The 144,179-nt window shown below is 42.5% G+C and overlaps 2 protein-coding genes across 4 annotated transcripts; one reads left to right on the top strand and one right to left on the bottom strand.

Annotated features, from left to right (window-relative positions):
* The first annotated feature begins 26,107 nt into the window (after nucleotides 1–26,107).
* On the top strand, nucleotides 26,108–77,693 carry DLD (dihydrolipoamide dehydrogenase). Of its 3 annotated transcripts, XM_060020243.1 has the most exons (15): nucleotides 26,108–26,231; nucleotides 27,720–27,798; nucleotides 35,062–35,141; nucleotides 35,631–35,699; nucleotides 36,277–36,346; nucleotides 37,850–37,950; nucleotides 38,255–38,398; nucleotides 39,077–39,178; nucleotides 53,446–53,636; nucleotides 54,294–54,464; nucleotides 54,783–54,972; nucleotides 55,393–55,530; nucleotides 56,430–56,519; nucleotides 56,608–56,720; nucleotides 75,272–77,693. In XM_060020243.1, exons 1-14 carry the CDS (start codon nucleotides 26,193–26,195, stop codon nucleotides 56,671–56,673), a joined length of 1,530 nt encoding a protein of 509 aa, XP_059876226.1. In that variant the 5' UTR covers nucleotides 26,108–26,192; the 3' UTR covers nucleotides 56,674–56,720; nucleotides 75,272–77,693. The 3 variants fall into 3 exon arrangements, with proteins under 3 accessions (XP_059876226.1, XP_059876225.1, XP_059876227.1); XM_060020242.1 differs by lacking the exon at nucleotides 75,272–77,693 and having other exon boundaries at nucleotides 56,608–57,365; XM_060020244.1 differs by lacking the exons at nucleotides 56,430–56,519; nucleotides 56,608–56,720.
* Nucleotides 64,049–137,604, bottom strand: LAMB1 (laminin subunit beta 1). The gene is made up of 34 exons (XM_060020240.1): nucleotides 137,549–137,604; nucleotides 137,298–137,420; nucleotides 136,058–136,233; nucleotides 133,185–133,320; nucleotides 129,996–130,069; nucleotides 122,308–122,496; nucleotides 122,154–122,217; nucleotides 117,880–118,082; nucleotides 113,404–113,524; nucleotides 111,721–111,909; nucleotides 111,285–111,464; nucleotides 111,035–111,147; nucleotides 109,801–109,880; nucleotides 99,992–100,127; nucleotides 98,565–98,723; nucleotides 97,126–97,253; nucleotides 96,786–96,909; nucleotides 96,141–96,345; nucleotides 94,841–94,984; nucleotides 94,399–94,630; nucleotides 91,547–91,710; nucleotides 89,873–90,097; nucleotides 88,647–88,861; nucleotides 87,833–87,929; nucleotides 77,720–78,089; nucleotides 74,885–75,069; nucleotides 73,705–73,946; nucleotides 70,861–71,064; nucleotides 70,165–70,309; nucleotides 68,547–68,754; nucleotides 68,218–68,359; nucleotides 65,938–66,114; nucleotides 64,503–64,662; nucleotides 64,049–64,330 (listed from the first exon to the last, which is right to left on the bottom strand). The coding sequence occupies exons 2-34, from the start codon at nucleotides 137,332–137,334 to the stop codon at nucleotides 64,194–64,196; spliced, it is 5,361 nt and encodes a 1,786-aa protein (XP_059876223.1). The 5' UTR covers nucleotides 137,335–137,420; nucleotides 137,549–137,604; the 3' UTR covers nucleotides 64,049–64,193.
* Between the last annotated feature and the right edge of the window lie 6,575 nt (nucleotides 137,605–144,179).

Genomic DNA, 144,179 nt, shown 5'->3' with positions numbered 1-144,179 from the left:
GCTGTCCAGTTTTCCCAGCACCACTTATTGAAGAGGCTGTCTTTTCTCCATTGTATATTTTTACCTCCTTCATCAAAGATAAGGTGGCCATATGTGCATGGGTTTATCTCTGGGCTTTCTATCCTGTTCCATTGGTCTATATTTCTGTTTTTGTGCCAGTACCATACTGTCTTGATTACTGTAGCTTTGTAGTATAGTCTGAAGTCAGGGACCCTGATTTCTCCAGCTCCATTTTTCTTCTTAAGATTGCTTTGGCTATTCAGGGTCTTTTGTGTTTCCATACAAATTGTGAAATTTTTTGTTCTAGTTCTGTGAAAAATGCCATTGGTAGTTTGATAAGGATTGCATTGAATCTGTAGATTGCTTTGGGTAGTAGAGTCATTTTCACAATTAGTCATTTTCACAATGTTGATTCTTCCAATCCAAGAACATGGTATATCTCTCCATCTGTTTGTATCATCTTTAATTTCTTTCATTAGTGTCTTATAGTTTTCTGCATACAGGTCTTTTGTCTCCTTAGGTAGGTTTATTATTAGGTATTTTATTCTTTTTGTTGCAATGGTAAATGGGAGTGTTTCCTTAATTTCTCTTTCAGATTTTTCATCATTAGTGTATAGGAATGCAAGAGATTTCTGGGCATTAGTTTTGTATCCTGCTACTTTACCAAATGCATTGATTAGCTCTAGTAGTTTTCTGGTAGCATCTTTAGGATTCTCTATGTATAGTATCATGTCATCTGCAAACAGTGACAGCTTTACTTCTTCTTCTCCAATTTGGATTCCTTTTATTTCTTGTTCTTCTCTTATTGCTGTGGCTAAAACTTCCAAAACTATGTTGAATAATAGTGGTGAGAGTGGGCAACCTTGTCTTGTTCCTGATTTTAGTGGAAATGGTTTCAGTTTTTCACCATTGAAGACGATGTTGGCTGTGGGTTTGTCATATATGGCCTTTATTATGTTGAGGTAAGTTCCTTCTATGCCTACTTTCTGGAGGGTTTTTATCATAAACCGGTGTTGAATTTTGTTGAAAGCTTTTTCTGCATCTATTGAGATGATCATATACTTTTTCTTCTTCAGTTTGTTAATATGGTGTATCACATTGATTGATTTGCATATATTGAAGAATCCTTGCATCCCTGGGATAAATCCCACTTGATCATGGTGTATGATCCTTTTAAAGTGCTGTTGGATTCTGTTTGCTAGTATTTTGTTGAGGATTTTTGCATCTATGGTCATCAGTGATATTGGCCTCTAGTTTTCTTTCTTTGTGACATCTTTGTCTGGTTTTGGTATCAAGGTGATGGTGGCCTCGTAGAATGAGTTTGAGTGTGTTCCTCCCTCTGCTATATTTTGGAAGAGTTTGAGAAGGATAGGTGTTATCTCTTCTCTAAATATTTGATAGAATTCGCTTTTGAAGCCGTCTGGTCCTGGGTTTTTGTTTGTTGGAAGATTTTTAATCATGGTTTCAATTTCAATGCTTGTGATTGGTCTGTTTATATTTTCTATTTTTTCCTGGTTCAGTCTGGGAAGGTTGTACTTTTCTAAGAATTTGTTGTTTTTGGATGGAATGTCCTGTAACTATCCATTAAGTCCATCTTGTTTAATGTATCTTTTTTTTTAAGGTATCATTTTTTTAAAATTTATTTATTTTATTATGTTTTTGGGCTGTGTTGGGTCTCCATTGCTGTATGCAGGCTTTCTCTAGTTGCGGTGAGCGGGGGCTACTCTTTGTTGCCGTGTGAGGGCTTCTCATTGCGGTAGCTTCTCTTGTTGTGGAGCACTGGCTCTAGGCACACGGGCTTTAGTAGTTGTGGCCCGTGAGCTCTAGAGCACAGGCTCAGTAGTTGAGGCACACGGGCTTTGTTGCTCTGCGGCATGTGGGATCTTCCCGGGCCAGGGCTCGAACCCATGTCCCTTGCATTGGCAGGCAGATTCTTAATCACTATGCCACCAGGGAAGCCCCTTAATGTATCATTTAAAGCTTGAGATTCCTTATTTATTTTCATTTTGGGTGATCTGTCTATTGGTGAAAGTGGGGTGTTAAAGTCCCCTACTATTATTTTGTTACTGTCGATTTCCCCTTTAGAACTTTTCATTTAGTATTTTCAGACTACTGTTGACTGTGGGTAACTGAAACCACAGAAAACAAAAAGGCCCCATCTCTAAACACCATCACATTGGGGTTTCAACTTCAGCCTATGATTTTGGGGAGACACAATTTAATACATAGTATTCCACCTCTGGTCCCCCCAATTCATGTCTTTCTCACATGCAAAATACATTCATTCCATCCAAACCACTGCCCTAGTCTTAACTAACTCAGAAGTCTGAACTCCAAAGTCTCATCTTATATCATCTAAATCAGATACAGGTGAGACTCTAGGTACATTCATTTGCAGGCAAAGTTCCTCTTCTCTGTGAATGTGGAAAACCGAACAAGTTATCTTTTTATTAATTTTTTAAAATTTATTTTATTTTTGGCTGCATTGGGTCTTCGTTGCTGCACGTAGGCTTTCTCTAGTTGCGGCGAGTAGGGCCTACTCTTCATTGCAGTGTTGGTCTTCTCACTGCGGTGGCTTCTCTTGTTGCAGAGCATGGGCTCTAGGTGGGTGGGCTTCAGTAGTTGTGGCATGTGGGCTCCGTAGTTGTGGCTCGTGGGCTCTAGAGCACAGGTTCAGTAGTTGTGGTGCACAGGCTTAGTTGCTCCGCAGCATGTGGGATTTTCCAGGATCAGGGCTCGAACCCATGTCCCCTGCATTGGCAGGCAGATTCTTAACAATTGTATCACCAGGGAAGTCCCCAAACAAGTTTTATTTTTTTAATTTTTAAAATTTTATTGAAGTACAGTTTATTTACAATGTCATGTTAATTTATTCTGTACAGCAGAGTGACTCAGTTACACATATATATTTTTTTCATATTGTTTTCTATTATGGTTTGTCACAGGATATTGAATATAGTTCCCTGTACTATACAGTAAGACCCTGTTGTTGATCCATCCTATATATGAACCAAACAAGTTATGTTCTTCCAAAATACAATGGTGGGACATACATGGGATAGACATTCCATTCTAAAAGGGGAGAAAGGGACTTCCCTGGTGGTCCAGTGGTTAAGACTTCGCCTTCCAATGCAGGGAGTGCAGGTTTGATCTCTGGTTGGGAAGTTAAGATCCCACATGTCTTGCAGCCAAAAAACCAAAAGAAAAAACAGAAGAAGTATTGTAACAAATTCTATAAAGACTTTTAAAATGGTCCACATCCAAAACATCTTTTTAAAAAAAAGGAAAAGAGAAATAGGTAAAAAAGGAAAGGGTGTCAGGTGCCAAGCAAGTCTAAAACTTAGCTATGCAAATCCCATTAGATCTTAAGGCTTGAGAACAATCCTCTTTGGTTCAGTACTCTGCCGTTCAGGCCCACTGGGGTGGCACCATCACGCTCAGGGCTCAGCAGGACACCCAGTCCCTTCTGCCTAGCAGGGCCCCTTCTACCTCCCATGTTGAAGCTCCCGCCGGGGCCTCCCCCTCTGGTAGGAGAAAGCAGCCTTGCCCCCTGGTCTGTGGTGGGCGTGGCAGCTCCGGGATCTCTGATTCACCTTTGGTTTCATTCTTTCCTTTTCTTGAAGGATAACACAAGCTTGCAGCCCTCCTTCTCTCCTCCCCTTCGCTTAGTTCCCTTTAGTCTCAGCTGGCAGTTTCTGCTGGTAAGGTCTCATCTCTTTTCCAAGCTTCTGCTGAGATGGATGATAAGATCATGGTTCAAGGTCATGCTAAGTTTATCACATGGTTGTTCAGCCACACCCTTAGCATTCTCTTAAGAATGAGCTTTTCCATTTTCTGCCATGTGGGTAGGCTGAGAATTTTCTAAGTCTTTAAGTTCTGGTTCCTTTTTGGTTAACAACTCCATTGTTCAGAGTTCAGCTAAACTACTCCATTAATATTGCTGACTCAGTATCCATTTTGTGTGGCCTGAAGGGGCCTTGAACTGGCAATAGCTCCTCCCTAGTTAAAAGCCCACTTAACAAGTAAATGTAAGTTTCTGCTATGGCTCCCCCACAGCCCTTGTGATAAGCACTCTCCCCCATAGCCCAAGGCCTTACCCTGTGCACCCCTTAGATAAGATCCCTGAAAAGCCTACCAAAACTTCACTCTTGGTTTGAATTGACCAATCTGACCTTAGCTCAAGAACATCAAAGCCCTCCACCCTAATAAAGACAAGAGCCCCAGGACACATCCTGCCTTGATCTCCCCGAGAGGCCCCTCAAGGTGTGCTGTGTTCCTCCCATAGGACCTGTGAGTAATAAACTTTCCTGTTTCACTTTCCCTTGCAGTATTTTGCATTGGGGCTCACCATCTGACATCCCAGGGCGCTACTTAACAAATGTCAATTAAGCAAAGTCACAGCATCTTCCTTCAACTCATCTCTCTCCTTTTGCATTTCAGTGTAAGTGATCAGGAGAAACCAAGCTGCTCCTTGAACACTTTGTTTAGAAATCTCTTCAGCTGGGACTTCCCTGGTGATCCAGTAGTTAAGACTCCACAATTCCAGTGCAGGGAGTAAGGGTTTAATCCCTGGTTGAGGAACTAAGATCCTGCATGCTGTGCTGCCAAAAAGAAAAAAAAAAATCTCAGGTAAATATCCCATTTCATCACTCACAAACTTCACTTTCTACAAAACAGTAGAACACATTTTAGCTAAGTTCTTTGCCACTTTATAGAAAGTATCACCTTTACTCCAGTTTCCAATAACATGTTCCTCATTTCCAGCTGAGATCTCACCAAAATCGCCTTTAACGTCTATATTTCTAGCACACACCTCAAAACTCTTCCAGCCTCTACCCATTGCCCAGTTCCAAAGCTGCTTCTGTATATTTAAATATTTATTACAGTAGCACCCCACTCTTGGTACCAAAATCTGTCTTAGTAGACCCTGCCAATAATAAAATACCATGGACTGGGTGGCTTAAACAATGGAAATTTGTTTTCTCATAGTTCGACAGACTAAAATCCAAGATCAAGTTTCCAGCATGGTTGGGTTCTGGTGAGAACTCTCTTCCTGCCTTGTGGATAGCCACCTTCTCTCTGTGTTCTCAAACGGTGGGGAGAGAGAGAAAGCTCTCTGGTATCTCTCCTTATAAGGGCACTAATCCTATGGGTGGGGGACCCCACCATCACAATTTCATCCAAAGCACCTCTTTAGAGTAGTGAATCAAGGAAGTCTTCTCTAAAAGATAACATTTAGACTGAGCTCCATAGCATGAGAAAGAACCAGGATTTTCTTCTGATTTGTTTACTGTTGTAACCCTAGTCCCTAGAACAGTGCCTTGTACAAAGTTTGAATGTTTTATGAATGAATACAGGAATGAATGAATGAATAATGCAAGCAACCTGGGTAGAGCTGGGGAAGAGGAGTATTCCAGGCAGAAGGACCAAAAATGCAGAGATTGCACAGTAGAAAAGATCTTAGCCTGTTTGTGGATCAGAAAGGAGACCAGCGTGGCTGGGGAACACGGAACTGGAGAGTGATGAAATGACATAGGTATGGAGAGGTAGGCAGTATTATTAGATGTTGCTTGGTGATCTGTGCTTACATATAATGTGATATTAAGAGATGAACTCTGGAACCAGACTCTCTGGATTCAAATCCCTGCTCCATCGCTTACTACCTATGTGACCTCTGGCAAGTTAGCCAGCCTCTCTATATCTTTACTTCCTTGTCTATAAAATGGGAAAAATAACAGTTAAGACAAATAATTATAATAAGCATACATAGTAAAAATAATAACATAAAGCAATTAGCTTATTTTGAGGATTAAGGGAGTTAATTTTAAAATGAGCTAAAAAGGTCCCAATCAATAACTTTGAATGGGTGGTGTGTTTCATAGGGTTTATAGTTTAGTAGTAGGTTCATGTGTTTTCTGACCATTTGTATCCTGAACTTTGTGAATTGCCTTTTTTGTTATTGTTATTATTCACCAATTTTTCTATTGGGATGTTCTGTTTTTAAAAATTGTTTTGTAAGTGTCCTTTGACTATTATAAATATTAAAAGTTTGTCATATGCATTGAGATATGTTTCCTAGCTTTCCGTTTGCCTTTCAAGGATGCCTATGGCATTTATCCCATATAGAAATTTCAAAGGTTTATGTTTTCAATCTATTTTTGTGTGATTTTAGTTTTCTAGGCATGCAATACATAAGAATACCTTCATACATTACACCTATATATCTTCTAATACTTTTTACACTATTATATCTAAACCTTTGTTCCGCTGGAATTTTTTTTAAAAGAGTGATCTCGGAGAATTTTTTTTAAAAGAGTGATCTCGGAGTATGATCTGTTAGCATTTTGGTAAATAACCTTCTAGATATCTTTCAATGCATAAATATATATTTATAGTATAGGTATATAATTTTATATAAATGTGATCAGAGGCAGCCTAAGCAGTCCTATTGCCATGGATCACCACCCCTACACTATTCACCCTTTGAATAAGGAAAGGTCAGGGAAGGGGAGATGATTTGTGGGAGGGGAGGGTCAGAAGTTCTTAGCCTTGGGACTTCCCTGGAGGTCCAGTGGTTAAGATTCTGTGCTTCACTGCAAGGGGTGTGGGTACTATTCCTGGTCAGGGAAGTAAGATCCCACGTGCCACACAGCACGGCCAAAGAAAAAAAAGAGTTCTTAGCCTTGTTTGGAGAGTTTATCATTCTACCTGTTGGTAAGGTTCTTCCCCACCTCACCCCCAAGCAGAGTGCTGTGGGTCTCCAAGAGAATCACTCACAGAGACTGGAGGTCCCACAGGGTGGGGAGACCCGCTTCTTGATCCCTGGCTGGACACTAGCTGGGTCGCCAAGCATGCAGTCTGCTCTTGTGCTGCTATGGGTAGAGAATTAGCTGAGCCTTCTTAGGAGCATTTAATGAGTCCTCTGAGGGTGAAGGTTTTCCTGGCTCATGGAGACTGGAGTCTAATTCTTGTCTCAAGATATCCAGAGGCAGAGAGCATTTTAGTAGCCCTTTGGGCAGGGCAAGAAGGGACTAGTGTAGTGCAACTGGGAGGGAAAGGTTCGGGGGCATCCTCACCCCAACTTCCTGTCGTTCTTGGGGAGCACAGAAAAGGACTAACTATGATGTCTAAAACCACCCCCCTCCATCATATCTGCTCCCTCTCCTGTGCTTCCTTGTAGGTGAAAGGCGTTACCACAAACCATCAAGTGTTCCAAATCAGGAAACCGTGTCATGGTCATCTTTCTCCTTTTTATCAACCACTAGCTCTGTAGTTCTATATTCTTACTATTTTCTCAGTCTCCTTTCTTCTCTCCACCTTAAGCGTTCATCACCTACTGCTTAGGTGACTTCAGGAGGTCCTTCTTGTGGGGTGAGGAGAGCCCAGATGTTAAGGCTGCACTCCTGAGAGTGATGGGAGGAACCTCCCAGTTCCTGTTCACCCCAAAGCCAGAGAAAACAGACAGTGAGAATATTCCTGTTCTCTCCAAGTCGAAACACCCAAACGGACAGAAAACTCATTCTTCCTTTGAGTAGAACCTGACCTTTCTTTTTACCACAAAATGTCATGTTTACATTTTCTACCGCCATTGAGTTACCATCCAGTTTTCAATCCTTGAATTACGATTTCTACCTCTTTTCGACTGAAATTTGCTTTCAAAGATCACCAGTGCCAAATAAAAAGGTGTAGCAATTAGGAACCTTTCTGCTGCAAGTGATAGAAATTCCAACCCAAACTGGCTTAAGGCAAAAAGAGCATGTACGAGCTCCTATAACTGAGGAGTCCAAAGGTAGAATTAAGTACAGGCGTGGTTTCATCCAGGACTCAAAAAATATCACTGAGATGTCATTTCTCTCCTTTTCTTGGCCCTAAGTCCTTGTTGTTTGCTCCATCCTAGGGCCAGGCATGGGAGCAAGACAGTTGCAACGGTTCCAGTTCCTGTATCCACTTAGATGGACATCTAGAGGGAACTAGAGTGTGTTCCACTTTTTGGTGACATCCTAAGTCTCTGAACCAATCAGTGTGGCCATGGGAATATGTTGCTCTGATTGGCCAGGCTTGAGTCACATGCTCAATTTCTAGCCTTTGGAACAGAGATGTCCCATAGAAATACAGTGGGAGCCATAAACGCGAGACACAGATGTAGGCCACATATGTAATTTTGAATGTTCTAGTAGCCACATTTAAAACCAGGAGAAATTAAATTTAATGATATATTTCATTTAACCCAGTATATCCAAACTATTATCATTTCAACATTAATATTAAAAACTACTAATGAAATACTTTAAACTCTTATACTGTCTTCAAAATCAACATTTTAACAAGGCTTCGAAGTGGTGATAACGTATGGCGAGGGATGTCTACGAAACATAATTTGAGAAAATGTCCTACAGGTTCCTTTCTGTTCCTCAGATCGTACTTGTAATGGTGGAAATACTGAGAGACCTGCTGAAATAATATATTTGAGCAATTGAGAATTGAAGGCAGGGTTGTTACCGGTTAGCTCAAGGATACTGAGTGACTCTTAATATTGCTTTCACGTTGCTGCCACCTGTTGGTTGTAACAGGTATTTCAGCCACATAAACACCAAACAGGTTTCCGTCGTTTGTGAGCTGAAACAAGTCTGGCAACATTCCTCAGCTACATCTTGAAATGACTTTCCTTTGGAATTCCCATTCATACCAGAACATGGAAAGTCTTAATAGTTTGTGTTATGGATTCTCAGACTTGTGTTTACCAGGCTGTTTTTTTTTTTCTGTCTGCTGCAGCACACATAGATTTCTCCCTCCTTTAAACCCTTACCCGTCTAAGTCAGTAATGTAATGAGTCCTGCTTTCTCTTTCTGCAGGTTGTTTCTCTTGCTATTTTTTCTTGCACACCTTCTGAAGGCAGTGACCAGAGCACACTTCTTGCCATCTCTAAGCCTTAGTTCGTTCAGCTGTAAAATGTAGGATAATATTAGCTCCTCCACAGTGTCAGTATGAAGATAAAATTCATACTGTTTGTAAAATGTTTGGGACAGTCACTGACATATAGGAAGTACTTTGGATACATTATGGTTCAAGATGACAACTCTTCATTGGAAATTTGAGCAGTGACTGGATAGTTGATGGTATGTTCTATTTTTTAAATTCTTCTGTTAAAAAATCCTTACCTCTTAAATAGTTATGGATGACACAATGTGACTGCTGGAGTTTGCTTCAAAATGTAGGAGGGGGAGGGAAGTGGGCAGTGATATATGTGAAACAGTATTGGCCATGAATTGATCATTGATGAAGCTGGGATATGGATAGATGGTATTCATTACACCATTTTGTCTATTTTGTGTTTGAAATTTTGCATATAATTAAAAAAGAATAACAAGTTCTTATATTCCTGACAGCACTGTAAACAATGCTGGACATAATATGGGTACTACTTCTTACATAGTACTTTTGTATTTTTAAAGTTTATTTTATTGAAGTATAGTTGATTTACACTGTTGTGTGTTGATTTCTGCCGTGCAGCAAAGTGATTCAGTTATACACATATATATGGACACATATATATACACTTTTTCATACTATTTTCCATGATGGTTTCTCACAGGATATTGAATATAGTTCCCTGTGCTATACAACAGAGCCTTGTTGTTGATCAATTCTATATATAACAGTTTGCATCTGCTAATCCAAAACTCCCAATCCAACCCACCCCTACCACCCTCCTCCTTGGCAACCACAAGTCTGTTCTCTATGTCTATGAGTCTGTTTCTGTTTGGAAGATAACTTCATTTGTGTCATATTTTAGATTCTGCATATAAGTGATATCATATAGTATTTGTCTTTCTCTTTCTGACTCTAAATCCATCCATGTTGCTACTAGCGGCATTATTTCATTCCTTTTCATAGCTGAGGAATATTCCCTTGTATATCTGTACCACGTCTTCTTTATACATCCATCTGTCGCTGGACGTTTTGGTTGCTTCTATGACCTGGCTTTTGTAAATAGTGCTGCAATGAAGGTTGGGCTGCATTATGGCTTTCTCCCAATCTACACCCAGCAGTGGGATTGCCAGATCATACGGTAGCTCTATTTTTAGTTTCTTAATGAACCTCCATACTGTTCTCCATGGTGGCTGTATCCATTTACATTCTCACCAACAGGGTAGGAGGGTTCGCTTTCTCCACGCCCTCTCCAGCACTTATTGTTTGTACCCTTTTTTTTTTTTTTTTTTTTTTTTTTGCGGTACGCGGGCCTCTCACTGTTGTGGCCTCTCCCGTTGCGGAGCGCAGCCTCAGCGGCCATGGCTCACGGGCCCAGCCGCTCCGCGGCATGTAGGATCTTCCCGGACCGGGGCATGAACCCGCGTCCCCTGCATCGGCAGGCAGACTCTCAACCACTGCGCCACCAGGGAAGCCCCGTTTGTACACTTTTTGATTATGGCCATGCTGAGGGTTGTGAGGTGATACTTCCTTGTACTTTTGATTGACATTTCTCTACTACTACTAAGTGACCTTGAGCATCTTTTCAGGTGCTATTTTTTTTTAAGTGTGATTAAAACCTCTCTCTTGAAATGGGTTTCTTGAAAGTCTGCCCTTTTATGAATTCTGTTTGTATTACTTACCCCAGGACATTTGCGGAGGGCAGATATCATCTACAGCCCTGAAGGCCTTCGTGAAAGTTCTGTTCCTGGGTTGTAAATGAGAGTGGAATGTGCCAGGACAAACACTCAAGGGCTTGTGTCTCTTTACTTCTTCTCCTTTACCTTCAGCAGGAAAGATCTGCTGAGGGTGCTGTGGTATGTACGTGGGCGACTCTAAGAAAGGAGAATGCAGGTGCAGGCCAGCCCCAGGAGACGTGGAGACCAGGTGACTTTTCAAAACTCTTCCGGCCGAGAGGGTCCACCATTCTTAGGGTGTACTAAGCTTGGTTTAGCCATCTGAGATTTCCCCCCTGGGTCTGGTGATTATGGTCCCATCCAGAGGGGACCAGGCACTATACGTCCAAGAGAAACTCATTTTCCAGCACATCCTTCCAAGCTTCTTCAGCCCTATGACAGTCAACCCTTGGGACCCAAGGTTGCTCAGTCTCCAAAAATGTGAACCACACTAGCTCCCAAGACCAGAGTGGAACACAGTAGGCATTTCCTTTTCTTTTTTAATTTAATTTTTGGATTATATTGGAGTGTAGTTGATTGACATGTTGTGTTTGTAGGTGTACAGCACTTTGATTTAGATAGACATAGATGGAGAGCTACTCTTTTTCAGATTTTTTCCCCATATAGGTTATTAGAATGTTCAGTCGAGTTCCCTGTGCTATACACTAGGTCCCTGTTGCTTATATATTTTATAGGTATTAGGGTATATAAGTTAATCCCAACCTCCTAATTTATCCCTTGCTGCCCCCCCCCCCCCACTTTTCCCCTTTGGTGATTGTAAGTTTGTTTCCTAAGTCTGTGAGTCTGTTTCTGTTTTGTAAAGTAGTTCATTTGTGTCAATTTTTAATTTCCACCTCTAAGTGATGTCATATGGTATTTGTCTTTGTCTGACTTACTACACTTAGTATGAAAATCTGCAGGTCCATCCATGTTGCTGCAAATGGCATTATTTCATTCTTTTTTTATGGCTGAGTAATATTTCCTTGTATATATGTACGACATATTCTTAATCCATGCATCTGTCGATGGACATTTTGGGTGCTTCCATGTCATGGTTATTGCAAAGAGTGCTGCAGTGAGGGTTGGGGTGCATGTGTCTTTTCAAGTTATGGTTTTCTCCAGCTATACGTCTAGGTGTGGGATTGCTGGATCATATGGAAGCTCTGTTTTCAGTTTCTTAAGCCACCTCCCTACTCTTCTCCATAGTGGCTGTCACCAATTTACTTTCTTACCAACAGCGTGGGAGGGTTCCCTTTTCTCCACACCCTCTCCAGCATTTATTGTTATTACACTTTTTGATTAGTCCGGGACACGAAGGTTAAGGGCGGGGAGGACTGAGACACAAGCCCTAGGGTGTTTGCACAGGCACAAGCCATCTAATTTCCAAGCAGGGACAGGACTTTCCGAAAGGCCTTGGTCATTCCGATGGGTGCGAGGTGATACGTCGTTGTACTTTTGATTTGCATTTCTCTACTAATGAGCGACGTTGATCATCTTTTCATGTGTTATTAAAAAAAACACAACAGTGTGAGTAAAATTTATCTCTTGAATTTGGCTTTTTGAAAGTCTGCCCTTTTATGAATTCTCTTTGGATAACCTACCCCAAGACACTTGCTGAGGGCAGGTAGCATTTACAGCCCCGCAGACCTTGGCCTCATAAGCCCGTTTTTTTTAAGGTTGTAGTTATGGGAAATGGCCACAAGGTGGCAGGATTTCTTCATGCCCAGCTCTGGTTACTGGGGCAACCAGAACATTCATGAAAGTCCCATTCCCGGGTTGTAAATGAGAGTGGAATGTGCCAGAACAAATACCCAAGGTCTTGTGTCTCTCCACTTCTTCTCCCTTAACCTTCAACCCGGGGCAACTCCCAACCCCGGCAGAAGCTCTGCTGAGGGCGCTGTCATCCGTAGGTGGGGCGACCCTAAGGAAGGAGGCTGGAAGTGGGAGCCCAGCACCAGGAGACGTGGAGAGCAGATGACTTTTCAAAGCTCTTTCGACCCACAGGGTCCACCTGCCTTTGGGTGCCCTAGACTTCATTTAGATGTCGTAGGCCTCACATGGATCTGGAAATTGTGGTTTAATGCAGAGGGGACCAGGCATTACACATCCAAGAGAGCTCATTGGCTGTCACATTCCTCCCAGCTCCTTCAGCCCCAGGACAGTCCAGCCTTGGGATCCAGGGATGTGAACCAGGCCGGGTCCCCGAGGCTGGATTGGAATAGAGTAAGTAGTACCTTTCTTTTTTTTAGATTTAATTTTAGTTCATATTGGAGTATAGTTGATTTACAATGTTGTGTTTGTTTTAGGTGTACAATGGCTTGATTCGGTTATACATAGACAGAGATCTACTCATTTTCAGATTCTTTTCTCATGTAGGTTATTAGAATGTTGAGTTCCCTGTGCTATACAGTAGGTCCATGTTGCTGATCTGTTTTATAGGTATTAGTGTCAAGAAGTTAATCCCAAGCTCCTAATTTATCCCTCGCTGCCACCTTTCCCCTTAGGTCACCATAAGTTTGTTTTTTAAGTCTGTGAGTCTGTTTCTGTTTTGTAAAGTAGTTCATTTGTAAGGTATTACAGAAAAACCAGAACGCCCTATTTTGCATAACCCGATCATTGGCGATGTTGAGCAGCTTTTCATGTGCTTTAATGTGCCAGTAAAAGCTACCTCTTGATATGCATTTCCTGCAATTCTGCCTTGTTTTCACGTCCTTTTGGATCACCTACCCCAAGACATTGAGCGAGGGCAGGTGTCATTTACAGTCCTGCAGGCCCTGTGAATTGCGGTGCCCCTGAGCCCCGGTTTTCAGGTTGTTGTTACGGGAAGCGGCCACAAGGCGGCAGGATTTCTTTAAGCCCCACTTGGGGCCCTGCGGCAACCTGAGCCTTTCGGAAAGTCCTGTCCCTGCTTGGAAATTAGATGGCCTGTGCCTGTGCAAACACCCTAGGGCTTGTGTCTCAGTCCTCCCCCCCTTAACCTTCATCATGCCCCGGACTAATTACCAGCCGTGCAAACCGGCTGTTGAGGTTGCTGTTTCCCGCAGGTGGCGCGACTCTTAAAAAAAAAAAAAAACAAAAAAAAAAAAGAAGAAGAAGAAAAAAAATAAAAAGGCTATAGATGTGGGAATGCCAACACCGGGAGATGTGGAGACCAGGGAACTTTTCAAGTCTCCTCCAGCCCAGAGGGTCCACCTGCCTTTGGGTGTCCTAGGCATGATTTAGTTGTAGTGGGGCTCGCCTGGACCTGGAGATTTGGGATCCATGTAGTGCGGACCAGGCAGTTAAAGATCAAGGGGGCCACCTCTGCATCTCCAGCTCGCTGAGCCCCGTGACAGTGCCGCCTGGGGACCCAAGCTAGCTCTGGCTCCTGGGTTGTGAGGCCAGGTTGGTCACTGTGCCTCAAGAGATTTAGTAACCTTTTCTCTTTTTGGAGTTTAATTTTATTCGTATAGAAGACTATAACTGATTTACAATGTTGTTTCTTTTGGGCAGGGAACAGCAACTTGAATCACTTACACAGAGACCTCTATTCTTTTTCAGATTCTTTTTCCTCTGAGGTCATTACAGTGCGTTGAGTCGAGTTCCGTCTCCTACACAGTAATTCCTTATTGATTATCCATTTTCTCTATATAAGGATATGTATGCCAATTAAACCTACTAAGTTATGCCTCCCCCCTCTCCCACCTTTCCTGTTGGTAACCATAAATTTGTTTTCTAAGTCCGTGACTCTGTGTCTTTTATGGAAGTTTGTTCATTTGTAAAAATTTTTAGATTCCATCTATAAGTGATAGCACATATTTCTCTTTTTCTGACTTATGTCACTTAGTATGATCATATCTAGGTCCATTTGTGTTTCTGCAAATGGCCTTATTTCATTCATTTCATGGTTGAGTAACATTCCATTCTTTATATATACCACATCTTTATCCACTCACCCTTCAATGGACACTTTCGTTGCTTCCAAGTCGAGGTACTTGTAAAGAGTGCTACAGTGAAAGTTGGGGTGCATGTGTCCTGTCGATGCAACGTTTTTCCCGGATTGACACCCAGGAGTGGAACTGCCGCATCCTCTGGTAGCTCTAATTTTAGATTTTCAAGGAACCACATTACTGTTCTCCAGAGAGGCTATTAGCAATTTACATTCCAAGCAGCAGCGTAGCAGGGTTCCCCTTTTTCCACTCCCTCTCCAGCATTTCTTCCTTTTAAACTTTCTGATGACAGCCATTCTGACTCGTGAAAGGTGATGCCTCCTTGTAGTGTTGATTTGCACTTACCTCCTACTCTCCACTAATAAGCAGATTTTCATGTGCTTTATGTTTTTCCAAACAGTGGGAGTAAAATTTACCACTTGAAATCCAGTTGCTGAAATTGTGCCTTGTTTAGAAGTCGTTTTATATGACTAGCCTCAAGACAAAGGTATCATTTACATAGTCCAGGGCCTTGGACTATGCAGTGCCCTTAAGCACCAGTTTTGAAATTGTTGTTTCGGAAACGGCCGCAAGGTGGCAGGATTTCTACATGAACCCCGGGCTAAATCGGGAAACCTGAGCCTTAGGGAGAATGCTGTTCCTGGTTGCAAATTGAAGGGCAATGTGCCAGTCCAAACACCAAATATTGTGTCTCATACCTTCTCCCCCAGTACCCATCATGCCCCGGACTAATTCTAAGCACTGCCAAACCGCCTGTGGAGGGTGGTGACTTCCACAGGTGGGGAGACTCAAAGAAAAAAAGGCGAGATGGGAGACCCCCAACCCCGGGAGATATGGAGACCTGGTGACTTTTTACATCTCTTCCAGCCCCGAGGGTCCACCATGCTATGGGTGTCCCATAGCATGTTTAGCTGGGGATTGGCTCTTCTGAACCTGGAGATTTAAGACCCATGGAGTGGGGATCAGGCAGCACATCTCCAAAGGGGTGCATTAGCTGGCACGTCCTCACCAGGTCCCTCAGCCCCACGAGAGTCCATCCATGGGACCCAAGCCACCTATGCCTTAAGACGATGGGACACCAGGTAGGTCACTGTCCCTTAAAGAAATTAGTAACAATTTCTGTCTTGTTGGTTGTTGTTGTTGCTGTAATTGTAATTTAACATTATTTATATAATGGAGGATAGCCGATTTACAATGTCATGTTCATTCCTCATCAACAGCTACCTGATTCCCTTACGCAGAGATATTTATATATTCTTCTTCGGATTCTCACCAGTCTTATATATTCTTTGGGGGCTATGACACTGTGTTGAGTCAACTTCTATATGCCATAAACTAGGTCGTTATTGATTGCCTATTTCTGTATGTAAGGGTATATCGCTAATTTAAACCTCCTTGTTAATGCCTCTCCCTCCACCTTTCCACTCTGGTAGCCATAAGCTTGCTTTCTAAATCTGTGACTGTGTATCTGTTATGGAAGATGGTTCATTTGTATCAATTCTTAGATTGTGCCTATAAGGGAAAGCGTATGATATTTCCGTTTCTTTGACGTTTGTCGCCCACTATGAGTCTACCTAGGTCCATCCTAGTGCTGCAAATGGGCTCACTTCCTTCATTCCCTGGCTGAGTAATATTCCGTTGTTCACATGTAGCGCAACTTCTTTGTCCATTCCTCTTTCCCAGGACAATCAGTTTGCTTGCAAGTCTACGCTCTTGAAAAGAGGGCTGCACTAAATATCGGGGTGCATGTGTCCTTCGATTACTGGCTTTCCCAGGGTGTATGCCCCAGAGTGGCATTTCCGGATCCTCCGTAGCCCTAGATTTTCGATGTTTAGGAAGCTCCAAACTGTTCTCCAGAGTGGCTGTTAGCAGTTTACCTTCCCACCATCAGCTGGGCAGGGTTAGCTTTTTTCCACGCCTCCTCCAGCATTTCTTTCTGTTAGACTTGGTGATGAAGGTCATTCTGAATGCTGAGAGATGACTCCTCTCTGTCGAGTTGATTTGCATTGCCGGAATATTCGATCGCCAAAAAGGGCCTTCGGTGTTTTCCGCAATACACCACGGAAAAATCCGAACGCCCCCTTGGTCCAACCGGGTCACTGGTGCGATTTAGCCGCTTTTTACGTGCTTTAATGTGCCAGGAAAACCTACCGGTTGTAATGCATTTGCTGCAGTTCCGCCTTGTTTTCACGTGTTTTTCGATCACCTGCCCCAAGACATTGAGCGAGGTCAGGTGTCATTTACAGCACGGCAGGCCATGTAATTTGCAGTGTCCCTGAAGGCCGGTTTTCAGGTTGTTGTTACGGGAAGCGGCCACAAGGCGGCAGGATTTCTTTAAGCCCCACTCGTGTACCTGGGGCAACCAGGCCCTCTGGGGAAGTCCTCTTCCTGCTTGGAAATTAGATGGCCCGTGCCTGTGCAAACACCCTAGGGCTTGTGTCTGGGTCCTACCCCGCTTAAGCTTCACGCGGCGGACAAATTCTAAGCCGTGCCAAACGGGATATGTGGGTGTTGTCTTCCCCCGGTGGGGAGACCTTAAGGAAAGAGGCTGCAGGTGGGAATCACAGCATCAGGAAATGTGGAGATTAGGTGACGTTTCAAACATCTTCCCGCCCAGAGGTTCCACCATCCTTTGGGCGTCCCAGGCATGTTTAGTCGTAGGTTGGGTCCCCTGCCCCTGAAGATTTCGGCACCCGGAGTGGGGATCAGGCAGCACACCTCCAATGGGGCTGCATTAGATGCTCATGCTCACCAGGCCCCTCAGCACCGTGAATGTCCAGCCTTGACACCCAAGCCTGCTCTGGCTGCAGGGATGTGACACCTGGTTGGGTCTCCGCCGCTGAACGAGTTCAGTAATAATTCCCACCCCCCCTTTCATTTTTGATCCTCATAATGGGATATAGCAGACCTGCACTATTGTTTTCCTTTCTGGTGAACTCGTACCTGCTTCCGTCATGCAGAGAAGTTTCTGTGTTTCTGTGTGGATTACTCCCAAGCTTCCATATTCTTTTGCATCTATTACAGCGTGCTGAGTCAAGTTCTATGTGCTCAAAGCAGGTACTTGTTCATTAATGATTTTCTGTATGTAAGGATAGGTATGCCAATTTCAAACTGCACGTTGATGCCTCTCCCGCTGACTTTCCACTGTGGTAGCCATAAGTTTGCTTTCTAAATCCGTGACTGAGTTGCTGTTATGGAAGTTGGTTCCTATGGATTCATTTTTACGTTTTTCCTGTAAGTGAAAACGTATGGTATTTCCCTTTCTTTGACGTTTGTCGTCCACTATGACTCTACCTAGGTCCATCCTAGTGCTGCAAAAGGGCTCACTTCCTTCATTTCATGGCTGAGTAATATTCCGTTGTTCACATGTAGCGCAACTTCTTTATCCATTCTTCTTTCCCAAGACAATCGGTTTGCTTGCAAGTCTACGCTCTTGAAAAGAAGCCTGCACGAAAGCCGGGGTCGTGAGTCCGTCGATTACTGGCTTTCTCTGGATGCACGCCCCAGAATGGAGCTCTAGATTTTAGATGTTTAGGGAGCTCCAAACTGTTCTCCAGAGTGGCTGTTAGCAATTTACCTTCCCACCGTCAGCTGGGCAGGGTTGGCGTTTTTTCCCACACCCCCTCCAGCATTTCTTGCTGTTACAGTTGGTGATGATGGTCATTCTGAATGGTGAGAGATGCTACCTCTCTATCGAGTTGATTTGTATCACTAGAATATTTGATTGGCCGAAAACAGCCTTCGGTGTTTTCCATAATACATCAGGTGAAAACCCGAGCCCCCTTTTCTCCAACCCAGGCACTGGTGCTATTAGCAGCTTTTGATGTGCTTTAACGTGCCGGTAACTCATACCTGATGATATGCGTTTCCTGCAAGTCTGCCTTGTTTTCACATCCTTTTCCAAAACTTACCCCAAGATATTTAGCGAGGGCAGGTGTCCTTTACAGCCTCGCAGGCCCTGTGAATTGCAGTGCCCCGGGCACCGCTTTTCAGGGTGTTGTTACGGGAAGCGGCCACAAGGCGGCAGCATTTCTTTAAGCCCCACTCGGGTCCCTGGGGCAACCTCGGCCTTTGCCAATGTCCTGTCCCTGCTTGGAAATTAGATGGCCTGTGCCTGTGCAAACACCCTAGGGCTTGTGTCTGAGTTCTCCCCCAGTCAACCTTCATCCAGGGAACAAATTCCAAGCTGTGGAAAACTGGGTTTTGAGGGTATTGTCTTCCCCAGGTGGGGAGAGCTTAAGGAAAGAGCCTCGAGGTGGGAACCACACCTCCGGTAAATGTGGAGATTAGGGGACTTTTCAAACATCTTCCCGCCCAGAGGGTCTACCATCCTTTGGGTGTCCCAGGCATGTTTACTTGTACGTTGGTTCCCCAGCCCCTGGAGACTTCGGCACCTGGAGTGGGGATCAGGCAGCACATCTCCAGTGGGGCTGCATTAGGTGAACATCCTCACCAGGTCCCTCAGGCCCCCGAAAGCCCAGCCTTGAGATCCAAGCCGGCTCGCGCTGCAGGGATGTGACACCTGGTTGGGTCTCCGCCGCTGAACAAAGTTAGTAACAATTCCCACCCCCCACCCACCCACCCACCCCCTTTTGTTTTTTATTTTCATAATGGGATACGGCAGGTTGGCAAAGTTGTGTTCCTTTCTGGTGAACTCGTATTTGCTTCCCTTATGCAGAGACTTTTCTATACTTTTGTGCTGATTACTGCCAACCTTACATATTCTTTTTCATCTGTTACAGTGTGTTGGGTCAAGTTCTACGTGCTAAAAGTAGGTCTTTATTCATTAATCATTCTCTGTACGTAAGGGTATGTGCCAATCTCAAAGTGCAGATTGATGCCTCTCCCGCTGACTCTCCGCACTGGTAGCCATACGTTTGCTTTCCAAATCTTTGACTTTGTTTCTGTTATGGAAGTTGGTTCATATGTATTAATTTTTAGATTGTTCCTATAAGTGAAAGCGCATGGTATTTCCCTTTCTGTGACGTTTGTCGTCCACTATGACTCTACCTAGGTCCATCCTAGTGCTGCAAATGGGCTCACTTCCTTCGTTTCATGGTTGAGTAATATTCCGTTGTTCACATGTACCGCAACTTCTTTATCCATTCCTCTTTCCCAGGACAATCAGTTTGCTTGCAAGTCTACGCTCTTGAAAAGAGGGCTGCACTAAATATCGGGGTGCATGTGTCCTTCGATTACTGGCTTTCCCAGGGTGTATGCCCCAGAGTGGCATTTCCGGATCCTCCGTAGCCCTAGATTTTCGATGTTTAGGAAGCTCCAAACTGTTCTCCAGAGTGGCTGTTAGCAGTTTACCTTCCCACCATCAGCTGGGCAGGGTTAGCTTTTTTCCACGCCTCCTCCAGCATTTCTTTCTGTTAGACTTGGTGATGAAGGTCATTCTGAATGCTGAGAGATGACTCCTCTCTGTCGAGTTGATTTGCATTGCCGGAATATTCGATCGCCAAAAAGGGCCTTCGGTGTTTTCCGCAATACACCACGGAAAAATCCGAACGCCCCCTTGGTCCAACCGGGTCACTGGTGCGATTTAGCCGCTTTTTACGTGCTTTAATGTGCCAGGAAAACCTACCGGTTGTAATGCATTTGCTGCAGTTCCGCCTTGTTTTCACGTGTTTTTCGATCACCTGCCCCAAGACATTGAGCGAGGTCAGGTGTCATTTACAGCACGGCAGGCCATGTAATTTGCAGTGTCCCTGAAGGCCGGTTTTCAGGTTGTTGTTACGGGAAGCGGCCACAAGGCGGCAGGATTTCTTTAAGCCCCACTCGTGTACCTGGGGCAACCAGGCCCTCTGGGGAAGTCCTCTTCCTGCTTGGAAATTAGATGGCCCGTGCCTGTGCAAACACCCTAGGGCTTGTGTCTGGGCCCTACCCCGCTTAAGCTTCACGCGGCGGACAAATTCTAAGCCGTGCCAAACGGGATATGTGGGTGTTGTCTTCCCCCGGTGGGGAGACCTTAAGGAAAGAGGCTGCAGGTGGGAATCACAGCATCAGGAAATGTGGAGATTAGGTGACGTTTCAAACATCTTCCCGCCCAGAGGTTCCACCATCCTTTGGGCGTCCCAGGCATGTTTAGTCGTAGGTTGGGTCCCCTGCCCCTGAAGATTTCGGCACCCGGAGTGGGGATCAGGCAGCACACCTCCAATGGGGCTGCATTAGATGCTCATGCTCAACAGGTCCCTGAGTCCCATGAAAGTGCAGGTTTGAGACTGAAGCCCGCTCTGGCTGCAGGGATATGAGAGTATGTTGGGTCTCCGACACTGAACAAATTTCGTAACAATTCGCCGCACCTTTTTTTTTTTTTTTTAGTTTATTTTTGTAATGGAATAAAGCAGCTTTTCAATGTTGTGTTTCTTTCTGGTGAACTGCCACCTGATTCCTTTATGCAGAGACATTTATATATTCTTCTTGTGATTACTACCAATCTTACATATTCTTTTTCGTGTATTGCAGGGTATTGAGTTCTGTGTGCTATACAGTAGGTCCTTACTGAATACCTATTTTCTGTATGTAAGGGTGTTTATCATAATTTAAACTTCCTAATTTGTGTTTCCCACCCAACCTTTCACCTTTGATAGCCATAAGTTTTTTCCCTAAATCTGTGACTCTGTTTCATGTTAATTTGTATCAATTTTTGATTCCACTTAGAAGTGACTTTATATTATATTTTCTGTGTGACTTATTTCACTTTTTATGATCGTGTCTATGTTCATCCATGTTTTTGCAAATAGTGTCATTATAGTACACTTTTGACTGTTTTTCTCAGTTTACTTAAATACTATAATGACACTGTAAGTAATTATTATCAACTCAATCAACCAAAGATGCTCAAATTAGCATTTCGGTATAGTTTTGTTGTTGTTTAAGCATCATCTAGGAAAATGAAAATTTTCAGGAACAAAGGAGACGATTAGGACATAAAGTACACTTATTCCCTCCGTAATGAGCAGGATTCTGTGAGGCTCCTGGGCACAAAAGTATTTCTGTGTCCCCTGTTTCTTGCTTGTAGGAAGTAGTTTTCATTCAGCCTCCATGACCTTCCCTGAGTTCCAAAGGCACGTTCAAACAGTTGCTAATCAGAGATGGAGACAAGGGAGGAGCAGTCAAGAAGCACTAGTGAAGGGCTTCCCTGGTGGCGCAGCGGTTGAGAGTCCGCCTGCCGATGCAGGCAACACGGGTTCGTGCCCCGATCCGGGAAGATTCCACATGCCGCGGAGCGGCTGGGCCCGTGAGCCATGGCCGCTGAGCCTGCGCGTCTGGAGCCTGTGCTCCGCAACGGGAGAGGCCACAGCAGTGAGAAGCCCGCCTACTGCAAAAAAATAAAAAGAAAAGAAAAGAACCTGCCTGCCAGTGCAGGGGACAGGGGTTCTAGCCCTGGTCCAGGAAGATCCCACATGTCGGGGAGCAACTAAGCTGGGGTGCCACAACTACTGAACCCTCGTACTGCAACTACTGAATCCCAGGCGCTTAGAGCCCGTGCGCCGCAGTAAGAGAAGCCACCGCAATGAGAAGCCTGCGCACCGTGATGATAGAGCAGCCCCTGCTCGCTGCAATTAGAGAAAGCTTGCGCTGCAGCAATGAAGACCCAACGCAGCCAAAAATAAATAAAATAAATAGCTTTTTTTTAAAGAAAGATACAATAGTGAAGCCTGTGGGCAGGGTCCTGGTTCCCCTCAAGGGATACGTATAATATCTTTGAGCTGTTTTCCAGATGCTAAGATCCGCACCAGGTGAAAGAATTTGATTGCATGCTGCCCATAAGCACATTGACCCTAGACCGGTAGGAACCAGAAGGTTGATGATGTTGACTCCCAATTACCTCACCACCAACCAATCAGAAGAACGTCCACGTGTTGACCACGCCCTCCTCTTTGAAGCATTACTGTACAACTCCTCTCTATCCCCTCTGGGTAGGGACACACTGTGGTTTGGTTTGGTTTTGTTTTTTGCGGTACGTGGGCCTCTGACTGTTGCGGCCTCTCCCGTTGCGGAGCACAGGCTCCGGACGCGCAGGCTCAGCGGCCATGGCTCACGGGCCCAGCCGCTCCGCGGCATGTGGGATCTTCCCGGCCCGGGGCACGAACCCGTGTCTCATGCATCAGCAGGCGGACTCTCAACCCCTGCGCCACCAGAGAAGCCCCCGGCACACGCGCTTTTGAGGGCCTTAGCCTTCTGTGGCCCCCTTTACCTGGCAAGGCAATAACTCTTTTCTTTTCTACTTCACACAAAACTCTGTCCTCGAGATTCAATTCGGTACTGATGTACAGAGGCGGAATTTTGGCTACAGTAAAACCACGAACTACCCAGGTGAGAGGGCTTTATGGGCAGTACACCTGAGACCATGTGGGCTGTTTGTTTTCTAATAGATGGAGAAATTCAACCCCACCAAACCTGAGTTAATCAATCAAGGCCGACCAGTGCCAGAGATGAGGACTTGCCCCACAAGAGAACAAGGTAGTAGAAAGAAAGCCAAGGAATTCTCTTCCTCACTGGTTAGTGCTGTGTCCAGCAGGAATAGGTGGGGCACAGAATTGTGCAAGAGGCAGGGGCACACTGTGGTTTGCTGCTGATTGAGTGCATGAGCTTAGGTGTGTTATTTAAACTCTCTGAGCCTGTTTCCTTTACTTAAAAACCGGATTAATGATACCTATCTTGCAATCTTATGAGATTTCTTTAAAGTTCATTTAAGGTGTCTGGTACACAGCAGCTTTTTAATAAATGGTAGTGTACTAGTCGTGTTTCTGGATTGCAAGTAATCTCTGAGAAATCATCTCTGGTTCAGCTTGGCAAAAAGGAATTTATTGGCAAGCTGTCTGATAGCGAAAGAACCGATGTGAAGTTTCGAGAAGCAGGCAAGAAGATAGGTGGCCCCAGCTGAGATTTTCCACAGGTAGGGTTTGAATGGAACACTGCCATTGTCACCACTGGCCACCGAGCAGCTGCTAGTGGCATGAATTCTAAGCTGTCAGTTTCTTTGTGCCACTCCTGACTTTGGTCCTGGGAAGAGCATCTGGTTGGCTTAGGTTCTGTGCCTGTTCTACCTCTTGGGAGTCAGGAGAGCCAGGGAGGGCCACCTGGGCTTCCTAGTGGAGTGTGATCTCACACTGTGACAGATCCGTCAAACATGGAGTGAGGTTTCCACTAGATGACAGCGCCAAAGTAACGAACCTCTACTACAGATGTGACTTTTGTGGTTCTCTGGAAGCCAACTCTATACAACTCAGTGGAATAGCTTTATAGCTGAAAGGGAGCTTGTAGCCCCTCATTTGAAAATTTGGGCAACCAAGGTCCCAAGATACGACTTATACTAGATTACACAGAAAGTGAAGAGCATTCAGGCCTAGAACTTTGGTCTCCTAATTGTCATTCCAGTTCTCCTCACTGCATTCTTTCCCATCTGTAAAATGGGTATGATGATAATGCTTACTGCCTGGAGCCCTCCTACAAATTGCTTGGATTTTAGCTCGAGCATCGCTTTCTTAGGGGAGCCTTCTGTGTCCAACTTATCTTCTCCGCAAAGCTGTTCTTTCTCCTATTTCTGTATTGACTGCCTATTTCTGTATTGCTTTCACTACCCACCCTGCCTCTAAGGTAGAAAGTTTGGAGCCATCCTCATTGTTTCCTTCACTCTTATTCTCACTTTCAGAATTGACAGAACTTGGTGATTGTTGCCAAACTTACTGGTGTCTCACCTGTATCCTTTTAGCACTCACTTTTTCTTTTCATGTTCACCCAAACCCTTCTTATTGGAAGCACCAGGGTCTCTTTGCCTGAAAGATTTCTCCTGCTGTTGGTGCTCACTCAGCCCACTTACAGGGCAGGCCAGATGTGCCAGGGAGTTAAAATCCCTACGAGCAGTCCTCAACCAAGCCTGATGGAAGTTGATGGATATATTTTGGGTAGGACAACTCTGAAGCATGCTGTATGCTGTCTTCCAGAGATGTCCAATGAGTCTGAGACACAATTGCCCACAGTGATAACCTAGTCATTAATGTAACTGAAATCCTTTCCATCTCTTTTCCATCCCCTACTGATGCTTTCTTGGTTCATCTCTCCAACAGACTTGTTGCACTCAAATGCTTGTCTCCAGGTCTGCTTCTAGATGTAGTCAAGTAAAACAGTGACTAATTAGATATTGGGATAAAGGGAAGAATTGAGAATGGCTACGATATTTTTTCCTATGGTTGACTGGCTATATGGAGGTATCATGAATTATAAATATAAAGGAGACAATATGTATTTAACATTTTAGATATTAGATAATTGCCATTGAGGTGCTGGCAGAACCGCCCAGTTGGATGTGTTCAGTAGACAGCTGAAAATATGGAATTGGAGTCCAGGAGAGAAGTAGAAACAGGAGCTAAGGATCTAGGAGTTATCATTATCAGTGTATGCAGGTGGGTGCTAAAGCCAGGAAAATGGTTAAGATGGCCAAAATGCTTATCTACAGAGGAAAGAAGAGGGAGAATGGATATTGAGTACAAAGTGGTAGCCTCTATAACAAACAGTAAATATCATTCATATCTTCTCTTCTGAAACAGCTTACCTCAGCAAGGAGTAATTTCTTTTTTTCTTTTCTTTTCTTTCTTTTTTTGGCCATGCTGCGCGGCTTAGGCTTATGGGATCTCAGTTTCCCAACCAGGGATGAACCTGGGCCCTTGGCAGTGAGAATGTGGAGTCTTAACCACTGGACGGCCAGGGAACTCCCATGAATTTCTAATTAGTATCTAAATCCACAGTGCGTGGGCAGTAAACTTTCAAGAAATGTAGAATTAAGTTTTATCCACGCTATACAGAGTTATTGCAAAGCAAGGATCAGACCTTAGATCTCCGTGCTCAGTTCTGAAGACAATGGTTTTCAGTGTCTCTTAAAAAAGTATGATATCAACCCCCACCCCCCACCCATTCTAATTTGCTTCAACAGGGAGGTGTGTTTCCCACCTGAGGAGATAGAAGATAGTGTGTTTTCTAAACATTGACAGTTAGCTTAGTTACTTAGAGCAGGATGCCGGTGATACCACAGTCTTTGACCCCATCTCTTACACGGCATTTGAACTGAGGGAGAGATTATAAAGCAGTAATTAAGACTAAAGGCTTTGACTTCAGGGCTGCAGCTGTCTGTCCTTGGTGAGACCTTGGGGGTGTTGTTTAACCTCTCAGGGCCTCATCCAAGAAGTAGAAATACTCAGAATCCTTCCTATAGTTAGGGATAAAGTGAGATAGTGCCCGGAAAGTGCTGAGATTCCTCAGCCTAGCAGCATCAAGAACTGGTGAAACTTTACTTTTTGTAGTGTGCTTTAAGCAAACGATAGCTTTACGATAGCAAACGCCTTTCAAGTATTCTATAAGATCACATTGCAACTCCCGACACTTTCATTCCCCTAGAACGATCCCTCATTCCCCGCTGCCCCAAAGCACTCCGCTTCTTACGACACTGTACGACGCCGAGCCTGTCTGGTCCGCACGGCGCGGGCCAATCGCGCGGCGCCCGACCGATGACGTAGGCCGCGCTCGTGCATGCGCAGCGCGGGGAGACCTTGGCGAGGCGGCGGAGACGCTTAGTGGAGGTGAAAGCTTTTGGCGGAAAGGAAAGTCCAGCGGCAAGATGCAGAGCTGGAGTCGTGTGTACTGTTCTTTGGCTAAGGTGAGGGCCGACTGGGTGGGGTCGTGCTGAGCCCGAGGCACAGAGAGGTCCGGTGACGGGGTCCGGGACGCGGCCTAAGTGGTGGGGGTGGGAGACGCCGGCGGCTAGGCCGGGACCAGCTGCGGCTCCACCCCTGAACCGGCTCAGACCGGGCAGCGGTTCGGAGGCAGAGGCCTGGGCGGTGGAGAGGCCCCGCTGGTTGTATGACGGCCAGCAGTCACACACAGTTCCCTCCCAAGCTTGGGCCGTGGGGCCTGGCGGTCGCACGTAGGCCTTGCCCCCTTGGCGGAGGAAGTATGAGTCTACCTTGCCCCATATGGTCGACTCTTTTTCATAACTTTTGCTCATCGTCGGCCCGGCCCTGAGTGGCTTTTCTGTAGTGGACAGGTAACCTTGGGCCACCGCTTGAAAGACCCAGACCGAGTCAGCCCTAACACGTAGCCCTAGGAATTCCTTGAAGGTCCCTTCAGTGTTTGCAGTTTTAAGCTAGTGTGCATTGACTTCCCTCTTAGAAGCTCGTATTTTTAATTGTAACAGGTTATTCTCAGGAAAGCTTTCCTTTTTCATTTATGTACCGAATACAGCCAAAGTGTATATATGTGGGATGGTGCCTGGTTACAATATTGATGCAGACCTTAAAAATAATACAGTAGTCAGACTCCTTTGTTTCAAAGATGAGTAGCTTATGTTTTCCGAAGTTAATGTAACATGCTAGGAGTTGTACTTTTAGTGAAAGGCAGAGCTGGGACTAAAACTCAGGATTGATATTTATTCTGCTGTTCTTTGGACCGCTGTCCTGACCTCAGGTGCAAGAATTGCCTCGAAATAGACAACGTTACTAGCTCAGTGTAGGTTTTGTCACTGCTTCCCATTTGCCTTCTGTGATAGGAGCTATTTGCTTTGTTCCTTTGTGTCTCACTGTTCTTAGGAAATAGTAGCCATCCACATTTAGAGGTTGATGTGGAGATTATGATGCAGTTTGTAAAACCGTAGTAGCTCTTGAATATGAGTACATTACTTGGTGCATTTTTCTAAGGTATTTTGTCTCATTTTCTATTCCTGTTGGACGGTTCAGGTACATTTCATAGGTTGTACATGGATCACGTGTAAAAGGATTGCATAATGAAATTATCCAAGTACTTAAGCTAGAACTTTGAATGCTTTAGTTATGACATTAAAATGATCCCTGGCACCAAAAGTTAGCCATGTTTCCTGAAAATTTAATAAAACTTAACACCATTGAGTAACATGTTTTAGTTAGGTTAAATGTGAAATGGGATGTTGACTGTTCATAATGAAAAGTGTGGTAAGCTGACTGTTTTTACAGAAGAGGAGAAATTGATGTGTAACCTCTGTGGCAATGGAAGATACATTAATAATCATTGCTTGATACATTTGCCTTAACTCATTGTTTTCAAGGACGTTCAGGAGTTCTATATTTTGAAATCATACTTTACATAATAGGAACATTTCTTTTCTTTGTTTCAGAGAGGCCATTTCAATCGAATATCTCATGGTCTGCAAGGAGTTTCTGCAGTGCCACTGAGAACTTATGCAGATCAACCAAGTAAGTACTTAGTAAAACAGGTTTTCCTTATATTAAGTCATATTTCCTTTGTGTTTAAATGTAAAAGCAAGTGAATGGTAGAGTAACTAATAATAAAGTAATCGGTCATAGAATTCATTTGTTCATATGTTTATTCACTTAAATGTTTATTGAGCATCTAGTGTGTTCTGGGTGGTGAATGAGGCAAAGCCCTACTGTTATGGAACTTATAGTCTGGGGGTAAAAGACAAACAGTACACAAGTAACAGGGAAATATTTGGGGAGGTCTTTGAAAACGAAAGCTGGTAATTGGGAGGTAAGGAGGCTATTTTAGATAGGGCGTCAGGGCTTTTCTGTGTAAGGGTCTGAGTAAAGTGAGGGAGTGAGAAGTTTATTTCAGGCAGAGGGAAACAGCAGTGAGAAGGGTCTGAGGTGAGAATTCAGTTGTGAGGTTTAAGGAATTGCAAGAAGGCTGGTGTGGGTAGAGCAGAGACCCATAGAGTATAAAATCAGAGAGTTAGGCAGGGATCAGATATGGAGGGTTTTATAAGGCTCGCCAGGATTTTACTCCCAAGTGTGAGGGGAAACCACTGAAGGGTGTTGGGCAGAGGAGCGATTTTATATGTTTACACTTAAAAAGTTAGGCACTTCCACTGCAGGGAGCATGGGTTTTGATCCCTGGTAGGGGAACTAAGATCCTGCCTGCTGTGCTGTGTGGTCAAAAAAAACCCCAAAAAACTTAATTCTGTCCACTGGGTAAGATTGAGTGTGTTAGTCACTTAACACTGTTTAGAATTGTGAGAAATCTTTTTCCATGCTGAATGAAAATCTTGGTGGGCTTATCAAAAGCACGTTTTAAAGATTAGAAGAATGTACCCTGAAAGGAAGCTATGGACTATGAATACTTTTTTCTTTATACTTTTCTATATTTTTGAAGTTTCTGTAAAGGATATGTACTTTATCTTTTAAAGTATTTAAAACAGGGAGTTAATGGGTTTATAGTAAGATACTTTGGCCTCCCATTACCAAGACTGTGGAGTATTTGAAATTGTCTGTTTTTTTTTTTTTTGCGGTACGCGGGCCTCTCACTGTTGTGACCTCTCCCGTTGCGGAGCACAGGCTCCGGACGTGCAGGCTCAGTGGCCATGGCTCATGGGCGCAGCCACTCCGCGGCATGTGGGATCTTCCCGGACCGGGGCACGAACCCGTGTCCCCTGCATCGGCAGGCAGACTCTCAACCACTGCGCCACCAGGGAAGCCCCTCTTTGTCTCTTTTGTTAAATGGGGTTATTACTTATTCTTCTCAGCTCAGCAGGAGAAATATTAGATTTTCTCTTCTAGAGCATGCAAGTAAGGACTTTTCATGGTTCATTCTGCACCTTTGGTATTACATATTCAAGGAGGATTTATTCAGTACCTTCTATTTGCCAGGCAGTCCCTGGGCAGGAACTTAGATTGTAATGTTACAGGGATAACTGAGCACTCATGAATCCAATAATTTAGTGATCCCTTGACATCGAGTAAATTATAAATCCCTTAGTACCCATGTAGATTCCGTGCATGAAGTCTTTGGTTGCATGAAGTAAGAAGTGTTTTATGTACATACTTATATTTGTCTGAGGTGTTTATTTAATGTCTGTACTTTCCTCAAGAGTGCACACTTCATTAGGGCAAGGACTGATTTGTGACTGTTCGGCACCAAAAATGGTACAGTAGGTACTCAGTGCATATTTACTGAATAAACTCTGGGGCCATGTCTGTTTTAGTTATGCTCCATCACAAGCATCCAGTGTGATGCCTGGTACACAGTGAGTACCCAGCAGCAACAGTGATATTAACTGATGCATTGAGGGCTTACTCTGTCTCAGGCACAGTCTTTAATCCTTGTGGCTCTCCTACCAGGTGTGTGCTGCTATTTTCCCCATTTAGTGAATGCAGGAGCTGAGTCGAGAGAGCTTAGCTAGGAAATGACAGAGCTGGGAAAATTCTTCTGACTCTAGAGCTTACGCTCTTTATCCTTGTTTTGTTTGGCTTGCCTCGTTACATGAGTATTGCTTGACCAACTTGAGGAGTTCAAGCGTATTATGATACAGTCCCTGTTACAGCATCTGGGAGGTGTTTGAATATGAACCAAATTCATCAAGATTTGAAAAGTATTGTGTGTTGTTGTTGATATGACCTGTTTCGTGACAGGAATAGACTTACAGCCCTTCATCAGTCACATTTGCTATGTTAATTTATTCATTCGTTATTTCAACAAATATGGAGTATCTGCTGTGTGCTAGTTATTGGACTAGTTGCTGGGATACAACAGTGAACAGGACAGACAAGATGCAGCTGTATAGTTTACAGTCCACTGGGGAATATAAACATCCAACAAATAATTGTGATAAGGACTCCACTGAGTCCCAGTGCTCCCAACTGAGCATTGGGAGTTATGATATCTGTATATGGATCAGGAATGGCCACAGTTATTTTCTAAGGAAATGATGATATCTGAAAAGGGTTGGGGTGGGAGTGGGTATGGGAGGAGGTGTTCCAGGCAGAAAGACGTGTATGTGGGAATATTTCGATGCGAGAAGGAGCATAGTGCATTTGAGGAGCCCGAAAAGGACCAGTGTGGCTGAAATGTGTTGACGGTTGACTTCTCCAGGTTACAGAAGACCCTAACTCTTTATTTTAAGGGCAGTTGGAGGTCGTTGAAGTGTTTTAAGCAGGGACATGATATAATCAGAGTTGTTTTTAAAGCTCGTTTTGGTTGCAGATCAGAGTTTTTATTGTAATAACTTTTTCTCTCGTTAGACTGTAAGAACCAGGGCTCTGTCGTTCATTGGTAGTCCAAGAGCTTAGAATTGTGTCTGTAATGTGAAATACTTGCTGTCAGTATTTATTTCTAGGTAGATGGGCCAGAATGTATGTGGGTGGACCAGCCCAATTCTGTGCATGTAAGGTACCAGTAATTCATTATTGCTGAAGCTTAAGCTGCATGATATTGGTTGATAAGCAGAATGTGGTGGAAGATGAGGCTGGAGAAATAGCTATCTAAGAGATTTAGATGTGTATATAGGAACTTGGATTTTATCTACCAAGAGGCAGGGAAACCAACGAGGAGCAAGAGAATAAAGTCCTAGTTGGGTTTTGGCAGGAGGTAACATCGTGGTAGCCGAGGAGGGTGGGGATGGGGACTAGAGGCTGCAGGACCAAAATTGGGAGGAGGATCTGAGAAGGGAAGAAACATGTTGAGTGCCCAGTGTGCACCTGGCATTCTCCCAGGATCTTGACATACCTTATCTCTCACCTCTCTACCCGGGATGTAGATATTACTGTCACTGTTATGCCTATGTTGCATCGAAGCGCAGAGAGATTAAATAATTTTCCCAAGAATTTAAGAGATGGTAGAGCTCATATTTGAACTCAGGTTTGTTTAACTTCAAATCCTTTCTTCTTTTACTGTGTTTCTCTTTCGTTATGGACTAGAGGGTTGTAGGTTTATCATCAGAAAGTAAAAGTATTAGAATTCAAGATTTTCTTTGAAGCTGAACTGTTTAGGGTGATCACAGGTAGAGGATGTGACTATGGAAATAGACTGAAGATTAAGGCTATTGATTATTTTATTGTAGTTTTTGTTTTGTTTTTTGGGTGTGGTTTTTTTTTTTTTTTTTGGCTGCACCACGCAACATGTGGGATCTTAGTTCTCCGACCAGGGATTGAACCAGTGCCCCCTGCAGTGGAAGTGCAGAGTCTTAACCACTGGACCGCCAGGGAAGTCCCAGGCTATTGATGATTTTAAAACAGACCCCCCCACCCCCCATCAACAAAACAACAAATATACATTACAACAAGTAGTTCTTATACTCATTTAGTGAAATTGGTAATTAATAATTACTGCCTTATATTTCTTTTCCTATTCCTTTTTTTGTTTGTTTTAAAAATAATCTTGATTTATCTACATTTTGATATGTGCCTATTTCCCCTAACTATAACATAAAGTTTTTGAAGGTAGTGATGATTTCCTCATAGGGTAGGCATTCATGAAATTTGATTTCATTCTGATAATGAAGAGCTTCGTGTCATTTTAGTTGGAGTTCCTGATTGACCTGGAGATTATGGGATCATCTGAGTGTTTGAGAGGCATAATGGTGTAGGAGCATAGGCTTCAGAATCTAAAGAATATGGCTTGAATCCTGGCTGGATCAGTTACTAATTGTGCAACCTTATATAGGTTGTTTCGTTACCCTCAAGCCTTATTTTCTCCCTGTTAAATGGCAATAATAACTGTGTAACAGATATGTGCCGAGGCTTAAATAAGACAACAGGAAGCATTTAGCTCACTGCCTGGCATGTAAATTATCCAAGTGGCAGATAATATTGCCGACTGACTTCCTAAAACGTGTTGTAATTTGTTGATTACAGTTGGTTTGTAACTGGACACCTTTATTTCAGTGGTAGCCTTGATAATGTGGTATCCCTAGTTTCCTCATAATGATATAATAAGTAACATTTGTAGAGTAACTTGTAGAGCAGTTCTTCCTGCTTTTTCTTTCGGTTCATTTCATGGCTTTGACTAATTAAGTCAGTCACCTCTTATTGTACCCCAGTATTTCTTAAAGTATCAACCCGATAGCTTTCTCCTGGCATTTTACTGCCACCTGAAATGAAGATTGCTATCCAGCTGTCTTTTGCCATTTTGGCTTAGTCATCGTTCTCTTATGCTATCAATTTGTATATCCTTTTCAGTTTTTCTTTTTCACTTTTAAAGGCTGATGCTAGTTTTGTAAAATTATATATTAAGTGTTCCCTAAATTAATGTATTTGGTTTAACTACTTTTCTATACCCTGATTTTTAAAACTACTTTAAAATTGAGAAATGCTTCTTGACAAGGAGATGGTGAGTCAGAATCAGGTATTGTAAACTGTTACTTACAAGCAGCCTTTGGTAAAGGTGAAAGCTAGCTGGTTTGTTTTTCCAGTATTTTATTATGAAAAATTTCAAACATTTAGAAAAGTTGCAAGAATTTTACAGTGAATACCTATGGATTCTTCACATTTTACTATACTTACATTATCACATATCTGTTCATCCATACACGTATCCATTCATTCTTCTTACTTTTCTGATGCGTTTCAAGGTAAATTGCAGACATTGGTGTACTTCCCCTAAATAATAGCTTATTTTTGAACCTTTGCATTGGATCATACCCTTCTATACTTCCAGTTGACAAATCTTCAGATGAAGACTTCCTTTTCCCTTCATCTTTGTGCTTCCTAGCACTTTAGTGGGATTCTGATGGAATGGTGCACTTAGTATCTTCAGTGCAAGGCGAACTATTTCTTGGTATTTTCTACGGTTTTTAAAAAGACCTAAGATGACACAGTAAATTGGGAAATAAAATGCAAGTATTTTGGATTTTTTGTGTTTAATCAACAAACATGTATATTATAACCAAAAAAATGTTTAAAAAATCAGCAAAGAAACATGTTTTGGAGCTTGTATTTAGATTACTGTGAAATTAAAAATTAGGACCCAAACTAAGGGATATTGTTTAGGTCCTGATTTGGTTCAAGATTTGAAAATAGAAATACATTTTATTACATACTTAATTCTGAACGTGAATGAGTGAACCAAGCATTGTGGCCAAAAAGCATAAATGGATCAGTAGAAATTGAAGCAATACTTTTATCATGTATTGGACCAGCTATATTTTTTTCATGTATTGAGTAATCCTAATTATCATCTGACATAACCAAGGAGAATCAGTACTATGATTTATTCAGTAGGACGATCCTTAGATTTTGTGGATAAATGGGTTGGCTAACTTGTTAGTTGTCGTCCATCATAGAGGTTATTTGATTCTGTTCAGGCCAGCAAAGGTCTTCTGAATGATACTACACTCCCATCCCCTAGGAGGTGTGGGTTTTGTGGGGGAGGGATGATGATAAATTAAAATTGCTGTCTTTGTAGGTCAGAATATAGTTACTATACAGTGAATACTTACTATGTACGTTCCAGGTACTATGCTAAGCTATTTGCATACATTATTTATTCTGTATTACAGCCCTATGAGGTAGATTTTCTTGTACTGTTTATTTTGCAGATGAGTAAACTGAGGCTGAAGCAGGTTAAATTACTCATCTAAGGTCAAATAGCTAGTTATTATAAAGCTTGATTATTGCCCTTGGGGATGGGTGAAACGGAGGAATGGAGTAGTTTGAATAATGGAAATACCACTGGAAGGAGAGACAGAAAACTTAATTTTGTCTCTGCCACACGATTGCTAGATGACCTTGGGCAAGTTAATTGACCTCTCTGAACCTAGTGTTTTTTATCTGTGATATATCGGATATATGCCATCCTCACCTTCCTCCTAGGAAGTTCTGGGAAAAACATGATAATATATGTGAAAGTGTGTTAAAAACTGCTAAATGCTAGGTTGCAATGACAGTTGGGGGGGTGGAGAAGGGAGACTGTCTCTAACTCTTAACAGTTATTGTTGATTTATTTGATGTTGGATTGAGGCGAATGGGAATAATTGGACTTAATTTTATATTTGTATCATAATTATTATATTCCTCAGGCTGCTGATCAAAGTTAATTTTCAGTTTCTTATCTTTATATGATAAATGTCCAGAATAGTTCATTGAGTTCTGTTTAGCCTATTATCTTAAACTATACAAAATGTATCGTTATTCAAATAAAGTTCAAAACGTATTTGCCATGCATTATAGGGAAGCAGAGTTTTCCCCCTGATATCTTAGAAGTTAAGTACCTGAAAAGGATATAATCAGTCTTAAATTTATTGAGAGAACTAAAGTATTATACAAAATTATCTTATTTAATCCAAACATCAATCATTTAAGACAGTGTTATTGTTCCTATGTGACAGAAAAATGAGGTCACTTAGTCACACAACTAATAAGTGACAGGAGCTGAGATTTGAAGCCAGCTATGTCAGAATCCAAAGCTCAGGCTCTTTCCTTCATACAGATGTGTTAGTAAATGCCTGTCTGTTATGAAACTATGGAATTTAGCAAGGTCAGTGGGTACAAAACTCAGTTATATTTTTGTATGCTGTAATGAATAAATAGAAAACAAAATTTAAAAATCTGTGCCATTTTCAGTTATGTCAAAGAACGTCAGGTACCTAGGAATGAATAGCACTGTGTAGAAAATGCTGATTATTTGTACTTTCTTGGAGGTATAAAATGTAAGATTTTTTTTTAATGTACTGTTTTTGGTCAATATTAAGCAATTTATTGTTTTGTATCAATTTGCTTTTATTGTAGTTGATGCTGATGTAACAGTGATAGGTTCTGGTCCTGGAGGATATGTTGCTGCTATTAAAGCTGCCCAGTTAGGCTTCAAGGTAAGGTTTAGGCTCAGACTACGTGTTGATTCCTTTTCATTTGGCAAGAGTTGATCACATTCACAAAGTACTTTGCAGGTAATTAATAATGGTAAATACTTTCTTAATTCTATAAATTATATTTAGGCCTGAGACTAATGAAGAGAGAGAGTTTATTTGATTGTAGTATTTTCATGAAATGCAAAGTGAAGTCATTATTTTTCCCCTCCCCCCAATACTTTTTTGTTTTGGCTTCTAATCACACTTTGGAAGATACAGTAATAGAGCCAAAAACATGTATTTGGTTGTTAAACAAAAATATCTTATAGAATAATTTGCTTTTGGGTTAGTATTATTCAAATAATAAATTATAAAGGAGTCTATTTCATTCTCACAAACACAGCTTCAGTAGCATGTTTTGTAGAAGAATTAAGACAGATACATTTGGAATTTTAGTGAACCGAAACATTGCAGGTTATGTGCAGTAAATAATGTTTTCTTTGGTTGTAGGCCGTCTGCGTTGAGAAAAATGAGACACTCGGTGGAACATGCTTGAACGTTGGTTGTATTCCTTCTAAGGTGAGCATATGTTTTGTGCAGTGCAGAAATTTTTTCATTAGCCACCAGCTAGAAGGATATATTGAGATTAGAATATTAAACTAATACAGTTATTAAAAAATAAACCAGGGATGATAAAAACACGTTTTTCCCTTGTTAAAACTTAAGAGTACTGTCATCAGTCTGCCATACGTTCCTGAAATACCTTCCTTGTCTCAGAATGCCTAGCCTTTGAGCTAGGCTTTGATGACAGATTCTGATGTTCCACCTTTTTTCTTTTTAGCTTTCCTTTACAGTGAAACAGATAATAGGTAGTAAATTCTTCTTTTAGGCCCTTTATATATGAAAATATGACTGCTTTTTTAACCTGCCTTTCTGAAGTGTGTATTTAATTCATTGCTTTTAAAGAAAGTAGTTTTTTTCATTCTTGTTTGTTGAACGTTTAAGTCGTTATTGTTTGTCTTAGATTAATTATGTAAGAACAGAAACTGAATTGGTGTAGTCCTATATGCTGTTTCACGTAGAGAATGTCATTTTGTAAGTGGTTTTTGATTATATATAGTTTGTGAAATTTGATAATTGAGTCTATTTCCTTTAGGCTTTATTGAATAACTCTCATTATTACCATATGGCCCACGGAAAAGATTTTGCATCTAGAGGAATTGAAAGTATGTATACCTTTCATATTTAGCAATATTATCACTTAACTTGACTCTTCTGGCTTAACTTGACTTGTGTCTCATGAGTGTGTAATATATGTTCAGTGAGGGAAGAGTAAGAAAAAGATCTTAATGTGAGAAGATTTATTTAAGAAAGAAGGCTTAAATTCATATTCCTACTATGACATCTTGTGTTTCTTTGCTAACGTGTGTGTGTGTGTGTGTGTGTGTGTGTGAGAGAGAGAGAGAGAGAGAGGGAGGGAGGGAGGGAGGGAGAGAGGAGTCAGTTTTTATTTCCCTGAAACCTAGAGATCATTGGGAGGTGCTGGATTCCTGAGTGCCATGGGCAAATAATGGTGAAGGAAGCAAAGTCTCCTTAAGTTGTTGGTAGTGGAAAGAGATGCAGGGAGAGGGGGAAGGATGCAGCATAGTGGAAAAGAAGGACATTTCATAACGTTTTAATTTGTTATGTCATATCTCCTGCCATTCTTTTTGGACTGTTTTCATTTCATCCTTCTTCTCCAGTTATTGTTGTTTACAGATATATATAATATATAGATATAGATATAGAAATATATAGAGATATAGATATATCTTCCTTCTAGGAGGGGCCAAAACACACCTTGCTTGAAGGGGGAGTGTGTTAATTGATTTTCCTTCATTTATTTCTTTGTAGCGGTAGGTTTCTGAAAGATTGGGCTGTAGTGTAGGCAGGCAGGAAGGTATAGGAGTGATGTATATACATTAAAGCAAATATATTAAGCTAGATGAAAAGTAAAATCAAAACTCACTTTCTGTACCCACAAAGGAAAGAAGAGACAGGGTTAGTCAAAGACGTGCATTGTAGGTAAAGCTTCAGGTTCTAGCTCTGTGACTTTAGGTAAATCAAATCTCTCAGGGCCTCTCTTTCCTCATCTTTAAGATAATGTGTTGGTTGCATGAGCTGATTTCTGAGGTATTACATGTAATGTTCTGTTGAGTTTGAGTTTCTTTATCTTCTGAGTTGCTTCAGAGTTTTCTTCTGAATTAAATGAGTGAGTAAAATCTAGTTTATTAAATTCTTTTATATTAAGCTTCTGTATTTGAAGTTTTCAAATGTGTATTTTTAGTAGTTTCATGAAATTTACCCTTTTGTTTGCAATTTCCAGTGATGTTTTACTTTGTCATTTTTATCAATACTTAAATTTAAATCTCTTCCAGATTTATAGTTATCATAAGGTCTTTGGAGAATATATTGTCATAATGGGTATAATGTTTTATTTTGGACTTGGTTTTTCCTGAAGATGGACTCTTTACAGTGTGTAATAGGTTCTGTTATTGTGATAGGATGCTGTTTGCCTTTTGCCAGCTACGATTATTGTATCAGTTATTAGATTAAATATTTTTAATACTGCCTTTTATACAGTTCTGTAAGTATTAGGCTGCAGTTTTTTAGACCTTGATTAGTGAAAAATATCACACATTGCTCCAGGAATTTAGCTATGGACTAAAGATTTATTTAACAAATTACAGTGTCTGAAGTTCGCTTGAATTTAGAGAAGATGATGGAGCAGAAGAGTAATGCAGTAAAAGCTTTAACGGGTGGAATTGCCCACTTATTCAAACAGAATAAGGTCAGTGTGTTTAATGTTCAAATTTTTGCTTTATTTTATATACACCTTAACATTGCTTTATGCTCACAGTGATGTTATTAGAACTTGGCTGCTGGAGAATATTTAATTTAAAACAGTATGTTAACCTGAAATAGATTTCCCTGATACATATAACAAAACGTTTGCTGTTCCATACGTAGCATTACTAAGTAGGGAAGTATTTTGTATTGGATAAATTATTTAATAGTTTTTTCTTATTAATCATATTTGTTACTCCAAAAAATTATTTTAAACTTTGTGAATTTATAAACATTATTTTATAAAGGTTGCTCATGTAAATGGATATGGAAAGATAACTGGGAAAAATCAGGTCACCGCTACGAAAGCCGATGGCAGCACTCAAGTTATTGATACAAAGAACATTCTTATAGCCACAGGTTCAGAAGTCACTCCTTTTCCTGGAATTACGGTATTTACATGTTTTACAACTGTCACAACCTTCCTACAGAAATATGTTTTATAAACGACTTTATGCTCTTTATGATCTTTGAATGACAGGTCTCTGACTGAAGTACTATATGTTGACAGTCATTCAGCTTTGGAAAATTGCCTGTCTTTATTCTCCAGTGATCGTGACCAGAAATAGAACACTGTATATTAAGATATATTTCAATTCAATATGAAGTTGAAATTGACCATTTTGTTTTGAAATGCTGAATGATAAATTTTTAAGTGAGCATTTTTTTTAAGTGAGCATTTTTTTTTTTTTTTTTTTTTTTGCGTTACACGGGCCTCTCACTGTCGTGGCCTCTCCCACTGCAGAGCACAGGCTCCGGACGCACAGGCTCAGCGGCCATGGCTCACGGGCCCAGCCGCTCCGTGGCATGTGGGATCTTCCCGGATCGGGGCACGAACCCGTGTCCCCTGCATCGGCAGGCGGACTCTCAACCACTGCGCCACCAGGGAAGCCCTTAAGTGAGCATTTTTAATGGGTTTTGTTAAAATTGAGTCTATGGATAAAAGTTGTAAGTAGCTCAAAGCAAATAAATGACTTAGTATTTCTAGTGATTATACTGAGTGAGATCACAGTTTATAATCAGTAGGTTTTTCCAAATAATTTTGATTGTATCTTTTTTTAAAATTACAGATTGATGAAGATACAGTAGTGTCATCTACAGGTGCTTTGTCTTTAAAAAAAGTTCCAGAAAAGATGGTTGTCATTGGTGCAGGAGTAATAGGTGTAGAATTGGTGAGTGATGTTTATTTATTTATTTATTTTTTATATCTTTATTGGAGTATAATAGCTTTACAATGGTGTGTTAGTTTCTGCTTTATTACAAAGTGAATCAGTTATACATATACATATGTTCCCATATGTCTTCCCTCTTGCGTCTCCCTCCCACCCTCCCTATCCCACCCCTCCAGGCGGTCACAAAGCACCGAGCTGATCTCCCTGTGCTATGCGGCTGCTTCCCACTAGCTATCTACCTTACGTTTGGTAGTGTATATATGTCCATGCCTCTCTCTCGCTTTGTCACAGCTTACCCTTCCCGCTTCCCATATCCTCAAGTCCATTCTCTAGTAGGTCTGTGTCTTTATTCCTGTCTTACCCCTAGGTTCTTCATGACTTTTTTTTTTTTCTTAAATTCCATATATATGTGTTAGCATACGGTATTTGTCTTTCTCTTTCTGACTTACTTCACTCTGTATGACAGACTCTAGGTCTATCCACCTCAGTACAAATAGCTCAATATTGTTTCTTTTTATGGCTGAGTAATACTCCATTGTATATATGGCCACATCTTTATCCATTCATCCGTTGATAGACACTTAGGTTGTTTCCATCTCCGGGCTATTGTAAATAGAGCTGCAATGAACATTTTGGTACATGACTCTTTTTGAATTATGGTTTTCTCAGGGTATATGCCCAGTAGTGGGATTGCTGGGTCATATGGTAGTTCTATTTGTAGTTTTTTAAGGAACCTCCATACTGTTCTCCATAGTGGCTGTACCAATTCACATTCCCACCAGCAGTGCAAGAGTGTTCCCTTTTCTCCACACCCTCTCCAGCATTTATTGTTTCTAGATTTTTTGATGATGGCCATTCTGACTGGTGTGAGATGATATTTCATTGTAGTTTTGATTTGCATTACTCTAATGATTAATGATGTTGAGCATTCTTTCATCTGTTTGTTGGCAGTCTGTATATCTTCTTTGGAGAAATGTCTATTTAGGTCTTCTGCCCAGTTGGATTGGGTTGTTTGTTTTTTTGTTACTGAGGTGAGTGATGTTTTTTTCTGCCCCTTATTTCTTGGAGTTGGACAGGACTTAGTGGTGCTGTGTTTGATTCTTTGTATAACATCACAGGTAGATCAGCATTGAGGGTTTTTTTTGTTTCTTTTTTAAATATTTATGTACGTCCATTAGTTTTTTATTTTTGTAATTTTTTTAGAAAAATTTTTGGCTGCTTTGGGTCTTCATAGTTGCATGCGGGCTTTCTCTAGATGTGGCGAGCAGGGGCTACTCTGTGGCAGTGCGCAGGCTTCTCATTACGGTGGCTTCTCTTCTTGCGGAGCACGGGCTCTAGGTGCGCGGGCTTCAGTAGTTGCGGCACGCGAGCTCAGTAGTTGTGGCTCACGGGCTCTAGAGCGCAGGCTCAGTAGTTGTGGTGCATGGACTTAGTTGCTCCCCGGCATGTGGGATCTTCTCGGACCAGGGATCAAACCCGTGTTCCCTGCATTGTCAGGAGGATTCTTAACCACTGCACCACCAAGGAAGTCCCAGCATGGAGTTTTGCTTAGACACTTATCTAGTAGTAAAGAATTTTCAAGGCAACCTATTTAAGTAATCATTAGTCATTAGGACATTCTCTTTTGTTTTGAAATCTGCTTCCCTGTATCTTTCACATTTCCTATTCCCTAGAACTGGACTAATTTTAAAAAATCTACCAGCCCTTCAGGTATTTAAATCTGCCAGCCCTTCGACCCTTCAGCAGACAGCTCTCATTCTTAGTGAATTACATTTCAGATAAAGACATGACTTATGTGACCTGACTCTTCCCTCCTCCTCCATCCTCATCTCGATCCCTCTTAACTCAGGTTTTAGAAATGTCAGACTACTTGAAGTTCTCTGAATACTGTGCTGTCTCCTACCTTTTCGCTGCCTGGTTCTCCCTTCTTGTCCATCTGGCAGATTTCATGTTTGTCCAGTGACCTCTCTGTATTTCAGGAGTCCTTTCCCAGGGCCGTTTTACCTTGTAATCGCCAAGAATGGCTCTACTTCTGAAATCACAAATCCAGACATTTTATTCTCTAACCATAAGCTCCTTTCCTCTTACTAAGTTATTCCTCAGGTAGACAGGTTCTGTAACTTAATCAAGTTTTCTAGTCCCTAGATCCCTCTTATGATTTTGCTCTCTGCCTTTTATCCCGTCTTGACTGCTTTCCCGAGCAGGTTAGATTCTATAATGTGTCTTTTGTCTTTCCACAGAATATTCTCTTTCCTCTTACCTCAGTTACACAAGGACTCATAAATATTTGCAGCCTAATCCTTTCTCCTTGCCTCTGAATTTTTATATCTGAATACTTATCAGCATCTCTGTTTGTAGGTCTCACAGGCACTCAGTTCAGTAAGTGCCTCTTAACCTTTCTCTCCCTCTTTCACTCCCCAAAATAAAACAAAGCCTGTTTCTTTTCTAACATTTCCTATTTCTGAGTGGTACTGCCATCTATGTGGAGGCCTAAAGAAGTTTGGAAACTATATGTGACCTCTCCCATGCTTTTGTCGCATATTGAGTCAGTCCCTGCATTGTAATGTGATACTACCTGTTAGGTGGCTCATGAATATATCCTCTTATTTTTTTTTATTTTTTTTTTTGTGGTACGCGGGCCTCTCACTGTTGTGGCCTCTCCCGTTGTGGAGCACAGGCTCCGGATGCGCAGGCTCAGCGGCCATGGCTCATGGGCCCAGCCGCTCTGTGGCATGTGGGATCTTCCCGGACGAGGGCACGAACCCGTGTTCCCTGCATCGGCAGGTGCACTCTCAACCACTGTGCCACCAGGGAAGCCCCTTTTCTTTTCATGTATCTACTTAGATCCCAGGTCATGCCAAGATCATGTCTTACCCTGGGTTTCTCTTACTTCTTTAACTTTTTCTAATCTGTTTTCCCCAGAGTGGCTGAAATGATTTTTCTCTAACACAAATGTAATTATGTCTCTTCCCTGCTGAAAACGCCTCAATGACTCATTATAGCTGTTAGGATAAGTACAAACTCTTAAATGTTGGTTGGTGCTGGCTCAAATCTCCAGCCTCATTTCTAACCACTTTCCCTCTCAAACTATGTTCAAGGTATAGTGAAATATCAGTTCCTGAACAAGCTGCATTCTTTATCTGTAGGTAGACCTTCCTTCTGTTTGGAACATTTCATCCCTCTACGAGTTACTGCACTTTCTGAGCCCTTCCCTGCCTACCTAGATGGCCTTAGGTACTCTTGCTGAGTGTTCCATTGCAGCCTATACTTCTTGTTCTAGCTTTTATCTTGCTTTCTTGATGTTACTTGTTCACTTGTCTCTCTTTCATTAAATCATAAATTCCATGAGGGTAGAGATGCTGGCTGTTTCATTTACTGTGTGTCTTTAGGATCTAGCATAGTGGCTGATCTGTAATAAGTACTCATGTATTAGCTTTTATTATTGCTCTATAAACATGTGTTGATATAATAAAAACCTTTCAAATGTCACCTTAGAAGTTACGTTTTTAGTGGAGACTTCTGTTTAAGAAAGCTCAGGTCTTTCCTTCTTCGAGTCTTCAGTATAATGTGTCTGCATCTTTGCATCATCTACTAATAATAGTATATTGAATCTATTTGTTTATGTCTGTCTTTTTTATAGGACCATAAGCTCCTTAAAGGCAGAGATTGAGTTTTATTCATATTTAAATCTCCATTGCTTTTCTTTTTTTGTTGTTGTTTTTTGTTTTGTTTTGTTTTCTTGTCTGCACCACACCGCATGCAGGATCTTAGTTCCCCGACCAGGGATTGATCCCGTGCCCCCTAGAGTGGAAGCACGGAGTCTTAACCACTGGACCACCATGGAAGTCCCTGATACTACAGTCTTTAACCAGTTATAAACATAACTGAATACCTTGCTGATACGAAAATATGCTACATTAACCAGCCCAGAAAAACTTTTAGAAAATAAAGTGTGGGTTGTTTAAATGACCTGTTTGAAACACTTGTGGTAGTGTCTAATGATTGTCAAAGCAGCTGTTTAAAAATCTCTTCTAGTATTTAGCAGAGATTGACCTCTGCTCCACATTTCAGAGTCTATTCTTTTTTCTTTCATTTTTTAACTTTTTATTTTATATTAGAGTATAGTTGATTAACAATGTTGTGTTAGTTTCAGGTGTACAGCGTAGTGATTAAGTTATATGTATATATGTATTTATTCTTTTTCAAATTCTTCTCCATTTAGGTTGTTATTATATTGATATATATTGATCAGAGTTCCCTGTGCTATACAGTAGGTCCTTATTGGTTATCCATTTTAAATATACTAGTATGTACATATCAATCCCAAAGTTCCTAACTTCATTTGTATATTTCTTTTTTCGACCTCACCTATAAGCGATATCATATGATATTCGTCTTTCTCTGTCTGACTTCATTCAGTATGACAATCTCTAGGTCCATCCATGTTGCTGCAAATTGCATTATTTCATTCTTTTTATTGGCTGAGTAATAACACCTTTGTATATATGTACCACATGTTCTTTATCCATTCATCTGTCAGTGGACATTTAGGTTGCTTCCATGTCTTGGCTATTGTAAACAGTGCTGCAGTGAACATTGGGGTGCATGTATTCTTTTGGACCATGTTTTTCTCTGGATATATGCCCAGGAATGGGATTGCAGGATCATATGGTAGCTTTATTTTCAGTTTTTTAAGGAACCTCCATACTGTTCTCCACAGTGGCTATACCAATTTACGTTCCCACCAACAGTGTAGGAGGGGTCCCTTCTCTACACGCCCTCTCCAGCATTTATTGTTTGTGGATTTTTTGATGATAGTCATTTTGACTGGTTTAAGGTGATATCTCATTGTAGTTTTTTTTTTAAGACTTTTTTTTTTTTTGATTTGGACCATTTAAAAATCTTTATTGAATTTGTTACAGTATTGCTTCTGTTTTATGTTTTGGTTTTTTTGGCTGCGAGGAGTGTGGGATCTTAGCTCCCCCACCAGGGATTGAACCTGTACCTCCTGCATTGGACTGCCAGGGAAGTCCCCTCATTGTAGTTTTGATTTGCATTTCTCTCATAATTAGCGATGTTGAGCATCTTTTCATGTGCCTCTTGGCCTTCTGTATATCTTCTTTGGAGAAATGTCTGTTTAGGTCTTCTGTCCATTTTTTGATTGGGTTGTTTGTTTTTATGATATTACGCCCTATGAGCTGTTTGTAAAGTTTGGAGACTAACCTCTTGTCGGTTGCATCATTTGTAAATATTTTCTCCCATTCTGTGGGTTGCCTTTTCATTTTGTTTGTGGTTTCCTTTGCTGTGCAAAAGCTTTTGAGTTTAATTAGGTCCCATTTGTTTTTGTTTTTATTTCAATTAGTCTGGGAGATGGATTGAGAAAGATAATGACTGTGATTTATGTCAGGGAGTGTTCTGCCTATGTTTTCCTCTAAAAGTTTTATGGTGTTCAGTCTTATATTTAGGTCTTTAATCCATTTTGAGTTTATTTTCGTGTATGGTGTTAGAGTATTTTAATTTCATTTTCTTTTACATGTAGTTGTCCAGTTTTCCCAGCACCATTTATTGAAGAGACTGTCTTTCCTCCATCATATAGTCTTGCCTCCTTTATTGTAGATTAATTGACCATAGGTGCATGGATTTATTTCTGGGCTTTCTATCCTGTTCCATTAATCTGTATGTCTGTTTTTGTGCCAGTACCATACTGTTTTGATAACTATAGCTTTGTAGTATAGTCTGAAGTCAGGGAGCCTGATTCCTCCAGCTCCATTTTTCTTTCTCAAGATTGCTTTGGCTATTTGGGGTCTTTTGTTTCTCCATACAAACTTTAAAATTTTTTGTTCTAGTTCTGTGAACAGTGCCGTTGGTACTTTGTTAGGGATTGCATTGAATCTGTAGATTGCCTTTGGTAGGATAGTCATTTTGACAATATTGATTCTATCCAAGAACATGGTATATCTCTCCATCTGTTGTGTTGTCTTCGATTTCTTTCATCAGTGTAGTATAGTTTTCAGAGTACAGGTGTTTTATCTCCTTAGGTAGGTTTATTCCTAGGTATTTTATTCTTTTTGCTGTGATGGTAAATGGGATTGTTTCTTTAATTTCTCTCTCTGATCTTTTGTTGTTAGTGTATAGAAATGCAACAGATTTCTGTGTATTAATTTTGTAACCTGCAACTTTACCGAATTCATGATTATGGGCTCTAGTAGTTTTCTGGTACAGTCTTCAGCATTTTCTATGTATAGTATCATGTCATCTGCAGACAGTGACAGTTTAACTTCTTCTTTTCCAGTTTGGATTCCTTTTATTTCTTTTTTTTTTTTTTTGATTGCTGTAGCTAAGACTTCCAAAACTATGTTGAATAAAAGTGGTGAGAGTGGACATCCTTGTTTTGTTGAGTATGATGTTAGCTGTACGTTTGTCATATATAGCCTTTATTATGTTGAGGTATGTTCCCTCTATGCCCACTCTCTGTAGAGTTTTTATCATAAATGGGTGTTGAATTTTGTCAAAAGCTTTTTCTCCATCTATTGAGATGATCACATGGTTTTTATTTCTCAGTTTGTTGATGTGGTGTATCACACTGATTGATTTGTGGATACTGAAAAATCCTTGCATCCCTGGGATAAATCCCCCTTGATTGTGGTGTATGATCCTTTTAATGTATCATTGGATTCAGATTTGCTAGTATTTTGTTGAGGATTTTTGCATCTATGTTCATCAGTGATATTGGCCTGTTATTTTCTTTTTTTGTGGTATCTTTGTCTGGTTTTGGTATAAGGGTCATCACCCTCATAGAATGAGTTTCAGAGTTTTCCTTCCTCTGCAGTTTTTTGGAACAGTTTCAGAAGTGTAGGTGTCACCTCTTCTCTAAATGTTTGATAGAATTTGTCTGTGAAGCCATCTGGTCCTGGATGTTTGTTTTTGGGTAGTTTTTAAGTCACAGTTTCAATTTCGGTGCTTGTGATTGGTCTGTTCATATTTTCTATTTCTTCCTGGTTCAGTCTTGGGAGATTGTACCTTTTGAAGAATTTGTCCATTTCTTCCACGTTGTCCATTTTACTGGCATATAGTTGCTTGTAGTAGTGTCTTATGATCCTTTGTATTTCTGTGGTATCAGTTGTAACTTCTCCAGTTTCATTTCAAATTTTATTGATTTGAGTCCTCTCCCTTTTTTTTCTTGACAAGTCTGGCTAAAGGTTTTCAAAGAACCTTTTCAAAGAACCAGCTTTTAGTTTCATTGATCTTTGCTGTTGTCTCTATTTCATTCATTTCTGCTCTGATCTTTATTTCTTTCCTTCTACTAACTTTAGCTTTTGTTTGTTCTTTCTCTAGTTGCTTTAGGTGTAAAGTTAGGTTGTTTGGGATTTTTCTTACTTCCTGAGGTAAGATTGTATTGCTGTAAACTTCTGTCTTAGAACTGCTTTTGCTGCATCCCATAGGTTTTGGATTGTTGTGCTTTTGTTTTCATTTGTCTCTAGGTTTTGTTGTTATTTTGTTTTGTTTTGTTTTTGCCAAGCCGGGCGGCATGTGAGATCCTAGTTTCCTGACCAGGGATCCATCCATTGGTTGTTCAGTAGCATATTGTTTACCCTCCATGTGTTTGTGTTTTTTAGCTTTTTTCTTGTAGTTGATTTCTAATCTCATAGTGATGTGGTTGGAAAAGATGCTTGGTATGATTTCAGTTTTCTTAAATTTACCGAGGCTCATTTTGTGACCCAGCACATGGTCAGTTCTGGAGAATATTCCACGTGCCCTTGAGAAGAATGTGTATTCTGCTGCTTTTGCTTTTTTTTTTTTTTAATAAATTTATTTATTTTTGGCCGTGTTAGATCTTCGTTGCTGCACATGGGCTTTCTCTAGTTGTGGCGAGTGGGGGCTACTCTTTGTTGCGGTGCACAGGCTTCTCATTGAGGTGGCTTCTCTTTATTGCGGAGCACGGGCTCTAGGCGCGCGGGCTTTGTAGTTGTGGCTCGCGGGCTTAGTTGCTCCGCGGCATGTGGGATCTTCCCGGACCAGGGCTTAAACCCATGTTCCCTGCATTGGCAGCTGATTCTCAACCACTGCACCACCAGGGAAGTCCCCTATTCTGCTGCTTTTGGATGGAATGCTCTCTAATTATCAATTAAGTCCATCCGGTCTAATGTGTCATTTAAGGCCTGTGTTTCTTTGCTGATTTTCTGTCTGGATGATCTGTCCATTATGAAAATGGGGTGTTAAAAGTCCTCCACTATTATTGTGTTAGTGTCGATTTCTCCCTTTATGGCTGTTAGTATTTGCTTTATGTATTGAGGTGCACCTATGTTAGGTGCATATATATTTACAATTGTTATATCTTTTTCTTGGACTGATCCCTTGATCATTATGTAGTGTCCTTCTTTGTCTCTTAAAACAGTCTTTATTTTAAGGTCTATTTTGTCTGATACAAGTATTGCTACCCCAGCTTTCTTTTGATTTCCATTTGTGTGGAATACCTTTTTCCATCCCCTCACTTTCAGTCTGTATGTGTCCCTAGGTCTGAAGTGGGTCTCTTATAGACAGCATATACACAGGTCTTGTTTTTGTATCCATTCAGCAAGCCTGTGTCTTTTGGTTGGAGCATTTAATCCATTTACGTTTAAGGTAATTACCGGTATGTATGTTCCTATTGCCATTTTCTTAATTGTTTTGGCTTTGTTTTTCTAGGTGTTTTTTCTTCCCTTTCTCTTTTGTTTTCTTCTCTTGTGGTTTGATGACCATCTTTAGTGTTGTGTTTGGGTTGCTTTTTCTCTTTTGTGTTTGTATGTATTGTAGGTTTTGGGTTTGCTCTGCCCATAAGATTTTGATATAGCTGTCTATATATGTATAAGGTTGTTTTAAGTTACTGGTCTCTTTCTTGCCTAGAGAAGTTCCTTTAGGATTTTTTGGTAAGCTGGTCTGGTTTTGCTGAGTTCTAGCTTTTGTTTGTCTGTAAAGCTTTTGATTTCTCCATCAAATCTGAATGAGAGCCTTGCTGGGTAGAGTATTCTTGGTTGTAGGTTCTTCCTTATCATCACTTTAAATATATCGTGTGACTTTATTCTGGCCTGCAGAGTTTCTGCTGAGAAATCAGCTGATAACCTTATGGGAGTTCCCTTGTATTTGTCATTTTTCCCTTGTTGCTTTTAATATTTTTTCTTTGTGTTTAATTTTTGTCAGTTTGATTACTGTGTGTCTTGGCGTGTTCCTCCTTCAGTTTATTCTGCCTGGGACTCCCTGCGCTTCCTGGACTTGGGTGACTGTTTCCTTTCCCATGTTAGGGAAGTTTTCAGCTATTATCTCTTCAAATATTTTCTCAGGTCCTTTCTGTCTCTCTTCTCCTTTTGGGACCCCTATAATGCGAATGTTGGTGCGTTTAATGATGTCCCAGAGGTCTCTTAGACTGTTTTCATTTCTTTTCATTCTTTTTTATTTATTCTGTTCACACTGTGATTTCCACCATTCTGTCTTCCAGGTCAGTTATCCGTTCTTCTGCCTCACTTATTCTGCTTTTGATTCCTTTTAGTGTATTTTTCATTTCAGTTATTGTTCATCTGTTTGTTCTTTAGTTTTCTAGGTCTTTGTTAAACATTTCTTGCATCTTCTTGATCCTTGCCTCCATTCTTTTTCTGAGATCTTAGATCGTCTTCACTATCATTATTCTGAATTATTTTTCTGGTAGGTTGGCTATCTCCACTTCTCTTCGTTGTTCTTCTGGGATTTCATCTTTTTCCTTCATCTGGGACAAATTCCTCTGCCATCTCCTTTTGACTGACTGTCTGTGATTGCAGTTTCCATTCCGTAGGGTACAGTATTGTGGTTCTTGTTTCTGTTGGCTGCCCTCTGGTGGATGAGGCTGTCTAAGAGGCTGGCAGGCTTCCTGATGGGTGGGGATCTGTTCCCGTCCTGTTGGTTATTTGGCCTGAGGTGACCCAGCACTGAAGCCTACAGGATGTTTGGTGGGGCTGATGGCTGCCTCCGGGAGGGCTCGTGCTGATGGGTACTCCCCAGAACTGTTGCTGCCAGTGTCCTTGTCCCTGCAGTGAGCCACAGCCACCCCCTGCCTCTGCAGGTGACCCTCCAATACTAGCAGGAAGGTCTGGCCCAGTCTCTTATGGAGTCACTGCTTTTTTCCCCTTGGTGCTGGTGTGCATGAGATTTTGTGTGTGCCCTCCAGGAGTGGAGTTTCTCTTTTCCCCAGTTCTGTGGAAGTCCTGTGATCAAACCCCACTGGCCCTCAAAGCCAGATTCTCAGGGGACGACTCCTCCCGCTCCCGGACTCCCAGGCTGGGAAGCCTGTCATGGGGCTCAGAACTTTCGCTCCTGTGGGAGAACTTCTGTGGTATGATTGTTTTCCAGTTGTGGGTCACCCACCAGTGGGTATGGGATTTGATTTTATCTCGATTGTGCCCCTCCTACTGTCTTGTGGCTTCTTCGTCTTTTGATGTAGGGTATCCTTTTTGGTAGGTTCCAGCATTTTTTAGTTGATGGTCATTCAGCAATTAGTTGTGATTTTGGTGTTTCCATAAGAAGGGGGTGATCTCACGTCCTTCTACTCCACCATCTTGAGCTAATCTCCAGAATCTATTCTTCTTTAGAATCTATTCTTTTCCACCTTTGGCTGTACTCTTATGCTAATTAAGTTCCCAGAGTTTACGGATGGACTGTCTCTGTTATCCAAACTCTGTGATCTAATTTGTTTGATTAGGGAGTTAATTCATCCAAAATCATTTGTTGTTGTCTTGGGCTTCACTTCTCGCTTAATGATATTTCTTCAGTTCACTCCACTTTGAAAATTGTTCTCACAGATGGATAAGAAAAGCAAGAAAAAAGGAATAATAATAGATTTACTTTCTTTTGTTAAACAGTATAATAATATCCCAAGCAGTAATTCTATTTCCTCCATCTCTGCACTTTTGCTTTAGGTTTTTTACAAGCCTTGGGTCATTCCAGATATCTTGCCACAATGTTTTAGGTGTCTGTTACCATACTGAATTAGTTTTTACGTGTCATTTTGAAAATTTAGGCTTATCAGAGAATTTACTGTGTAGTCATACATATCTCTTTACTTCCTCATAAAGTTAGTCATATGACTTCTATTTTTTATTTATACTTCTTGTTCCTTCTTCCATTACAGTTTAATGTAGTTCTTTCAAGAACATAGGTTTTGGAATCAGATATAAATTTGAATTTTAGCTTTGCCTCTTCCTTCTTAAATTTATAACCCTCTCTGAACTAGTTGATTCATCATAAAAAGGAGGAAAAGAATAATTGCCTTATAAGATTTTGTTGGGATTTTATAAAGTTAATACTTTTAAGAAACTTAACATAGTGCCTGGCATTTAACAAGCTGTAAATAAATTGTAGCTCTTATTGGAGTTTTCCTGTCTCTAAGGATTTTGAAATCAGCTTTCCTAAAGAGTAGGGCACTTGGCTATGGTCATTGTTCCTTACTTTGAATTATAGACTTCGAGATGCTGCTTCTCATCGTTACTACTCTTACTATTTCGATTTAGGTTCAGAAGAGTGATTCCTTTCTTTTAAACATCTTTATTGAGATAAAATTCACATATATAGTTCACCCATTTAAAGTGTACAATTCAGTGATTTTTAGTATATGCACAGAGTTATGCATCTGTCATCAGTATCTAATTCCAGAACATTTTCATCACCCCAGAAAGAAACCCCGTGACTATTAGTAGTCATTCTATATTCCTCCCTTCTTCCAGCCCTTGGAAATCTAATCTACTTCCTGTGTCTATGGATTTGCCTATCCTGAACATTACATATAAATGGAATTCATGCAATATGTGGCATTTTGTGTCTGGCTTCTTTCACTTAGCATAATGTTCTCAATGTTCAGGTATACTTCATTTCTCCTTATGGCCAAATAATATTCCATTCTATGGATATAGCATATTTTTCAAATTAATTGATCAGTTGATGAACAAGTGGGTTGTTTCTACTTTGGGGCTAGTATGAATAATGCTGCTGTGAACATTTGTGTAGAAGTTTTTGTGTAGACATCTGTTTTCATTTATTTTGAGTATATACTTAGGAGTAATTCTGTTTTTAACCTTTCAAGGAACTGTACAGCAATTGGGAGATTGGGATTGACATATATACACTAATATGTATAAGGTAGATAACTAATAAGAAACTACTGTATAAAATAAATAATTAAATTAAATTTTTTTAAAAAAAGGAGTTGGGAGGCTAGAAGGAGGAGCTCTCTCGCCCTACTACTAGTAGTCAGTTGCAGATCTAACAGGAGGAGACATACCTTGCATCTCCAACAGGAAGAAGGTTACTACTGTACTACCGCAGCAGAAGGAAGGAAGATTCTCCTTGCAATAACCTTGCCCATGGGAGACTGTCATTACTCAGCCAATAAAAAACCCCTACAACTTCCAATTTGCAGGACTCCAGTGGACTTTTTATTTGTAACAGCCTTCCCAACTCCACCTTCTCCTCTATAAGAGAAACATTCATCTTCTTTGTTCTCTGGACTTGCCTGTGGTTCACCATGGATTGTATGCCCCAAATTGCAATTCTTTGATATTCCCGAATAAACCAGTTTTACTGGTTTTTTTAAAAAAAGGAACTGTACAGCAAAGTGAATCAGCTATATATATACATATAGCCCCTCTTTTTCAGATTTCCTTCCAGGTTCGTTTTTTTATTGAGTTTTGAGACTTCTTTATGTAATCTGGATTTAGATTCTTTATTTAAATCCTTTGTATGTTTTTTTTTTATTTTATTTTTGCCTGCGTTGGGTCTTTGCTGCATGCAAGCTTTCTCTAGTTGCAGTGAGCTAGGGCTGCTCTTCATTGTGGTGTGTGGGCTTTTCATTGCTGTGGCTTCTCTTGTTGCAGAGCATGGGCTCTAGGCGTGTGGGCTTCAGTAGCTGTGGCACACGGGCTCAGTAGCTGTGGCTCGCGGGCTCTAGAGCGCAGGCTCAGCAGTTGTGGTGCACGGGCTTAGTTGCTCTGCCACATGTGGGATCTTCGTGGACCAGGGCTTGAACCTGTGTCCCCTGCCTTGGCAGGTGGATTCTTAACCACTGTGCCACCAGGGAAGCCCCCAGTAGATGGTTTGCAAACATTTCTTCACAGCCTGTGGTTTCTCTTTTTGGGTTCATGATACTATCTTTTGAAGAGAAGTTTTTACTTTTGTTGAAGTCTAATTTATCTTTTTTCTTTTATGGATTGTGCGTTTGGTATTGTAGCTAAGAAATCTTTGCCTACTCAAGGTCACAAAGATTCTCTCCTATATTTCCTTCTAGAAGTTTTATAGCCTTGGGTTTTACATTTAGGTCCATGATTTTGAGTTACCTTTTCATGTATGCTTGTTATTGGATTTTTAGTGTCATTGTATTGCCTCTAGTTAACTCAGCTCTCACCCCAAAAATTCATGAAATTTTAAAAATTAATACATGAACTTAATTTAGTTGGTAAGGTAAACTCTTAAGGTGAATTTTAAATTATGAGATGAATTTAATACAGATTCTTGCAAAGGATATATTCATAGCTTTTATAGTTTATTTAATGCTGTAAAATTATCTTCATATTGCCAGTTTCATATATAAGTATTCACAAGTTATAACTGATAAAATGTTGTTAAAATATAAAGCCAGCATTTACTTTAAATTATAATTTGAATGAAAATATAAACATTTCTCTGTTGAGAAAATAGAATACGAAATCAGTTTAATATTTTGCAAGCATCAGTAATTAGCAATAAGAGGTTACTTCTTCCCTGTCAAGACCTTCCTTCCCACTGCTGTTCCTCTTTCTGGACCAGTTACCAGCGTATTTCATTCCTTCTCCAAGTCTTTGTGCAAATGGCACTCGCAATGAGGCCTTCCCCTGGCCACACTGTTTAAAATGACAGTCCCTCTCCTTTCAGTAGTCCTGGTTGTACTTCCTGCTTTATTTTTCTCATAGCTCTTTTACTGTCCTCTGCATGAATTTTACTTATTTGTCTCCCCTGTCGGAATTTAAGGTCCCTGAGGGCAGTGTTTTGTTCACTGACGTATGTCTATCACCTAAAATGGTGCCCTAGCATATAGTACGTGCTCAGTACATGTTGAGTTAGTGAATATTAAGTTATATATGTTTGTCACAGTGTTAATTTTAAACCTCAGAGTTTCTAATAGGAACATATTAACACAAGAAAATATCTTACAATAAACTGTTTAAGATCATTTTTTTAAACATTTGCTATAGAAGCCTTTATTTTTATGATTATTGTTTTTTTATTATGTGCAGGGCTCAGTTTGGCAAAGACTTGGTGCAGACGTGACAGCAGTTGAGTTTTTGGGTCATGTTGGTGGAATTGGAATTGATACGGAGATATCTAAAAACTTCCAGCGCATCCTTCAAAAACAAGGATTTAAATTTAAATTGAATACCAAAGTTACTGGTGCTACTAGGAAGCCAGATGGAAAAATTGATGTTTCGTAAGTATGCTACATTTGTTTTTGTTATGATACCCTTCTGTGCGTTTCTTTAAGAAAAACATTGTTTTTAGAATCAGATTCTTCTATAACTTAATACCATTTTACTGTGTAGTATAACTCAGTATTGCTTATCAAGTCAGTCCACTGAAATTCACGATTGCATTGATAGAAAAATGTAGCCAGTGTTCTCATTTGTAATGTACTTTTTCGTAGTATACATTCAGAAAACTTTAAACTCTCAACGTTCAGTAAAATTAATTCAGTATTTTTAGACAGATACATGGGGAAATCAGTAATATTACTGATTCAGTTGCTTACTGTGTGCTTGGCATTCTGTTTGTTTAACACTGAAATAACTTGCCTAAGGTCACATAGCTGGTGGGGGCAGAAGCAGTGCTTGAACTTGCATCTGTCGGACTCTAAGACTTAATGTTCTTAAACTGTGTTACACAGCCTGTTGTTGCGAGGTTCTGATGATCGACCTCTAGAGGATATGTACATTTTTCTTTGCCTGACCCTTATGTTTACTTATAATAAAATAAACTTACACTGTTAGAGGTGTCATTGATACTTGAAAATGTCTGGTCTTAAATTTCCAAGTCTATCAGCTATTCATGTAGATGCGTGTTTAACAGTTATACACTGTTCGTTATCTAGTATTGAAGCTGCTTCTGGTGGTAAAGCTGAAGTTATCACTTGTGATGTACTCCTGGTTTGCATTGGCCGACGACCCTTTACTAAGAATTTGGGACTAGAGGAGCTTGGAATTGAGCTGGATCCTAGAGGTAGAATTCCAGTAAATACCAGATTCCAAACTAAAATTCCAAAGTAAGTTGGATACTTACTGCATTTTCAATAATTTTAAGCAACCACTATTTTGAAAATATGCTTTTGTCATGCTTAAAAAGTACCTTGGCTTTGGGGAAGAACAGTAAACTTATAACATGTAAAAGCAAAAGTAATTAATTGAATTTTTTCACTACCCAGAGATTAGAACCTGAACTCACAGATATTTGAAGAGCTGTATTTGATTTATTTTCTTGGTGACTTTATAACTAGAAACGTGTATTTTTGTTACCCTGGTATAACTGTAGATGAGTGTCTGTGATTTCAGAAGTTGACTGTTTCTTTTGATCTCCGTGGCAGTATCTATGCAATCGGCGATGTGGTTGCTGGTCCAATGCTGGCTCACAAAGCAGAGGATGAAGGCATTATCTGTGTTGAAGGGATGGCTGGTGGCGCTGTGCACATTGACTACAATTGTGTACCATCGGTGATTTACACACACCCTGAAGTTGCTTGGGTTGGCAAATCAGAAGAGCAGTTGAAAGAAGAGGTAATTCAGAGTAGTTTTCCTCTAATGTGTGATTTGAGTTGACACCAGTGGTTGAGAATCCTTTCATTATTGCATTAATGCATTTTAATAACTATGTAGAACATTATAGGTAAGTTTGTATAATTTTTACTTTGTGAGTATCTTAAAGGAGATCATTTGGTTGCCTCTATTCAAAAACTACTAATTCCAGAGCTCTTATATTTGGCTTTGAAATATATCCAGGTGGGCTGACATTTGCATTTGCTTGTGTTTGTACCCAAACGGTATTTCAGTAACAAGCCTTTTGGTCTTTCCTTCTATATGCTTTGTGAAGAATTGCCTTCTTGGGATTTATTTTCTGAAGAAATGGTAGACGCTTTCACCAAATGGGAATGAATTTTTTGATACCTTATGTACGTTCTCATTTTCTGCTTCTCACAGGGTATTGAGTACAAAGTTGGGAAATTCCCATTTGCTGCTAACAGCAGAGCTAAGACAAACGCTGACACAGATGGCATGGTGAAGATACTTGGGCAGAAATCAACAGACAGAGTATTGGGAGCACATATTCTAGGACCAGTGAGTACTGTAAAACCAGAAATCCCACTAGCATTTCTAGAAAGCATTGTTATTTAGTAGATTAATTTAAGACCACCTGGTGTTTACATTCTGCGGTTATTATTTACTAGCCAAAGTTTGAATATGGCTTCTTCATGCATCGTTTCTAGCACTGACATTCTTGCCCATCATATCATCTGCATTCCATGCTGCAACTAAGTTTATCCCTTTAAAACATACACCAGGCCATTTGCCTGCTTAAAACTCTCTAGTGGTCCTTTCTGCTATAGACTTACATGAAAGGCCCCGCTGAATTTGGCCCTGGTTACTTTTCTGACCTCACCTCTTTCCACTCGTCCCCTTTGCTCATTAATTCCCTGTCTTATGGGCCTTCTCTCAATTTCTTCATAGGCTGAGCTTGTTCCCATTTTAAAGCCTTTGTTCTGGAATCCTCTGCCTTCATATCTTTGCATGACTGGCTTATTATTCAGGTCTTAGCTCAGATGTTACCTTCTAAGAGAAGCCTTTCCTGCCACTGCACATGAGGTATGCCCTCCCCTAGGTATCTGGTGCATCAGTAATGATACTAGAACATTTGAGTGCTTCCTCTGTAACAGTTTTTCCTAGATGCATGCATCAGCTTTAGTTTCCATGACCCTGTGAGGTAGGTGGTGGTGTTCCCATTTTTGAGGTGAATAAATGGGCCAAAGCACAGAGTCAGTGAGTGGTTAGGGCAGTAAGTGGTAGGAGTTGAATCCTGGCCATCTCGCTTCAGAGCCCAGGCTCTTAACTTCTGAACTGCTTTTTTTTCTGTTAAGGTTTTTCTGACTGGAGGCAATTAACTGTTCTAATCTCTCGTATTAGAAGGTAGTTGTTTTTGCCACAGAAACAAAATTACTTCTTGGTTTATTATTTTAAAGGGTGCTGGTGAAATGATAAATGAAGCTGCTCTTGCACTGGAATATGGAGCATCCTGTGAAGATATAGCTAGAGTCTGTCATGCACATCCGGTAACAGCATACGCAATTAATGGCTATCTCAAGTTTCTTCTGATTCACAAATACTTGGTTTTTAATTCTAAATTTCTTCCCTTTGCAGACCTTATCAGAAGCTTTTAGAGAAGCAAACCTGGCTGCATCATTTGGGAAATCGATCAACTTTTAAATTAGAAGATTATATTTTTCTGCAATTTCCTGGGAGCTTTTGTAGAGGTAACATTTCTGAACAGGAAATGCTCACAGCTCCAAGAATTTCTAGGACTGAATTATGAAACTTTTGGAAGGTATTTAATAGGTTTGGACAGAATGGAATAATCTCATATCTATATTTTGAATAAATTTAATATTTTATTTCACTGCGTTAATACTGCAGAAAAAAGCTACTTATAGTAGCATCCTGGAAAATTTTCTTCAACCCATATTTTCATGCTGTTTATGAAAGGCTCAACTTCACTGAATTTATGCTAAGTAGCTTTTATCTCGGATACAGGATTTACTTACATGGATGGAGCTGGAGTATGGTATGTGAACAGCTGTGTTTGAAACAAGGGGATCAAGTTATTTTAAACTTGGTTTTCACATTGGAAACAGTCATTAGAATAAGTTAAACATGTATAAACTGAACTGATGTAAATAAAAAATGATGGTCTATCAGGTATTTTAATCCCCAAAGTCTTGGCCGTTAGAGGTAGAATTTGTGTTTAGATTTTTAAGGTTCTAGTGAGGTCTGCAGTCTGAAGTATAGTTATATAGTTGACCAAAGTAAGGCAGTATATATACGAAATTCATATATTAAGTGGAGAAGCAATGTATTCCAGTGGGAAATTAAGATATGGAAATAAACATGTCTTAAATATTCATAGTGGTTATTCTGAGTGGATGTCAAGATGGTCCTAGATTTTTTATGACTACCTCTACCATACATTCTTGTTTATTACTCTTTATTACTGCTTTTATAGGCCTGGATAGATCTTTTTTTCCCACACTGTAGGACAGTATTAAGGTATTTAAAAGGTCATTATCCTTTTATCTGTTCTAGTGATACCTACTAAATGTTTAGCATTTATTTTTAGAGAAACAACATAAGGGAATCTTTAATCTCTTGTCTTTTCTGAAGTGGATTGCCAGTGTATCCTGGCTGGGTAAAATCGACTGTTTCTTTAAAGAGTGCTATAAAATTATATTTATTGATAAATATTTAAAATGGCTGTTTCTTAAAACACTTAAATAACAAAGTGTTGAATACTAAATAGACTTTATTATAACTAAATTTAAGAATCATTTCAGATTCATTCATTGTATTTGATATAGCATAAATTTCTAAAGAAAGTAAATGAAGGAACTGAAATATGCAAACCAGATATTCACTTGATTGCAATTTAAAGGTTATATATCGTCTTAAGGAAAGTTTGGAGAATGTAATTTATGAGCAGAAAGCTGTATGGAATAAGAAATCATCAGTTGATCCATAGATAAAAGGAAAATGTTTTGTAGCCTTCAGGTTTTTATTGATTTACATGTAGGTCACATTTTCCTTTTACTTCACACGTCCAGTGCTCTTGAATTGTATTATGGTCATTATAAATGGATACATTGTAAAGACTGGATTCTGTTACATACCTCTGAAAAATTCTGAATTTTTTAGTGGGCAGTTAATTTGGTTAAACTCCAAACTCTTGTCTTTGTGCGTGCGTGTGTGTGTAGGGGGAGGGCGGGTGGACAGCTGAAATCTCTACGCAGTTGTTTTAGCTTTACCTGGGCTATCTGAAGTTTGTGCCATGCACATAAACTTCACAGGTCAGCTAGAGATTGGACAAGGGATATGCAGAATTTATACCTCTTTTCTGGGGTTCCTCCCCTCATATTTCAGTTGCTCTTGGTTACCCCAAACTCTGTCCTCTGATTCCTTAACCAGTAAAACTTGGCTTCTCTTCAAGTTGCCACTTGGGACCTCCTCTCAGTGAAAAGCTATTAAAAATGGAAATCTCACGCAAGGCTGTTATTTGAGTGCAACGTGCACCCCCCTCTTCTGCCTACTTCTGGTTGTTGTCCAGTACCTTTACTTTTGAAAAATATATTTTATTCAGAGTTTACAGTTGTTATCTGTAGGAGTGGTGGTCTGATATGTGCTATTTGCCATTATTGGTAATGAACTCGGCATCTTTTTAAAATCTGAAATCCCAATATTATGTGAAGTGCTAATTTATTTAAACCTCAAACATGTCCTCTACTCTAGGTACAAGGATTCTGATGAGGGAATAGTGAAATGTAATTTAATACAAAGTCCTAGCTATAGAGACACAAAAGAATAGTTAAGTGCAACTTTAAGGATTCCCTTTCACTGTGAGAATGGAAATATATGTGGTTGGGAATGAAGTCCTAGGTATAAGACAAATTTTTAATGTTCGCTTATTGTTATTAAGTTCTGAGTATTCCTTGGCTTGTGAAGGGTGGGGCTATTAGTTGTCCAATTCATTGAGCTGATTGAAATTACTAATTTTAAAGTGCGACTTTTAGTTGTTTAGCTGAAAAGCAATGAGGGGTAGTGAAGGTTTCTACCTCTGCTTAATTGTAAGTAAAATACTTATAATCAAGGGGAAAAAAAAAGACTTAGTTGCCCTGGTAGATGAGGAGGTACAACCACCTTGCTAGCTATTAGAACTCCTGTCTAAATAAAAGTGACAACTGTGTGGAACCAGAGGGAAATTGCCTTATTATTGAGATTACAGCCATTAACATAACTTTTGTTCAGGCCCAGCTTCAAATGCAGCTGTGTTGTATGTGTGGGTTGTTGTTACATGGTACAGAGTAGCCTTTTCTCTAAGAAGAATGTGTGCAAAAACCACTTAAGACCTGGCCTGTTTCCAGCCAACTCAGCTATAAAGTCGACAAAGGCTTGGCAGTTGTATTCCAGCTATTCTCTTTATCCTGTGGAGTAACAGTTATCTGATTGTGAAATCAAATAAAATTCAGTGTAAAATCTGAGAAATTATAGCATCCTTCTGTACTTTGAGTAGCACTGCTCACTGTGCACAAGCAGTAATATCCCCAAACTTTGGCTTAACTTAATTTAAACGTTCCCCTCAGCAGCCCTAGCCCTGTTTTATGTGGCAATACTCGTATTTTTTTAAATTTTATTGGAATATAGTTGATACAGTGTTGTTAATTTCTTCTGTACAGCAAAGTGACTGAGTTCTACATATATATATATTCCTTTTTTATATTCTTTTCCATTATGGTTTGTCACAGAATATTGAATATAGTTCCCTGTGCTACACAGTATGACCTTGTTAATCCATCCTGTATATAATAGTTTGCCTCTGCTAATCTCAGACTTCCATTCCTTCCCACCCATACGCCCCCTCCCCCTTGTAGTTGATCTGTGAGTCTGTTTATGTTTCAGCATAGGTTCCTTTGTGTCATATTTTAGATTCCACGTGTAAGTGGTATCATATGGTACTTGTCTTTCTGATTTATTTCAGTTAGTATGATAATCTTTAGGTCCATCCATGTTGCTACAAATGGCATTATTTCGTTATTATTTATGGCTGAGTAGTATTCCATTGTACATATGTACCACATCTTTATCCATTCATCTGTCAATGGATGTTTAGGTTGCTTCCATGTCTTGGCTATTATGAATAGTGCTGCTGTGAACATTGAGGTGCATGTATCTTTTCAAATTATAGTTTTGTCTGGGTATACCCAGGAGTGGGATTGCTGGATCACATGGTAATTCTATTTTTAGTTGTTTGAGGAACCTCCATACCGTTTTCCATAGTGGCTGCACCAGCTTACACTCCCACCAACGGTGTAAGAGGGTTCCCCTTTCTCCACAGTCTATCCAGAATTTGTTATTTATAAACTTTTTAATGATGGCCATTCTGACTGGTGTGAGGTGGGGTACCTCATTGTACTTTTGAGTTGCGTTTCTCTAATAATTAGTGATGTTGAGCATCTTTTCATTTGCCCATCGGCTATCTGTATGTCTTCTTTGGAGAAATGTCTGCTTAGGTCTTACCATTTTTCGATTGGGTTGTTTTTTGTCATTGAGTTATATGAGCTGTTTGTATATTTTGGAAATTAAGCCCTTGTCAGTCACATGGTTTGCAAGTATTTTCTCCTGTTCTGTAGCTTGTCTTTTCGTTTTGTTTATGGTTTCCTTTGCTGTGCAAAAGCTTGTAAGTTTGATTGGGTTCATTTGTTTATTTTTGTTTTTATTTGTATTGGCTTGGGAGACTGACCTAAGAAAACATTGGTACGATTTACGTTTTGCCTCTGATCTCTTCTAGGAGTTTTATGGCATCTTATGTTTAAGTCCTTAAGCTATTTTGAGTTTATTTTTGTGCATAGTGTGAGGGCGTGTTCTAACTTCATTGATTTATATGCAGCTGTCCAGCTTTCCCAGCACCACTTGCTGAAGAGACTGTCTTCTTCCCATTTTACATTTTTGTCTCCTTTGTCAAAGATTAATTGACCATAGGTGTGTGGTTTTTTTTCTGGGCTCTTTATTCTGTTCCATTGATCTATATGTCTGTGTTTGTGGCGGGTTTTGCCTCCAGCTTTTTTCTTCAGGATTGCTTTGGCAATTCTGGGCCTTTTATGGTTCCACATAAATTTTAGGAGTATTTGTTCTAGGATCACACTAAATCTGTAGATTGCTTTGGGTAGTATTGCCATTTTAACAATATTCTTACAGTCCAAGAGCATAGGATATCTTTCCATTTCTTTGAATCATCTTTAATTTCCTTTATTAATGTTTTGTAGTTCTCAACATATGTCTTTTCACTTCCTTGGTGAGGTTTATTCCTAGGTGGGTTTTTTGTGGTTTTTTTTTTTTGATGATTTTAAAAGGATAGTTTGTTTACATTCCTTTTCTGATATTTCATTGTTAGTGTAAAGAAATACAACTGATTTCTATGTGTTAATCTTGTATCTGCCTACTTTACTGAATTCGTTTATCAGTTCTAGTAGTTTTTGTGTGAAGTCTTTATAGGGTTTTCTATTGGGTTGGCCAAAACGTTCGTTTGGGTTTTTCTGTAAGATCTTACGGAAAACCTGTACAAATGTTTTGGCCAACCCAATATATATAGTATCATGTCACCTGCATATAAAACAATTTTACCTCTTCCCTACCAATTTGGATACCTTTTATTTTTTTCTTGTCCGATTGATGTGGCTAGGATTTCAATACTATGTTGAAGAAAATTGGTGAGAGTGGGCATCCTTGTCTTGTTCCAGATTTCAGTCGGAAACCTTTCAGCTTTTCACAGTTGAGTATTATATTGGCTGTGGGTTTGTCATAATAGCTTTTATGATGTTGAGATATGTTCCCTCTGTGCCCAGTTTTATAAGGGTTTTGTAATCATGAATGGATGTTGAATTTTATGAAGTGCTTTTTCTGAACCTATTGAATGATCATGTGGTTTTTGACCTTTCTTTTGTTGATGTGGTGTCACACTGATTGATTTGCATATGTTTAACCATCCTTGTGACCCTGTGAATCCAACTTGGTTGTGTTGTATGACCTTTTTGTGTGTTGTTGGATTTGGTTTGCTAATATTTGGTTGAGGATTTTGATGTCATAATCAAAGATACTGGCCTGTAACTTTATTTTTTGGTAGTTTCTTTGGTTTTGGTATCAGGGTGATGGTGGCTTCATAGAAAGTCTTTAAGAGTGTTCCTTCCTCTTCAGTCTTTTTGGAAGTGTTTGAGAAGGATCAGTATAAGTTCTTCTTTGTATGTTTGGTAGAATTTCCCAGTGGAGCCATCTGCTCCTGGACTTTTGTTTGTAGGGAGGTTTTTTTTTTAAAAAAATTACAGATTCTACTTCGTTTCCAGTGATTGGTCTTTTTTTTTTTGGTGTATGTTGACTTACAGTGTTGTTAGTTTCTGCTGTACAGCAAAGTGAATCAGTTACACATATATCCACTCTATTTTAGATTCTTTTACGGAGTATTAGGTAGAGTTCCCTGTGCTATACAGTAGGTCCTTATTAGTTATCTATCTCATATATAGTAATGTGTATATGTCAATCCCAGTCTCCCAATTTATCCTCCCCCCATCCCCCCTAGTAACCATAAATTTGTTTTTTATATCTGTGACTGTTTCTGTTTTGTAGATAAGTTCATTTGTACCTTTTTTGTTAGATTCCCCATATAAGTGATATCATATGATATTTTTCTCTAACTTACTTCCCTCAGTATGACAATCTGGTCCATCCATGTTACTGCAGATATCATTATTTCATATTTTATGGCTGAGTAATATTCCATTGTATGTATGTACCACATCTTCTTTATCCATTCCTCTGTCAGTGGGCATTTAGGTTGCTTCCATGCTCTGCAGTGAACACTGGGGTGCATATATCTTTTCTAAGTATGGTTTTGTCCTCTATTCCTTCTTGATTCAGTTTTGGTGGGCTGTTTCTAGAAGTCCATTTCTCTAGGTTGTCAAATTTGTTGGCATATAATTGTTCATAGTATTCTCTTATGGTTTTTTGTGGTATCAGTTGTGATTTCTCCTCTTTCATTTCTTATTATTTCTTGTGTCTTTTCTTCTTGGTGAGCCTGGCCAGAGGTTTGTCAATTTTGTTTAATTACCCTTTCCAAGAACCTGCTCTTGGTTTTATTGATTTTTTTTTTCTTTTAATCTCTATTTCCTTCCTGGTCTTTATTATCTCCTTCCTTCTGCTGACTTTGGTTGTTCTTCTCTTCCTAATTGTTTTAGGTGGTGGGTTAGGTTGAGTTTTGTTTCTTAGATAGAAAGGCCTGGGTTGCTATGAACTTCCCTGTAAGAACTGCCTTTGGTGCATCCCATAGATTTTGTATGGTTGTTTTCTCATTGTCATTTGCCATGAGGTATTTTTCAATTTCTTCTTTGATTTTATTGTTGACCCATTGGTTTGTCAGTAGCAAGGTGCTTAATCTCCCTGTAATTTTTTTTCCTGTGGTTGATTTCGAGTTTCATGCCAGTGTGGTCAGAAAAGATACTTGAAATAATTTCTATACTCTTAAATTTGTTGAGGCTTGTTTTGTGCCCTAGTACGTGGTCAGTCATAGAGAATGTTCCATGTGCACTTGAATGTGTAGTTTGCTTTTTGGGGGGATGTAATGTCCTGAAGATACCAATTAAGTCTAACTGTTCTCTTGTTAGGTAGCAATAGGTAGTCACAATGCCCTAAAAGTTGCTTTTGTTGTTCTCTTGCCTAGAGCAAGGAATACTTAGAGGAGTTTTTGGAGATTGGAGCAACTGAGCAGTCAGGGAAATGGTGAACGTAGCTCAGGCTACTTCCTTCCTCTTTAATCTCCACCTGGGAATCCAACTGGAAGGTGATTTTAGGGGTGAATTTGTAGAGGATATTGACCCAAACAGATGACTGATATTTGTTTATAGACATAAGAAAAAATTAGCATCTCTATGAAGGCAATCAGCTTGCTTTTAAATCCATCTTTACAGTGAAAATACATTCTTTGTTAAAGGGATTCATGAATGCTTAAATCAGGAAAAGTAACAATGAGTTTAAGAATTATTCGAATATATATTTATATAAAAGCACTGTACTTTATTTAGCTCCATACAAAAAATGTGGTGATTAAAAACATTAAGAGTCAGTTTTTACCATGTAGTGATTTTGCTTTGGTCACACACCGTAGCCATCTTTTACTTATAGCTCCTCCTCCTCTGTTACAAGCAGGTGCTGTAAACAGCCACTTTCTGGCTTATATCTTTTAGGAGTGAACGGACTTCTCCTTCCAGTCTTACTAATTCTTGAGCTTTGTCTTCTAGATATTTTTGATTGTCCTCATATTTTCTTTCTAAATCTGTGGGAGATGAAAAGGTCTGAGCAGTTACACTACTATGATGATCTCAAAATCAAATACTGATCCTTTTTGCCTATAAGGCTCTATTTAAGTACCTAAGACAGAATGAATAGATGTTTACCATTTAAATAAACTAAAAAATCATGAGTCTTAAAGAAAAAAAAATCTATACCTTTCAGGAGTTGCAGCTTGCTGTTTGCTTGAGCCAAAAGTGTTTTTGCTTCGTTTTGTAGCAGTTCAGCTTTCCTTCTGGCATCAGCTGACTCTTCAGTTTTTTGGGCAATTATATTTTCCACTTTCTTGTACTTTTCATCAAGTTCACCGTCCAGAGTCTGCAGTTCCACATTTCAGCACAAAGAGGTAATAGCATCAGCAGTTATATTTAAGACTGGTAAACGGTGGCAAGCTTGGATGAGATTAACTTGCATGGCAAGCAGTCTGAATTAAAGGCCATGACCAAGGGTACTCAGGCTTCAAGCTCCCCAGTAGTAAATAACTGAAAACATTAACTTGAAACAGTGGAATTAGATACAACGTTGACATGAGTTTTTTAAATGAAAGATCTTAAAGACATGTTGTGGTAGGTCTTTGCAGATTAGTACTTTTCTGTGGAGATGTCGTAGGAGAATGCATGGAGGGAGAGTTTGAGAAATAGGGTTTCTCAGAGGTAGGTTTGCCGAGATCCAAATTTAGAGATCAAAAGAAGCCAAAAGAAAAAAAAAATGGTAAGACCATCTTGATTGTGACTAATTTAGGGTTGATAGAGACTTGCTATCAGGAAAATCAGAGGGAAAAGGCAGATTTAAAAAGGAAGGGAGGGCAAGATTGTAGCACAAGTGGGGTTAATGGGGGGTTGCAAAGATGGTTGTGAGGAATTTCATGTCAAGGGGTTTTCTTGTTTCTAGTGAAATTTAATATTGATGCAAAGTGTTCTATAAGAAGACTACTTGGGAGATTTACGCTCTCAGACCTGTAGAAACCTAGACCAGAATGAAAAAAGACAGATAGGGCAGTAAACTTACTTGTCCTCTTCCCCAAACCACAGGTGTAGGGAAGTCACCTGTATGTAATGCCTAAAAGCTAGTCGCTTCTAGGAAAATCTCGACCTCGTGTCAGTTTATAGCACCCTACTATTCGTTTCAACACTGCTCTGAAAAGTTTAAAAAGGTTTCTTTAAATATTTGCTTACAGAAATTTAGAAATGTGTCTCAATGATTACTTGGCTTGTAGTGAGAAATTTAAGCTTGAGACTTTCCTCTGCAAAATATAGTATCGTCCACTGAGAAGAGGTGGTTAATTCCCGATGAGCACAGAAGAAGTGAGGTAAGGGTTCCCTACTGGCTGTTGTCTGTTAGGAATTCTTTAAGCAGTTTCTACGCTGCTTTGAAAGATTTCTCAAAGGGCCAGGTAATTTACTGTTTGCCATAAAGGTCTTCCTAATTGAAATACAAGCTCAATAATAACCCTTATCCAAGTTTGGATTTGAGGGCCTACACGTGTATGGATACATTTATATATCTGAAGACTGCTCTTTCAAAACAGGTCACTTGGAGGAGACTAGTTGCTCCTTTATCCACATAGCTGTGAAGTTCCAAAGATTTACTTACCTTCTTAACATCTTCTGCGCTTTGTTTCACAGTATATACTACTTTTTCAATATATTCTGCCTCCCCAGAGTTCTGGGCAGCTTTCCGCTTAAGTTCTTCCACGTTTCTCTCTAGCTCGCTGAGGCGCTGGGAGGCATTGAACAAGGTTTCCTCGGAAGCTGCTGTTTCAGACTCGATCTAAAAGCGTCATCATTCAGCAAGCCATTAATTCAAGAAGTGATAGCAAGTGCTATGACTACAGTGTAGAGGAAGATTTAAAAAGCTGCTATGACATTGCTCTAGAACAAAAGAAATTTCAAGAAAGCTTATATAAAGTGCCCAAGTTTAAAATAGTCTCTGTTCTTTCACTACTTCTGCTGGTCTAGGCTGAAATTTTTGTAAAATTTTTCGTTACTGAACCACCTCCAGGCAGCTTGATGTGTTGAGAAAGCACTTTAAGAACTTGCCTAGTGTTCACAAAGCAGCGGATGTGAGTAGAGGGATATCCACACAACTTTCTGAAGTATTATGGGTGGAAAACTTGTAACTTCCAGTCAATTTTAATTTTTTTCTATGAACTGTAAATGTTAAACTCTAGTAGCATAATACTTCAGAAACGACATGGAAATCAGGAATGTTAAAACTCTGAAAAGTTACTATAGGATTGTGAGATGGCATAGGTCTGGGAATGTTATAACTGGAAGCTATAAGTGCTCAAAATTATTTAGGGAAAAAGTATCTTATCTGTGCAACTGGTGAGGGTCCACGTTGGCTCTCATTTCAAAGTAATTAGTAACCGTTGTTTTTAAAGCTAGCCAAAGTAAGCCTGAACCATAACAGAAGAACCAGTTTCACTGAGCACCTAATTTTTCTGAAAAATGATCTTCAAGGCTGGGTCTATTCCACAGAATTACTCTGAATAACAATGTCGTAACTAATGGGTCAGTATATGCATATTAGTTAACTTAGAAAACAATTCTTAGGGACTATTCTTACAAGATAACCCTTACAGTTTTAAGTAGGCGAATAGTTCGTGACAAGCTTTCGTTAGTGTGGTTTAGGTAAAGGCTCTATTTTTTTTACTGTTAACCTGAAACACTTCTGCCCACCATTATTAACTTGCAACAACAAGCCAGGTATCACACCTACAGTTTGATTAATAGTTTCCATTTTGCTTTTCAAAACAGTCATTTTTTTTAAAAAGTCACTTATTAACATGTTAACAACACACTGACAAATTTGAAAATCCTACAGGTAGAAAAAACAGTAATTGAAAGGGTTAGAATGTAGTCTGGTGGGAAAACATAATTTTTCTAAACTTGAACACGTAGCCTGAAGAAAGGGCCTTAAATTGCTCATAATGTAAGAAAGTGGCTTGGGAACGGTCCGGCTTCATTCTACTGAGAGTAAGGGAATACGGGAAGATGGGCTTTTATCAACTACTGGTAGGGAAAGCAGGCTGAAAAAAGGCATTTCCCAAGATTTTAAACATTAGGGGTCGTTGGCTTGAGAAGGGGGATAGCAGCAAGTAATAAGAGCATCTAACTTCAAAGTGTATTCTGAGAACATAAGGAGGAGTTAAACGAGTCATCCGTTTTCTTTACCCTGAACTTTCCTAAGATTGGAAGGAAAAATTTGCCTCTAGAACTGATTTTTGAAAAGTGAAAGAATAAAACAATTAGTTTGCATTACTTTTAAGAGAGAAGTGTTTAGAATAAAGCACTAAATCCATGTGAAAAGTTCTTAGTGTCTCTAGGGTATTTTGCTTATAGATTTCCCATGCATTCTGAACAGAACAGATTGTTTAGCTGTAAGAGCTCTATTAGGTTCCTCTAAAACTGGGTGTTAGCAGCAGACAGACATTTTGTGAATGATCACCTCATAAATCTTGAGGCACCGGTCTTACATGCAGTTGCTTTTGGGCTGCAAAACCTTGCTCTGTTCGTCCTCTCTCTCCAGCCAGAGATGGTCTAAAACTGGATAAGAGTAAGAGTGTGCTTCATACTAAATAAAATCTGTGTGATTCCTTGAAGGAACAGGAAACTCTTTTATCTTTCTTAGGCTTTCTGTGGGCATGAAAATGAGAGGGGGTTTAATGTTTCTCTTTAGAGTCCTTTTTCTTCCTTGAAAATGACACTTTAGCACCTTGTGCGATGGGAGTAGTTTAGATTTACTGAAAGGACTCCTTTAGTGTTCAATTGTAAGAATTTTCATAGATAACTGTCAAATGCGCTTCTTTTCTGATAAAAGTATATGCGCCTGTATTTTCTCCCACACGTAATAATGATTGCAACGTCTTACTGAAGTTAGCAGGTTCTGGGTTCCTTGGATGTCTTCATCTGCTTGTTTAATTGCCTTCTCTGCTGCAATCTGGGCCTTTTCTGCTTCTTCCAGAGCTTCCTTTACCATGTCTGCAGTGACTTTAACATCTGTTGCACTGTTGCTGAGTAAAAGAATGAGACAATGTATTATATGTGAACATGAAAAAAGTACTTCCTCGCAGAAGAGAGCATTTCTTTTAAAGAAAAGCCTTCCTGAAATGACCCTGAGAGACTCACGTGGAGAAATACTTTATTCAATGCTCGATACACAAAGCCCCCCCTAGATGCCATAATACTGTCTTCAGATACCTGGCTCTTTGAGCTTCTTCTAACAACATCTCAGCTCTGGCAATGTCAGCAGCACTCTGCTGTAGAATAACCTCTACTTGAGAAAGGCTTTCAACTCGTTCACGAATATCTTCTGTCAAGTTCTGTAACTGCTGTGGGGTGCTAGGCATTTCCATTTTCAGTACTTCATTAGCAACTGCTTCAATGCTGTCCAGGTCAGCACTATCCTCTGTTAAAAGCAACGATATTCCCGTGAGGAGGTGAAAATCATACATGGTTCACTCATTCAACCACTTACTGGTCATCTACTATGTGATCAGCATGGTGGGGTTACACCAAGACAAAGGTACTTCCTATCTAAGAGTTTTTAATCTAGGTTGAGACCTACACACAGGAACAGTATTGCAGACAGTGCGTACTACTGGAGTTGGTTGTAGGCTGGGGTCATTGGGTAAAACTGTGGAGGGTGAGGAACTGATCAGGTTTTGAAGGATAACAGGATTTGAGAGAAGAAAGAACATCTCTGGCTGGAGAGGCAGGATGGGCAGAGCAAGTTATGTGGCAGTTGAGTGAAGCGACTGGTTTCCGATTGTAGAAAACGATACAGGCCAGGGTAAAAAAGCTGGGTCTTGATCCTAAGGGGCAATGAAAACTTTCAGTTGAGGTTGAAAAATTAGGTAGGAAACTACTGTGAATGCAGATGTAAGTGTTGAAATTCCTAATAAATTATCTGGATTCAGGAAACTACAGAAAGGGAGAAAATCCCGTCAGAAGCAAGAGAATCGGGATAGTTGCCTTATCAAAGAAGGCCAGGGAGTTTCAAATGTCAAATGTAAAAAAGAGGTCAAAAAAATACTGGAGTTTAAACTTTAAATATGTCATTGATATTTAAGGCTTTTTTTCCCTTCTTATAAACTGTGAAAGAACAGAACATAAAAATGGAGCCTAAGGGTTTAAGCACAGGATAATATGTGAATATTCCATAAGATATCCTTAGCAAACTGAGAACAAAGCTGATATGCTTAAAATGACAGTACAGAAAGATGAGAAGTGCATGGATCCTAGAACGATGGAGCTATTCTACTATTGAACTTACTGTGTGTTATAATATACATCCCTTTTTTGATTAAGTCCATTTCAGTTGAGAGTTTTCTTTAACTTGCAGCCAAAACTATCCTGAGTGGTAACACTCAAACTGTGACCTGCAACATTTGTGAGCTGGACCACAAATCCCAGAGATTTCCTATTTCTGTACAGAACACTTAAGGTATAGAGCTCTGTAACTATAATATCCTATAAATAATAGGATTACAAAGCTTTAGGGACAATGTCAACAAAGCTCTACTTTGAATTAAGGTTCTTATGACACATTATATGTAATCTCTAACACAAATTTCAAATTTAGTTCTCATAGTGTATGTTTGACTTCTTGATTTGTTACGTGGGTATCACATCGGGTGTGTCTGTTTCAGCATAAGTTAGAGGTTATTTACATATACATTTAAAAATTTGGAAGTATTTTATTCCCTGCAAGAATTTTTTATCTACAAGGCAGATTTGAATTATGGCCTCTCAAACACTCTTAAAAAATTGTTGGACAGGAAGAAATGTCTAAAAGTAGAATGAAAAAGTTCCTTACGGGTCAAAAAGTTCCTGATTTGCTTGATCAGATTTCTCAGATCCTCATTGCTCTTGTCCACTTTTTCTTTGGTAGCATTGGTTTTCAACAGAACAGCTTGAGCATTCTGTTTTGCCTCATCTGCCCTCAGTTTTGCTTCAGAGACCTATGTATGGGGAATAAAATACATGGTCCAGAAAATGATGTCGAAAAACTTTTTAGAAACAAACATCTCCCCTTCAACCATATTATATTCTTGTATAGACAAAGTATTCACTATACCAGTTCCTATTCAACAGTCTTAAATAGCTAGGGCTAGCATATAAAATTTTTTTCTAGTTGTTTTTAATTCCTCCAAAACATTTGGTGGTGTAGATGTTCGTTAGTCTTGTTCTCAGGTACCAACCTACACACTTCAGTTAACAGGAAGTTAATACTTCATGTCACTTCAGAAGAATAAAGGCTCAATTGAAATAACAGCTGGAGGTATTCATAACCCTGGACCCATAGTTAATACATGGTTATTTCAATTTATTGTGAGAAGCAAGTAGATTCTTAAACCATCCATGAATAAAAACTTCCTCCTCTCTTTCCCTGACCTCACAAAAACTTAGGCCTTTTCGTTTTAGTCAGCATTTGGAATTGACTTGGCCCATTCAGATCCTCCAGTCCATAACGGAAAGGAAACAAACAAAAACAGCCCATCCGTTGAATTACCATCTTGGAGAGCCGTTCCACCTCAGCCAGGGCACTCAGGACATCTCGGTCGAAGTCCATGGCTTTCTGCCAGGCGCCGTGTGCGACAGCAACCAACCCGCCACAGCCGGGCCCCCCACACTGCTTCTGTCCTTCGTCAGTTCTGCAGTTTGGGCCGCCACATTCGGTCTCGGAACAGGAAGCTCCCGGAGGTGTTCCACACGTCTGCAGCGAGCCAAGGAACAAGCACGGGGTGCAGTGAGTCCGCTGCAGCCAACAGCTGTGCAGAGCCTGGGTGGCCCCAGAGCGCGTGTAGGTGGTCCTCAGCGAGGGTGCTTGAAAACAGTATTCAGGATAGAGCGGAGCAAAGAGCTCAGGGCTGAGCTAACCTGCTTAGTTCCAAGGAAACGATGATTTACAGCCCTGCATCAGTACCTTCTGCCCTAATGAACTGCAATGCTATATGGGTTCTGTGCAGGGTGCAAATGTTATCTGCTCCATCAGGCTGAAGTCAGCCCATATGAAAGTCAAAGAATGTGTCCCGTCCCCTTTCTCCTAACTGGTAGGATTTACCAAAAAAAAAAGTATTGAGAACCTTCTTTAGACTTAGCACCCTGTTAACTGTTCTGGTGAAAAGGGTGATATAAAAGGCCCATTATCGGGCCTTTTAGTAATTTCCCATCTAGTAAGGAAGACAGATCTTTCTAGGTAAAACGGCCAAGAATAGGTCAGATGCTGCAAGTGCGAAGGAAAGCAGGCAAAGCAGAGACCACTGATTATTACTGTAGTTGGGGAAGGAGTACTGGCTGGTGGGATCTGTGCAGGGGAAGTGGGGGAACATTCCACAGGGGAGAGGAACAGAGAAGACAAAGGTACGGGTGTAACTTTCCAAATAACCTCCCAACGGCCCTGCCAGACTCCTCCTTTCTTATCTACCAGAAACTTCCAAAGACCAGGGCTTGGTTGTAGAATATACACAGCAAATTACAAGATTGCTATATGATGGAAAAGGCTGAGCAGGAAGAAAAATTACATTTAGAGCTATCTATCCTTTTGTGGAAAATGGTCACGTTGAAAAGAGGCAAAAGCTATATATACTACAGTGAAAAACAGTTAACAGGATACTCCCAAACAAGTACTCCTTTTAATAAGTAAAAGAGTAGTTTTTGAATAAATAGTCAACTGTTTAACTTAATAGTTTTGTAACAATTATAATCTCAAAATATATCTCAAAATAATAAATAGTCATTATATCTCAAAATAATAAATAGTCATTAATGTGTCTGGTTTACAGCACATAAAAAGCTTCAGAAAATAACATTTATTCCGCATGCTGTACAAGAACATGAGCCTTAATCAAGAAGAGATGCTTTCTAAAAACTATCTGGCAGCACACTAGAAGATCTGTTTTGTTTTAGCAGCCTGGCAGGCTTAAAAAAAAAACCAGCATGGGTCTAACTAAATATACACAAAGACAAGAACCAAAGGTACTTGAAAAACACAAAGGAGCAAAAATTTTTCTACACGATAAGTGGTGGTATGGACTCTACAAAGGGAACTCTCGCAGGATCATTAACACACGAACAGAGTGGGAGATGGAAGGAGCGTAGGCTGTTCCTAGGCCAGGCCCCTGACGGAAAGCAGGCCCAGGGCAGGGCTCCTGCTCCTGTGGCCAGAGGCATCTGCTGCAGCCCCCCCTCCCCCCAGACACCCTCTGCTGCAGAGCAAACATCCTTTAGCATGCTTGTCTGCTTTTCATTTTAGTTTGGAGAGATTCTGTTTGTGATGACTAGTTTTTAATTAGAATTTATATGGAAAGAGCCAATATACCGAAGGAAGGAAGGAAGATTTGGCATTTGTCTCAGGTGCGATTACACATTGATCTAGGCCTCTTTCTCTATTAGAGAAATGGTGACAGGAGATCTCCTAACTCCCTATTTCCATTAGATGCCATCAAGTTTCCTAAGATAATGAAAATATAACCTTGTAGGCATTAATTAGAAAGCACAGTGTGTTTTTGTCTATTTCGGAGAGGGGGGGGGGGGGAGAAGGCTGAGAGGGCGGGGGACTGTTACTAAGACAAAATTGTAGCGAAGCCTGAACTCAGCTTCCTAGGAACCCACCTTCCCCCTTGTACTGACCCTCTGTTCTAAGGTAAGAGAGCAGAAGCCTTATAAAATAAAGGTACAGTATATAAAAACATCCTCCAGAGTCTCTCGGACGGGTGCTCTTCCATGAAAAACAATAGGGGAGCAAGAGGAAGAAACAGGCTTAGTTTGGCTTTTGTTTTTGGCTTTCTGCCTGATTTTCATTGAACTCACTACTCAGTTTCATTTGGCTTCAGAATTACTTTTTAAAAGCTTCCGGGAAATGAATCCACTTCCTAGGCTGGTCTTCACTAGGTGAAGTTACTGGGACAAGGGAGCATTTTAACACCCACCCACCCATGAAAAAAAATTCTTTAGCGCCCTTTAATTTTTTTAAGAAGTCTCTCCCAGAATGATTTTCAATTGCTCCCCTGAGATGAAGTTTGCACTTCAAATCAGAACAAAGTAAAAAATGTCCACAGTATAAAAAGGATCCAGTTTAGATAAGGCAGTGACTCAATTCAGCAGCCTGGGGATAGTAGTCCTGATTCTTGGTTGTACCACAGAGAAACCTCTAGGAGAGAGGAAGGTTGGAAACCCACACACTGTTGTGTTTAATCTGGCTTGGTCACTGGATACCCCAGACTGTGGGCCAGAGACTGAGCCGCGGAGTTTCCCTCCTGCTGACTCATTTGCAAAGTGGACAATGTTAAAGACAAAGCAGGGTGTTTTTTCTCCTGAAGCATGGCAGCCTTGAGGCCAAACCCTCAAACCTTACCATTTCGGCAGCAGCTGAAAGGTCAAGACTTTGTAGTTTGCCTGCCAGTTCATCCAGAAGGCGGGCCTGCTCCTCCTGTTTTTCCCTGAACTGGGACTCTCGCTCCAACATCAAGTCTTCCACTCTGTCCCGAGTGCGGGCCGACTGCTCCACGGGGCCACTGGAATCTGTGGTGGAGGCGTTCACACGCTCCTCTGCCTCGAGAGACATCTGGAAATACTTGGTGATGCTGTCCAAGGCGCCTAGGGCATGAAATGAAATTGCCCATAGTTAATCCCCTTGTACTCCATCTCCCCGTCAAGCAACGGCTGTATTTCGCGTCTAAACTGACCTTATGTGGTTTTGTTTTAAAATTCAAGGAATAAAATCTTTATGAAGAAATGTAACTTTCCTCTCATGATCAATGAATACACTTTGTCCCGTTAGCACCTAACTCTGGCTCTGGAGGATGCCAAACATCTGGATTAGAAAATTAAGTCGATCATGCAGATGTTGTTCCTACACACAGGCAAGCGTCCAGTTCTCTCTAAATAGCTGGTGTCAGGCAGCCTGTAGATTACATGTCCAGATGATTTTTCCCTTTTCTCACTTAACTATTTAGACCCACTCAAATGGCTAATATTATATACATAAAACAGCTTGACGTGTTTTGGCTTTAAGGATCTAGCCAAAAAAATAAGCAATCACGCATAAAGCAGGATGGATAGGGTGATCTGACACATTTTTAACTTTCTTTTGCTTTGGGGAGGGAAGGTCCTATAATACGGCCTTCGATACCAATAAACGATTTGAAAATGTGATTTCCTGACCAAGTAACATTCTTGAATATAAAACAATATGCAGAAGTATCAACTTAATTTCTTAACTTTTTACAAGAGCCCGTTTCCAAGAGAAGCCAAGGAGGTAAACCACTAACTGGAGAAAAAATTTAAAAATCAGAAAACGCATGCCATTCTAATGCAACAACCACTGCTCGCTCCGTGCAACCCCTTCTGTGCCCCATGTCCCATGTTTGTAAAATGGGGACTTTAATCCTCATTTGTGCCAGAGTCTCAATGTGAAAAAGCTTAAAACTGATTACAAAGCACTTAATTTTCTTCTGAAAGTGCTCTATTAAAAGGTTAGACAGGTGGTAAAATCCATTGCCCAGGATTAAGTATTTGCACAAAAAAGTGCTCACCCCGAATATCTGAATTTTTGATAAATTCCAGTTGTTCAGCAAGCTCTTTCACTGTGTTATCCAGGTTTTCTGCTTCTGTCTGTAGAGCATCTAGTTCTCTGGCCGTGCTGTTGTTTTGCGTAGCTGTGTCGGATAAATTTACTTCTACTTGAGCCATCTTTTCTGTAACATCTTTGGTTAGTTTTCTGTAAGGAGGAGGACACATTTACCGAAGGAAAATAAACCGAAGGGAAAACTCGAAGGCTCAATTTTACATTTTCTACTAATACTTTATCTATTACTCTGTAATTTCAGACCGATTCAGTAGTCTGTAGTTATCTTTAAGTACTGATTTTATTCTTATCATTAAGAGAGACTGTTAAATCTAACAATTTTTCTTTCTTCAAGACTTTGAAGAAAAACACAGCAGCACCACTCAGCTGTGTTGTGGCGGCTGGACTACAGGCGTGATTCCGAATGTCTGATGTAACATGAGCACAGTTCCAGAGCGTGGAGTACCAGCTCTGTACATAAGCAGCTTCAAGCCCATACAATCCCACAAACTCGAAAGATGTAAGTGACTCCAGTGTACAATTATGCCTCCCAGCCACCCACCAAAAATGCTCTCGTGTGAACCTCAGGGATCTCCTTCAAGGTGGGACATTCAGAAAGCAAGCCCCACCGCCACCAGGAAGACAGTGGGAGCAACCCAAAGGAGCTTTTCCTACCCGACCCCCTTCAAGCCACGTCTCATCAAAGGAGCCTCCTCCTTCCACCAACAAAGCAACCCTTTCGTTTTTCCTGAGAAAGAAGGTAGTACCAGTAAGAATGGAATATTTCATTTGGAATCTAAACCCAACTGCATTTTGTTCTGTATCTTCCTGTCTCCAAAACTGTACTTTAGGCATCTATTTGTAAATTACTCGTATATACAGTGGGCATGTGTGTATGTATCTCAAAGAAAGGAATATTTGAGAAGACCTTACCCCTGGGTATCACCTAACTCAGTATTATTGTCTTCTCAGGAATATAATTGTACAAAAAACGGGGAAAATGCAGAGATGCTGAAAGGTTGGGGGCCAGTCGAAAAATGATGTTTAAGGCTGAGAGAATGACCCAACTCAAAGAAAAAGTGCTTAAAAGGATTTGCGGGTTAAATTACATTTAGTAAACCTGATGGCTCTTTTCCTGAGGCTAGTTTCTTTTTTTTCAGTGCTTTGCTTTTATTAATCGGTTGATTGACAGAAGGCTTTCATTTTTCCTCAGGTCTCGTAGAATGTCATACTTTTACAAAGTCAAATCTCACATTGTATATTTGTAAATAATGCCCCTTTGGATCCTAGACCATGCGTCCTTGGATACTGTGTTGAAAAAAGATTGATGAAACTGGTGTTCCTGAGGTGATTACAATCTGTCTGATTAGGTGAAGAGTGAAGGTAGGACCAGGGCTGTCTGAGGAGTGTAGTCGCTCTTGTTTTCCCTTAAGGTGCATGGCACCCAGGTCAAGACATCATTTCCTAAATGGGCTTGCACTCAGACCAGGGCCTTCCACAGCTCATTATCGCTACATGTAAGAAGGCTGAGTTGTACCACAGTCTTTTTAATGAGGTTGAGTTCCTCACTAAGTGCATTATGGCCCCACATCAGACATCGCCTAACACCCTGGTCAACCGCATGATCTTGGCCATGAGATCTGAGGCTTGAAATCAAGGGACTAGTTACTTTAAATCTAGGTCTAGGAAGGTACTTGAGCTAATGTCAGTGGTTAGCTTCCTGCTTCTCATACACAGTGCTGAGACGAAAAGGCCATCTCACTTCTTAGAGATGCTGATTAAAAGTCCCATCATACAAAAATGTTACCGTAGTTCTGTCACGATATAATATCGCCTTAATGTATAGGACTTAGCCATGAAACAACCCCCTTGCTCATGCCAAATGGTGAGTCTACAATAAAAACCCATAGCATTTGGGGAAACACAAATGCTTCATACCCTTTCCTGTTTTGTCCTTTAGCCTAGACCTTATGCTGTTTTGGGTCGGGGCCGGGGCGGGGGGTCCTTTTTGGCAAAGGGAATTGGAATGTTTGAGAGCAGGAAAGATGACTGGCTGGGAAAAATGGGAGAAAAAAATGGGAGAAAGTTCAGCATCACTTTGCTCAATTCTCTCTGCTTCCACTGGCAAAATACACACTTTCCAATTAGAGAGATGATTACCCAGAGAAGGGCTAAGAAGAGGAATTTTCATCACAGAGAACTTGTTATAATTGGATGAATGAAGCACTGCTCTAGTGGACCAACAGCTGAGCAGTGGAAATAACCTAGAAATAGGAGTCTTATTTGTGGTAATGGCCTTTTCCTGGTAGTAGCAAAACATATAATAACAATTCATACTGTTTTCTGCAATTACCTTACCATTTCATAGATCAGTCCTTTGTCACTCTGTCAGGGAAAGGTAAATACTATCCTCCCCTCCTCCGCAGGAGAGAAGAGAGAGGCTTAGAAATGAGTGAGACATTCAAGTTCACAAGCCTAGCAAGTAACCCAGCTGTGACTCCGTTACGGATCCTTTGTCTCTGAATCCAGCATCCTTACCATTCTACTGCCCGAGAATACTGTTTGCAGAGAAGAGTGCTGAATATAACGTTCACACATTTTGCACTGCAACTCTGGTCCCCAACAATGAGCCATCGTCCACTCACCCCCATGCCCAGAGCAGCGACTGCTGGGAAAACAAATGGCCCAGTTACCTGTTTTCACTCACAGCACTAACCACGCCTCCTGGTGGAAGGGCCACGCTGTGGATTCATCGAGTGGAAACAGCATCGTGAGCTGTTACTCTGGTCCATCAGCTACTTACTCTGCTTCCTCAAAGAGGTTCCCGACGTTCTTCAGCGGCTCGGCGGCTGGGCTCTGGGCCAGGATGTCTCTGATCTCGTTGACCTTCTTTTCCACCGAGTCCACAGTCTCCCTGTAAGGCCCAATCACGCCACTGATCTTCAAGGCCTTGGCTTTCTCCAGGAACTTCCGGGTCCTGTTGGTCAGCTCGGCGATGATCACGTCCCAAAGGGCAAAGCACTGGTGGCAGGGCATGCAGTCGGGGAAGACGCCCGAGTACCCCCGAGTGCACTTGTCACAGCGTGGACCCTCCACACCCTCGACGCAGACACACTGGCCGGTGGACTGGTCACACTGCGGTGTCTCGATGCCCCTGGGGTCGCAGTCACAGGCTAGAAGGGAGATGGCAGTGCTGGCTGAGCTACTAGAGCCCCAACCTCAGCGACTTGGCAGTTAGAATCCTCAGTCACCGTTAAAATGGGAAGGTTTGTAAATGGTCCACGACAGTTTACCAACGGTTTGCAAAGAGACTGCAGCTGCTTCCTCCAGAACACACGTTATCTCAACCCTGGCTCATCACGTCTTAACTATAATAGTGATGATAGTTTTTTTTTTTTTAAGTGAACACCACTGTACACCATTGTGCCTGCCATTGTACAGATGGTTTACATGCATCATCTCATTTAATCCTTAACATAACCCTGCAGGAACCAGGTGTTACAATCATCAGTTTTATGGATGTGGAAACTGAGGTTTAGAGAGGTTACATGACTGCCAAGTCTTCCAGCAAGGAAATGGCCAAGCCAGGATTCTATCTCAGCACTTGGCAGGCTCCAGAGCCTGTGCTCTTAAGCTCTGTCCTGCCTTTGCCTCCCTCTTTTTCTGACCCATCTGTAGATCCTCCCAGGACAGACAGTTCAGGTGACGGCCTGGTGACATGAGGCCTCTGGCTTGAGATACAGCAGTAATGAGCAACACACCAACATCCCTCTACCTGGTCACAAAGCACAACAGTGAATGCTTGATGAAATGCAATAAAGTTGATAAAAAGAAAACGAAATCAGGCAGAAGTCTCAGGAATTCCAAGTATCCGATTTAAAAGGCTTTCAACTCAGTATCCTCTAACTCAGGCTTTCAACTCAGTATCATCTAACTCGTGGGTGGGTGTCTGCCATTGTGATAACCACCCCTAGCCCTAAGAGCAGAGGCTCGTAAAACATCTGAAGTGATAGGAAAGGCCTTGGGAGCCATTCAGTCCCAACCTCTCACTGGCCCAACAGGGTGGGCACCTTAGGCAGAACCAAATGGTACAGGGTGAAATCTGCGTTCTTGGCCAACGGCCTGTGGCTGAGATTACCCATCACGATGCCTATGCCTTTGAACCCTGGCTCAGAGTCCCAAAGCTCAGGTGACTAACTTGGTTTTATATCAACACTTGACATTTCACAGTATCTGTACAGTGTTTGAATAACAAAAGGCCTGTACACACATCTTATTGCTGGCCTTAAATCCTTTCTGGGAGAAGGTAGGGATAAAAACAAAAACAAAAAGATCCTATTTCCCTAACTAGATTGTGGACTCCAAGGGCAAAGGTACACCTGTAACCATTTCTCCATTCTCAGCTCTGAGTACAAGGTCAACTTGCAAACTGGAGTTCAACCGTCTTTGCCAAACGAGCCTTTAACCTCGCTTTTGATACAGGTATGCAAGAGACATCCATACACCCCTACAAAAGAAAATAATCCTCCTAAGTCGCAATGTCAACTGTGGCAAAGCATAACAGAATCATCCTCTCTGAGGTAGCTTTGCACCCCAGTGCTCACAGCAGCACTATTTACAATAGCCAAGACACGGAAGCAACCTAGTATCCATCAGCAGAGGAATGGATAAAGATATGGTGACTGACACACACACCACACACACCACACACACCACACACACACACACACACACACCCCCCGGCCATTTGCAGCAACATGGATGGACCTAAAGATTATCATTCTAAATGACGGAAGTCAAAGACAAATATATGATATTGCTTATATGTGGAATCCAAAAAAAAAAAGAGACAGATGAACTTACTTACAGAACACATAAACCCTAAGACGTAGAAAACAAACTTACGGTCACCAAAGGAGAAAGGTGAGGGAAGGGAGGGATAATTTAGGAGTTTGGGGTTAACATATATACACTACTATGTATAAAACAGATAAACAACAAGGACCTACTGTGCAGCACAGGGAACTATACAATATTTTGTAATAACCTATAGGGGGAAAGAATCTGAAAAAGAATATATAATAACTGTGCTGTACATCTAAAACACAACATTGTAATTCAAAAACAAATTAAAAACAAACAAAAAACCCCTTCTTGAGTCAATAGGTATGATTGCCTCTGAAAGACTTTCTAATAAAACATCTTCTAGAACCAGTTTCACCGATGGTCCTGAGAAACAAAACGCCTCTATCCTCCAAAGCCAGAAAGACGTGTTTGTGGCTTGGACCGTTCACCTGAACATCCTCACACCTTGCCTTGTATTGTTTAGCTTTTCCTGGCCTTTGCCAACTACACTCCACGATCTCAAGCGGCAAGTTTGAGTAGCACAGCGTTGTAATAAGAGCACAGGCTGCCTGGTGGTGAATCCTGCCTTCCCCACACCCAGCTATGCGGCCCTGGGGAGGACAGAAACTGAGTCATAGCTTTCCGCATAAAAGGGGTAATGATTATACCTAGCTCCTAGGATTGCTTTCAGGATGAAATAACTTAACTCTAAAATATTCAGAGAAGTGTCTGGTCCAGAGTAAGCACTCAATAAATGTTTTTATTCTTACCATTCTATGTCCAAGTGTCTGGTGGTTCCTGCCCAGGGTGTTGCTTGATCATATTTCCATGGGAAAAAAGCTGTCATGGCCTTACGTTTGTCTTTGCATATTTGCCATAACATGATTATTAAACAATTTGAAGTTTGGAATACTCCAGTCTTTAACCTTTAGAATTTAAAATCTATAGCATTTTCCTGGTACCTTAGGTTTTCAAAACAAAACTTCTTTTTCCTTAAGCATTTTGTTTCTTTCGAGGCATGTTTCATTTTCCTGTGTTCTCTGGGGCATTCTCATGAATCGGGAAGCAGCTTAGGTGAGCTGTGGATAACTGTCTTCCCTAGACCATTAATTAGTTCTAGGAGATGTTCCCAGAAATGAGAGTTCCATGATCAAGCAGTTTCGGGAAATTCTACATCCTCCTCTTGAAGGTTCAAAACAAACAGCGTATTAAACTCATAGGAGTTCTGCAGGAAAAACCCTGTTTCACATTTTTTTTTTTTTTATTTTTTTTTACCCAGTCATATCCCAGACTCATTGGACTGTGGGATCTTTCTCTAGTGGAATACCTAATGACACCCCAGAAAAAGAATGGGAAAAGCTTGGGGAAACCACGGCCTTCATCAGTTTCTACAATCAGGAGGATGGGAAGACCTTCAGACTTTAGGAATGAATTTCCATATCTTATAAAATTTAGTCATCTTCCAAAAAGCTGTGAGTTACCTGGGTCATCTAGGTCCTAGCCTCTAAAACTCCGGCACGCATCAGAATCACGTGAAGGACTCATTTAACACATTTCCACCCCACCCCCAGATCTGGAACCAGTGAGGTCTGAGAATTTGTATTTCTAGCAGTTGCCAGGAGATGCTGATGCTGAGGGCTGCTACACCCCATTTTGGGGAGTACTGACTGTTATCTTCCCAGCTGTTCTCCTCCCTTTTGCCTGTTAAGTGTGTATGTGTGTGTGGAGTGGAGCAGTCATGAGCCTCAAGTCAAGCCATGTAAGTTGATGCACAGACCTCAGGACCTGTGCAAGTGGGGGGCCTTCATGATGCCACGTTAAATGAATCAGACTGTCAGTCGCTCCTGTCCCGCAGGCCCCAGCAGGTAGCCCTGTTTGGGGCCTCAGTGGCCCAGCAGATCTGTCCTATTTTACCATCCCCCTTAGGCTTGGGACAACGGTAGCAGATGCTGCACATGCTTAGAAAGCCTTTCTTTCCCCTAGATAATACAAAGGCATGGTGCAGTTCAGTCCTAAAGAGGTTTTCACTAGATGCATGCTGGGGGCAAGGGCTGTGTGCATATGTTAAATTTAATTTCTCTAACAATTTTTATTTAGGTCATTGGTAAAGACATGTCTTGCTCTCATTCTGTCATGGGAATATTTGAGGGGGAAAATACTGGCCCCAAACTGGGATTTAGAAGGCAAGTGCCCTCCCATTAAGGCTTTCCTTGTTTGTCTTTCACACAGCTACATTTTTTTATCCGTAAGGAGAATACTTAGCTATGACTCAAGTCTTTCCAGAAGCATATAGGTGGTCCCAGAAAGTCTAAACCTGTGCCCTCCAACAAACCACTTCAACTGAAAGATGAGCAATGGAAAGCATATTTGGCAATTAATTACATAATTTGAGAAGAACGGTCATGTTCTTTTCCCATAGTCCACCTAATTCTCGTCCCAGCTGATCTCTGGACCCTTACCCTCAAGACCAGCATCACAGAGGCGGGGCAGAGCTTCGGTGCCCTCCAGAGACCAGGACCCACTCAGCTGACAACATTCCTCCATTTGAAAAGTAGAGTCAAATTTCATAGATGGCTGGATTGCAGTTTCATCACTGAAAAAGTCAATCCTGACCTTTCTCTGGAAGGGTACCAAATGACTACCTAAAACGCGTCAGGTTTTCATTTCAAACTGAAGCTGGGAAACCGCTAAAGTGCCAGTGGGCACGTGCTTCTTTCCCTCATTGAGTTTGCAGAACTGCTTCTCTCATGGGGTCACCTGGGAGGCAAGAACTAGAAGGCCCACACTTAGGACCTTGTAAAAAGACCTCCCGTAAGAGTAAAGGCTGGTTCTCACCTGACAATTTAAAACTTCAAGGACACTAAAACTGTGAAGGAGACTCTCCAATCAATCATCTCTCACATTCACTGGGATGGGAAAAATTATCAGCTAACTGTGCAGGCTGTCTCTGACGGAGGCCAGTGGGTTTTCTCCTCTCTTCAGAGAAAGGCATAGGTCCAGGGGGACCTGGAACTCAGTGTGGCTTTAAGGAATGGAATTATCTGGCAGAGGATCAAAAACTTTCTCTTGGGAAGAAGAGTGTATATAGCAAAAGTTGTTCCCTGATTTTTAAGCTGAACAAATTGTGAAGATGACGAACAGCATTCTAAAAATGAGACAGTCATCATTTTAACGAGCCATGAGAATTCTACCTTCACCTATAAATATATTCTTGGTTATGTGGGCAGTGGGTTCTGTCAGTTTTTACTAAGTTTTCTCATCATTTAAAACAAGAGGTACGAATTATTAGGTATAAAATAAGCTACAAGGATATCTTGTACAACACAGGGAATATAGCCAATACTTTATAATAACTATAAATGGAGTATAACCTTTAAAAATTGTGAATCGTTATATTGGACACCTCTAACATATAATATCGTACAGCAACGATACTTTAATTAAAAAAATAAGTAAATAAAACATGTTCTCTAAGAGGTAGGCAGATGAAAAATATTGTACCCATTTTAGAGATATTGAGATCTAGAGGAAAGCGTTAGCAAGTGAATGTCAGAATGGGAAACGTCAGCCCGTGTGCCTCTTTATCAGCAGGTATAACTTTTCTGCTCTCTTTGTATCCTCCCTTCCCTGTTTGCAGACCTCCCCTGCCCACTGAAGAAAATCCATCCCCAATGGTGAAACCAAAGCTCCTCGTTAGTCTCCACGAAGACAGTTTCCATGACACCTGCCAAGTGACTCCAGTTCCTACCGGGCTTCCCTCCTCTGATGCTGCAAAGGACAGCACCACTTACCTCCAGCCATCCTGCTACTTTATCTACCCTTTCCCACAGCCTACAAGCTCCGCTCCCCCAGCCCCCCTCTCAGGGAGTGGCTCTCCTCTGCTGCATCCACTCCCCACTGGGCACCAGTGGGCGGTCACTCAGGGTTGTGTTGGTCCCCCCTCTTCCCTTTTGAAACTTGAACCTGCCTGGGGAGCGAGAGAGTGCTATATCCTAAAATCAGGTGACTGGGTTTATTGGCTTTTGCCGTGGACCTTGCCTCACAGCAATAAGGGACCCCAGGATGTGCTATCATGCCCAAAGCTTTACTCTTACTTTACTTAGGCTTTTCTATTTTACTTTAATGCGGGAAATTTAAATGCTTTTTCATCTCTGAAATGCGATTTTCTTTTCCTTTAAATTCTCTACCTCCTCCAGCCCCACATTTTTTTTTTTTTTTTTGGCCTCAGTACTGTAACTTCAGTTTTGAAATGAGAGTTGGGGGAATGACTATGACTTCACCGGCAGAAATGAGCTGGCTGTCTGGCCCAGGAGTTGGCAAACGTTTGCTATAAAAGATAGTGCGGGGGAACTTCCCTGGTGCCGCAGTGGTTGAGAGTCCGCCTGCCGATGAAGGTGACACGGGTTCGTGCCCGGGTCCGGGAAGATCCCACATGCCGCGGAGCGGCTGGGCCCGTGAGCCATGGCCGCTGAGCCTGCGCGTCCGGAGCCTGTGCTCCGCAACGGGAGAGGCCACAGCAGTGAGAGGACCACGTACCGCAAAAAAAAAAAAAAAAAAAAAAAAAGATAGGGCGTATTTAGGCTTTGCAGGCCCTATGGGCTCTGTCACAACCGCTCAACTCGGGCACTGCAGCACGAAGGCAGCCCCAGACAATATGTAAACAAATGGGCATGGCTGTGTTCCATTAAAACTTTATTCACCAGCCCAGGCTATGAGCTGGATTTGGCACATGGCCGTAGACAAGCCTTCCCTCTACTAACAAAAGTATCTGTGGTTCTCTAAAGAATCAAATTAAATCTGATTTCCTGAGCCACCCTGGAAATAAAAAAGTGGGTGATTGTAAATGAATCCTAGCCTGAGAAAAGATGACAAGCATTAAAAAAAAAAAAAAAAAATTATGTCTGACAAAAAATGTACTTCGATTTTCTACAAAAAACAGTTTGAAATGAGAAACAAGCAGGATGAAAAAAAATGGCCACTCCCCAGAGCCTCTCACCTATGGCCCACATTTCCAATCAGCCTGGGTTTAAGAAACACTGGCCTTTTCCAAGAGCCAGGATCCCTGCTTCCGCTATCCACCAGTCAACAGGAAGATTCCTCCTGTGACCCCTTCAGTCCTCAGGGCACAAGGCAGGGCTCCGGGCCGAGGCTTTCTCGGGCACGTTCAGGACTGGGTAGGCTAGATCCTCTCCATCCAGCACAGTGATGGGCTTGTTCGGACTTGGCACCATCGGCCAAGAGCCCCAACCCACCAGGACAATGGGAACATTCAACAATTCATGAGCTGGAGGCTCAACTCGTTTGTCCTTGACATAACTCCATTTTTTTCCATAAGAAGACTACTTAGCTATGACCTACGCCTTTCTATAAGCATATTGTTAGCAAGGTGGCCCCAGAAAGTCTAAACTTGTGCCCTGTTCAACTAAATGATTTGAATCTGAAGACTCTTGGGCAGTGAATGATGTAATTTGAGAAAAGTGGTCACATTTTTCCCCCCATAGTTCCGCCTAATTTCAGATGACACCTATTCTCGTCCCTGCTGGTCGCTGAACCCTGTCCCTTCAAGTTTTTATCCTCCCGTTTTCACTGGTGCCTCTGTTCCACTCCTGAATTTTTGTCCCTGCCCTCATCATATTATACTGGTCCTGCTTCGACTGCCATCCTGTGTGCACAAGGCCCGCAGCTGGCCAGGGCTCCCCCATCGTTAACTCAGTTCTCACCCTCTCTGGGTGCCTTGTCAGTTACGAGCTGCCTCCACAGGGTGTCGAAAGCATTTGGGTCCCCACAGTTTCTTATGTAACAGGCTGACCTTTCTTCTAGATGAAACGAACAGAGAAGTTGGCGAACACGGATGCCGTGGATCTCTCTCTTTGCAAACTTTCTAAAACATGATCTAACTTTTGACCTGAACAAGTTGATACTGTTCCTATAAGCCACAATGTCTCTGGCAGATTTAGAGGCGAAAGTTTAAAGATTAAAGGGTAAGGGGTAAAGTTCTGAGTATTAAATGAACAATCCTCTGATTGACTCTGACTCCAGAAAACAGGTTTTTCATGCTAATAAAGCTTAGATGGAGCAAAAGGTCAGAAAGCTCTGGCAGCCAAAGCTATTTTGCCAATGACACATGCTGACAGAATCAGGCTATAAGCAATGATAGAACTATTATCTGGAGAAAATCAAGCCCTTGGGGCAGTACAAGATTGAGGAATTTAACAGAATTGTGGTTAGAGCTCTGGAGAAGCCAGATTTTAAGCAGGATCTTACTTGCAGGAGACATCTCGAATCAAGTGGTCCACTGAATGTCACGGACCTTCTAAAGGAAGTGAGAAAATCAGATCCTGTTAAGAACCAACGTCGGGACTGAAGGATGATGAATTAAAGCACGCTTATCAACACAGCCTTCATACCTCCTCTGCGGAGCAAACCTTCATCTCATCTAAGATGTTAGTACAGACCCTTCTGGCTACACATCGAATGAAAAAAAAAAAATCATATGCCATTGGGTCTGGTCGTGTCCACTGTCTGAAGTCTTCTGGCTGTTAAGGAACAGATGAGTTGACTCTGAAAGAACACGTAGTATCTAGGTTTGGGACTTTCGACAGAATATTCTGAATGAACCGCTAACGTGCAGATCTGTAGTATTTCTCACTACAGTTGTATCCAAAAAAGAAAAAGATGTATTTTTTTTTAATGTAGAGTCCAACAGGGACCTAGAATTTCAGATGTGTAACGAAGAAAATGGATCAAAGAGCAAATAAGAAACTACAGAAGATGTTTATCCATTGTTGTAAACTTAAAACACAGGGAAGAAAACCTAAGTAGGAAAGAAAGAAGAGGAATACAGAATGGCAATAGTCTATTAAAATCTTTCCCATAAATGCTTTTACTTGAAGATCTTAAAAATAACCTGGCAGGTCAAAAAAAAACTGCAACAGCCTAAAAAAATAAGCAATCCTTCTGATTCACATGATTGTAACAAGTTTTGTTCTTAAGAAAACATCGTTTTCCCTCACAGTCCTAGTTAATCATGAGCCTAAGTGGGACGTGGCGCTCCTGTCACCTGTTCCTTTGTTGTCCCCGCTGATGAGGACAGTACGCTCCTGCCGAGGGCTTTAACTGTCAGCACCACCTGCTTGTTACACTGGGATCAAACAATCTTACCAGAACATTTAGCTCTGCTTGTGCAGACAAGAAAGCTGGCCCCAAAATACTGTTCAGAGGGGGAGAAAGTCAATTTGCAGAACTCGATGGTGAATATGAGCACATTTTGGTTGAATGCGTTTTTAAAAGCCATTCTGGTTACTCAACCATAAAAAAGAATGAAATAATGCCATTTGCAGCAACATGGATGGACCTAGAGATGATTATACTAAGTGAAGGAAGTCAGATAGAAAAAGACAAATATCATATGATATCCCTTTATAGGTGGAATCTAAAAAATAGTACAAATGAACTTATTTATGAAACAGAAACAGACTTGCAGACATAGAAAACAAACTTGTGGTTACCAAGGGGGGAAAGAGTGGGGGAGGGATAAATTAGGAGGTTGGGATTCACATTTATATACACTACTATATGTAAAATAGATAACCAACAAGGACCTACTGTATAGCACGGGGAACTCTACTCAATATCTTGTCATAACGTATAAGGAAAAGAATCTGAAAAAGTATGTTTATATATATACACACACACACACACACACACACACACACACATATATAACTGAATCACTCTGATGTACACCTGATGCACTGTAAATCAAGTATACTTCCACTTAAAAAATAATAAAAAAAAATAAAGCCATTCTGTGTGTATTTCGGGTACGTATGTACGCTTGTCTGTGCTGAGACAAACCTCACCCCTGGGGAACAGAGCTGGAAGCCAGCAGGTCCACTTTTTACCACTTACATGCCTCCAGGATTTTTTGTGTTTAAACCATGAGCATGCATTTCTTTCGTAATCAAACCTCGTTTTTATAGACAAGTTCATTTGTGCTGTACTGGACAGAAGGCTCCCTCAGACACCCGGCCCCCCCACTCCACCCGAGAGCCCGGTGCCCGCGCCTCACCTCGGCACTCCACGCTGGGGTCCCCCCAGAAAAGCTCCTGGCACTCGCTGCACGTGCGGCCTCCGAAGCCAGGCATGCACTGGCACTGCCCCGTGAACTGCGGCCAGAAGACAGAGCCGGGTCAGACAGGCTGCCGGGCCCAGGCCAGACTGCACTGCCTTTGCCGGCTGCCAGTTACGGGAAGGGGGACCCATCTGTCTGCCTGAGAAGGCCTCACACCTGACCAGGAACAGGGCATCTTACACTGATCCCAGGTGCTGAGGGCCCCAGGCCGGGGTCTCCTAACTGCTCTTCTGCAACTGGGGCTCGGAAGGCCCAGGGCACGTCTCCCTTTACTGACATGTTTCCTCATATCGCTCACAAGCCTGGACCACCTGTGACTCACTCACCATTCTGTGTGTGTCAGGGAACAGGAGAACTTTCTACAATGTTGGGTATGACTATGTGGCTCATTTCAGGCTGTGTGGTTAAGGAAAAAAAAGCCTGATTCGGCAGCCAGGTATTGAAAAAAAACGGCCCCCGTCGTCCATTCTAAAGCGAGTCTGTACCCCTTCAGCTGGGGCGCTAGGCTGCGGTGCTACAGGTGCATCCGATGGGGCCTCTGGGCACAGTTACACAGCCCCAGCCAAGGGGGACCGGGGATGGTGGATATCCAGTCTGTGCCGTGTTTGCCAAGCTGTGTGCCCTGGTGCAAGGCTGTGACGAGGAGGGGTGCCTTTCTCTAACTGGGGCCCGGCCACCAAATAGCTGTCACCAGGACTCAAAGTCATCTTTCCATATGCCATGACGGCCTCCGCTGGCCACAACACCTCACCTCATTACAAGACGGCCCAAAGGAATGAGCAGCGTCGCAGTTGCACGGGTCACACCCTGTCCCGCTGGCCAGCTGCCAGGTGTTGGGTGCACAGCGGTCACAGTTCTGGCCCATCACATTAGGGAGACACAAGCACTGCCCGGTGATTTTGTCGCACTGGCAGTCAGAGCCGTTACAGCGCTCCTGCACAGTGCCCAGGTAATTGCAGACACACTCTGAAAAAAGAACAACCGGTCAGATGTACTTACAGAGTCACACTCGGAAAACATACAGATCACGCAAAAGTCAGCTACGTCAAATGACTACCATCTTCCCTCTCCAGATTTTGATTTGGAAATGCAAACAGTACAGAAAGGAACAGAGGGGATTAAAAAAAATCTAAAACTGTGGTCTTCATCTTCTTATGATGTTCCATGCAGTTCTGACATTTCCCAGGCAGACCTGCAAAGTGACACATTCTGCCCGGCGGTATTTTCACAACGCTTGATTGAATAAGCGGCTGGTGACTCACTGTAAAGTTGAAGATTTAACTGGAAATAAAACCTATGCTGTGGGAACGGAGATACCTAATGATTTCAAACTCTTGGCAGGGAAGAACAGTCATGGCTGTGTGAGCCGTGGCAGGGACAAGTCCTTTAAGCTAGGAAGGCTTAAAAGCAATCAGGTCCTGCTGGTCCTCAACATTCCGCACGTGTTTGTATCAACAGAGACAGGGGCCTGGGGCCCTGCAGACACAGCAGGAAATGCTGGCTGATCTTGTGATGAGAGAGAAATAATGTGTTCCAAAACAGAGACTTCAGAGATGTTACTTCTTTCTTTTCCTTAAGCTGGAAGGCTCTATCCATCAATGACGTAAGAAAAGGTACAGATCAAAGTGCGTATTTAGGACGCAGAAGTCCCAGCCCAACAGCAAGTTCATGGGCAGAACGTAAACATCAATATACTCTATGGGATGGCATTTATCATGGGGACAGTGACATAGCTTTTGGTTCCCTTTCAGGCACTGAGCCACAGCTCGACACTTCAGCTCTGCCAGGAAATGAGGATGTAAAGAAAAAAAAAAAATCATCCTCATCTTTCTTTTGTCACCAGTGAAATCTTACCCCTCTGAACAAGCATTTTCCCCGATGAGACAAACCCCTGAAGAATAAAATCCCCCAAGGAGGAGGAAGAGGAAGAGAGTGGAAGTCATCCAAAAGAGCAGGCAAAGGGAACAGGCATCTTACTGCGACAGTCCTGCTGGAGGGCGTCGCCATAGTAACCGAAGCGGCAGAGCTGGCAGTGCTCGCCCTCCGTGTGGTACAGGCACTTGAGGCACCTCCCGGTCTCCTTGTCACAGGCTTCTGGGTCCGTCGTGTCGATGTTGTGGTGACACCGGCAAGGCTGACACGTGCCCCCCACGTCCGAGGGATTGCCAAAGAAGCCCGAGGCGCAGTCGTCGCATCTGGAGCCTGTTGTCCAATAAAACCGGCATGGGACCTTCGGCTTGCCCCCTGAAAGGTCTGGTCCCCGACATTCCCGCCAACCAGAGGGGCCACCCAGGCAGCGCCTGGGCCCCCAGTGTGCTAGCTACCGAGCCGGGTGACTGAGCCTTCAGGGGAAATGGGCCGTTAGTCGTGAGGGGAAGCAGCGTCTTTGCAGCGATGCTGCTGCAGCCTGGCTCCGCGGCCACGGCGGGGAGGGGCAGGGAGAGTTTGGAGGTTCCAGCACACAGGAGGTTAGCTCCTCATTACACAGGGATGGACACATCAGCAGTGAAACAGTGGTCTCACAGCGGAAAGCTTAGCTTGATGTTACATCCTAACCCAAGGCGTATGTTCACTGAAAAATCCCTGCTCCTCCATGAGCAACCGAAAAATGGGGCCCCTCGGGATGACCGATTTCCCTTCTTAAGGAATCCCGAAGGATGAACAAGGTCCTACTGTACAGCACAGGGAACAATATTCAGTATCCTGGGATAAACCATAACGGAAAAGAATATGAAAAAGAATGTGTGTGTATATATATATATGTATAATTGAATCACTTTGCTGTACAGAATTTAAAACATTGTAAGTCAACTATACTTCAGTAAAATAAATTATTTGAGAAAATCCTGAAACATGCAAATTGGCTGAGCCACGGATAAGCATAACGAGTATTTGAAACGGCGGCATCAAGGATGAAATAATGTTTGTATGCACAACTAGCCACACTCAGAGTGTTGACAGATAATGTGAGTATAGTAAACAATGAAGAATATCTCTAGCTTTGACTGGTTCTGTTGTCTGGGGCTCCCAGATGATATTCTTTTCTTCCTTCTGCCCCCTATTTGGCCAGTTCACTACTCTGAGACTCTTCCACTAGGAGTTGGAAAAGGAAACGAAAAAGTAAAATGTAAATTAACTTTTCTACTAGTTAAGACCAGAAAAGTGTCAGCAGGGACTTACGGATTAAATGAGCTTGCTATTGTGCCCTGTATTGTAACATGATTATCAGAGACACAAAAATTGACTCTACCCCACATGCCAAACAGGAAAAGAACATCTTCTACATTTCAGATTCCCTTCACTTTTTTTTTTTTGCGGTACGCGGGCCTCTCACTGTTGTGGCCTCTCCCGTTGCGGAGCACAGGCTCCGGACGCGCAGGCTCCGCGGCCATGGCTCACGGGCCCAGCCGCTTCGCGGCATGTGGGATCTTCCCGGACCGGGGCACGAACCCATGTCCCCTGCATCGGCACGCGGACTCTCAACCACTGCGCCACCAGGGAAGCCCTCCCTTCACTTTTAATTAAGGATTGTAAAAAAAAAAAAAAAAAAAAAAAAGCAACTAAATTGGCTCACTCTTCATCATTTTTCTTCCTTAACAACTAACCTCATGAAGACGCATCTTTTCCTCCGAAAGTCTGCAAATCACTTACCGATGTATCCAGGATTACAGACACAGGCAAGCTGTGAAGTAACAGGGTCTTGATAACAGCTACTGGCAAACTGGCGTCCGCTGTCGGGACCATCTGGACACGGACAAGGACGGCAGTGATCTCCTGACCCAATGATGGCGTCTCCATAGTAACCAGCCGAGCACCTATTATCAGTTGCCGAAGAGAGAAGGTCATGAACCACAGTTATATGAAATCTGTTACAAGAAGGAGTCTAAGAAACCACGTTCTCCGTTTAGGAACATCATTCCTCATTCCTCACGTTTCCACACGAAGCACTTTCCAGTAGAGCAGTGGCTCAAACACTAGTTCTAATCAGAAATCCCTGGAGGGCTTTTGAAACACAGATTGCTGGGCTCCCTCTCCCCGTTTCTGATTTAGGGGCTGATGCTGCTCCTAGCCTGAGGATCCCATGGCAGGACCCCTGCATTAGGGTGACACCTGTGGCCGCACCCGGACCCTCGTTCACTCCTCCCCAGAGGAAGAGGTACATCTCCCCAAGTGCACCCTACTGCCTGCCCTGAGCATTCTGGTAGCTCCCCTCCTTGCATTAAGGAGTCTGGGGGCGGGGTCTGGGGGGAAGAGGGCCCGTGGTTGTCAGTCTCTGCCTATGCCTGGGAGGGACGTTGCGTCAGCAAGCCCGTGGTGCCTTGTTCTGCAATCCAGCCTTTACCAGTAATAAAGCCAATAGGGATGCTCTCCAGATGCCTGACCCTTGTGTCTGCCTCTCAAGGATGAGAGATGTTATTTATCAGTTCTCAAACCCAACAGGTTCCATCTCCTCTCCTTACAGGTAAGGCAGCCATGGAGCTTAAACGACTGGCAAGGCTTACACAACTAGTGAATAAATGAGCCATGATTTGAATTCTGCCTCCTGACTTTTAGCAAGGAATTCTTTTAGTATGTCATGCTGCTTTTCAACACGACTGGTAATTAGGTTACTTTTTTACTTCCTATAACATGAGAGCTTGAAGGAAGTTTGGATATCATCTAATCCAACATATTCTACTATCAGAAAGTTGGATACTTGGAGAGGTGAGCTAACTCACCCAAGATAAGCTGGTTACAAGCACAACTGGGCCTGGAACTTCTAATTCAGGTGGTTGTTTTTTTTCTTTTTTGAGGCAGAGGTAATTTTTTTAAAATGGGGAGCGGGGAAGGATGAAGAAATAGAAGGGGAAAGTTGTTCAGAGGACATTAACCTTCTATTTAATTAGACATAGACACAATACAAGAACATGTGCCCCAATTATGTGCTGGGAAAATCAGCAGTGATGAAGCAATTTTGTGCAACAGTTTGTGAGAAAGTTTTCTATGAGGCTTTTCTAGGTGAAGTAAGTCCAAATACATCATGGTAAGAACTGAGTGTTCATTTCCTGTCTCCTCCCTTCTCTAACCCCTTCGGCAATCATCTGAGCCTAGAGCTTCTTTTTAAATTCACAGGATTGAAAATTGATCATCTCGGAAAGAGGAAAAGAATGAGAAATCAGCTCAAACTAGACAGCAGCATCTGAAATACTTTAATGCACTTTTGTCATCCAAACTAGGGCTGAAAATCTTTTCTCTTCCTATACCCTTTTGAGTTCTGCAAGAAATCAAAATGCTTTACAAATAAAATTCACAGTGGGCCTGATTTCAGGTTGGTCTTGTGGACAACCACCACTATTGACCTGTGTTCCCCACCCATCTCTTGCCCTTTTTCATCTGATGTTATCTGTTTGTCTCTCTCTCTCGAATATATTCTCCATCTCTCAACGAAAGAACAGTAATGGAAAACTTAAGGGAGGAAACAAAAGATGATGCTAATATATTAATTTCTTCCTTTTAATCTTGTGTAACTCTTTCCTTGTTATCTTTTCACAACACCATTTGTGGTTGGAAGGACTGACTTTTACTCCAAGGAGTAGTCACTGAAATCGCTGAATTCTTGAACACTATCCAGCAGTATTTGCTGCCTTGCGTATCTTCAAGCCCTAAGGTAATCACAAATGCAGTTTTCACTAACAGCTTCTTTCATCTGAGGAGCAACTTTTGCACTGACTGAAGCACTTGCTGAAATTTTTTTGACAACAAAAATCCCATATAATGTGGATGGATACTAGAAGAGAGAAGATTTATTGACTTGAAAGGTAGAGACTAGTAATCCAAAAAAAGCAGGTTCTAAGAGCACGTCTGCCTTTCTTAATGAGTAATGAACGCTGTAGGTCAGGATGTCATTTTTTCATAAGGACTGTTCCTCATCTACTGAGCCGGGCTGTAATGTTGTTAGAGGCACATTTTATGTCCAATTTTTACTATCCCTTAGTGCAGTGCACTACATCCATAATAATTATGCAATTAACATCTGCTAACCGGAGAAAGATCTGCTTGTGCACATTTTATGTGGGCTGTAGCTGCATAACATGTTTCCAAAGAACAAAACCATCTAAAATGACTAATCCTCATTTGCATTTGGTTTCTACTTTGACCTAAATTAGGCGTTAACATTTCACAACTCTCATCCTAGGCCAGGATCTGCTGAGACAGAGAGATGATTTCTGTACAGCCTTAAGGTGACCTCTAGAAAGACTCTCCAAAGAGGGCAGACTCACATCAGTTCTGTTCTCTGTTGTATCCACCCCCCCGAGCCCTTGAACAATGCCTGGCACGCAGAGGGTGCAAGCTAAATCTGTTCTGTATAAATGAACGAGTTCCTAGAAAATAAATACCGAGGTGATCGGAAATGAAAGAGCCATCTGGAGACTGGTAGAGACTCATTCTGTGGTTTGTCTAAGATGCTGTTTGCTCAGCCAGAAACAATCTCATTCTCTTTACTTTCAAAAGGCTGCGTGTACCTTTCACAGTTATGCCCCGTGGTGTAGTCCTGGCAGCTCAGGCATTCCCCTGTCACTGAGTCGCAGTCATCTGCATGGCCGTTGCACTGGCAGGGCTGGCAGCTTGGAAAGCCCCAGTACCCGGGTAAGCAGCGGTCACACTGCCGCGTGTACACCCCCTGGAAACAGTGGCACTGGCCAGTGATGGGGTCACAGAAAGCATTGACAGATCCTTGCAGGTGGCACTCACAAGCTGAGGAAATAGGCAACCAAGGGACCAGCTGAAAAACGCATTAAATGCAAACACACCCCTTACACAGGCCAGTCCCCCCCTGCCCAGTGCAGAATGCTCATGGGCCCCTGTGGTCAATTTCCAGAGTGCAGCATGCCTTCTGAAGCTATGGAACCCATGCTAGTACGCCTCATGATCTGAAAGAATACGTTACAATTCTGATCAACTTACATTTGCACCCACTGGGGCCAAAGCCAAAGGTGCCGGGCGCACATCTGTCACACCTTCTTCCAACCACGTTTGGCCGGCACTGACACTGGCCTCCGCTGGGGTCGCAGACGGAACTTAAGGAGCCCTGAGGGTCACACTCACAAGCTGCAGAGGAGAGAGGCAAGAGCCCATGACCCTATATACAACAGAATATTACTCAGCCATAAAAAAGAACAAAATGATGCCATTTGCGGCAACACGGATGGACCTAGAGATTGTCATACTGGGTGAAGTTAAGCCAGACACAGAAATGCAAATATCATATGGTATCACTTATAGGTGGAATCTAAAAAAAAAGGTACAAATGAACTTATTTACAAAACAGAAGTAGAGTCACAGATGTGACTCTGGTTACAAACAAATTTCTGGTTACCAGGGGATAGCGGGGGAGGGATAAACTGGGAGGTTGGGATTGACATATACACACTACTAAATATAAAATAGATAACTAATAGAAACCTGCTGCATAGCACAGGGAACGCTACTCAACACTCTGCAATGGCCTATATGGGAAAAGAATCTTAAAAAAATAAAAGAGTGGATATGTATAACTGATTCACTTTGCTGTACACTAATGTTGTATTAGTTTCAACTATACTCCAATAAAAATTTTTTAAAAATTTAAAAAAAAAAAAAAAAAGCCTGTGACCCAGGGTGGCCGTGCTCCCCACAGCGATGAGCCCAGTGAGGACCACTTGGCTCTGCACTGGTCTGTCCTTTTGCTGGGGCCCTTCCCAATCCTCCCCCCAAGAGCACCTTAGCTTGTTCAGAATTCCCATTTAAAGCGGTATCCTCCCTCGGCTGGGTGCCAGGGAAGTGGCAGGAGCCGGAGTTGACAGGTAAAAGCGGTTTTTCTAGGAAGGAGGTCATTAAGGTTTTCTCTCCTTGCCTTCAAAGCTCAAATATCACAAGACCTTCAACAAAAGCCCAGTGACCTTTCAAAGAGCAAAATATCAATTTCAGTTACGGGGTGCTGTCATTCCATCCCAACTCCCCACCCTGCGTATGGAAAGTCTCCGGGACCTTTCCCTAGTCCCCTATTCTTTGTGTGTTACTTGATGACTGAGTCCATTGTCAGTGGTGCTCTATCACTAACATGCTCTTAAAGAAACAAACACCAACTGTAGTTGAGACACTATTTCCTTTGGGCTGACTGCCTAACACAGAACTATAGGACATGCCTGCCAACGTACCTCGTGATGTCAAGCGTCCTCACGCCTCTTGAGAAAGAAGGGGCAGAAGCAGCAGCAGTAATACCTACCCAGGCCTGTCTGGTGTAACAGGGCGGAAATGCTAAAGATGATGTTTCTGCAAACATCGGTCATCGGAGTCTTCACGACGCTTCTGCTGTTCTCCAGACATCGGTATCTCTGAAAGGTTTCCCAGGCACTGTTGGTGACGACCCCATCTCCTGAGCCTCCCACAGTGAAGATGTCCAGCGACTTACAGAATGGCATGAGAACAAGCTAGGAAGAAAACAGAACAATACACTGTTCTTACGGGGGTTGTCCCAGGTCATCAATTAACGCAAGCAAACACATAAAAAACCCCAAGTGCTTCTTTGACTCTTGAAAAAAAAAAAAAACAAAACAGACTCATGGAGTCAAGTGAAAACCTTTTCATTCTTAAATATTCTTGCCAGCAAAAGTTTAGAGACCTCTTACAAAGTTTGATGGGTTTTGAAATGTCATCGTTAAGACACTTCCTATTTTCAGGAAGGATCGTCTTGAGTAGATCCTTTCCAGAGGGTGGAGTTTTATTAAAATAAATAAGCAAAGTGGCCTCGGAGGCAGAAAGAATGACTCTGCCTCACCTCTCAGCATTACCCTCCACAAAACTCTCTGGGGAAGGTGATGCACGCTTACTGCCCAGTCCTCCCTGCTCGTCAGAAACGACCTCCACTTACAGAATCGATCAGCGTGTAGGGGCTGTCCACATTGCTGTCCGAGGAGGTATACTGGGGCAGCTCTAACCTCACTGTGTAGTTCACACCCTTCTCCAAGCACACGGGGCGGGGGAGGACCACATACCTGCCCCGAAACAAAAGAGAAAAATAACAACCAAAGGTGCGCCTTTAAGTATCCAAGCCATCAAAAGCTCCACATAGATCATCCCAAAGGAAGGAACAGTCCATGTTTGGCTCATGGCCCCAAAATGGTAACTGTGCAACTCACCAGGCGAGACATGAGAAAAAGAATTAATTTGCATGCGGGTTCTGTTGAGCTGCAAACCACTGTCACACTGACCTGGAGCCAGGCGATAGGGACACCACCTGGTTGTCATCATCAGGAACAGTGTTTCCACATCGGCTGCTGGATGGAATCTTCCCAGGTCGCTGCACTGTGATGACAGCTTTCTCCCAGTGGTCGGGGAGCTACAGTAGGAAACAGATGATCGGAAAGACCAACCGAGCTGGCCCACTGCTGCCTGTCTGTTTGGATGGATCCAACCATCCATCCATCTTTTGCCAAGTTTAAATGGGAAACACTCGCTTGCGTTTCCCTTCCCTCTTGACCATTCCCTCGGCTATTACCGCAGTTCCAGCCCGAGCCCCTTCCCACGTGGACACTCCAACAGCCTCCCACTGCTCTCCCTGCCTCTCCCAACGTCCCTTTTCATCCACCTTAAAACACAGCTTATTATTATTATCTTTTATTGGAGTAGAGTTGACTTACAACGTTGTGTTAGTTTCAGGTGTACAGCAAAGTGATTCAGTTATACATATGTATCTATCTATTCTTCTTCAGATTCTTTTCCGTTATAGGTTATTACAAGATACTGAATATAGTTCCCTGCGCTATACAGGAGGTCCTTGTTGGTTATCTATTTTATATACAGTAGTGTGCATCCATTAATCCCAAACTCCTAATGCATCCCCCTCCCCCACTTTCCCTTTAGTAACCGTAAATTTGTTTTCTATGTCTGCGCGTCTACTTCTGTTTTGTAGATAAGTTCATTTCTATCGTATTTTAGATTCCACATGTAAGCGATATATATTCGTCTTTCTCTGACTTAAAAGCAAAAAAGAAGAAAAAAAGAAAAACCCAAAGCCCCACAGCTTAGATAATGACAATCCCTTGCCCAAAACCCTTGGACAGCTTCCTGTTAGTATAGAGTCCAAGTTCATTTACTGATCCCAGCATTTCTCCTAACAGCATCTCCAACCATATCCCTTACCTGGCTATGTGGAAGGATGCTCAAAACACCCCCTTCTCCACTGCTTATACTATTCCTTACTTCCTCTTGGGGCAAAATTCCACCTCTGTTTTAAGGCCTCCAACTGACTCTTTAGTAAACATTTCGGCAGCCCCTGGCCAGTCCGGCTGGTATGAACCTCTCATCTTGCAGCACTGTTTGTGTCTCTGCTCTTAGACTTCCCACCTTTGATAGCAGTTAGGGACATGTGTCCATCCCTGGGCAGGGCCGGCCATCGAGGCAAGGAGAGAACCTGGCACATTCTCATCACCACCTCAGTTCTCAGCAAGGCTAAGTGCCTAACAAGGAGATCACTACATGTTTGTGAAACTGAAGAAAAATGTACATTTTTACTTCCAAGGAGCAGAGAAAGTCAGAGAGAGTTCCCTCTGTTACAACGCGCCCTCCACAATTCACAAACACATAGTGTCCATTAGAAGAAAGATTCTTCTACCAATAACCCCCCCGCATTAGTCTACCAAGGGGTTACCTGTGGCTCATAGCGAATTAGGATGTCATACTCCATAGAATATGGTATGTTGTCGATGAAGAACTCCAAATAAGCCCCTTCAGGCACTCGGACGAAGCCTGCTCCAGTCCAGGAAGGAATACGGTCCTGGATATACTGCCGCTCCACTATGCTGACCCCCTGAGGACAAGGGGACAGGACTGATGCTTTACTTGAGATGGAATTCAAGGTAACAGTCAAAGAAATCTGGAGTCACCCAAAGGCCCAAAACTGTAGATACTAAACCCATTTTTTGCAGTCAAATTTTCCAGTAGACTGTATCATTTTTCGCTTTATAAACAGGTAATTGGTTTCTTTTCAGTTTTTAGGTTGAGGTAGTCTTGGGACATTGGAGATGGGCTTAAGGCTTAGGATATATCTTCTATGATATAACCAGGAAAATGAGCACGACGGAAGGAAAGAGAACATCCCAAATGCTGTTACTAGCAAGCCTAGGAGTGACCAGGTATGTCCCAGATTTCCACAGGGCTAGCCCGATATCTAGAGGATGTATTTCTGTCATTCTCATTGGTATTTGTTTCAGGCGCCACGTACAAGTGAGGAAACCTGTTACAACCACGAATGTTCACTACCGATGAGTGAATTCTGATCGTAAGGCTGACAATGGATCAGTTTGAGTTGCTTAACTCGTGCATTTGAGTTTGTTCACAGGATTACACACAGTAACCGTGATCAGCTACCTCCAGAGATGAAGTCCTTCATTCCCTGTAATGCATGTGTGTGCGGCCTTACCCATCATGAGGTGGGACCTATGTTCCCCTGCCCTCGAATCTGGTCGGGCCTTGTGCCTTGTGACCAGCGAAGTGTGAGAAAACGACATTCTGGTACTTCTCAGCCCAGACCTTGAGAGACCTGGCAGTTTGTTTCCTCCTCCAGATGCCAGGTAAGAATTCTCACTGTCCAGACACCTCCATGCTGTGAGGAAGCTCAAGACAGCTGCTTGGAGAACAGCACCCAGCTGGCCGCCAGCTGTTTCCGCCGTCCCAGCTGACGTGCCAGACATGTATCTGAAGCCGCTAACTTCTGGCACGGCTTGTTACACAGCATTAGGAAACTGAAGCAATATCCTCTCTGAATATTTACTATGCCAGCTAACTCTGGCGCTAACCCGTAGAGAAAAGAATGGAAAAAGAAAAAAAAAAAAACAACAACCCACCTGCCTAAAAACACCAAAAGCCTTACTAGTGAATATTCCAAAGTCTCCTTCTGCGTTACGGATTTACTTACACTTTAAATACGACTGTTCTCAAGAAGGCCTGCTCCTGGCCCTTATCTTGTGCTCACTGACGAGATGCTTCTTACTTGGTCTCTTTACAAAATGTGTATTGCCATTACTGCCCGCCCCCCATACTCTGCTTTACCCACCTGGCCAGCACCCCCCTACTTACAGGCCCCAAGTTGGCTTCTTCTGCTTCGTAGAGGTAGTGATCCAAGGTGGGGAAGTAGTAACCAGATTCCACTCCGTTGCACTGGCGTCCGATCATGTGGGGTTTGCAGACGCACTGGCCTGACTCTGCAGAGCAACTGGAAAGGAAGGAGAGCTGGTCAGTTGTGCTCACCACATTCATAGTGAACCCACTGGAAGCAGATCCACGTTTGCCATTAAATAGTAAGTGGGGTGAAACATTCAGGTAGGGTTTTCTTACTTCCTTCAAAAAATAAGTACATGGAAGGAAACACTGCCTACAAATTAATCCCAGTCTCCTGAGGTTGAAAGCTCTCAGTGGCCTGGTCTTTCGGTTTTATCTCCCTTGCTCTCTTGACTATGCCCCAGCTGTGCCACGTTAAGGTTTTCTGTAGTTATCACATAGGTTCTTGCGTTGATATATCTTTTGCAAATGCAACCCCTTTTCCTGGGCCTCACATCTAAATACCCAGCTCCCAGAAGGACAGCTCCAACTTAGCTGTCCCAGAGGCTCATCAGAGATCCCAGAAAGCAGCACCCAGTCCCTCCCACGTTCTCTGCTGGGAGAAGACTCCACCACCCAGAGTCGACCACATCAGAACCCAGAGGTTCTTCTCTAGCTCCCTTCTGCATAGTCCATCAGGAACCAAATTTGGTTATTTCCCCTCCTAGCATCTTTTTTTTTTTTTTTTGCGGTACGCGGGCCTCTCATTGTTGTGGCCTCTCCCGTTGCGGAGCACAGGCTCCGGACGCGCAGGCTCAGCAGCCATGGCTCACGGGCCCAGCCGCTCCGCGGCATGTGGGATCTTCCCAGACCGGGGCATGAACCCGTGTCCCCTGCATCGGCAGGCGGACTCTCAACCACTGCGCCACCAGGGAAGCCCCCTCCTAGCATCTTGTGTATCCTCTCCCCGCTTTGCACTGACTAGGCTATGCCTTTCTTCTCTCTCTCGCTCACAGTAAAAGCAGTTACAGTCCTCTAATTGGTATCCTTATTGCCAATCTTCCAACTTCTCAACCTGAACTTCCACCTCCCCCAGAGCTACCTGAATGACGCTTATGAGATGCATTAACCACATCACTTCCAGGCACGATGGCCTTGGGGAGGCACACCAGGCCCCCACCAGCTTCCCTACCTTCCTAGCCTCGCCTCTGCCCTCGCCTCTCCAACCACACTGAACTACTTAAGAGTTTTTCCAATGCACTGGGGGACTCATGACCCCTTGCCTTTGCTTGTGTTGTTCCTGCAGCCTGGAACGCCCTGATCCCTTATTTACCCAGCAAAGATCTACCCACTGTTCTTTCAAGATTCAGCTCACAAATCCCTCCCGCTGTGGTGTTTCCTGACCATCACTCCCCAACCCATAGAAGGAACCGCCTTCTCCGTCGTGCCACTGCCTCCTTGCAAGAGAAATGATGTACGCGACACATCAACAACTAAGCTGATCACAAAGTAGGTGTTCATTAAAGTTGACGCGCTGTGTCTTCAAATCCTCCTGATTTTTCAACTGTCATCCCTTCGTGAAGGCTTGTGTGGTTCCCTCCCTCTCCTCCTCTCAAATGGTGCCTTCTGAGGCCTCAGTTGTTTGCTATCTTTATTGTTAAGACATTGATCACTTCCTCTCTTGTTGGACAATTATTGACAACTTTGCTCTATACCTGAAACATTGTAAATCAACTATACTTCAACAACAAAAAAGAAAAAGCCCTGAATTACATGCATCCATTTTGACTTCATTAAAGTCAAGATGTGATTTGGAATTGTTACTTTAAACCTATTCCCAGAGTTCTTTTTTTTTTTCTCATCCCAAAGTTCATTTTAAACCAAATATCTAAGGCAAGTTACAACTCACAGGAAGACTGAACACTCAGAGCTTTATTAAAAACACCCCAAACAGCCCTGTCACGGTCCAGCTGAAGTCTTCCTTTATGTCATGTAAATAGTTTTTATCCTACAGGGGTAAGAACACACTCGACATCCTGTAGACAATTCCCAGAGGAGGCAAGCTTGTTCCAATTAGGACCTAGACCTCTTTCGAGCTAATCCACCAAAAGCCATTTCCCAAAATTCAGGCGTCACACATGACATCACAGGGACAAAGGAAAATCCCTTTCCTCCCCAGCAGATGTTTACTGAGGGAACAGATGTCTCAAACGTGAGCCACCAAAGAAGAAAACACCCAGATTCTTCCCGATGCCATCCAATACTAGAGAACAAGCCAAGGAAGGCAAGGATAGAGGCAGCGGGCAGACTCCCAAGAGGCTTTTACCCGCAGCACAGTTGGAAAGAAGAAACAACTCACGAGGACCTGACCCTGTGCGGGGAATTCCCCTCATGTCAGCTCCACAGCCACACGTCTGTGTCCACACACTTGAACACCTGTCACCCGTAGGCGTGGCCCCCACTCAACACCTGCTCCCCTTTGGTGAACTCGTTCTTGGGGCTTTACCTGCCTCCATGCAGGTGGCCCTCACCTACAGCTCTCACTTCTGACTCACAACTGTGCTCTGGTTGGACCCCTCCGGCCGTGAATGGGACGTTTCCATGGTTTGCCCAGCCATCACCTCTAATTCATCCTGTCCCAAACTGTTCGCCACCTCACACAGACTTATCTTCAGCTCTGCTATTTCCGTCAGCAGATTTAAAATTACTCTGATGTAGAACAGACTTGTGCTTGCCAAGGGGGAGAGGGGGAAGGGATGGATTGGGAGGTTGGCATTAGCAGATGCAAACTATTATACAGAGAATGGATAAACAACAGGTCCTGCTGTAGAGCACAGGGAACTCTATGCAATCTCCTGTGATAAACCATGACAGAAAAGAATATAAAAAAGAATGTGTGTGTGTGAGTGTATATAAAACACATTGTAAATCAACTATACTTCAATTAAAAAATATTCCTCTGATGTAGGTGAGACGTTATCTTCCCTTTATCCTCAATATAACACGTGTTATTTCAAGACGGTTCTCGACCCGGCTTTTTCCTCTCATTGTCACTGCGGCTACCCTAGTCCCACGTGTCATCGTTCTACACCTCCCGAGCTGATCTCTCCAGTTCCTCTCTCTCCCCGCTGCCCAGATCATCCAGCTACATGGCCAAACCAACCTTCCCAAAGCCCCGCCTTCCCCCAAACCCACAGCTGTTTCTTCTTCTATCAAGTCACGAAGCCTCTGCCTGGTTTCCCGCAGCCTCTAGAGCCCCTCCTCTGAAAACAACTGCTTCTCTTTCGGGCGTCCACCCTTGGCTTTAGCTGAGCCACACTCATACTCTTCCACAAATATTTACTGAGCAGATATTAGCCTTGACAGCCGTGCTTCCTGGCGTCCAGACTCTCCCATTTCAGTCACCTCAGCTCTTTATTTCTTTTTTAGGCTGCACCTCGCGGCATGCAGGATCTTAGTTCCCCAACCAGGGATCCAACCTGTGACCCCGGCAGTGGAAGTGCAGAGTTTTAACCCCTGGACTGCCAGGGAAGTCCCTGTCAACTCTCTTCTGAACCAATCCTACCTTCCTTGTTAAGTCCAATATTTCCAGTGAAATGATATGGAGAAAGAAAAATGGGAGAAAAATATAGTTCCTGCCCTAAAGCACTTCCAGTCTAACCAAGGGGGATAAACAGTAAAGCAACTGACCAGTACAACCAATCAAAATGCAGGCAGTGCCCACACAGAGCTAAGAGCAAAGAACGGCAGGTGAGAGGAAGACACTGCTCACCTGAGGAGATGAGGGGACACCAGATAGAAATGGTACATCTGACGATGCTGTATGTTCCCCCCCCCCAATTTCCCTGTAACTAGATACAGATGCAATTCATTGGATCAGTTAGGTAGAATAAAGACATAAAACACAATATATCAGGGCCCGTGGCAGGCAGCATAATGACTCCCAAAGATGTCCACATCCTCAGCCCTGGAATCTGTGGATATGTTACCTCATGTGGCACAAAGGCCTTTCCTAATGAGATCAAGGTTAAGGACCTTGAGATGGGGGATTATCCTGGGTTACCCAGGTGGGCCCAAGCGAATCACATGAATCTTCAGAAGCAGCAGAGGAAAGCAGAGGAGTGGGTCAGAGCTGTGGCACGAGGATGATCTGACCCACTGCTGTTGGTTGTGAAGGTGAAAGAAAGAGGCAAGGAACGTGGGCAGTTTCTAGAAGCTGGGAACAGCCCCCAGCTGACAGCCAGCAGGAAGACAGGAACTGCATCCTACAACCAAACTGAAAAAGTCCCCAGAACCTTCAGGTGGAAACGTGGCCCTACCGACACCTTGATTTTAGTCCCCGAGATGGTGTCTGACATACAGGACTGTTAAGATAATAAATTTATGTTGCTTTAGGCCACTAAGTGGTGATAATTTGTTATGGCAGCAACAGAAACCTAACACAGGCCCTATTTTTTTCCTCAAAGGGTAAAGGCCAAGATTATTTCTCAAAAGGGACCCCTCCTACACTGTTGGTGGGAATGTAAGTTGGTGCAGCCACTGTGGAGAAAAGTATGGAGGTTCCTTAAAAAACTAAAAATAGAGTTGCTATATGATCAAGCAATCCCACTCCTGGGCATATATCCAGAGAAAACCATAATTCGAAAAGATACATGCGGACTTCCCTGGTGATGCAGTGGTAAAGAATCCGCCTGCCAATGCAGGAAACACGAGTTCGATCCCTGGTCCGGGAAGATTCCACATGCCGTGGAGCAGCTAAGCCTGTGCACAGCTAAGCCTGTGCACAACTACTGAGCCTGCGCTCTAGAGCCCGCGAGCCACAACTACTGAAGCCCGCACGCCTAGAGCCCGTGCTCCGCAACAAGAGAAGCCACCACAGTGAGAAGCCCGCGCACCACAACAAAGAGTAGCCCCTGCTCGTCACAACTAGAGAAAGCCCGCGTGCAGCAACACAGACCCAACGCAGCCAAAAAATAAAATTGATTCTTAAAAAGAAAAAAAAAGAAAAGATACATGCACCCCCACGTTCATAGCAGCACTATTTACAATAGCCAAAACATGGAAACAACCTAAATGTCCATTGGCAGATGAATGAATAAAGAAGATGTGGTACATGTATACACAATGGAATACTACTCAGCCATAAAAAAAGAATGAAATGATGCCATATACAGCAACATGGATGGACCTAGAGATTATCATACTAAGCAAAGTAAGTCAGACAAAGACAAAAATCTCATGATGTCACTTACCTGTGGAATCTAAAATATTACACAAATAAACTTATCCACAAAACAGAAACAGACACACAGACAGAGAACAGACTTGTGGTTGCCGGGGGCGGGGAGGGGGAGTGATGGATTAGAAGTTTAGGTTGAGCAGATGCAAACTATTATGTATAGGATGGATAAACAACGTTTTACTGTATAGCACCGGGAATTATATTCAATCTACTGTGATAAACCATAATGGAAAAGAACATGAAAAAGAATGTATAGGAATGTATAACTGAATCACTTTGCTGTACATCAGAAATACAACATTGTAAATCAACTATACGTCAATAAAATAAATTTTATAAAAAGATCGTTTCTCAAAAGCACAGATTTCTCATAAATGTAGCAACTGGCAACTCTTGGAAGGAAAACCCTTTCATTTAAACAGTGATGAGCAGGGAGAATACTGTACAATCTCAACTTTACTACTAAGAAATAAAGCAAAAGAAAAACATTAAAGGATAAAAATCATCATTCATAAGGACCACTACTCTGTTCAACGCTGAAATCTCCTCCAAAATACTGATTACAAGTAAGAGCTGGTTCCCCAGTGATGAGCAGGCAGCACCCTCCCTTCTATCCAGAGCAGCTTTCCCACCACCCCTCTACCCAACCCCCACCGCCAATTCCCCTACAACTAGAATAGGTTCTTAAAGGGTAGGAGCTATGTTCGATAATCTCTTTATGTCCAGCTGCCACAGCAATTAACAAAGAGTTCGATACACCACAGTTATCCCATACATTGATGAAAATATCTACTAAGTTCTGCTCTGGTTTCGAAGTACAATAAATTTCAGCTCATTTACTGAGCACCTATCAATGGGCTGGGGACAAAAGAATATGCAAAAACAGCTAAGACAAAATCCCTGTCCAAAGAGACCTTTCAAAGACAAACAGCTATAACACAAAGCAGAATGAGTGCTAACAAAGATGCAGAAGTAATGCGTTTTCACATTTAAGGGAGGATTGGGGCCTTCAGTCTAAGAAGGAGAAAGGAGAGATCTTCAGAAGAAAGTGATGAGCTTCAAGCCAGATAGCAAAGTCTCAGAAGAAAGTGGTGGGCTTCAAGCCAGATAGCAAAGTCCTAAATTTAACTGATGAAATAATTTTGAAGGATGCTGTAAGACTGCTTCTATTTTTCAACGTCTTAAACAGTTGCAAGCAGCATTTACTTAGCAACCACTCTTATTCATTAAAGCAGGTTAGGGGACTTCCCCACTGGTCCAGCGGTAAACGCCTTGCAATGCAGGGGATGCGGGTTTGATCCCTGGTCGGAGAACTAAGATCCCACATGCCATGACCACAACTACTGAGCTCGCACACCTGAACTAGAGAGCCTGCGTGCCGCACACTACAGAGCCCAAGCATTCTGGAACCCTCGTGCCACAACCAGAGAAGAGAAAACCCGCACGCCACAACTAGAGAGAAGCCCGTGCGCCTCAACAAAAGATCCCGCCTGCCTCAACGAAGATCTCGCATGCCGCAACTAAGACCCGATGAGCCAAAATAAATAATTAAAAAAAAAAAAAGCAGGTTATCTACCAGGCCAAACGTTATTAACCTGGTTTGAGTCACATTATTTAAATCAATTAGTTCTTACTTTAAAATATTCCGAAGTTCAGACTAGCTGTCAATATAACAGGCATGGATTACACACTTTAATTGTTCTACCAAAAGCCACTCAGCTCATTAAACAAAACATTTAAAAACTTTTTCCACTTAATGACTTTACACTTAATCTAGCCCTAGCCAAGGTAAATAAGGAATGTTTTGGGATTGATTTAGAGATTGCCTCTCCCGAGGGGGCATGTTTAATTTTTGTATCATAAAAATCTTTTTTTTGTCAAATTCTTTTACTCAGTCAACATTTATTCAACATGTGTCTGAGGCAAAGCAAAGTACAATAATACTGTCAGGTGGAAGATATTTATGACTGTGCAACAAATCAGTCATTCAGCAAGGACGATCCTGAGCATCTGCTATGCACCGAGCATTCTAGAAGAACTGGTGCTTTAGAAGACACAGCCTCTGTCACCTCTGTGGGACTCTTAAAGTCCTGTGGGGAAAAACAACCTTGAAAAGGATGACTATAAAACACCGAAGGTTCACAAGACTAGAGGCATCTTGAAAGTTTCTTTTCTTCCCCCACCAATGATGCCAAAAGATAAGGCATCTATTTCATCCATCATGCTAGAAAGAACAAATTACCCACTTTAAAATCTTCACTAAAGGATATACGTACACATGTATAACTGATTCACTTTGCTGTACAGCAGAAACTAACAAAACATTGTAAAGCAGCTCTACTCCAATCAAAATTGAAAAAAAAAGCTTCACTAAAATGTTTTGTTTCACAAACTCTCTTGACTAGCACATTCTGGTTTTTGCACATTTTTTGCAGGAGAGATTAGGGGCAGGCCAGGGGCTGTGCGTGGGTGCATTTAGAGACAGGAAGCACGTGTGGACGAGCGAGAGAGAGTAAGGGAGTGTAAGCAACAAAAAACCGTTTAGTGTAAAGGAACACAGGACATTCCTGAGTTTAGGACATAATTTGGAGAGTTACGTATGCCACTTTCCTCTAATCGAGAAGCATTTTCGGAGTGCCCAGAGCTTTGAATTGAGGAATCAGTTACTAAAGGAATCATCAGCGTGTGTTCTGGGGGTCACCAAGGGAAGTCAGGGAAGTGATTTCATCAGCAGAGAGAGCAGTTGGTCTTGCTTTCCTCCTTTATGGAACTATCCTTGCGTCCTCCCCTCTGGAGGTTTTCTAAGAACAAGCATTCACCCTGGAGTTCCGGAGGCGACATGCTGTCCCAAGTTTACTGCACGATCTGGAACAGAACAAACCCAAATACGGAGGCCAAAAAGAACATGTTCTTGCTGCCTAAAATCTCATTCCTGCCCAAGCAGACTACTACAGTGTTGGGAAATCTTCCTGTAAGAGAGTCAGTTTTTGAACCCATGAGGCTTACTCAATGAATTCAGCACGTTCTCCCGGGGAAGATCCTGGGCCACAAGGAAACATCTGTCTACCCTCCCAACAGTCACTTATGCTATTTTTACCAGATGTTCTGAATCTCATCCAGTAACACACAGAGACGACTCAAAGGTAATTAATCCAACTCCCACAAACTGAACATCTTGCCGAAATGTGTACTTTGATCATTTTGAGGAGAGGGTCATGTCTCACCAATTCAAGGAATACCAACATATTTAATTAAGTCACTAAAATTATTGTATGTAATTTTCATTAATGTATCCGCAAGCTGGAAAAAAGGAAATAGTGAAGAATAAAGTGAAGAGCCTTTACACAAATGAAAATGGGACTGCATTTTCCATCTTTTAAACTGGTGAAAATAAAAGTTTTGATGATACCAGCTGCTGGTGGGGGGTTGGGGAAGAAGGTATTTGTAACTGGTTGGGAGGAAAATAGACTAGCACCATATGTCTGGAGAACACTCTGACATTCTCTAGTAAAACAGAAAATGCACATGTACTTTGACTTGGCACTTCCATCGCTGGGAACCCAATCTATAGATATGTCTACAAACATTCATCGAGGTTACCAACAAGGATATTCACTGCAACATTTTTGAAAAGAAAAAAACCCAAACAACGGAAATCAATAAATCATGGAACTATCACATGATGGAACACACAAAAAGAGGTAGATGAATAGATGCTGACATAAAAAACAAATTCTAGATTAAAAAAACCAGTTTCAGAGTAATGTACATACATACATTACTTTGATTTATAAAAAATGTCTGTTAAGCTAAGTAGGAAATCATGGACTATATTCCTTTGTACTTGTCTTGTTTAAAAAGTAACACCTAAGATGATTTCAAAAGAAATGAGAGGAAGAAAAAAACTGTCATTTTTACAGGTATTTTGAGCACTATTATTAATTTCTAGAGAGACACAAGAAACTTAACGGTGGTACTTCAAGGCAATGGAACTTGGTGGGGAAAAAAGGCAGGATACCTGTCTGAACTGTTTGAATTTTTTTTTAAAACCACAGGCATACACTGTTTCCATAATTTAAAAAATACTGAAAAGTAAAATACAAAACAAATAACACTATTAAAAACCAAGAAACAATAACCAACAAGGACCAACTATATAACACATGGAACTATACTCAATATTTTATAATAAACTATAAGAGAAGAGAATCTGAAGAACATATATATACAACTGAATATACACATATATAACTGAATATATACATATATAACTGAAACATTGTGCTGAACACCTGAAAATAACACAGTATTGTAACTCAACTATACTTCAATTAAAAAAAAAGACAAAAACTAAAGAAACATGAAAAAGCAAAATAAAAAACCCAAGAAACATAAAGACTAGAGAAGGCTTCAAAGCTAACTCTTGGAATGAACAAACCTTTGAAAACTGTGAGAGCGCAGGTAAAAGTGATTATCGGGCATTCAAAGCAAAGGTGAATGCACTCTGCCTATCTTCTTAGGAGACACCAAAAGTCACCCTCGTCCTAGAGGTCGCAAGGACCCTAGGGGTGACTGAGCGCAAGAGTGTCAGAGCAGCTCCACTCACCTATTGTTTAAGGCTCCCCCAAGGTCACAGTCACAAGGTCGACATCCATCCAAGTCATTGCTTAAGCCCCAGTGCTCTGGCTGCAGAACAAAAGATTAAACATCTAAAGGGGGGTTCCTGTAATTACACAATAGACTCAGCAAGAGACAAGTTATGGCGTGTTTTGGACGTTCCACCAAACGTTTATCTGCACCGTGGAAGGAGAAAGCCTACAATAGGTGTGAGTAGGAGTATTCTAGCATAAAGAACCCAAGCTGTGGGTCACTGGGGTCAGAGAGGTTTGCACATACCCACATGGTAACCCCAGATCACAGCAGTTTCTTTGCCCTGCAAATAGCCTTCATCCAAGAATTAACATGAGCTAGCAGCAAACATGCCAATTTTCTTCACTGGAATTACTCTGGCAGTGAGACAGTAATATGAAAGCAATCACAAAAATGTTTTAAAAGATATTAAAATATAATTTTTAAAAATTACACTCATAATTACTCTACCCATAATCACTACAGTCAACTTTTTGGTCTATTTCCTTCCAGATTTTGTTTTTCTTGATGAACTTTTTCCCTAGTCAAGAAACTACTCACATCCTGTGTTCTTTTATATACTTTTTTTTACACCAGCATAAGCATTTCCTCATGTTATCATCATTTTCAATGGCAACCAAATATCACACTGCATAGCAACACCCAAATTTATTTAACTATTTTCCCTACTGTTGCTTCCAAGTTATTTTTGTTATGATTAATAAAAGATGCGATGAGTCTTCTGGTGAATACATCTTTGTCCAACTTTCTGATTATTTCATTAGGATAGATTCCCAGAAGTGGGATTACCGGGTCAAAGGGGATGCACATTTCTACAGCCTATGGATACACATCTGCAAAACACTTTTCACAAAGTATGAACTAGTCTGTATTTCCATCAGTAGCACACGAGTACCCGGCTCTCACTATGTCCTCACTTAACAGTCAGCATTCCTATTTTTTTAAAAAGCTTTTGTTAATTTTGTCTGTAAAGATGGTACTTCACTGTGGTTTTATTCTGCAACTCTAACAGCGATGGTGAATATCTTGTCAAAATTAGTAATTCCTCTTTTGTGAATGGTCTACTTGTGTCTTTTAATATTAATATTTACATAAAAGCGTGATGGTAGAACCTACAACTGTGAAAATCGTTCTCTACTGAAATGTCATATTCACAAACCACCCATCCCATGTAATTACGATTTACCTACCAGACACTGGTCACAATGCTGTCCTGTCACCAGACGCTTACAGTAGCAGTAACCAGTCTCAGAATCACAAGGATTCCTGCCAGGAATCGTTCCCAGAGGACTGCAAGTACAAGCTTCATTAAAGATAAAATGAAGTAAAGAAACACAAACCAAGTGAGTCTGTAGTAGTCGAATGGATTAAGAATTGCAAAGTAAAATGGGAATTACGTGCACATGAGAACTCCCAAACTTTTTGAACACATATACTTACATTTACAACCAAATGGATCTTCAGTGCTTAAACCATAGAAGCCTTCTTTGCAGGTATCACAATGTTCTCCTTCCACATGTAATTTACACCGACACTGACCAGCAATGAGACCGGCAGAAAAATCCGTGTAACTGTCACAGACTCCCTTGTTCTGAGAACCAGCTGGGTCACAGGTACATTCTAAGGAGAATCAGAAGCATGAGGTAAACCAATGTGTGTGTTTATGTAGAAATACACGTATTCCCTTCATCCCTCCAAATGTCACAAAAATAGACGCAAAAAGGCTGGACTACTAAGTAAATTCTACCCCCGGCATCCTATACAGCAGCTAAAATAAGGCTGGGTCTGAGTCCCAAGAGAAGGACTGTGACCACCAGACTATTCAAGCTGAAAGCTGACCTAAACAGGCCCCCCCTCGTGACCTCTCCCCACATACGTTCACAGAGATTAGGATCCCGGATGTCTCTCTCTGGGTGCTGGTAGTAAAACGGTTTGCACTGCTCGCAGTTGCGCCCCATCGTGTTGTGCTGACACTCATCACACACCCCTCCGCTGACGTTGCCAGTGGCCAGGTAGACCGCCATGTCGAAGTGGCAAGAGCTGGAATGTTCGTTGCAGTTACATTCTGCAAGACAAGACCGACGGCAGGAAAGGCCTTTTCAATCTACTTACCGGGGGAGGATGGGGTTGGTGGGAAGGAAGCTCATTTTGGAAACTGGGGACGAAGTTCAGGTGAAATGGCAATTAACAAGAAGGTGCTGGCGGTGAAAAGGACACATCTGCTTATGACATCAGTTTAAATCCTAAGCCATGCTGGAAACCTTCCGAGTGTGACCTTTATGAAATAACCTCACTTGCCCTCTTTGGAAAAGAATGGGCTATAAAAAGCTGAAAAGTGCTGGGGGAAGTCCCCTTGGAGGCTCACTCACAGGAAGGCCGCACTGCGTGGAAAAGCGCTTGGGCCATGCTCAGGGTGGGACGGGAATACGTCCCTCCAGAGGGTTTTCTAGGCGGTATGTTCCTGGGGAAGACTGTCTGGGCTGCCGGCTTTGAGGAACATGGTATGAAGGCCGGATTCCCTTGCTCGTCATTCCCACCACCACACCGGGCCAGGTTCTGTTTATCAGACCCTTAACAGCCATCCAGCCGGCCTTCTTGGGTCATTCTGTCCCTCCTCTAGCCCATTCGGCGGAGTTCTCTTGGTCCAACCCAGCTTTAACCATCGCTCTCTCACGCTCAACAACCCCCATCGACGACTCTTGTCTTCTCACAGTGAAGCTTCTGTCACTGGGGCCCTCACGGGGCTCTACACACTGGCCTGATCCATCCTGTAGGGAGGGACTGTGTCATCGTGCCCTGGATACGTTGGTTTAATTAAAGCCCAGAATCATGAATTAAACCCTGGTGTCGTGAGAATGCCCTTAGAGCCTTGTGTTTTGTGTTCTCCTTATCTGAACTCCCTTCCACCTCCCCCCTCCCCACCCCCTGCACTTTCTTCTCTTTACCTAAACAATCCTAACTATTTGTTAAGGGCCAGCTGGTCGTCCTTACTAACAAAACCTTGACCACTCCAGCCCTCGCTGTTTTCTGAGCTCCTAGAACAGTCCTCAGTGGGGGCAGAGACAGCACGCCTGGCAGGGATGATAAGTCTATCAGAATCACCGTGGGGGGGGGGGGCAGGGTGGTGGTGTTTCAAACTACCCCTCTGCCCAGAGAATAGCACCGGGAGGGATGGGTGGATGGAAAGATGCCACAGGCTGCAGCTGGGCTGGCACAGAAACAAGGCTGACAAATACTCCACCTCTTTTAGACCTTACTGATCCACCACACGACTGTTTTCATTCACTGTTCGCTCATGGTCATCTTGCCTTAAAAACAGGTACAGTGTCAGGGATGGCATCTGTCTTCTACTAAATCTGCCAAACACACAGGTGCTGCTCAAATACTAATTGATGAATTTAACAGACTGGATAGTGGCTTCCTGGGATTATCAGGGTGAGGCTGAGAAAAGGGTAGTAACTTTTCTTCCTTTTGCGGACCAGTGTACTGTTACAGCATCTCTACTCCAAAAATGGACACCGGGCTCTGAACTGATTCAGAACGTACGCCTGAGACTTACTTTTACAGGCATTGCTGTTTCGACCTTCGGCGGGTCTCCAAGGTAAATCATGGTAGAAATCCATGCACTGTTCACAGTTTAAGCCCTTGGTGTTATGCCTGCACATGCAGTGTCCGTGAACCTTGAAAGTTACAAAAACAGAAAAAAGCGAAGGAAGAGATATACTAACGGCCAGACCTTTCCCACAATCAATGGAAAATATCAACCCCTTCGGATACTAATCCTCATCTGTAGCGCACCACAATGAGGGCTTCTTTGTTTTTATTTTGCCCCTTCCCCCCGGTGAGTCCTGTCTTATTGATGGCCGTAATTCCCAACTCTAGGAACAGTTCCTGCTATATAATGGGTACTCGATAGATATTCTTATTGAAGTATTGATGAGAAAAAACACAGAAGAACAAAATTAGTCACTTAAAAATTTTTTAAAAAAACAAACTAGTTACTTAACAGTTTAAAAAAATCTATTATAATAGAAACCAACAAAAGTTATAATGGAGAACTAAATGTGTACACACCACCGGGAACCAACTCAATTTACTGCAAGCTTTACCCCATGCCATACAAAAGACAGGTTTTCTCTGCTTGCTTTGTCTGGCTTTTGACTTCCGGCTCAGCACTTAAAAATGTTTTTTCAACCCAAAATGAAATTTTAAGAATTAATCAGTTACCACATTTACATTTTTAAGGAAAGAAATATAAAATGCCAGAAAAAGATACAGATTATTTCGCTTCAGGAAGGGACCACGATGTGCTCTCTTACACCACACCACCAGTCACACTGGAGCCCCTGAGGCACATAAATGATAAATCAATTCTTTCCGTCGAGCAAATATGCACGTTCACGGATCCCTCACCGTAACACTAGTTTCTACAGGATGGAATTCAGAAACAGGACAGACAGGTCCACCCTGAACCCACCTTGACAAGAGTGCAGTTAGCAGAAGACTAAATTCCTCCCATTATAAGGTGGTTTTCATAGACTTAAACCAGTCCCAAAGCCCATACCACAGGACCCTATGGCATCCGAATCAACAGTACAACACACTGTGAGACGCATGGTAGTGACGTGACTACATGAGGTTAGCTACACGCAGGATCTGTTACTCTGAGAAGTAAATATCATCTACCTGGCACTCTCTGAAAGACGGAGCAAAAAGATTAGAAGGACATATTCTCCCTTCAGGCTCTGTTAAAAATTCAACTTTATCTGTGCAATAAAGGTTCTAAATAGAGTAAAGGGAAGGCAGAAGTTTTAGACTGTTGAATACAAGTCAGACCTGCCCCTTCACCTTCTTAGATGAGGACTAACAATTTTTGGAAAGGCCAACATCAACTAAGCAAGGCACGCCTTTCGTCAAGAAGCAAGGCCCACAGCCCAGTGGAGGCCCCAGTGCAGAGTCAAGTGGGATTTATCCCAGGGGTGCAAGGATTCATCAATATATGCAAATCAATCAATGTGATACACCATATTAACAAATTGAAGAATAAAAACCATACGATCATCTCAATAGATGCAGAAAAAGCTTCTGACAAAATTCAACACCCATTTATGATAAAAACTCTCCAGAAAGTGGGCATAGAGGGTACCTACCTCAACATAATAAAGGCCATATACGACAAACCCATAGCAAACATCATTCTCAATGGTGAAAAACTGAAAGCGTTTCTTCTAAGATCAAGAACAAGACAAGGATGTCCACTCTCACCACTATTATTCAACATAGTTTTGGAAGTCCTAGCCACGGCAATCAGAGAAGAAAAATAAAAGGAATACAAATGGAAAAGAAGAAGTAAAATTGTCACTGTTTGCACATGACATGATACTATACACAGAGAATCCTAAAGATGCTACCAGAAAACTACTAGAGCTAATCAATGAATTTGGTAAAGTTGCAGGTTAAAAAATTAATGCACAGAAATCTCTTGCATTCCTATATACTAATGATGAAAAATCTGAAACAGAAATTAAGGAAACACTGCCATTTACCACTGCAACAAAAAGAATAAAATACCTAGGAATAAACCTACCTAGGGAGACAAAAGACCTATATGCAGAAAACTGTAAGACACTGATGAAAGAAATTAAAGACAATACCAACAGATAGAGAGATACACCATGTTCTTGGATTGGAAGAATCAATATTGTGAAAATGACTATTACCCAAGGCAATCTACAGATTCAATGCAATCCCTATCAAATTACCAATGGCATTTTTTAAGGAACTAGAACAAAAAATCTTAAAATTTGTATGGAGACACAAAAGACACTGAATAGCCAAAGCAGTCTTGAGGGAAAAAAAGGGAGCTGTAGGAATCAGGCTCTCTGACTTCAGACTATACTACAAAGCTACAGTAATCAAGACAATATGGTACTGGCACAAAAACAGAAATACAGATCAATGGAACAGGATAGAGAGCCCAGAAATAAACCCACGTACCTATGGTCAATTAATCTATGACAAAGGAGGCAAGGATATACGATGGAGAAAAGACAGCCTCTTCAATAGTGGTGCTGGGAAAACTGGACAGCTACATGTAAAAGAATGAAATTAGAATACTCCCTAACATCATACACAAAAATAAAGCTCAAAATGGATTACAGACCTAAATGTAACACTGGACACTCTAAAACTCTTAGAGGAAAACAGGACTAACACTCTTTGACATAAATCACACCAAGATCTTTTTTGATCCACCTCTTAGAGTAATGGAAATAAAAACAAATAAACAAATGGGACCTAATGAAACTTAAAAGCTTTTGCAAAGCAAAGGAAACTACAAACAAGACGAAAAGACAACCCTCAGAATGGGAGAAAACATTTGCAAGTGAATCAACGGACAAAGGATTAATCTCCAAAATATATAAACAGCTCATGCAGCTCAATATTAAAAAACAAGCCAATCAAGCAATGGGCAGAAGACCTAAATAGACAGTTCTCCAAAGCATACAAATGGCCAAGAAGCACATGAAAAGCTGCTCAACATCACTAATTATTAGAGAAATGCAAATCAAAACTACAATGAGGTATCACCTCACACCAGTTAGAATGGGCATCATCAGAAAATCTACAAACAACAAATGATGGAGAGGGTGTGGAGGAAAGGGAACCCTCTTGCACTGTTTGTGGGAATGTAAATGGATACAGCCACTAGGGAGAACAGTATGGAGGTTCCTTAAAAAACTAAAAATAGAATTACCATATGACCCAGCAATCCCATGACTGGGCATATACCCAGAGAAAACCATAATTCAAAAAGACACATGCACCCCAATGTTCATTGCAGCACTATTTACAATAGCCAGTCATGGAAGCAACCTAAATGCCCATCGACAGACGAATGGATAAAGAAGATGTGGTACATACATACAACGGAATATTACTCAGCCATAAAAAGGAACGAAACTGAGTCATTTGTAGAGACATGGATGGATCTAGAGACTGTCATACAGAGCGAAGTAAATCAGAAAGAGAAAAACAAATATCGTATATTAACGCATATATGTGGAACCTAGAAAAATGGTACAGACGAACCGGTTTGCAGGGCAGAAAGAGACACAGATGTAGAGAACAAATGTATGGACACCAAGGGGAGAAAGTGGCAGGGGGGTGAGCTGGTGGTGGGATGAATTGGGAGATTGAGATTGACATGTATACACTAATATGTATAAAATGGATAACTAATAAGAACCTGCTGTATAAAAAAATAAACACAATAAAATTCAAAAAAAATAAATAAAAATATTTATTTAATTAAAAAAAAAGGAAGCGAGGCCCACAGTCCAGTGGAGGCCCTGGTGCAGTCAGGAGAGCAAGATTTCAACTCGCATCTGCCATGTACTTACATAGGGCCCTTTGGCAAATTACTTAAACTCTGGTCTCTTCTAACAAGAATCAACAATTCACTTAGAAACTGGTAAAATATCCTAACATTACCCATTTGGCAAGTTACCCAAGTCCCCTAGTTTTAAAATTACATAATTTGAAAATACAGCATAAAAGTAGGAAAAGAATAAAACTAGAAGATCAAGAAACAAAGTCCATTTGACTCCTAAAGGGTGTCCATGGTTCCAGGTTCAAATTTCCAGGTTCTCTGGGCTGAGGTCAATTTATGCCTTCTGGCATGCAGGCTAGAATGCTTGTGGTTTTTAATATTCCCTCAAGTAAAGGAAGATGTGACTGTCACGTAGAAAACTTTTTAATCCTTACTGACTAAAATATCTACTGTGGCAGCAGCCCACAGGGACAATTTCCAAAAATTCAGTGTCTATGAAATGAGTATTCTTTATATTCTCGTAGTCCAAGAAAATCAGCAAACAGAAAAGGAAAAAAAAAAAAAACAAACCACTGGAATGGTACAAAAGACTAAATAGCGGTCTGGAAAAATAAGACCCCAAATAAAAAGGTAATACTAGCTTTCATCTGCTTTTTAGAATCACCCGTACGAAGGAGGAAGCTGCCTGGAACGTGTACTTACCATTCCTTCTCCTTCTGTGTGGAATCCATCCACCGGGGCACACTCGCTGGCGTGGCCATAGCAGAAGCAGTTTCCTCGAATCACCATATCGTAAACCGCGTAATAGTACTTTTCTCTGATTTCCATTCTGGAATCCAAAAGGTTATCTCCCAAAGTATGTAGTTTCACAAACTTGATCCTCAAGTTGGTGATTTTTAAGAGATCTACGAAAGTCACCAAGAATATGAAAAGTGTGATCAAAGAAGCAAGGCTTCCTTTGCAATTAGACAACTTGTTTTTTTCCTCTTTATAGAAAGGCATGACAAATAAAAATGGCTTAAGCTTACCCCCGCTGCATGATCTAGATGCACGTAATAATAAAGGTTAACATAATGTGACAGTCTCTCGAAGAAAGGTTATTCCCTTCTCATCAGTTTAACAAGAACATCTGTTTTGTGATGGATTTGTTGGCAGACTGATGTCTCAGGAAGAAGTGTGGAGGCGGAGAAATTTAAAAATGCGGTTGCATGATTGCCGGAAGCCACTGAACACACAGTAATCTAAACTATTGCAGTACCATCTGGTTCCCACAGCAATTAGTCTCAAAATCAGAAAATTCCATTCAGGTGGGAAAGAGCTTATCAAAGCACTCCAATTCTCATTATCATTGTAAGACAATTAGAGACATGTGTTTATCTTTGGAGAGGAAAATGCTATCTGAAATTTCCCACCATTTAGGTGAAATCCAAGTTACTAAAATCGATTTAACATGATAGAATAACCACAATCCAGGGCCTGACTTTTCAACCAAGTTTGGAAGCACAGTTACAATCTACAACTTTCTGGGTCTTAGTTTTACAGTTTACCAATATAATTACCAATATAATACAATGGCGTGAAGATAAAGGAGCTTAGTATTGGGATGCTGAGGCAAATTATTCTTTCCTAAATAGAAGTTACTTCTAGACCAATGTCTCTTATTTGATCTTTTCTTCCTTTTTCTGGGTCTATAGGCCTATGCTTATTACAGAAGCGGAGCTGTCAATTACATTCTCTAATAACTTGATAAACCAAGAGTCATTCAATCTTCTCTATCAGTGTTTTCATTAATCACTAAGTGGGCTCTTGCTGAAGTGGACCCCAAAAGATTCATTAGTCCACCTGTCCTCCCCTTTTAGCTCTGTAGCCTAAAATTGCTCCTAAGCTTTACTTTCATTTCTGCTGATAGATTCTTAAAATTTACAACACGGGACAACGGGGCATTGGCCCAATGCATCAGATACTTGCAAAGCCCAGATACAATTTTAAATACTTATAATATATGCATAGCTTACAGTGAAGACTACAGAAATAGCTGTGGGTTGAAAGAGAAAGCCCATGAGTCCATGCATTCAACTTAGGCTCTTTGTAAAATCAAAAACCGAACAGAGAAACTGTGGTACTACTTCACCGAACGGAACTTCTGAATGCCAACATTTCCTCCTGCACAATACGAGCACAAGCGCCTATTGACAAGAGGCCAAACAACAAACGTGAAGAGCAGCTGGAGTATTTAGAAGCCCTTGAGTGATCTCTGTGGAAGCCCTCAGCAGAGCAAATAAGCTCCCTCGCTCTCTCCTGCCATATTTAACAACAGCTAAGCCTCGTATTTACTGCTGTTATAAGAGGCACTATCACTTCCGAAGTGAGTTTCGGAGGCCTCAACAATAGGGACAACTAAAGAGATATTGTTCCCTTGATTACAAAGTAAATCCAAAGCACGATCTGTTACAGTGGATGCTTCTTAATATAGGAATAGGTTTTCTGATGCCATTTAACAGCCAAAGACAACAGAATTATAATGGCAGCACATTCTCCAAGTCCCACAAATTTCACCCTAAAGGAACAGACCGTGAGTCCTTTTACGGACCCAGGAGGTGCTGGTCATGGAGCCTGTGTGGACATTTCTCGCAACTGGATTTTGAGAGCGGGGAGGGCAGGCCTCCCAGAGCTCACTCAGAAATGGCACAGGGCTGCATGTACCATTAAATATTTGTTTGATAGAACACTAAGTGAAGGAAGTCAGACAGAGAAAGGCAAATGTCATGATATCGCTTATATGTGGGATCTAATTTTAAAAAATGATACAGATGAACTTATTTACAAAACAGAAAGACTTACAGATAACCAAAACAAACTTATGCTCATCAAAGGGGAAACATGGTGGCGGGTGGGGGAGGGATAAATCAGGAGCTTGGGATGAACACACACACATTACTATAGGCAAGACAGATAACCAGCAAGGACCTACTGGATAGCACGGGGAACTCTACTCAATATTCTGGGATAACCTATATGAGAAAACAGTCTGAAAAATAACAAATATATGTACATGTGTAACTGAATCACTTGCTGTACACCTAAAAGTAACACAACACTGTAAATCAACTATACTCCAAAAAAATTAAAAAAATAAAAACTTTAAAATAAATATTTGTTTGACAATAGAATGTACATTCTATGAATTTAGTAAATTACAGACCAGACACGGTCTGGGCCATATGTAAAATTAAGTGGGGAAACAGCACTTTTCTGGCAATATTCCCTGGACTCCTTCCATTCTACTCTCCCCTGCTGTGAGCCAGGAAGCGCCACGGGGCTTTGGGTCAAAGGAGGGCCATGCTCCACTGAGAAAAACCAGCAAGACCTCACCCCACCTCTGCTCAAGTGACTGCACCTCAGTAGCTGGAGAGGGGGCCTTATCCTCACTCTGAGGTGCAGGACCGGGTCTACAGAAGGCCTGAGTGACAGCTGATGGCAGGGACGACACCAACAGTGGCAGCAGCTTCACGGGCCCAACGTTTTCTATGCGTTGGGCACCTTGGTGAGTCATTTATATACATTACTCATTTTCCGTCCACAACAACCAGAGGTCAATATGACTCTCCATTTACAGATGAAAAAGTAGAAGCTAAAAAAAAGTTGTAAGTAAATGACTTGCCCAAGGTCACAGAGCTCTAATATGCTGGAGCTGGGACTTAAACCCAGCTGTGGCAGACTCCAAAGCCCCTTCTGCCTACCAAGATCAAAATGTATTTCTGTAAAGACGTGAGCCTGGTTGCTGGATGCTGGAAAGCACTCTGCTCTAAGAATCATAACACATGCGTTCAGGATCTCTCATTAAATAGCCACGTCACTTTATACGTGTGAGTCCAACTCTGAGCCTCAGTTGACTCATCTGTGAAATGCAACTGCAACCCTCATCTTAATGAGCACATTGAATATGGCTGAGACCTCAAATTTTCCCCCAGGATTCTTTCTTCTCTTCTTCTTTTGACAATAAGAGCTCTAGCCAAGAGTTTGAGAGCGCACACAGCCACTAGCTAGAGCATCTCACATCTCCTGCAGTGTAGCCAGGGGACTAATTTTGGCCAATGGGGTGTGAACGGATGTGATGTTTGGCTTCAGGTCGCTTGCCCTTTACTTGTCCCCTCCCACAGGTTGGGACAAGGACAGGGTGGGGTTGATGCAGGTCTAACCATGTGGATACAGACTACAAGACAGAGGGAACCTGGGTGACCTAATGGCTACAGTTGCCAGATTTGGCAATAATAATACAAGGTGCTCGGTAAATTTGAATTTCAGATAAACAATCATTGCAGTAGCAATATGTCCCAAATATCACATGGTTATACTAACCACAAATATTGCATGAAATAGGCTCGTACCAGTCACAAATATCACATGGGATATAGTTATCCTAAAAAAATGACTTGTTATTTATCTGAAAGTTCATACTGAACCGGGTATCATCCTGTATTTTAACTGGTAAGCCTGCTTGCGGCAAGCGAATGGTACTTTATCTGTAAATCTCCCTCGGTGATTTCGTAAGAGAGAAGTCAACTTTTTTGAGACACTGCATTTTTGGGGACACCTTGTTACAATGGCCTAATCTGTACCTGTATATACATAATTATATATATGTATGCATTATATGATATATATCATATACGCGATATATATATATATATATATACACACACGTCATATATACATGATACTGGGCAATAAATAAGGTATTATGACCAGCATAATGGTTTGGGGTCTTATGACACAAACCTGTTACTCTTATCAAAACGTGTTCCCCTTCAGTGAGGACTGATAACTGCCAATTTCAAGAGCATTGCAAAGAAAGAAGGAAATGGAGAGGGTGGAATTAGCACTTCATATTTAGATTCTGGGTAGCAGTGCTCTGGGTAAGCATTCTCCCATGATTGCTGTTCTTCATTAAAGCTTTTATTTGAAAACAAGCTTACTCTGTATCCTTGGACTGTAAGGATCTTCTATTCTGAAAGCAGGATCTAAAGCACGAAAAATCACCTAAAAATAGATATAAGAGTAATTGGTATTTTTGCAATGATCAAAAACCAGTTTTGTAAGTAGAATGGAAAACAAAAAGAACAAACAAACCTCTCCTTCCGTTGAGGGTTCAATGTCAGAATATCGGGAATCACAAATTATATCATCGACTTTTTTCATGGGGCCGGTGGAAATGCCGGGAAACGAGCTCTCACAATCATAGGCAAAGTATCTGTATACACCCCAGGTTTTTCCAAAGTCGGACGATCGTTCTATCAGCATAGCGGCTGGTCGGAATGTCTAAAGGCAGGGTGGAAGAGGCTCATTGGACGCTTTTACTGGTAATCTGTATTTTAAAATCTCAGAGGAAAATGTCATTCAATTGTGTGCCACAAACCCTGACTGCATGTGGTTGGTATTTCAGACTGTGGCTGGATTTCAAATATTTCCAGCTGTTCCATGGAGCCTCTTTTCACAGCAAAGTGTCTCGCCTCTAAATTTTGCGCTTCCTCCCACCCTACCGGAGACTAGCAAGCTGCTCCTCTTTATTTACTTATTTATTCATAAGCTGCTCCTCTTTATAAGCTGATTATAAACAGGCCTTAATAGCATACAAGTTTTGGTGCATTTAGCCACCATTCCCATGACATGACTGCTATAGCTTGAGTGTTCCTTCTTTCATTCATTTGTTTAATCATTCAGTAGATGTGTAATGACAGCTACTCGGTACCAGACAAGGGGTCTACATGCTGTAACTAATGCTGTCCAGTGAGGTACAGAAAGGGGCAGAAATTATTTACAAAACAATTCGTCAAACACTATAATAGAGTCACATGTGGTGTGCTTTGGGAAAACAAGAGGAAGGAATTACTAACTCAAGAAGCTAGAGAATCCTGCAATTCCAGCTACACACCCCAAAGAACTGAAAACAGGGACTCAGATGGAGACTTGCACATGAACAGTCAGAGCAGCATCACTCACAATCGCCAACAAGCGGAAACCACTCAAGTGTCCATCAGTGGATAAACAGACACACAAAAGGTGATATACACATGCAATGGACTATTATTCGGCAATAAAAAAGAAGGAAATTCTGATACTTCCTACAACATGGATGAACCTCAGAAACATTACTCTAAGTGAAATAAGCCAGACACAGAAGAATAACGTGTGATTCCACTTATATGAAACATATGGAATAGGCAAGTACATAGAGACAGAAAGTAGGTTAGATGTTAAGAGAGGCTGGGAAGGGGCTTCCCTGGCACAGTGGTTGAGAGTCCGCCTGCCGATGCAGGGGACACAGGTTCGTGCCCCGGTCCGGGAAGATCCCACATGCCGCGGAGCGGCTGGGCCCGTGAGCCATGGCCGCTGAGCCTGTGGGTCCGGAGCCTCCTGTGCTCCACAACGGGAGAGGCCACAGCAGTGAGAGGCCAGCGTACCGCAAAAAAAAAAAAAAAAAAAGAGGGGCTGGGAAGAGGGAGTGATGAGGAGCTATTGCTTAATGGGTACAGGGTGTCTACCTGGGGTGATGAAAAAGTGCTGCAGACAGTGGTGTTGGTCGCACAACATTGTGAATATACCTACGGCCATCAGAACTGCACATTTAAAAATCGTTAAAAAAGCAAATTCTGTGCTACATATATTTTAGCATGCGCGCACACGCACGCATACACACACACACACACACAACTAGGGAATGCTTCAGAGAGAAGATGGCATCAAACTTATCTTAAAACGGTAACTGGGTGTTTTCCAGACAGTGGGTAGAGATGGTTACAGGTGGCAGGAGGGGTTGGTTGGGAAGGAATTTGTTGCCATGCTAAGGGGTTTACTTTATCTTTATGCAATGAAGGGGAATACTGAAACATTTAAGTGAACAGAATGAAATGCTTAGATTGCACTTCAGAAAAACAACTCCGGCAGTTACTGGACATGGACAAAACAAGAGACAAGGGAACCAAGTGAACAGAAAAAAGATGAAGGTCTTAACTCAAGCATTACAGTGTGGACTGCGATAAAGGGATGGGATTGACTGCTCTGAAAATTTACTGGAAGTAAAATATGCTGAATTGCACTTGGTGATCAGTTTGATTCCAGTGGAAAGGGAGGGAGAAAAAGAAACAGGAACCCCTGAGCTTAGGTAGGTGGGCGTGTGTGCTACTACTAACAAAGATACAGAAGAGAAGCAAAGGCATGTAGTTTGGGTCTAGTTACGTGCAAGGTCTCAAAATCGAGACGCCCACTGGACAACTGGAAACAGTGGTCTTGGACTCAGCTATGAGAATGGAACTTGAAACATGGATTTGGGAGGCACTGTATACATAATTTGAAACCTCCAAATATTTAATTTCCTCTCAAAAAGAAAAGGACAAGATAAAAGAGAGCCAAGTCAGTGCTCCAACATCAACAAAGTGCTAATAGAAGACAAGAGAGGGGTGCTGGGAACTTTAATCACATTATTTCATTTAACCTTCCATTACGGGCTGAACTGTGTCCTTTCCAAATTCTGATGTTCAAGACCTAATCCCTAGTACCTCCGACTATAACTGTATTTGGAGATAGGGTCTTTAAAAGGGTAATTAAAGTAAAGTGAGGCCACTGGAGTGGACCCTAATCACATATGACTGGTGTCCTTCTGAGAAGAAGACATCAGGACACAGACAGGTCCAGACAGAAGACCAGGTGAAGACACAAGGAGAAGACAGTCATCTAAAAGTCAAGGAGAGAAAGAGGCCACAGAAGAAACCAACTCTGCCGACACCTTGATCTCAAACTTTGTCCCTTGAGAACCCTAGAAAATACATTTCTGTTGTTCAAGCCACCCAGTCTGTGCTACTGTGTTATGGCAGCCCTGGCAAACTAATATACCTTAACAACACATCTGTCCTACAGATAAGGAAATCGAGGCTCAGGGACATTAGTTAACTCGCCAGGTATTGGCAGAGAGATTTCAGTCCAGATTGGATGAAGACCTTTCAAATCCAGGCTGAATGAAGACCTTTTCTGCCTCACTGGCTAATGGTGTAATAGAAGCCTGAAAAATGGATGTCAGAGAGGAAGGAGGAAAAAGACAAGAATTCTGGAAACTGAGGCAGGATGGAGCTTTAGGAGGGTGTGGTGAACAGGGGCAATGGGGAAAAAGAGATGAAGCAGAATGAGCACTAAAAATAGGCAAAAGCTTCAACAGTGATGAACAGGGTAAGTGCCTTTCGGGAAGTGGCAGTCAGATGACGATGGAGGAAGATCAAGAAAGTTAAGGCAACTCAGCAAACGGAAGCTCAACAGAGACACTCACTTCTGAATTCAAACCAGTGCTTGACTCACAAATACAGAGAACAAACTAGTGGTTACCAGTGGGGGGCGGGGGAGGGGCGATGGAGGGGCAGGGAAGTGGGAGGCACAAGCTACTTGGTAGAAGACAGGTTCCAGGATGTTTTGTGTTGTACAACACAGGGAGTACGGCCAATATTTTCTAATAACTGTAAATGGAAAGTAACCTTTAAAAATACATAAAAATAGGGCTTCCCTGGTGGCGCAGTGGTTGGGAGTCCGCCTGCCGATGCAGGGGACACGGGTTCGTGCCCCGGTCCGGGAAGATCCCACATGCCGTGGAGTGGCTGGGCCCGTGAGCCATGGCCGCTGAGCCTGCGCGTCCAGAGCCTGTGCTCCGCAACAGGAGAGGCCACAACAGTGAGAGGCCCACGTACCTCAAAAATAAATAAATAAATAAATAAAAATTAAAAAAACTTTTAAAGAGAGTAAATGTTGGGGGCCAAGACGACCAATACAAGAACTTCAACAGGACCATAAAAAAAAAATAAAACAAATGCTTGACAGAAATCTGGGTGACAACTAAGGGTGAAAACTAGTACCTGCCGAGCTCTCCTTGCACCATCCTTCATAATCCTGATGGCATTTCTCACGGATAAAAGGAGACAAGGGTAAGGAAATGGAAAGCCACATTTCGACAGATTCCTTGACTTATACATTTACTAGTTGCTCAGGTTTTTTTTTTGAACCTATTCAGAAATATGAGAAAATGATACTTTATTAAACCCAAGAGAGTATTAGACTAAAAATTTTAAACAAAGGGGGGAAAACCCAATAACTGAACCAAGGCAAACTCCCCAGGGGACCTGCCTCATGGGTGGCAACACTTTGGAGAGAGACTAGCCTGATGTCTCTGTGGCACAAGACAGCAGAGAGGAAAAGCCTTATATCCAGTCCTGGTTATGCTTCCTTCTCTCTCCCTTCTGGAACCTTCTGAGTCCCAAAAGGCCATTGACAAATTATCCAATTTTCTGTGAAGTTAGGAAACTGCTGGAAACTGGGACAACACATTTTACCTACAGAAGGGAAGCCTTTCCATGTTCATTGCTGAGTCACTGACCTTCTCAGGCCTCACACTGCTGCATAGCTGCCTCTGAATTTATACTAAACAAAAGGGCTGTGAGTTTGGAAACCTTTGGCTATGAACAAAAACAGACTGTGGATATGCTAACTGGGTTTTGCTACCCTAAGAAAATCTAATCCACTTAGTAAACAGCCATGTCCACGCAAACACGAGTTAGAACAAACACACTCTCAATGATCCAGCAATCCCACTCCTGGGCATACACCCAGACAAAACTGTAATTCAAAGATACACGCACCCCTGTGTTCATAACAGCACTATTCACAAAAGCCAAGACGTGGAAGCAACCTCAACGTCCATCAACAAATGAATGGATAAAGAAGATGTGGTATATATACACAATGGAATACTACTCAGCCATAAAAATGAATGAAATAATGCCATTTGCAACAGCACAAATGGACCTAGAGATTATCACACTAAGTCAGAAACAGAAAGACAAATACCATATACTATCACCTATTATGTGGAATCTAAAATATGACTCAAATGAACTTATATCTATGAAACAGACTCACAGACGTAGAGAACAGACTTGTGACTGCCAAGGGGGAGGGGGTTGGGATGGACTGCGAGTTTGGGATTAGTAGATGCAAACTATTATATACAGAACGGATAAACAACAAGGTCCTACTGTATAGCACAGGGAAGTATATTCAATATCCTGTGATAAACCATAATGGAAAAGAATACATATATACATTTCGTTTTCATAATGGAATCACTTTGCTATACAGCAGAACTTAACAGAACATTGTAAACCAACTATACTTCAATAAAATAAATTTAAAAAAAAAGGAATAATCACACTCTTCATCCTCGACCCCTGCCTGTCCTCACCACTCAATGGTATCACCACCCTCCTAGTTCCCCAGCTTGGACATCTCAGTAATTTTTGATTCATCCTTGCCTTCTGCTGTCTGCTTCTACTCCTTCTCCAATTCATGGCTGAGTCTTTGATTCTAAAGGGTCCGACTGACTCCCTTAGAAAACAAGGGCTCTCCTCTCCGCAATGACTCTCCAAGGCAACAGTAGCAGAGGGTAGCAGAGAGGGTAGCAAGGGGCGACGTGGGACTGGGAAAAGCTCTCCAAGTCACACTGTCAGGACTCCGGGTTGCAGCAGGAGGCTTTCTCCTACTTGACAGCCACAGGCAGCCTTTGCGTTAACACCACCCCTGCCTAAGTCAGTTCCAGCTCCCCCTTACCGCTGACCTTGAGAGCCCCCTGCCTCTGTGCCCTCTCATCTCCATGCCCCAGGCCCTCCTCTGTATTTCCTCTTGGCTCCCTTCCTGAAACGCAGGTCTCATTTCCTGTCGATGGCTCCCCATTTTCTATAAAGTTCACACCCCTCAGCAAGGAAGCAAAGTCCTTCTGGCTGTAACCTTACTTCCCGCTCCTCCCTTCACTAGCCCAAGTTCAAGGTACATCTACATAGTACGTGTTGAACAAACTCTGCCCGAACTGTCCCACCACTAGAGCTTTGCTCTCACACTGCCAAGAAGGGTTTTTCTTCTACCTGCTCTCCCTAAAGTCATGCTCACTCTTCCTGGCCCAGGTCAAGTGCAATCTCAGTCCCCTCTTCGTAAAGCTTTCTCCTTTATCCCAGGCAAAAATGAATCTCACCCTCCTCCCTGCCCACGTACTTTATCCGAACTTCTGCTATAGCAGTGAGCACATCCTACCTTGTATTGTAAGTTATTTGCAAGTACGTATTTCTCCCCTAGAAGACTGGAGCTTCCGGACAGCGCAGAGCAGGAACATGCTATCTTTAAAATCTAAGGCAGTTTCTTACAAACAGAAGATGACTGAATTCATTTATCCACTTATTTAGGCCGTATTTGTAAAGCAATTACTACATGCCAAGCATCAGCATATATAAAAGCATTCAGGCTCCCACTATATGCCAGGGTGGTAAGAGCGTCCCTATAATGCAGGCGTTATTTTTCTTCCCATTTTACCAAAGAGGAAGGAGAAGCTCTGGCCACACACGCCAGTAAGGGACAGAATGGGGAGTCACACCCAAATCTGTGCAATCCTGTAGATGTTGCTTTTCACACGTGAACTAGGGGCCCAAAGGATGAGTTGTGCCAACTTGTACCCATTCTTTAGGTCTCAGTTTAATCACCACCTCCTCTGTCTGACTTTCAGCACTTCTGCACAGAATTTCATCTTTGGCCCATTGTACTCACTTGAATGAGTATTCAACTACAGGATATGTGCCCACCCGACTTTTGGATATAAACGAACTACCCATAAAAGGTAGTTTTACCTTTTAAAAGGAGAAAACGAACAAAGTAAAAGACAGGACCATAAACATTCATAAAGACGATTTTGAGTATTTTTAGGTGTCCCATAACGTGGAGGCAACATCCGAAGCTGAGTCTCACTTCTAACTGCCAGGTTGAGCACGTGGCCAATGAAGGGACAAGGCGTGGTTTAGGAAAAGTCCTCCCTAATCCCTCGCGGGACCAGGTGCCACCGTGTAAACCTTCCCCCCGCCCACCCCAGCCAGCAACAGCAGGTTCCCGTGGAGGAGCAAGGGGATGAAGAGCTCAGGCCTGGGGACCAGCAGCCCAGCAACCTTCCTAGTCACGCTGTGACTTCCACGCCCACCCCTGGCCCTTGGCCGCCCAGGCTTAGGCAGAGGACACAAGCAAGACTTTCATGGCTACCCGCCCACACTGTAAACCTACCCCTGGCACCTTTTCCAAACCTGAGAAGGTGTAGATAAGGCCCCCAACTGAAAACGATTCAAAAGTGATTTTAATCTGAGAAGCAATAAGTAAATTATAGGTTTTGTGTGCACCAACATGTACTTTAAGCCATGTGAAGCCTGTCATTTCCAGGCAGCTGCTTAAGAAGAAACAAAGGGACTTTGTACACAGACATTCCCTAGTCCTGGAGTCATTTTACATCTCTCAAAGAAAAAGGATGGGAAAAATCCACGTTGAAGAAGGCAAGCACATTTCTTAAGGAACTCAAAAACCGTTCCCACATATTTTGCAAAACCTTGAAAACTAAAGATAATACACTTCCTTTTCAGTTACCAAAGTCGGCATTAAAACATCAACCCAAGGGAGCAGGGACTGATTCTCCAGATGTCTTACTATGATTTGCGAGCAGGTCAAAGCTGCCTGTCTCCATGGGGAAATAAACAGATATCTAATTAAAAGTTTACAGTCGAATCATCTTAGAACAGTGACTCTCTCTACTTACGGCCATGAAGAGAGAGTATCTGTTAGGCATAGTTCTTCATGCCCATGTTGAAAAGCTGTTCAATTATCCCAATTTATAGCAATAATAATGTTTAGGTTCCCACTGAGGCCAAGCCGCAACAGCCATCCATTTTGAAAGGGGAATTTGTGAGAAAGTTAGACCTCACCTTGAAGGTCATGATGAGATGAGTGAAATGGAATTCTGCTTCCAAATCCAGTTGGATGGTTACATTTTCCACGCCTATAGGAGATTTTTTTGAAAAGACAAAAGGAAACAGCAAGGTAAACGGGAAATCTGTGAACAACTGAGACAATTCTCTTCAAGTATCCTTAGGCTCCGCATAGGAGTTCTCTCTGCGGTCCATCTTAAGCTGAAGGTAAGATAAATAATGATAAAACCCTGGCTTGATTCAGGCGATGGAGCACATCTCAGAATGATTCTTCAGTTGTTCATCAATCATTCTGGAGTTCAACGTATTGAATGTATTCCCTGGAACAAGACATCTGGCAGAATGTCAGAATGACAGCCTTTAGTTGCTGTCAAGAAAGACATCTTTTGCTTAGGAAAAAAATGAAAAGTCTTCCCAACCCACTTAGCCAAGGGACTTTCTCAAAGGCGAAACAAGAGGGGGCACTTCCTGTGCACAGTAGGGGTTCAGCTTTGCTGTCTGAAGCCCAGGAACACAATCCTCTTCCAGTCGACACAAACATATTCCTTTTGTTCTGTGCAGCAGCAAAGAAAACAAATAAGAGTCCACCATGTTTTGTGAGTTACACTCCAATTTAGAAAAACCTATCCCTGACGGAGAAGGCTTTGGGTGCATTTCCACAACCGAGAAACAATGCCAAAGAGACAAAGAATGGGTCAAATAAATAAACTGGCCCAGAACAAATACTAACATCTTCCCTTTCAGGGGAAAGCCTGAACAAACAAATGAGCCTCTGCACTATGCCCTGGGGGTCAATCCACTGGAATTCCAGGGAGGGAAAGCACCTCCTCCCCAATCTCTTGGGCCCTCAAGCCTGCCTGTTTAGCGAAGGAGACCTTTCCACATTTCCTGTGCTCGAGAGAGCTTTTGGGGGTCCATCTTCTGAAGCAAAAGAAGTCTTAAATGCAGGAAGACAGGAATGTGTCGGGATGAATGATGTCACAGGCTGGTGTATTTTCAGGAAATCAGTAGGACTTTTGAAATAAACTCTCCCACTGGACAACTGCCAAGTCAATTGGGGATGGGGGTGGGGGGGAAGTGGTCACTGGAACGGATATGAGTTAGTTGGAATGTTAAAGAAAAACATAGCCGTGCTAACTAACCTTATCTAACTTATTAGAAAGAAACTGTACTACAAACCTACTCTCCACAACAAGGTTAGCTAAGCAACTATCTGTCTCTCCTTTCCCAGGCTTTTAAAAACCTGCACTATTTGTTTAAAATGAAGAGATAACGAAATAGCGTAAAGTACAAGAAAGACTAGGACCAGTTCTGTAACATAAGAACATATCCGGCAATGTGGGCTTGAAAAGCGCATTCCATTTTAGATTCCTAACCTGATAAAGCACTGCAGGTTTTTTTCTGTTTTTGTTTTTTTTTAAATATGGGAAGAAAAATCTACGGAGAAAAGAAATGAGATCATTCTTCTATGGTGTACTTGATTTCTGTCGGACCTAGTAGTAAAGCATCAGGAGGGGTAAGTTAAAAGTAGGTGCACATTCCAAGACTGTTTCTGGGCCTGAGCACTGATAATTTAACACGTCACATCACGTAAAGCTCATCTTGGACAAAACATAAATAGATAAAATCACATTCCTAAACAAAGTCTTCACTTGTGACCTATCAGACAGCAGAGAGATGAGAGGGGACAGTAACATTCAGTCTGACTTTCTAAAACTAAGTTCCATCCATCTAATCTCATCTGATCTCTTGTGACAGAGTGACAGCGCCCTCAAACCCCTCTATTTGAAAATCCCTTCTTTCTGGCATTTGGCCTCTTTTGTCCCACAAACTCAAAGTTGTAGAGACTGATTAAGTCCTGATGTAACCAAGAAAAACCCTCCTCTAGAACAATAGCACGTGATGAACTATTTTACTGTCTATCAACTTGATACTGATGTTGAGGCATCCTTCTTCTAATTGTCTTTCGGTCTCACTGGAAAAAGGTGGACAGTCAGAGACATCCCACATTTGTCATAAGCTCTATGTGGTTCAGAAGTCCCAGGCTTTCACTGCCCAGGCTTAGAATCACTTCTTTGAGAGTCCTTTCTCATAAATGTTTTGTAAAAAAGATCTAGTGGTCGGGACTTCCCTGGTGGCGCAGTGGTTAAGAATCCGCCTGCAAATGCACGGGACATGGGTTCGATCCCTGACCTGGGAAGATCCCACATGCCGTGAAGCAACTAAGCCCGTATGCCACAACTACTGAGCCTGCGCTCTAGAGCCCTCGAGCCACAACTACTGAGCCCTCGAGCCACAACTACTGAGCCCACATGCCGCAAGTACTGAGGCCCGCACGCCTAGAGCCCGTGCTCCACAAAAAGAGAAGCCACCGCAATGAGAAGCCTGCACACCGCAATGAAGAGTAACCCCTGCTCGTTGCAACTAGAGAAAGGTCACGCGCACCGACATAGACCCAACGCAGCCAAAAATAAATTAATCAAAAACAAAAGCTCTAATGGTAACACTGTTAATGACAAACACATTAACTCTACCTTTAATCCTCAAATTTCAGAATTCAAGTTTGAAACAAATGCAAAACTAATTTGGACTTAGTTGTACCGCAACAGTATCATATTTGATGAATTTATTAAACCAAAACCCAAGAGGCAAAGAAAGGAAAAACGGTGGGATTCACACACTCACTGGAAAAGCTGACTTGGGGTCATTATCCACGTTGAGTCTGAAAAACTACATCTAATGTATACTCAGAGTACTATGATTAAATGTTCTCTAGCTGGAAAGAAGATGGTGGGCGTTGATTCTGCCCTTTCCTTTGGGGTTGATGAAAATGAAAGATGCTGTTTTGTGGAGGAATAAGGGCCTGAGATGATACAGGGCCTTCCCACGCCCTCCCCAGACTGCCCCCGGCCCATGCCCACGCTCCCCAAGGCCCCCTCAGTATGAAGACTATGAAATACTCCTTTGGTCTCGCATGAAAGACCTCTTTCTTATAGGAAGTGCATACTTCAGGAAGAAAGATCGGATTTTATCAAGAGAAGTTAGTGCTTCAGGCAGTAAATCTGTCAAAGGCCATAATTCCAGGATAGAGAAACCAATCGTAATTACAAACACCCAGTAGCCCGTAAACCCCTTCCAGGTGACCCATCACACTCTTTGGAACTTATCCCCATACCAACCACATACCATTTTCGGATTGCCACCAGATCTTAAGACGGTTTGGAGCAAATGTCGTGACCACATTTTCAATGAGATGACTGTCAGGGTTCAGGGTTTCATGATAAGGATCTTGTGAATTGCATATGAAGCATTTTTTGTCCTCCTGAAAGCAAAGTCAGTTCTATGAGTCTAGGAAGCAATCGCGCGTGCACACACACCAAAATCAAGCCCACGATACAAAAACCCAACCTACTTGCTTCAAGAAAAATGCATGTGCCAAAATTACTTAAATGACCTGTCATACGTCTTTCACTTTTTAACTTAACTGAGTATGAAATACTCCTGAAATTTTCCTCTTCTCTTGCAACTTCAAGGTCAAAAGTAGAAGGCGGCATTGTTTCCACAAGCTATTAATTTAATCAAAATGAAAGTTCTAGGCTTAAGTCTTAATCTCAGTGAATAACTGGAGAAGTTTACTCTTGAAGCAAACTGCTGAGGAGCTTTTAGAGAATTTTTGCTGACATAAAGGAAACTGAAAATAAAAAGAGAACAGTTCACTTGGCCTGATTTTCAAAAACCTATATAAAGCAGAAACCAGTTATTAGGCAGACGTATTTAAGCAGCTTTGGGAACTACAGATAAAGATTTCTTAGCATCTCCTCTGCCCCAGCAGTGAATTCGCAGTGGCAGCGAGCAGGCTAGCCTACAAACTGCTCAGAATATCCAGGAAGAGGACACCAGACTCTCATGTTGGGAGCACTGAAAACTGGGACCAATTCAAAGAACGCCAAATTGGACCCGAACTAAAAATATACTTTAGGTTTTAGAGTAGCTTTGAACTTCTCTCTTCTCACTTTCCTTTTCCTTAAAATGAGGGTCACAGCCAAAAGAGCCCTCATTGCACTGCATCACTGTGAATTATAAACAGCATCACTTAAAGTTTCCTTTTCCACATAAGGCTCTGCTCTCTAAGATTTTCTGAAATGCATATTACTCTTAGGTCTGAAAGTGACACTGAGATGGAAATCTATAGAGACCCACACACATCTTACAAACAACATTTAAGCAAGGGTGGTAATCTTATAAGGACAGTATCAACTGATTGTACTTTTTATGTTTGTATCTATTTAGCTAGCTATTACTTATCACCCTCCTCCCAAAAGGATTTAGAGACTGGCAAGATGTACCAACTACAAGTCAGGAATACAATGGGACCCTGGACAAAATACTTACGCTTCCTGCCTCAATTTTTCACCTGTTCAACGTCTGAGAGAAGTACACACCCAGTGCCTTTCTTTAGGCTCTAATATCTGTGAAGAGTCCTCCACAATTTCATGGCTAATCACATAAACCAGAGAGTCTGGCTCTACTTGCTTTTAAGGCAAATAATCCAATTCTCATTCTGGTCAAAGCTGGTTTCAGGATCTGCTGATTCATTTACAGGATGCCCTGGCCTCGGAGGTAAATGTTAACATAATATTTTGGGTAAAATTTACATGCTAATATTAGAAAAGGTAACATCAACTGCCTTCAGTAACTTGTAGCCAAGGAAACTAATACTGGAGAACAATTACCAGAACTTAAAAAAAGTTTAATTACAGCCTCCCTTCTAATCAGGAGGAAGCAGTCTAGACATCTCCGTATAAACCTGGAAGCAAGTAAGTGGAATCCACTTTACCACATTCCTTTGGTTTAATTTATCAGGTCTCCAGAATGGGCTCTCCTCCTGCTTTGTAAACGTGACTCCATTTGAAGGCATCTGCCTGCAAACCACACGGTATTCTGTCCCACTCCTGAAGGGCAGATCTGCAGGTGGGTGCAGTGACCAAGTTTCGAGCAAGTGGCTTGGCACTTGCCCTGCGCAGGAGATTAAGCCCTTATGCTGGCTTTAGAGGCCAGAAATACCTGCCTCCCTTTTCAAAATCAAGGAAAGGGATTTTGATTCTCGGTGGTTTATGCTTTGAGCCTTCTTTTAAAATTACATTTTACTAAAAACGTGACCTTTGGGGCTTCCCTGGGGGCGCAGTGGTTGAGAGTCCGCCTGCCGATGCAGGGTACACGGGTTCGCGCCCCGGTCCGGGAAGATCCCACATGCCGCAGAGCGGCTGGGGCCGTGAGCCATGGCCGCTGAGCCTGCGCTCCGCAATGGGAGAGGCCACGACAGTGAGAGGCCGGTGTACCGCCAAAAAAACAAAACAACAAAAAACGTGACCTTTGAAAGCTAGGATCTGGGTCTACTTTTAGAAACAGATAACACTCGGAAATTTCATTTTGGTCCTCCTCTATCGGGTACCATGGCAACCAGGGCATTCTGAAAAAGCAAGCATCTGATTCTGCTATCTAATAGAAGTAGATGGGAACAGCACCAAATGAGGAGACAAAAACATTGGAGTGTTTTTCTCCATGACGGGAGTGACCTTGCAAGGTGTCTGTCAGTGCTGGAATACTCTTTATCCAAGTGAAAGATTTGGGAAAAGGCCAAGATCACCACTCAGTATATAAAAAAGAAGAGGTTAAACCACCTTTTATATACATTTCCAGAAAGAAAAGGATTAAAAAACAAACCAAACCAACCAACAAAAAAAAAGACACGGGTCTTTTAGACGCCCGGGTCTTTTAGAGGTCAGGGCTTGGGGGCAGGGCCACCAGATCTGTCTGCAGCCCTGCCTTTCCACACTGACTGTGGCCGCGGCAGGAAATGTTTGGCGGATGCAACTGTGCAAACTGTGAGCCACCACAGTGCAAAAGGGTGAGAGCTACCAGCCTAATCCCGGGACTCCCTGGCTGCGGCGCTTCCTATCTGGATCGCTGGCAGGATGCGGAGTCCCCTGGGCCTTCCCCTTCGGTCTGGACTGGAGGAGGCTCGCGCGCGCAAAGCCTGGAGCCACCTCTCCCCTCACCTGGAGGTGGCTGACGATACAGTAAGGCTCGGGTTTGTACAGCCCACACGTCGAGGTCACCGAGAGCTTCTGGGCTCGGCCGATGAGAAGGTCACCGGTGGCCGGGTAGCAGCTGCCCTCCGCGCAGCCGTAGCTGAACTCGGGTTCTTGAGCACTCACTTGGGCTCCGCACAGGGCTGTGGAAGGGTCAGGCGACAGGGTAGGGCACAAGCAGGGAGCGGGCCCCAGCAAAGGGAATAAGCAGGGGCGGGGAGAGAGTAGATTCAGAAGAAAAGCAGGATACACAGAAAAGAGACACAATGGGGAGATGATCGAGGCCGGGAAGGCAGGACGCGGAGAGGAGGATTCAGACAGAAACAGAGACGTCAAGTTTGTCCAGCAGCCAAGAGCATCACTCCCAGGAAACCCACCTACACTCGCGCCCACCCTAATGTGCCCGGGAAGCAGCTCCGGGCACTTCGACACGCCTGGATCTGGGCGCAGGGAGGCAGGTGGCCAAACGCCGCACACCCGTACTCGCGCACGTGTGTGTCTGTGAACCCGCGCGCACGCGGCAGCCTATATATCCTCGGCGTGACAGCGCGTGTGTGTGCGCGGAAATCTGTGAGCGTGCGGGCGCGTGAGTGTGTGTGCATGCACGCTCGGAGGACGCGGGCGCTTCGCCCGGCGACGGGGGATGGTGGGGCTCGCGGGGGACGCCACTCTCCCGAGCGAGGGGCCGGTGGACAGTCCCTGCGGCTTTGGATTGGCTTCAACAATTCGTCATTCCGGGGACGCTCCCGGTCCAGCTGTTTCTGGCGCCATCCAGGGGCAAACATTGATGCTTAATTAAAGCCACATGGCCCCAATCTGTTCCCAGGACGAAGCCTGCGCTCAGCTCGGGGCACTTTCCCGGAAAATGGGCTCCTGGCGAGCCCTCCACCCCATGAAGCCTGACCCCAGCGACGGAAAGACCCACCAAGAAAGGGCCGAAGATGCCAAGCCCAGAGAGGCAGCCGCGGGAGCACCCGGGGCTCTGGCACAGCCCCCCGCGATGCGGTCGCCTGCGATCCCCGCACACCGTCCCTGGCTACCACCCAGGGCGCTGGCGTTTAATCCCAGCGCAGAATTTCCACCGGGCCCCTCTCCCGATTCCCCCTCCCGATCCCCCAGGCTCCCCCGAAGCTGGGACCAACAGCTTGGTTTATTCTTTCCCCACGTCCAAGCCCACGCCCTTCCCCCACCGTTTCCTCGGAATTACCTAAGAAACTGAACGCGAACATCTGGAGCCGCCCCATGGCCAGTCCCTGCAGCCGAGGGGACACAGCAGAGGAGGGGAGAACACGGCCGCCGAGCCGCCGGCTCTTTTCCGCCGTCTTCCTTTCTGGAGAGAGGGAGGAAAAAAAAGGCAAATATTCAGGGAGAAGAGAGGGGCCCTCGCATTTCCTGCCGCTCCCACGGAAGCGGGGGGATGGGGAGGGAAAAATCGCGCCGCCACTTTGTTCTCCTCACCCGGCGGGGCGAGCGCTCTCCCGGCTCCTGGCAGCCCCGGAGCCCAAAGAAGGGAATTAGAAAGTTTCGCCCTGGGAGGAACCGAGGGTGGCGCCTCTGCTCATGCGCACACGGGGAGCCGGGGCGGAGGGGGCGGGCGGCCCCGACTTGGCGGGGAGGGGGTGAGGGCCAGGTCCAACCCTCCCCCGGCGCCTCTTTTGTTTTAAGGCCGCATCTGTGGACGCGGCGGGGCTGTGGCTCTTAACGTTCCCTGCGCAGAGCTGCGGGGCGGCCTCAGGGTGCGCGTCCCCAGCGGTGCGCAGGGCTGGGGCAAGGAGGTGCTCGGATCGCAGGCGAGGAGGCGGGTCGGGACCTACGGGCGCGCTGGCTCGTGCATTTACATTTGTAAGGAGTGAGTCATGAAGAGGTGCCCAAGGCTATAAACTCTGGCACCCAGCGCTCCGGGAGGGCTGGTTAAACCCTTTAGAAAGAGGGTCGACCTGGCAGGTTTGCTCCTGAGAAAGCAGGGAAGCCCCCATGTATTGCTGAGCCCGGGCTGGGCGCCACCTCTGATGTCTTCATTCGAACGAAGGAAAGTGCTCTTCGCTCCGCTGCCTTTGCGGACCTGCCTGGAGTCCCTGCTACCCAGGTGGCCACAGCATTGAATTACCCATCTAATTCTGTTTTTTGTTTTTCAATCTACTTTTTACCTAAATCCAGACGTATGGCTCGAATTCAGGTAACTTCTCGAACGCCGCTCTTGGTAGTGACGCTTTTTTCCCATCTTACCGTGAAAGGGTCGACTCAGCCACGAAGCTGGAAGTCTCTCATGAGACACACTTGTCCACAACCTCCACAAAGCACAACCTCGCAAAGTCTAGACAGGAATTCCATGGTGTACAAATGGTGAGACGTGCGAGCGAGCCTCTAACGTCGGGTCTCCAGCAGCATTGCGTGCGACCTGTCTGGTTAAATAAGGGGTAAATACACGCTCACCCTTCTAGGGGTTGGAGAGGGAAGAGAGGCTGGTGGTGTGACTCTGCCACCCCTTCTGTGAATTAACCCAATTCTGCTGCCTTAGCAATGGCTGGAATCAGAGCTTGAGCTTTCTTTAGTCCTCTGGGCAGAAGTGCTCCCTGGAATGAGGGGAGTAGAGTTAGTTGTTAGTCCAGTCAGGAGATTTGGTTTCCCAATTAATCACCCCAGGGAGAAGCGGTTAAGTTGCCAGTTGGTCAGCTTTTAACTTAGTTGCAATGAAATAGGGGCCCAGGGAAGTTTAATCATTAGACCATAGAGTAAGCTGCTTTGTGAGTTTATCTACATCCTTTCCACGGAGGGAGGCCTTAGGTCTCCTCTCGGTGATACATTAATTATTCACCGAATCAAGACTTGCCCTGCTGCAGCCTCTGGAGATTTCTGCCTCTACCCAATGCTCAGGATCCTTGGTGCTATCTGGGCAGCCCTGAACACCGAGAGAGCGGGTGCCCTTGCGACGGTCTTAATATTGTGATGGAGGGTCTTCAGAACTTAAAAAAGATTCACAAGCAAATGTCTTCTCCCTTTGTGGAACTTCTGATACCCTGGGCCGAAGCTGATTACAGTTTTTCATCCATACAAATTGCAGGCAGCGTTCGGTTCTGCCTCTTTGGGGGAAACCGGCCTCTGCTCTCACAGCAGCTGAACCCTCCCTGCTACTCAGCAGTTCTGTCTGTCGCAGGTCAGTGTCCTTTCCCAGAGGGCAAGCACCTTCAACACTCTCTGAAAGTCCCCTGTGTGCCTTAACACTTCACCTACAGTGGTAAACTTACCATTACTGAAAGAATTAGATTTGTTGGTTTTTGCATGCATCTATTCTGACCACTCCATCTATGAATGTGTCCGTCTCCATTCCCACCTTTATCTTTTGTACTTCTGCCCTGGAAAGTGTGCCCTCATCTCATCTCCTGAGAGCAATGCTCTCACACGCACAAACCTGCTCGATGCCCCCGTGTTAAGAGGAAAAAAAAAAATCAAAAAGCTTTATTCTCCACACCCCTCTACTCCTTTCCTCCCTTTGACTTCACAGCCCAGGTTCTTAAAAGGATAGTCTGCACTCACTTTTGTTTCCTCCTGGTTTCTCCTCCATCCCATTGGAATGTGGCTTCCATCTCCACCACTGGTCTCTGTAATGACCACCAACCCTCTAATTGCCAAACGCAATGGACAGTGTCCCTATTTGATAATTCTGTGGCATGTGTTCCTCACGATTCTTCCCTTCTTAAGACTTTTCCTTGGCTTCCAGGACACAGTTCCCTCTAAAAATTTCCCAAAGGACTGACTCCGCCCCCCACCCCCATTTTCTCTCTCCCTGTCTGATCCCTTACACATTAATGCTCCCGAAGGTTCCGTTTCCAGCTTCTTTCTCCTCTACACCCTTTCATCCACATCCCAGGGCTCTACCACCTTGGCCTTGGTACGCCCCACATGGATGACTCTAGCATGTACCTGGCTTGCGATTTACATCGAATTTCTAACAGCCTATTGACCATCACTACTTTGATGACCCATAGGCACATGGGCTGCAAAACTGAACTCATCACTCCACCCATCTCTTCTGCTTCCAGTTGCAGTTGCTAGTACCATGATCCCCCCACCCTTAGCTGAACGCAGAAACCTGGGAACAGGACAGACCATACGATTCACAGGACCCAGTACAAAAGGAAAATGAGCACGTGGGGCCCCTCATTCAAAAATTATCAGTGATTTCAGGATGGTGCCAGTAGGGACTCTTCTGAGTGGGAGGCCCTGTGAGGCTGCACGGATCACATACCCTGGAAGCCAGCTCAGCCTGGGAATCACACCGTACATTTCTGTCTCCTTCACCTCCTCCCTTCATCAGGTCCCGTCACTTCTACACTAGTGGCAACTAGCCATCCTGCCCCCATCACTCCAACCTCATCACGCTGCCTTAGTTCAGTCTCTGCTCACATCTGGTCTGAAAGCCAGCAGGAGCCTCCTGGCTCGTGTTCCTACTGCTAAACTCTTCCCTTGTCCAGCCTCACCCTCTACAACATTGCCGGAAGGATTTTCCAGAGGCACAACTTTGATCACATCACTCCTTCGTTCAAAAGCTTTCAATGGTTTCCCCCTGCCTACGTTAGCCTCCTGAAGTTCCCTAGACATACTCCTCATATTATACCTTCATTTCTCTGCTACATGGACCCTCCTTGACCTTATCAACTTAGTGAGCTACCTCACATTTTCAACGCTTCTACTTAAACATGACTTTCTCTCCTCCCTCTTCTCCACTCCCAGCTCTGTCTACCAACACCTTGTAAAAGCCTGTTACAGCATACATGACATAATCTTGTAACTATTTGTTTATGCCTTTATCTCCCCCAATAGACAGTGAGACAAATACCATCATCGTGTAACATTCCTTTGTGCATAAACATTGTCTCATGTGACATGGGGCACATCTTAGGTGCTCAATAAATGCTTTTGGAAACAACATAAATCAAGACTTGTCTCCATGTTTTAAAAACCTTCTTAAATCTTAAATATCTACTTTCGCCTAACAAATTTCCAGTCCAAGACAAAAGACTATCACCACCGGACTTGAGTTCACTTTAGGAATGCTTCCCAATTTCACTCCTGAACAAATTCTTTCTCTCTGTTATATTTCATTCAACTTCCTCTGATTTCTGAAGATGTTACAGTTTAGGAGGAATGAATCCCTTTTGCTAGTGAAGCCTAACAATGCTTCACTCCTCCTGACAGGGGCCTCTTGTCCCTGAACTTACTTACTTGGCACTACATGCTTCAGCGTAAGGCAGTCTTCACTGGAGAGTTCTACAGCAGTTCTGAATGGCAGATGGGATTGCCAGCTGTTAGCTGTTCCATCTCAAAAGAATGTATGACAGTTGTCGCCCTGAGGCATTGTTTTTGTTCAAAAAAAAAAAATCCAAGACGTGCTTTCAAGATCACCTTTCTCAGGACTTCCCTAGTGGTGCAGTGGTTAAGAATCTGCCTGCCAATGCAGCGGACATGGGTTTGACCCCTGGTCTGGGAAGATGCCACAGAGCAACTAAGCCCATGAGCCTAGAGCCCGTGCTCCACAACAAAGAGAAGCCACTGCAATGAGAAGCCCACGCACCACAATGAAGAGCAGCCCCCGCTCCCTACAACTAGAGAAAACCCGCATTACAGCAACAAAGACCCAATGCGGCCAAAAATAAATTTTTTTCAAAAAGATCACCTTTATCATCTTAGAATGCCACCTACGTGTCTCACTTTAAATTCTTGGGTTGACAGTGAAACAAAGACATCACATTCTAGACTTTGATCATTAGGTCCTAAAACCTGGCTATTTACTTAACACTGTTCTCATGAAAATTACTAGGTTTTTGCTGTTTTGAAAATTAGATTTAAGTGTACTTTGCAAGCTTCAGAATTCATCTAGAAAAGTAGGTTGGATGACTAGTAAATTTCAGGACAAAGGTCACAGTACCATCTACATACTTATAATATGCAGGATACTCATGTGTAGTTTTGAGTGTCCTCCCCCCACCCCAATCCCCGGGAGCTCTTTGAGGGCAAGGACTGTATTTTAGTGGAATTTGTATTCCCATAAGGTGGCACAGTTTCTGGTATACTGTACACTCAATATCTACTTGTTGGATGAATAACTAAAATTCAATAACCCTTACTTATAGCCATTTAGAGAGAATACAGGATTATTACTGTCACCAGTAATATAATACAGAAAACATCAGGGGCTGAGTCAGGCAGTTTCAGTCTGGGACTCATACAATAGAAACTGCTGCTTGGGCTTGCATTAACATCCCTTTATCAGGAAAGAGCTCCTAGATTTTTTTTTTTTTTTTTTTTTTTTTTTGCAGTATGCGGGCCTCTCACCGTCGTGGCCTCTCCCGTTGCGGAGCACAGGCTCCGGACGCACAGGCTCAGCGGCCATGGCTCACGGGCCCAGCCGCCCCGCGGCATGTGGGATCTTCCCAGACCAGGGCACGAACCCGTGTCCCCTGCATCGGCAGGCGGACTCTCAACCACTGTGCCACCAGGGAAGCCCCAGCTCCTGGATTTGAGGTGACTAGTCCTTCCACATTTTCAACCCACATCACTGAATGAGGCTCATCCCTCCATGGGCTCCAGGCTAATCATTGCATTTCCATCTCCCTCTTCCCAGTAATGGGTTCAGGGATGGGTATGCAACTTAAGATTTCCAGTTAGCGTGACTTGTGGAATTTTTTTTTAATAAAATTATTATTATTTATTCATTTTGGCTGTGTTGGGTCTTTCTTGCTGTGCGCGGGCTTTCTCTAGTTGCGGTGAGCCGGGGCTACTCTTCGTTGAGGTACACGGGCTTCTCATTGTCGTGGCTTCTCTTGTTGTGGAGCACGGGCTCTAGGTGTGCAGGTTTCACTAGTTGTGGCACGTGGGTTCAGTAGTTGCGGCTTGTGGGCTCTAGAGCTCAGGCTCAATAATTGTGGCGCACGAGCTTGGTTCCTCCACAGCATGTGGGATCTTCCCAGGCCAGGGCTCGAACCCATTTCCCTTGCACTGGCAGATTCTTAACCACTGCGCGACCAGGGAAGCCTGACCTGTGGGATTTTTGTGGGAATTACTGGAATTTTCATGGGAGAGAAGAATACCTCTCTCCCTAGACTTGGAGTTATATGGATGTCTGCCTGGAACTAGTAGAGGCTGCTTGAGATTGGGGCCAACACAGAGGAAAGCAGAACTGCGGGATGCAATAGGACAAATCCTTAAGGATCACCTTGGATTATCTTGATCCAGCTATGCCTGAAGCCAGCAGATATTACCTTAGCCAATAAATTTTTCTGTATATGTAGTTTAAGAGTTATAAATCTTTCCTGTTTTTAGCCTGAGACTGGGAGGTTTTTGTCTTCTGTTTTAACTGCAACATAATTTATCCTGACTGGTTCCGGCACTTTTTTATCAACATGGTCTTAAAAATAGTCACCTGTCTATTCTTAGATATCTCAAAAGAAATGTCACAAGTGAGAGAGTACCCAAGTCAATATTTGAGTGTTTTCAGATAGTCACTAAAGTAGGTGTAGGCAGGCCTCATCCACGCTCTTTACAGGTTTTCTGCAAGGCTGCACACACACTGCATTTCACCTCCCCGGAAGTAGCAAGATGATAGTTTAGATCCAACAGGAGATGGGTAGAAACAAAGTGCCTCCCTACCTATGCCCATGAATTCCAAGGTTTTTTTTTTTTTTTAATTTCTAACCTATTATTTAACATGAAGGCCATAGAAACACCCTAATTGGGGCAAGCCCTCTCAGTTCATTGTTTGTGGAGTTTTAACTTTTGGTTGCTAACCTCATTTAAAAATGAGTAGGAGAGATTAATGTCTGAGGTTGGGCTAGGGAGTCTCAGGAAAGCTCTGACAATTAAAAAAAAAATCAGATTTATAGCGGGATTAACTTAAATGTAGTCAGTTAAACACCTTAAGACTTGAATACTAGTCATGAGCCCAAGTTTCATTTTTCTGGCATATCCTATCTTTACCTTCATTCATGAGTGCCCTAACTAAAGGGCAGTAAGAATTTTTAAAAATACAAATACTTGCCAATTCACAGGTAAGGTTTAAGGCCTTCAAAAGTAAAGGCTTTTGTTTCTCTGG

This window comes from Delphinus delphis, chromosome 9 (genome assembly GCF_949987515.2).
Source record: "Delphinus delphis chromosome 9, mDelDel1.2, whole genome shotgun sequence".
Taxonomy (NCBI): Eukaryota; Metazoa; Chordata; class Mammalia; order Artiodactyla; family Delphinidae; genus Delphinus; species Delphinus delphis.
The sequence above is the reverse complement of the archived record's forward strand: the minus strand, read 5'-3'. Positions and strand labels throughout refer to the sequence as shown.

Coding starts and splice junctions, on each gene's coding strand:
- DLD (XM_060020243.1), top strand. CDS start 26,193: ATGCAGAGCTGGAGTCGTGTGTACTGTTCTTTGGCTAAG. Junction 36,347..37,849: donor TGCATCTAGAGGAATTGAAA/GTATGTATACCT, acceptor AACAAATTACAG/TGTCTGAAGTTCGCTTGAAT. Junction 38,399..39,076: donor CTCCTTTTCCTGGAATTACG/GTATTTACATGT, acceptor TTAAAATTACAG/ATTGATGAAGATACAGTAGT.
- LAMB1 (XM_060020240.1), bottom strand. CDS start 137,334: ATGGGGCGGCTCCAGATGTTCGCGTTCAGTTTCTTAG. Junction 113,525..117,879: donor ACACAGAAGGAGAAGGAATG/GTAAGTACACGT, acceptor GTAACTTTCAAG/GTTCACGGACACTGCATGTG. Junction 75,070..77,719: donor AACCTCTTTGAGGAAGCAGA/GTAAGTAGCTGA, acceptor TCCTCCTTACAG/AAAACTAACCAAAGATGTTA.